The sequence below is a fragment of the Panonychus citri genome, unplaced genomic scaffold (genome assembly GCF_014898815.1).
Source record: "Panonychus citri isolate SS breed McGregor unplaced genomic scaffold, ASM1489881v1 Contig00101, whole genome shotgun sequence".
In the NCBI taxonomy this organism is placed as follows: domain Eukaryota; kingdom Metazoa; phylum Arthropoda; class Arachnida; order Trombidiformes; family Tetranychidae; genus Panonychus; species Panonychus citri.
In genome coordinates this window covers 392605-536783 of record NW_026515506.1, presented here as the reverse complement: position 1 = coordinate 536783, position 144179 = coordinate 392605, and the positions used below count along the sequence as shown (strand labels likewise).

Here is a 144179-nt window from a genome sequence, read left to right as displayed (position 1 = left end):
AATTAACCTTTTATGTTATATATAAAAGTTATAATAATAGTTGTAAAAATTAATTTTCCATTTCGGTTAATCTCTTATCCGTTTTCAAGATTATTATTTCTCACAAGGTTTTACACCTTTTGATTTAATCCAATCTAAATATTTGGCTACCCAAGTGTAGATACCGGGTACATCAGGGGAACCACACTTGGTCCATGAACCAGTAACCAGACCGACAAGAGAATCGCCTAAGGAATCAGAATAAATCAAAGGTCCACCCGAATCACCAGGACAAGTATCACCTCGAGTTTGCTGATTAATTGCACAAAACTGAGTTTCCAATAATTCGGGAACTTGATTAGGATCCATTTTTTTACTAGTTAATTGTCGATCAACGAAACTTTGTCTCTCCGATTCACATTCATCCCCTGTAATTGATATTTTTTTACATATATAAAAAAACATTGGAATCAATTAACACATGGAAAAAGTTAACTTTTCACTTACGTGTAAGGTAATTAACTTTAACATAATTTAGATAATAATTATCATCTTCATCACTACCATCAATCGTACCAAATCCAGCGGCAGTCAATTCCTGGTTATCGGTTAAATTGTCACCCTTGTGAATACAAATTGGTTCAATTGTGACAGGAGAAGATAATCTGATTATCGCTAAATCATGAGCCATAATCCAGTCGGCGGAGATATTAAATTCTGGATGAATGTAATACAATTCCGTTGGATTAGGATTCCTCATGGGCCATGGTTCCTCCGTTATATTCAACAGAGAGTAAATGTCCGCGGGCTGAGCCAAAGTTTCAGCGTCAATGTAAAGACAATGAGCCGCTGTGAGTAAGTGACGCTCATCGATCAGGGTACCACCACACTCGGTGAAATAATCATCTTCTGGAGGGAAAACTCTGAATCGAAAATGATTTAATTGTTTGATGATCATTGATTATTAACTTTACCTTAAATAAGAAATCCATGGGAATTGATTTTCTTTTGCTGCTGTACCTTTGTAAATACGAGGTTTTAATTTCAAAGATTCTGACAATTAATGGAAAAATGTAAATATAATTAGTTAATTGTTGATTCATTATTATTATGTGATACTACGACTATTGTTATTATTGTAACATACTTGATGAGGATTGATTTGATTGAGTGATTATAATGGAAACAATTAGAAATAGTTTAATAATTGTTATTGAAACATGATTATACAAGAAACTGATAGTTGATTAACTTTACTTGTTGACAGTTAAAGTTAACACAATCGACTGAAGAAATTAGTAAAGTAACAGTTTCATTTAAATAGAAATAGAAAAAGCTATTCAACAATTAACTGATCATCACAATTAACTCCCACTGTTTTATCTGACATTTTGTAAAAAAACAATTAACTGTCAAATAAGTAGTTCAATTGAGAATTGAATTAATCAGGTGTCAGATGAATCGATGGCGGCAAGAAAACGAACCAAATCTTTAGCTAAAGACCAGCGATGATTATTTTTGACATTTTCCAATAATTTGGTCGCATATTGACGACAGACTGATGATTTTTCCAAATTTTGTAAAATTATGATAAAAGAAGCAGCAGTTTCCAAGCGATCTTCATCTAAACATTTTTGAAATAGATCTTTAGGATTACCAAAAACGGTGAAAAGATGAGGCCAAAGAGCTAATTCAGTCTTTCGAGCACAATGAACAACAGTTTCCAAAAAGAATGGAAATTCACGGATAAAGTCAATAACTCGAGGTAATAGTGCATCAGGAATGGGTTTGGATGATGTTGCCTCCTCTTCAAGAACCTCGTGTAAAAGTAACTCAAGGGAATGGGGAAAATATGGAAGATTTGAGCAAGAATTGGCAATTTCCCAGGCTTGGATTCCGAGACTGAAAAGAATAAGAAAAAAAAATAAAAGTTTATCAAATCAATTGTTGCAGAATCAAAACAAAAGAAACAAAATTAACAAATACTAAATTGGTAATTTACTTTTGTCTGAGAAGACCTCGTAGTATATGATGAATATAAACTTGGCTTGTTCGGGATATAACACAGAAGGGAAGGTTAATTGGGCAACTTCGTCCAACGAAAATGGTATCGTTCTCAGCACCAAGGACAACAGCATCTCTAAATAAAACAGCTGAGAGAAAGAGAGAAAACAATAAGGTTAACCATTTGGGGAAAAAATCAGTGTAATATAAACTAAAAGGCCTAAATAAGGTTTGTTGAAATTGTATTGATCAAATCGCTTATCTAATCGACACAATTCATTCATTCATTTAATACTCACCTAAAGGATAAATGTGAGTGTTTATTGGTAACATTATGCGTTTGGACATGAAATTATGAGCTCTTGATGCTGGGAAAGTTTTCTCATCCGCTGAAGGTAAAAGTGGAAGCCAAACTCCCATACCATTGGAGCCACATGATAGCCAAAGGGCATTGGTCAAATGTGGACGATCATTGATCATCGAAGCAGAACTAGAACTGGAAATGTTGGACGAGAATCGAGATGATTCATGAGTTTCACTTTTACTGCTTGCACTTGAATTAAGACTACTATTACTCTGACTTAATCTACTGCTGCTAGAACTTATACTTTGGGTTATCACGTTAGTTGATTGTTGAGCTGGTGAACAAATTAAATTAGCTGGTCGTGAGATCCAAATGTTTTCAACTCCAGAGGCAAGTTTGGAAACAATTCTGTAAGTTAAAGGTGATCCATCAGTTGTTTCCTCGTTTCCATGATCAATACCATTTGGATTATCAGTGTAACTATTATTATTATAACTAATATAATTTGAAGATATTGAACCTTGACCATTGGGTAACATATTATTGACACTACCAGAGATTGAATTAGATTCTGAGTTATGGTTATCACTTGAACCGCCATTTAAACTATTATCACCGCCGACACCACTTGCAGTTGAACCTTTTTTCTTTTCCAATAGAAACAAACGTCCACAGATATTTAATAAAATCGATGGATCAGCTGATTTAATTAAGGGCTCATTGTGAATGGTGGACAATACGATTGAGGTAAAACATTGTGGTGGAACATTTAATGTATCGATAATTATTTCATTAACGAAACGTATTCGAGATAAATTTGTTCCATGATTATAATTTTGAGATTGGATTAACGATGAATTGACATGAGCAATATCAAAATTGAACAAATGAATTGACCCATCTAAAAGTAAAGTAAGCATTAGATTATCTAATATTGACATTAGATGTACTTCTGCTGGCACTTTGATTAATTTTAAAAATTGATTATCCAATTTCATCTTCTGTGGATAAGCTCGAATCTCATAATTTCCATCTTCCAAATTGTAACAAGACATGATAATATGATCATTCCACCAAAGTAAACCTCCTCTCACTTCAAAGTCTTTCTCTTGGGTTTCATTACCAAACAATTTCCACTTTCGAGTGACAAGACTGTAATGAGCGAAACCCCTTGAACCCGCAACGGCAATTGAATTACCTTTACTATCTATTGCTGCTAATCGAATAGGCCAATTATTTGCTAAATATGAACTGGGCATTTGAATGATGATCCATTGATAGTTACCAATTTCAAGAGGTTGACGTTCCCAGGAAACATCAGAATCTGCATTAGTTGAAGGAAGATTATCCATATTATGGTCATTATTATCTCCGTTTCCTTTTCCACCGGCTCGGTGCTTTTCTTTACTTGAAATACCATTACTTTGAATCTCAGGTGATACTGATGCAGCACCAACGCCAAGATAAATACGATCTTCAGTGATAAGTAGTACATCTTCACCTGGTGATCCCATTACGGATGGATTACAAGCTAGGACACTTTTAGCAAGGGTAAGTTGATGAACTGAATCAAAAAAGTCACTGGTTGACTTTTTAACCGCCATCCATAGTTGGTAACCCTCTCTGCCCCATGCAAGATGGGAGAAAGCACTGAAATTTGATCGGCAATTATCAACAATCCCATAATCCCAAGATAATGAACAAGCTAAAAGAGCACCGAAAACACTCCAAAGAGCAAAACCTCCCCGTTCCCATGAAGTAGCAATAACATTAGAATCAGGTGACCATTGGACACAATTCATTGGACCGGCAGTTGATGATGCATTGGGAAAGGAACTTGGTGAAAGTATAAGTCGATGGCTTATGATAACAGATGCATTAACTTCATCGATGCAACAAAGAAGACCTTCAGAGTTTCGAAGTCCAAAAGCTAATAATTGATATTTATGGTTTATAGCTGTACAAACAAAATTATCTACATCAGGTACAAAACGAAGACGTGAAGGTCGATATTTAGGTTCAGCGGATAGATCTTGTTCTGATTCAGCTTGAGCCATTAGAGGTAAAAATCCACCATGACCATTGGTAAATACTATTGAGAAGCCACCAATCATGGAGGAATATTTAATATCACCAATTGTATGATCTGTTTCGGTTGTTACAAATGGCAGGATATCACTAATTTTAAAATTAAAATCATAATCCATTGAACCGTCCCAGTTGACACCAAAAACTTCCGATGTTTTTGTACAAACGATAACCTCTTCCTCGGCGGACATGATTCTATTAGTGTCAGAGAAAGAGAAACAATGAAAGAAAATTGATTAAACATTGTTAGTGTAAAACAAAAGTCAGAAGGAGAAGGAAAAAAACAGAAAATTAAAAAATAGAAGCAGAAAAATTGATTACTGAAGAGATGATTCGATTTCATTAATTTGGAAGGGAAAAGGTTTGTTCTGGTTAAGGGTCTGAAGGAAATTTCTCTCTCTCTCTCTCTCTCTCTCTCTCTTTCTCACTATCTCGCTCACAGAAAGATGATAAAGGAAAAACATGAAGAAAAACAATCTTAGTGCTTTACAGATGACTAGGTGTTGTTTAACGGAGCATCACTGACTCAGCAATGCGGAACAACGTTTCATGTTTCAAAACATTTGAAGGATTAGTTGAGTGTAGGTACTGCTAGTTGGATGAAGTTTCGGAAAAGGAAAAGCCAAGTGAGAGAGAGTGAGAAACAAAAAAAAAGTTATTCAAGAATAAAAGAAGAGAGAGAGAGAGAGAGAGAGAGAGAGAGAGAGAGAGAGAGAGAGAGAGAGATTTTGATTTTGGTTTGGTTGAGAGTATCATGGAAAATGAAATTAAAGAGAAAGAATATATGAGAGTGGGAAGAGAATTGTGAGAAGGATTAATGATGAGACTAATCCAATAAGTTGGGTTTGATTTGTGTTGATTATCATCGGATTATCAGATGCTAACCTAGAAATACCGGGATGTATTTTGATGGATATTGTGAATACCAAGAATAACGAGGGAATCTTTTCTTGGATAAATAGTTCAGCTGATTCTCGTCGGAAACCATTAACACTGGAATCTTCTTGACGAAATAGCTCTTCATTTGGATCTTTGAGGCCACACTTGTAAAAGAGAAGATAATCTTCGGTTGTTTGTACCACAATTGTACTCGAATCTGGTCTCCAATCGGCACTTAAATTATAACCAAAAGTGTTGATTGAATTGTCATTACGAGTATGGAAAACAATCTCAACTGAAGGCTGTTGGGTTTTTAAACCAGAAGGAAATGAAAAGAGATTGAGAAAGAAAAAGATTAGTGAACATACAAAACAAAACATATAAAATGAATAAGGAAAACCACTTGACAGGAGAAAAAGAGAACCAGTAATAATCAGTTAATCATTATGAAACTAGACAATCAAGTAAAAAGAATGATAATCAAACGTCAATTTAAAATAAAAAACAAACAATTTTCAACTTACCTTACAAAACCAAACCCTAAGACTTGTATTGGTAAGAATGAGGATTAAATTTCTTTCATTATTTGAAGATATTTCCAGAATATGATCTTTAGGTATATCTTCAGATAATCCATCTTTAAGGTAACGTCGTTTAAAATCAAGGGCGATATTTTTTGGCCAGCCAACGGGATAATACATAATCAAATCAATCTAATCATCAGCTATTGAAAAAAAGGTTGAGACTTTGACCATACTATAAACGGAATTCACCATTAAAACGTAATCGTTTCCTTTTTTTTCCTCTCTTTCTCTATCTCTCTTAATATGCTGGATAAATTGGATCACTTAGAATGTTTGATTAACTCCTGAAGATGAAGAAAAGAAAACAGGAAAATTTATGATGATGATGAAGAAGAAAAAAAAGATGATGAACAAGAAAATAGATAAATTAAGGTTCAAAGGTAAAGGGTTGAGAAAAAGAAAACTGGAAATTGATTATTGACGAGAATGTTGATTACTTGAAATCACGAGAATTAATATCAGTAGATTTTGGTAGAATACTGATAATTGATTTGTTCTCTAGAGAATTTAAAGAATAAATTATTCAACAAGATGAAGATGAAGAAGGTGAAGAAAAAGAAAAGAAAAGAACAATAACAACAAGGAGGTTACATGTAAAAACACCAGAAGAAGAAGAGAAAAAAAAAGAGAAGAGAGATGATGATTACGATAGAATTATTGTATTCAATTGGTTAATATATTAATTGAAACCGTAGAAAACACTGGGGAACATACACATAAACACAGAGAAAATTGTAAATAGAAAAGAGTAAAAAATTAGCAAAGGAGAGAGAGACAGAGATTTTAAAGAGAAATTGAAAAAAAAAGAGAAACAAAAAATTAAAATGATAGATGAAGAAGCATAGAAAACATCACTTCAATGTGAAGGTTAAAAAGATTTGATAAATCATTTACTGTCAGTTTTCTGCCTTATTTTCCAGTGACACTTTTAAATTACCAAATTAGTAAACAATTGAAAACAAATAAAGAAGAAAACAATTAACTAGTAGAAAAAAAGGAAACAAAATTGGAGGTAAAATTAAGTTGTTTTAATTAAAGAAACATGAAAAAGAGGCCAACATAAATTCACCACCTCAACAACACTTAGTTTTCCATCTCACCGACAGAGGCATTGGAATAGAATCGAAATTCGGCTTAGTGGCGAAAAGAAACCAAGCCGATTCTCAGTTGATCTTTTTCTCTTTTACCTCAGCCACCGATAGAAGGCGATACCTGACCAACCGATTTTATTCTTGATCAACTCGTTAATTGAACTCGCAATTTGTTGATTATCATGATGGTCCATATGTTAATCGATGGATTATCGGTTCATATTGAGAATTTGTTTTTGAAAGAGCAAATAAAATGTTCGAAATGGAACAAAGTTACAAGAATAGTTTTCATTTTTCTCATCTTATATTCGATATTTCCACTTTTCTCCTATTATTTTCGTCCTGAATGCCCGGAGGAGTTTTACCTATTAAATGGTTTGAAATCGGTCGATTAGTTGACAATATCAATTGTGTTTAATATTGATAAGTTAATCTGTTGTAACAATCAAGTGAGAAAATGTTTTAGTTTCAACTGATATTTTATAACTTTTGATAACTTTAATCAATACAAGAGATGATAAAGAAAAGTATAAAATTTCAATCGATTGAAGGTAAAAATTTGCTTTGATTGATTTTTTTTCTCTCCATCTCTTGGAACTTATCATAATTCTTATTCCCTTTCTCAACTGCTCTATCTCATGCTGGAAATGAGAGATGATGAAAGTTTCATGAAATTGAAATTTATAGGTTGATACAATTGTATTAATATTCATTCATCAACTAATTAAATTTTCATTTCTAATCAACAGTTGAATTGTCAAGCTGCCTCCATCAACTAAATTGTAACATTTCATTTCAGCTCATTCTGATTTCTGATCACATTCATGACATTTTCATCCTTCATATTAACATCGTATTAGGTGTAAAAGGTTATCATGACTGAGAAATATTAATCTGTAGCTAAGATGGAAAAGTGTAATATCTTTAGCTGAACTTTTTCCCTTTCCATCCATGAAGTTCATGATATCCTAATATCAAAAAGGAAGTTGTTATTGTTGTTGAAATAACGGGAACACAAGTCTTCAGGCTTTAATTACAGTTACAATTGTAAACTACTTCATCCGGTTTCAATGATCTTCAAGAATACAATCAGGGGAGAGGGAGAATCTTTTATTACTTGAATCTTATTGGATAATCGGTTGAAACATTGATGAAAGAAGATTAAATCTTATATGTGACTTGAGATTAAGGTGAACATGTTGAACAATTGAAAGTTTCCTTTACTTTTTACATGAACAAATTATTCAGAACTTATTTAATGATTTTCATGATTACTTTTGACTTGAGAATCATGAACACAAGAATCAAAATGATTTCTCCTTTAGTTTCATTTCATTAAATCTAACATTTCATCAGTTTTCCTGATTTCAAGTAAATTTTTATCAACTAATCAGATTAACTATTAGACTTTTTTTTTGCTTCGTTTTCTTAAACATTAAATTTTCATTGGCTAACGAAAAGTTGATGAAGATTGAGGTTGTTTTCAGTATGTAGATGATAAAGAAAGAGATGAGGACTGTCTTAGATGATACAATGATGATGATGATAAAAGGTGGGGTAAACGCAGCTGATGAAAACAAAGATTCGAAATGAAAATTGAGTCGAATGTCAAACTCATGCGGATTATGAGAAATAGCTTGAAGATCGTACGAACTCAGAACTTTTCACTCCCACAATTTCTCATTTCAATATGGAAATAAAATATATTATAACAGAGAGAGATAGAGAAAGAAAGAAAGAGAGAGAGAGAGAGAGAGAGAGAGAGAGAGAGAGAGAGAGAGATTAATAAAGAAAAACGTAACTTCCTCAGCAGGTAATCAGAAATACTCATCAATCGTTATTTGTTTGTTGACAGAATCGTCATATCGAATTGTAAAGAACGGAAAAGAAAAGCTAAAAAAGAGAAACAGATAAAAAATGTAACATATTATCTAATAGATAATTCATAAAGTTTATTATCTTCTATCATCATTATCATCATGATATTAAATGGGAGAGTACGAAGCTCACTATTAGTAGCTGATTGAATTTTCTAAAGGGAGAAAAAGAAATACAGTGAAATTGAACAAAAGAACAAAAGAAAAAAAAGAAAATTCTTTTTGCGTCGATCATCAAGTCAACATTCAGTTCGAATCAGAACAGGTACAAAATTATCGACATCTTATTGTAATTCTTTGTCCTCTCAAAAGTAAAAGAAAAGTTCACAATCGAACTAAAGAAATTGTCTCCATTCGATTGATCATTTTCATCTATAGATAATCTATTAAAACATTGAATTCTTTTTATTCTATTTCAATCCCTTCCCCTGATTGATAATTTATTCAGTTTCCAATCATCTTCAATATCTTTAACTTGACCTTTTGTCGATTATCATTGGAATGAGTAGCAAATGATCAACAATTTACTCCGCTGACCAATAGTTGCTTTGGAATGAGAATCATCCAGAAAAACCTGAATAAAGAATAAATTATTTCGATAACTTCATCGAACCATCAAAAGTTTTGTCAAATTTTTTGACTAGATCTATGAAAATTAACCACAACAAACAATCATAAATCTATCGTTATTATCATCTATTAAATCAGATTAATATGTTATCCAAAATATCATCTTCGTTTTCCGTTCAGTTCAACATGATCACGATTGTTTGTCTGATCTTTTTATTGAACCAACAATATGTTCATCTGGAAAAGATAAATTCTTCATCCAATATCCATGAAAAAGTTGTCCCTCCGTTAAGGAAACGATCTGCTTTCCCTGAGCGTCGATTGGATTGTGATCTTTTCTGCCGCCGAACAGGTTTCGCAGGGTCAATCGGTGGATGTCAGTGCGGTTACACTTTGTTCAACGTTAAAAGATCAGATGAGTAAGTATTGAATTCTCTCATTTGTTGCGTCCCGATTTCCTTTTCTCTCCAATTCGATCATGTAAAGATCGCTCCCATCGAACCTATGATGAAACTTTTCTCAAACTATTAATATTATAAACACTAAAGGTGTAAAGCCGCACATAAACGGCTACGAACTCTAGTCTAGAACAGACTAAGGGAATACTTTTCATCAATTGATTATTCTCGTTTTTCAAATCGAGCCAAATGTCGATTCCTCGTTAATTAAGTTTCTACAGATTCGACAAAAAGATCTAATATAATAGTAAATGATGCTCGAGTATCTGTATTTATTATCCCACTTGTTGATTATAAAATAAAGATGAGGATGAAAAATCAAAACGATAAATCGATAAATCTTATTTTCATTTCTTTTATCAGTGTTTTCATTATCATCTTCAATATCTATAATTAGAGATAATTTTAAGCTTTTATTGTGAACATCCTTCCGCTCGTAATAATTATTGTTAATCAAGGGACAAATTTTGCGAATCGACAATTAATCTGATTGATTTATCTGAATGATCATGTTGATTGAATTGATAGTAGATTGAAAGTTTATTGGATATTGATCATAAACTATTATTGATTAAACAATTTAACCAATTTGTGCGCAAATCAATTAAATGTTTTTAATCAAATTTTGTTTAGTTATTTTATCAAATACTCCACCTACCGATTAATCATCTACCTTTTATTATTATGATTGTTATTTTTTTGACAGATTATCAGATTATACAGATGAACCTTGGTTGAACTGGATTAAATTGCGAAGGTCAAAATTTCTGGACAAAATTGGCTCTTCATCAAATTCTGGATTAACTCCGGGAAGACTATCACCTTTGACAGTTAACTCATACAATTCTGAGCCAACTTCTTTATCGTCATCTTTAAAATTGGCACAGATACCTGAGATTAGATCATATGATTAATGATAAATAAAAAATCAATATATAAATAAATAATTAATAAAAGAAAAACAATCACCACCATGAAGCATAAACAATTAATAAGATGATAATGATGGAGGAAAAAAAGAGCCGAATTCCTGACTAATAGTAATTATAACCAATAATAATGATGACAGATAAAAGATCAACTTTCAAGAGCCAATTCTTATTCAATTCATCCGGAAGAGACATGGTAATAAAACAGATAATAAATATATTAAAATATTATGGATGAACAATAAATATGAACTTTTTTTAAATCAATATTCAATCACAGGGAGGGAGAGAAAAACAAAAAAATTAGACTAATTATAAGTGTCACTGCATTTAACGGAGTCTGTGACACCGAAATCTCAGAAATTTTTTTATAAATACCCGAACAAAAAGTTCGTCCATAGAGTTGTCACTCTATCGTGACGACAGAATTGGTCTATTGGCTTTCTTTCAGAACAATTCCGATCAAAACTTTCAGTAGTATAAGAGTGTACCCCTTAAAAGCATATATTTGTTCAACTTGTGCTGCTTATTAAATGGTAATTTTTTCATTTCCTTTTCCTTTTAATGTGATTGCAATGATCCAGGTAGAGAGGGTAAAAAGATAGAATATTTAATATACATATTTATTGTTTTTCATTTATGAAAAGAAAGCCTTTGGGATTACCACGCCGGTAAACATGAAAAACAAATAGAAAATAAAAAGTTTCAATGTTAGTTCATGATGATACAAAGAAGATGAGCTTATTCAGCTTGCACGAAAAAACTGTATAAAAAGAAAGAGAATCATGATTCAAATTATCAGTTAAACATTAAACTTGAATAATAACTATTGAATTATTAATAGTTTAATCTTGTAACATCTTCAAACGATTGGATCATCTTATTAAGGTTCCTTGGGTTAAAGGGAGAGTTTAAAGATATATTTCTTGACTCACCACCTTTAACAGGGAAGTTTTGTACTAATAAAATTACTGATAGGTTTCAATGATGACTCCCTTTCGTAAAAAGCTGTGATACTATTTTTGAGTTAGAAGATTCATGTATCAAGTCATCAATTATTATACAGCCTCGAAAATTAAGATCGACTACACTTTTAAATGGAGATACGCATAGATGTGTTATCTTATCAATTTAGTAATGAATTTACATTGAAAATAGATAAGATATCACTTCTATGCGTATCTCCATTTAAAAGTGTAGTCGATCTTAATTTTCGAGGCTGTATAATGCGGACTTTTACCATCAATCTTATCAAAAAATTGTCTGGCAATCCTTTGATAAACTGAACACTTTCCATCTCGTTGAAGATTGGTTGGTACTCTGCATAAAAGTATGTTATCAATGTTGGAACTGGACTTATTGTTTTCTCTCTATTTTCAGTTAGTCTCTTCATCCACAATGATTTTCCACATCCACTGGGTACTGCCACAATCATTGTGAATGGGCGTCTCATGTATATTGAATACATGTTGTTCATTTCAAATCTATAATCACTCAAATAATCTTATATGATTCATTTAAAATTAGCATAAATTTTGAGACAAAGTTTCATGTATTAACCAGGACAGGAAATGTGCATTTTAAGTAATACTTGCATTTAAGTCGTACCTGCATTTAAGGGGTACACTCTTATACTACTACTTTCATATTTCTCTATCTATTAATGCAACGGCAACTTTCGGTAATATAATCTATTGATAGTAAGAAATATACAGGGCTATTCAACTTCATTTTACGCAGATTTTTAGTTATGAGTCAAGAACCAATGAGTTTAAAAAGATTAAACCTTGTACCTTATATCATATCGGGACTGAAGAACTTCGCATAAAAAGTTCCAAGGTCATTGAGGTCATTTCACGATAAATCTAGAGGCCATTTGAAGGTTTTTTGAAAAGAAGAACAAAAAATTATTCCATGGTCTAAATCATTGACAGTGTACCACGATTTATGTCAATTTGTATAACCGAGCTTATTGACACCAAAACTTCGAAGATGTGATACCTTTGTGTTGTTTGTTGTACCCCTGTTCATCATATAGTGTGTTTTGATAAAATTCTATTGCTTGATTGAACGGAGCAGGTTCTACTCCCTCAATGTTTGAAAATCAATCATTTCCCGTTTAAGCGCGACCGAGTCAACATTAAAAATACGATTTGACTTTAAAAAGTTAAAAATTTGTTGTAGATTTTGGGTGAATTTCAATGATTCAATGTGATCACTGATCAATAAATCAATAAATCAATTGATTAATTGATTTATTGACTAGTTGATTAATTGATTGATACATTAATGAATGAATTTATTGATATATTGAACGATTGATTAATCCATTAATTGGCTGATTGATTAATTATTTAATTTATTTATTTTTGTATTAGTTCATCACTAAAGGTGAAAGGCCAGCCCCGAAGGCAACCACATTCACCTTTTGGACTCACTTAATAAACTAAATCAACTTACCTCTTCTGAGGTTTAAACACAAATGAAATATTTTTACAATATTGTAAACAAATTTGTCGATAAAAAAGACAATTTAAATAGTAGTCTAAAATAATAATCTATAAAACAGCGAGGGAAACAATTTATTAATAAACTCTTTTAAAATCAACTAGAAAATCAATATAATTAACTAATGTATTAAAAAATTAACAATTAACTAATTAAACAATCACTCAATTTATTAATCGATTACATTAAACTCAAATTTAATTCTACATTTTATTGATTAATGTGATTAAGTTTTTATTTCTAAATGATTGAATTTTTGCTAAAGATTCTATTTATTAAATAAATTGATATAATTAAAATGATTAATTAGTGAATTGTTTAATTAATAAAATGTTTATCTAATTATTGATTGAATTCATATTAGCTCATCACTAAAGATGAAAGGGCAACCCCGAATGTCACCACACTCACCTTATGGGCTCGCATAGCCAGCAAAAGCAACTTACCTCTTTGAAGGTAGAAACACAAATGAAATAATTTTTACAATATTGGTCATCTACAATACATTGAGAAAAATAAAGAAATCATTTTTCGTTCACCTTTTATACTTATTCTAAAAAAGATAATTTTTATGACCGTAAAGAACTTATTTGTTTGCTTCAATAATTTAATGATCTTTATACCTGGTTGAATAAAAGTAATGATCATATAAGATCATTAAAAAACATTAAAATCATTAGTGTTAGATTTTTCTGAAAAAGGGAGAAAAATAAGGTTAATGGTGTGTTTCAATTTAAAATTAATGACTTCTCGCCTCCTTGAAGATGGGATGAGGATAAACAAAAAGTTAAAAATAAAGATGAAGATGCAGGTGAAATAGAAGTTGAAATGCACTCAGAAAACCCAATGTAAAACAAGAAATATAATCAGTTGGTATGAATTTCCCCTTCTCAATAGTTAGACTAATTATCAATAACTAATAATTAATCTTACACCATGGTAAGTGGAGGAGAGAGATAAAAGAAATTAGTAGGAAAGAAAGAAGAAAAAAATTTGGGTAGAAAGAGAAATAAGAAAAAAGAAAGGGTAAAAGGGGGAAGAGACAAAGGTAAAATGTGCCAAAGTCGTATGCTTTGCCCCTACTCCCACTTAAGATTTTTATTGTTTTTACCCTATTGAGCGATTAGAGAGTTTAATGGCACGTCCGGCGTAATGGCCAGGATTTAACCCATGTCATCGTGGACTAGAGTTCACGACACTAACCTTTCGGCTAGCAATTCACTTAAGGAAACTTTATTTCTACTATCGCCTAATCTAATTATATTTGTGGATTTAATTGTGATCTTTTCACGCTTCCAAGCTTCGTCTATTATTACTCATCGATTTAATTGTTTCTCTTCTACTCATCATTTTTTTGGTTTCAGATTAGATTGATCATCAATTAAATCTACACTTTCGTCATCTCTCTGGCTTTTCTTAATTTCTCGTCATTTTCATCATTCTCTTTTTTCTCTCACTTTTCTTTCTTTCTATAAAGATTAAATATAAATATAATAAATATTACGTAAAATATTAAACTGAAAATATACAACAATGAGGTAATGATATAAGAAAAAGTTGAAACGCCGAAGAATGAAACTAAATATTTTCTGATCAAATTTAATATTCTGAATCAAGGGATATAGTATAATTATAGTTAAATTTTTCCGTGGCCAACTGGCGGTTTTCCTTGAATTGAGGACAATTGATGGAAATAACTGAAAGTCCATTGGAACCACATAAATAACACCTCAATACATTTAATTCTTTGCTACATTTACTATAACTATTAGCATCTAAACAAAGTAGACATACAGTAGCTTCACGGCAATTCAAATCTCGATGCCCAAGGTGTCCGAAATTTTTACACAATTTAGTACTCAAATTATCATATAACGTGAACTCTTTATCTCCAAGCTTTATATTACTTATCTTAAGGTCATCTATACTCTTGCGTAAACAGGGCTCCACACTGAATAAAAGGATATCATAATTAACACTAAGCATAGTAATCTTAATGCTGTTTTCTTCCCTGACTATACCGGGTGCCCGATATGGTGGATCTCATTCCCTTCTCTTTTGTGTTTTAAGTTTATCCAGGTGGCTCGAATCAACTATTTTAAATAACGCCAGAATCTTTAATCAGAATCAAAACATTAAAATCTTTTTACCAGTATCTCTCTATTACAACCCAAATAACTAGACTTTCAATCTCGATCAATAAATTAAAACTTCAACCTTAACCAATTAGAAGCTTATAGCGATAGTTAGAATTTTAATTTCAATCTCAATAATTAGTTGTCATCTTTATTGTCACAGCCAGGTAGCCTGACTTAACAAACAATTTTACTTTATTTCCTTTTTCCTCTCATTATCATTTTCACACAATCCAAATTATAAAAAGTTAGTCATTAACCAACTTAGGAAGTTATACTAATAACAATGACAATTAATTCAATAACCATAATCAATAAGTAATTGATAAATATTCGAAGTTTAATTCTCAGGATAATAAAATGATTAAAACTTCCACCGGAAAATAGATTCATTAAACAATAGATAGAAAAGTGACTCACCTAATCAAACTAGTACAATGTATAGTGTATAAAAAAAGTAACAAGCGAAATGATCATCATCAGAATGTCTTCATCACTCTGAGTTTTTACATCTCTTGAACAGCCAAGTTAGTTCTTAACTTTTATTCTTAATGTTCAATCAGTTTTCTTCTTTCCTTCTTTCAAATAAATAAAAATACTTTGCTAACGTGACACTATCGATCTCGTGATCACATACGAAATATGTCCAAGACAAACGAAGCAAAGCTCCCGCCAATCGACAAAGAGCACTGGCACTTAAATTTATATTATTAACTGCAGCAGGTTGATAAAAACAAATTTCAACAGGAGTCTAACTTGAGCCCATTAACATTGGAATTCTCTTGACAAAATAGTTATGGCCACTTTCATACTCGAATCTAGTGCCCAATAGAGATTAAAACTAAAACTTGGATACGCGGCGAATAAGAAACTAAGCCGATTTTCTATAAATCTTTTTCTCTTCTACTTTAGCCACCGATAGAAGGCAATACCTGATTAACTGATTTTACTCCCAAATCCTTGACAGTTAATTGAATTTCATTTGTAAAGGTTGATTAATTTATCGCTTTAGATTCTCTCAAAATATCACAATATTAAATTTTCTTTCAAATTTGTGGAATTTTAAATTTCTCTTTAAATTTCCGTTTCCCTTCATATAATTTCCATTTTCCCTTTACATTACATAATCCAAAGGTTGTGTACCTCGAAATGTGAATTTATCGTTACCTCACAGTTTAAGATCTTATAAGTAAATGAAAGAGTTTGTATGGGAACAATAGTTGTTCTTGAGACTGATTAAATTAACACTGAATTTATTGATCATGATGATTGTCAATATGATAATCGATGGATTATCAGTTCATAGAATTTGTTATTCAATAAAATAAAAAAAAAATTCGAAATGAAACAAAGTTACAAGAATAGTTTTCTTTTTTCATCTTCGACAGTAATGATAAACAGTATATTCCGACTTTTCATCTTCTCAGCTTCATCCTAAATACCTTGAAGGGTTTTACCTATTAAATGGTTTGAAATCAGTCACCAAGAGTCAATTAATAAGAAAATCAAACAGAATAAGAATAAGAAGAGAGAGAAAAAACTCACATTTAGGTTCAGAGCTACTGAACTTTTTTTCTCATTTAGACAAAATGAACTTATCCAAAGTCACTTTTACTTTATTCTTTACCTGAAAAACTTTTCCTTCCCACTTCAAGTCAAGAGTATTGCCAAAAAATTCACCCTCAGGCTAATTCATATCACTAGATTCATATTAACTCAAGACTTTGTAACTCTATTAACTTTTTTCTCTCTATCAAACTTTCCCCTCTAGTTAACTTATAATAACTATCGTTTTGGTATTAAACAGACAACACAATTTAGCAATTGACTAGAACATTGTTTTGCAAATGATCAAAATTACAGGGGGAAATTCCCATGAAATGATAACAATTTAGATTTGAAAAGTTTAGAAACATGAAAACATATATTATATAATATAATCTCAATGCAAACATAATTGTAATACAACAACAATTTAGCCTGAAAGCAAGTAAATATCAAGAAGAGAAGAAAACTTTTTACAACAATCAACGAGCAATTAAGATTACACACATTAAGGAAAATGATTAAAACGTTAATTTATCATGGAAAAAGAGAGAAAATTTCACAAGAATTGAAGAAAATTTATCATGAAAAAGATGCAGATAATTCATGAGAAAATAACATTGACTTAAGACTTAAGGAATTTGTTAGAATGAGAATATGAAATTTTCGCTATTTTTTTCTCTCTCTTATTCTCATCAGAATCTTTATCTTCCTCATCATCATGTTCATCATCTATCCACCGAGCATATTTATATGTGTGTTTACAGTTTCATGGTTAAAAGCTTGAGTTACCATGAACTCTTAGAACCATGAAATGAACATTTCAAAAGCATTGATTAGATAACATGTTAATAACAAATGGTTTTCCTTGGATGATTTTTAAGGAACAATTTTTTATCATCATCTTGCTCATCATCATCATCATCATTATGAGAGATGATGAGTTTTGATTTAAGTTAATTCACCTGTAAAAGAAAGTCTTATCAACATCATCATCATCATCATCTTAAAGGCGTAAATGATTCCTAATGAAAGATATTCATTCATGATGATGATCAAGTTAAACAGGATAATATTATTCACGATAATAATTCAGATAACAAAAAGTTCAACTCCCTGTTTCTCAGTTTCTGTTTGTTGATAATAATAATCATCATCATGATATTCAGGTAAACTCCCAACTTTTTTTTATCTCTTCCTTATTATACAATGAAAGGTAAACATACATGATGACGATGATAATGGTAACATCAATAATTTACCTAACCTATTATCATATGACAATAATACTCAGGTTACTTTCATGAGATTTTCTTAGATGAAAGTTCTTGATGGTGAAATTTTGGTTCTATTCTTAATTTACCTTAGATTTCTCTCTCTGGTTATTTACTCGAAACACAATCTGTTCTGATCGAGTTCTAATCTTATCTTTCATAATGAAGACAAACAAATATATACAAATTGTTATCATTATATCATGTAACATACTCTGAGATGCTTGTTAGCATGAATAATATCAAGGTGAACCTTCAGAATATCAGAATGTTAAATTTTCTTTCAAATTTGTAGAATTTTAAATTTCTCTTTGTATTTCCGTTTCCCTTCACATAATTTCCATTTTCCCTTTACATTACACAATCAAAGGTTGTCCATCTCTCTCTCTCTCTCTCTCTCTCTCTCTCTCTCTCTCTCTCTTCTTTCTTTCTTTCTTTCTCTGTGGCTCTGAAAATGAGAAATTCTGAATTATTGTACCATGCTTATGATATTTAAACACAAAGTTAACAATTATTCTTGGTTATTTAATCACATGAGTCAAATACATTATCTATGTGGTAATCAAAGAACCGGATATTAGCCAATTTTTCCGTTTCCGTTTTTTTCTCTGTCTTTTTTTTTAAATATCATCACCATACCAATATTACCTTTACAGAATAAATTTTCCTTGTCTATCTACCTCTATGTTTCTCTCTCTTCATGGTAACTGAATAAGGCAGAACTTTTTCCTCTTCTATTTCTTTGTCCAAATTTTCATCATTTTCACATGATAATTACACTTATTACATTAATCCATCTGATAGATTCAGTATAAACATACACAATATATACTCAACAACTATTATTTCACGAATATCCACTTCCCCTGTCCAGAATTACTTCATTTCCTGAAAAAGGAAGATAAAAAAATTCCAGAATATAATATTAATCATAATACAATAGAGATACAAGTTAAAAGAAGCCAGTTGATAATATAAACCTTTTCATTATCAACTCTATTTAGATTATCATGATAGCCATGAATTAATGATGAAAAGTACACAATAATAAACCCAAGGAATTGAAATTCTTACCATCATGAAACAGAAGATAAAAACGAGTCCAAATTTTAAGTACGAAAAGTTGAGTTTGTAGAAGTTTACAGTTTTCTCATTCGAAATTGAAAAATCTCCTTTCCAAATTTTCAGCCAACTTCCGATTATCCATCAACATCATTTTCTTAATTAGATATCAACTGATCAATGAGATTGTCATCATCATCATCCTTATCCTCTTTTCCTCATTATCATCACCATGAACCTCAAATTTTGCTGATGAATTTTTTTTTCTTCACACTTTCCATATTATATAAAATGTTCAGTCTTGCTCAGAACTTATAATATATCGATGATAGAGAAAAAGAAAGACAGACAGAGAGCGAAAGAGAGATTCGAACCAGGAAGAAGATGAAAAAAAAAGATTTTCTTTTCTCTTTCCTCTCTTCATCTTTCCTCATTATCATCGTAAACCTTATTGTTAATATCATCAGCATCCGTTTCCTTGAAATTTCAATCCATAAATAATATATCACATATATAAATATAACAAAGCATAATAATGATTATGATAATAATAATAATCTAATGCTAATGGTAAAGTAATCAAGTCAATGTTGAATGTTTTTCCACATCAATATAATAAATATATTATGTTGACAAGTTATTAGATGAATTAATTCAGTTGTTGATTATGGTGATGAAAAGTGATTAGTATTGACCAGGATAAACTGTCTATCAGTATATAATAATCAACGTGATAGATAATCAATATTAATCCAAAAATTAACAAATCTGTCAAATGATTAAGTTTATTTACTAAGGTTCGAAACTTTTTTTCCCCTCTTTTTCTTTCCTTCATTTCTAACATGTAATCAGATGATTTCTGTTCAGTTTTCTCCCTCCACTTTGATGAAATTACACCGGAAACACCAATCAATTTAAAACATCATCATTTCCTCCACCTTCATCCTCATCATCATCATCACCACTTCTTGCCCATCATCATAATCAACAAAATCTCAAATCATTAACCAATTGACAGTTTTTTTTTGCCATGAAACATGATAAATGCTGATAATCAATCAACTTAACTTGTTTGTTTTAGTGAAAAAAAAATCTTTAACCAACAATTTAAAACTTTTAATGATAAATAAATGGTTAATCATTTCAATCATCAGGAAAAAAAATATAATCAATTTTGTGGTAAATTGATTATCTCTCATTTTTCTTTACAATCAATTCAAGGATCAACTTGAAAAGCTAATTAACACAATTTAAGAATGTTAATTAAAATAATTCTACACAAATTAATCTGTTAAATTGTCTAATTAATTATTGGGTAATTTGTGATGAAGAAAAAAAAATCACCGAATAAAAGTTTACACCGATAGATGTCGCTAGCTGAATTGTTGATTTTCTCGCAATTTGGTTTGGTTAATTGTTTGAATTTGAAACAATTTGAAACATTTTAAATTTGTGTTTACTGTAATTTATGATTATTAATTGTTACAGTTACATTTGCCAAAAAAAAGTGTCTGTTAATTGTAAGTGAAAGTAAAGTTTTTGTAACTAAATAGTTACAGGAAACATCAATTAACTTTGTGAGCAGAAATAAAATAAAAAATATTAAACTTTTTTTTTCACTTGTAATCAATTAATCATTAACATGATAAGTGACAGTTAATGATTAAATGATGATGATGATAACCTTGTTAACAAAGTAATTTACATGCACAAGATTGTAAATTGTAATTGTAAATCAATTGAAATTGAAAGCAAACTGCTCGATATGAGGATTAGTTTTGAATATTACCAATTGAAAGTATCAAATGATTGATTTTAATTGTTTCATTATTTTGAAAGTTTAAACTTTTCAGATCAACTAATCAAATTCAATTTAGAATTACTTTTTTAATTTTATATTAGCTGATTGATAAACAGTTAGATCTTGAAATGATGGATCAGCTTAAAGATGATAGATAATTGTGATGATTAAGTTGAAGATAATGATTCAGTTGTTTTTGCATCGACATCATCATCATGTTAATCTGAAATTATGGATTCATATGATGATATGATTGGATGAATTTGTCATGATTTCTAAGGGAAACTGTTTACTCGTTAATTTCTCTCTCTCTCTCTCTCTGCAAGTACTAAGAATCTAAAGATGATGATAAAGATGAAGATGATGAGGATGCAAAGTTAGTTTAAGTTGCTGGTGTAAGCAATTGAATATGTGAATAAATAAGAAACAAGAGGAAGAGTAAAATTATTTTTGGGTTTATGATGATGTAGAATAGGATTGAGACTCTCTCTCTCTCACTCACTCACTCACTCACTTATGTAAACACCTTAGATGATGAGTTAAAAATGTTTATCTACTTGCATCTTGGATCAAAAGCTGATGAAAAAAGAGGGAGAAAAAGAAAAATCTTAAAGAGAAAAAGTTTCGTTCTCAATGATGTGGTTAAAGATGAGGATGAAGATGAGGATGCTACTGTTGCTGTGCACACCGAATGAAGCAAAAGATTCATCTTCTAATGAGCTTTTATATTTACACACTAATTTACCTTCAAGGTAACTTTTTTATCATCAACAATGAGAATTTTTCTTTTCATCAGGTAATATTGGAAATCTTATGTATAAAAGACAATCAGCTGATCAACTGTGTTTAGATTATTTCTTTTTTTATTCCAATTTCATGTTAAAGTCAATTGATGAGTCCCCTGAGTATCCATCATGTAAGAATATTGGAATGAATGAAATAAATGTATGAGAGAGAAAATGAAAAGAATCTCTTTTTTTTCTTATTCTTCATTTGGAAAAAGAAATAAAATCTAAAATTCTATTGTTAGAACTTTTTTCTTTTCCATAATAATGATTATTATCGTTATTATCCGGACAATGAATAGAAAGTGATTATCATGATTGTTTATCATCACCATTTAGATTCAATCAGATCCATAGATCACAATTAACTGTAACAGAAATTCAATCCATGAACTTTTTTTTTAAACAGTTCGATGAGGTAAAGAAAAAAATGATAACTTAGTTGAAAGAAAAAAAAAGACAAACACAATCTGATTAAGTTGATCACAATCAGGATCAATTTGATTCAATTCTGGACAAATAAATGATTATAATCATGATAATATGATGAAGGAACAAAAAATAATAAAATCTGAACAGAATCTGAATTGAATTGAATGAAAATCGTTATGAATTAGGAAGCAATTTCATTAATAGACTCACAACTATTAATATAATTGGAGATCAGTTAATGATGATGGTTAATGATTATAATCATATCTCACATGATAATATAAACTGATCATCATCATCATGGTAAAAATGATGATGATGATTATGATATTGATGATAAAGTCCTAATGTTATGATGATGATGACGATGAAACTGGAAAAACAAAATCAAGTTAACATTTTGATAACTTGAAAATAATATTAAGAGATGATGATAACCATCATCATCCTCATCTCAACCAATATGTTGACCAAAAAAAAACTGATGATCATCACAGGAAATTATCATATCATGAAAGGTAATTCATACTCGGAATTATTACAATCTTGGCCTAAATGTTAATCTGATAAAATCAGATGAGTTAATAAATTGGGATGAGGCAAGAAATTAGCTAATGATCATCATGATGATAAAGACTGAGGTGGAGTGGGTTAAGGTAGAGGTGGAGGGATTGATATTATTACAAAGGTTTTTATTATCATGATGATTACTCTGTTCAGTATTATTATTATATCAAAGTGCTAAGTCCTTCTCTGTGTCCATTACGCTTTTTGATTTAGCTTTATTTTGGTCAAATGAGCTTGACCATTAGCTTAATCACATATATATATATATTATATGAAATAATGTTAACTCGTAATAATAATGATAATCATGATGGTAATGTTGATAATCATGATAATAGGGAATCATGTTCATTCACGATCCTCATAGTTTTTCAATTAGTCTTTAGTGCTCTCAATATTATGGTTATTAGTTAGACTCATGAAACAATTTTGAATCTTTTTCATCCATCTCAAGGTGAAACTGGACATTCAGGGTTATTTTCAAGGGTTTTATCGTTTATTTTCATCTGGTCATCGTCATCATCACCACTTGTCATCTTTCATCATTATTTTTCTCATATATTGATTGTTTTATTGTCTCTTTCACTTTTCAAATTATCATTTTATACCCTCAGGGTGTTTCCATCATGACAATGAGTCTTCAAATTTTATCTTTTGTTATGGTGAAACTTTAATCCGTTGATTGTTTCTCATCAATAATCTGATCAGAGAGTGAGAGAGAGAAGGAAATAGAGAGAACGAGAGAGTGAGATAGAGAGAGAGATGTAAAATACTCGATTGAAAAAATTTTCGAAACATGGAAGAACTTTTTTTCTTAAGTTTTTATCATTTCGACTCTTTGGAACTTAGCCCCTTTTCCTCTGTCAGATAATTTCATCATGAAGATGATGATGAAAATGATTTCTATTCAATCTCATCATCATCAACCATGAGGCTTTTATTATTACCATGATATTATTATCATGTTTATTATTATTCAGTTGGAAAGTGAAGAGGACAAAAAAAACTTTGTATCGACTTTGTGCTTATCGAGTTTAAAATGTTCTGGCCTCAAGGTAAATAGAACAATTTTTTTTGCACTTCGTTTTCTGAACAATGGATGAAAAAAGCACTTGAATAACATCGTGTACATGATTACATGTTGTTCATAATCATGATCAAGATGAGAGATCAAGTCATCTTTTTCTCTGTCGAAACTTTTTCTCGTTTATCCATTTTTATTTCTTCAGAACTTTTTTCTTCCCTTATTCATTTTATATCGTTACCTCACCTTTTTGCCAATGAGCTTTTTACTGTTACTCATTTCATAACCCAGTGATCATCTTCATACAGAATTTTTATTATATCAACATGAGGAGAAAAAAAAGTTGAATTATAATCTTAAACTCTGAATTTCGGATACAATTGAGTTTGCATGGTACTTTTTCTGCTTAGCTCATGAACTTTTTTCACCAATAACTTAATTCATCCCAATCAGATTATCATTGCATACTCCTTGTAATAAAGTGTTTCTGCCTATTTGATGCCAAGAAAAACAGAATAATCTTCATCTCTCTCTCTCTCTCTCTCTCTCTCTCTCTCTCTTCCTCCTGATTAACTCATCTTCCATCATCTTTGATCCATATTCTCTCTTTTATCTAAGTTCATTTGATTTTCAGTCCAGAGATGGTAATGAGGCAGAAAATGCAACGAAAATTGAATTTAAAGATTGAAAGAGGGGAAAGAAAGTTCTGATTCGAGTTGGATTTTATTTCTTCAACTTTCTAACCTTAACAATCTACCTTATTGATCATCTATCGTCAATTTGATGGCCAGTGCTTGGAGTAAATTGATAATTAAGATTTTTAACCAGTTAATAGAATTAAAAATCGTTGAGTGATTTCTCAAGTGAATGAAAACTGAAGAAGGATAAAGAGGAGATGGAATAGGAAAAGGAAAACCAATTGGTCAATAGGATGAAGATGAAGATGATTCATGTGATGTGGATAAAATTGATGAAGATGAAAGTGATAAGGGTTATGATGAGGAATAAAGATTGCACTTTTTGGCCAATCTGTTCACACATATTATCTTCACCCACCACGAAAGTGTTGAGGTTAAACTATTAATGATGAAGGAGAATCAATGATTCTGTAAGATTTATCAAGATCTTCTCATGGTTTCCTTTTATTATGATTCCACTGATTCCAAAAGGAAATCGCCAATTCTTTGAATCACATGAAGCAAAATAAAGGTGATGATGATGATGATAGGGAATACGAATTAACTAAAAGATGAACTGAGCAATTATAAGAATAAGATAAAGATGAAACGAATAAGATAAAGGAGAACATAAATTCAGAGATAATAACGAAAGGAAAAAAGAAGAAGATAATTTGAGGGATAGAAGATTTAAGAATATTAGATGATGAGGATGATAATTATTATTCTCATCATCATTATCACCATTAGTAAAAGTATCACTCATGGTGGAAAATCAGAAGGGAGCCTTAGATGAATCAGTAATTCCACTTTCAAATCAATTTGCCCTCAAGCTGAAAGCTCATTCCCTTGATTATTGTAAATACCTTTTACTTTTCTTGAAGGGAAAATGAGTAAAGACATAATAATGATAATCATCATCATCATATCGCTTCATGTGATGATGATGATGATGATAATAGTTTATCAAGTAATAGTCTTCATGATGACAATTGATCTCGGACTCTATTGATGATCAACTGATAACTTACATCTTGAACTTCATTTGCTTTTATTGCTCAACATTATCTGTTATTAGTATTTTCACCTTTATTTATGTTATCAAGTTCCCAGATTATGAGCTTGGTGACATTTATGAATCTCTCCTTGACCAACCTTGATAATCATCATCACAATGGTCACTCTCCCCTTTAATCGTTATATATATATGTGTGTGTCCAGTAGTACAGTTTTACTATTAAGAAGATGAAAAAAAAGTTGTTCTTGCTCAGAATGACCAATCAACCTGTGAATATTATTAATACATGAAGCGTAACGAAGTCAAAATGGTCAAATGTCCATCTCTCTCCTTATGATAACCTTTTCCCTTCCTCATCTCTCTCTGTGTGTTTGGAATTTGCTAAAAGATAATATGATTTAATATATTACATTAGATGGACAATTGTATAATTTTATAACCACGATCATGATGGTCATCCTGATTCACATGATGTTCACAGGATGAACTTTTCTGTTGTCTCACAAAAGTTAAACGGTTTTGTTTGTCTATGTGTTTACTTGATTATTTCTTGACCATCACTTATCATCTTGACCAGTTTATCCATTGAATCATGATGATTACAGTTTATCGAGTTTGAACTAAACTTAATTTCACAGTTACTCTTATTCTGTGTTTAATATCATCACCTTTCACATTTTAAATCAATTGCGAATCATTTTAATTGTGATAATCAAATCTAATTGTTCCCAGCAAATTATTATCAAAATGATCAATGATTTTATCCTTTTCATTTCCTATTGATTTTGTTTCTTTCTCACTTGCTATCTTGGTCTCTCTCAGGGAATCTGATTTAATCATGGATCTTATATTATTGACACTTCTTAAAACATGATTAGATTAATTTACTCAACTGTGATGGTGAGATTGATGATTATATTACAATAAATCTTGAATAAATGAACACAGTGTGAGTGTGTATCTATCTCAGAGTAATCAGTAAATTGAGAAGTTAATTTTTCTCTAATGTTATATTATTACCTCTGGCTCTCCCAGTTGCTTTCTGAACGTGACCCTTTGTCAAATGGACATTACATTCACTTCCTGTCAATACTTTTCTTCATCATCCTCATCTTCATCTCCCCTCCCCTCAATCTCACCATTCTCTTTCTTTTTCTCTTACCCATCATAATCATTAATATCTCTCTCTCTCTCTCTCTTTCGAAACACCATTAACTTAATCAACCAACTTCCCTTCATGTTAATCTTCATGAGTCCAGTTATAATATATGAGAAGACAAATGCAAAAATAAAGTCCACTAGTTGTTGGTCAACATTTTAAACTGACCTTTAAGTAAATCGTTCTGGTCAATAAAAGCCAAGAAACTCATTCTACTACTAAAAGTTGAAGTGAATTGAGATATTACAGCAAATTAAATGATCTTAATGAATTATTCTGACCTCGATTCTGAACTAAAACATAAGATATAATCAAATGGTTATTGTTTACTTGTTGTTGATAAATATGAACATTAGACGAAGATGATTATGAATAATGATCCACCCTCATGAATTGCTGTTAATAACAATCAAAAATGTAAACAATAACAGCTGATTAAAGTAAACAACATATGGATATGATGAGAAAACCCTTATAATGTCAGTGTGATAGTTTATTGTCAAGAAAATAGCAATTGAAAGTGATGATCACACATGACTAATGATGATGATGACTTATTATATTAGATAATGATGAAGATGCTGGTACAATATTTAATGATTTATCTTAACTTAATTCAATGAGAATTAAGGATTTTCCATGAAAAAAAGGAACCATTCCATTCCCAATTTCAGGATAAAGAAACACTTACACCATGATAATAATAATCATCATGTTGATACAGAAATAATCATTTATCATCTCATTTATCTCCTCGAATCTATTGTGTGTAATATGAAACCTCCTTTTTATATACAAGAAAATAAGGTAACCATGATTCTGAATGCTCATGGGACTTGATGATGATTGTGATTGAAAAATTCATTCATTGTTACAATTATTGAGTTAATGTGTTAATCAAATGATTATCTTATTTTTAAATGGAGACTATTGATACTGTCAATCAAATGATGATGAACAATGGTCATGGAGATGAGATTGAAATGGAAACGGAAATAATTGACTGAAAATTTGATAATTTTTCAATTTCAGTAGTAGTAAAAAGCAACAATCTAGACCACTTTTCTCTTTCTTTTTCTCTTTCTTTTTTTACCTTTCTTTTTCTCTTTCTTTTTGGCAACAATCTAGACCACATTTTGTTTCGTCTCTAAAGACAATAGGTGTCGTGTAGTATATAAGTATTTGTCTGAGTGTAATGATGCTTAGATTAACAATGGTGTTGACTGAAGATATTGTAGTGAATAATATTGTAATGACATTTAAATTGAGTGATAAGATAGACCGTGTAAAGGTGAAGGAGAGTTTTCCATCAGTTAATTACCCAAAGCGTTTTTCTGGTGGAATATTAAAGTTAGATGGTGGGTGTTTATTGATATTTAATTCTGGAAAGATAAACGTCACTGGTGTTAAAAGCTACGAGGCAGCATTCAATTTAATTGATAAATTTTGTGACACTTACCCAGAAAATCTATATAAAACTGAATCAAAAGTGGTCAATATTGTCGCCCATACAAGGCTAATTACGAATTTCATTTATAGTAGACTTGATTCATTTCCGTATTGTTCTTACGAACCAGAGTTATTTCCTGGTGTTCACGTAAAGGTGGACAATTCAAACGTAATTTTCATAATATTCAAGAGTACCGGACGAGTAACGATAACGGGAATCAAAGATATAATACAACTGACTAATTATTTCGAAAAATTTGAACGGATATACAGACGGTAAATATGGATAAAGCAGAGGAATATCGTGTTTGGTGCAAGAAAGTACTTTTTAGTGTCCAAATCTTGGTTTTAGTGTCAATGTTGATAACATCGATTGTCAATATAATAATGAAGACGGGCAACTTGTCATTATGGACAGCGTTATTAGGATCATCACTTGGTTATCTGTTACCAACACCCCGTTTTCGGAGTAATAAACAAGAAGAACGAAAGTCTTCCCTGATGTATCAGCACCTTCATCAATTGTAACTTAATATAAAATAATAAAGAGATTGATTGAATTGAAAATGTCTTACTCTGTTCATTTGAAACATCCATTCACAATGTATGTGTCTGGGCCTACGGGTTCCGGTAAGACATACTTTGTGAGAAATATGATAAATTTAGCTGAGAGGATATGTGATCCTCCTCCTGTTAAAATAACATACTTTTATGGTGAATACCAAAAGGAGTTTAATTCAATGAGTAACGTGACTTTTGTAGAAGGATTACAAGAGGATTTGATAAATCAGGCCGGAGGAGCTGACCCTGAATGGATAATAATTGATGATTTGATGCTTGAAGCAGCAAATCAAACTTTTATTAGTAATCTTTTTACACGTGGTTCACATCACCGTAATATATCAGTAATTTTGATAACACAAAATTTTTTTGTCAAGGGTAAAGAGAGTAGAAACATTAGTTTGAATAGTCAGTATGTTGTATGTTTTAAAAACCCTCGAGATAAATCGATAATTTCAAACATTGCTCGTCAAATGTTTCCATCAAAGATAAAAAAGTTACAAAGAGTATTTGAAGATGCAACTGCGAAACCTTATTCATACTTGTTCTTTGATTTAAAACCTGATACACCGGAAAAGTTGAGATTATTGGCCAACAATTTCAATGAAAACGATGACCCAATGATTGTTTACCCTTTATAATTTATATAAAAGAAAATGATGTTTCAACGATAATCAACATGACGATTGAAGGAGTAATCAAATGTCTTCCGACATTAAAGAGATTAGCTCATGAGAAATCAAAGACTGGAAGAAATAAACTATTGAAAAAAGCAAAGTCTTGTATTTTCTATTCAATTTCTGATATTAGTAAAAACACATTAAACGGTAATATACCAATTAATGCTACACAGAGAAAGAGAATTGAAAAGTATAAAACTCAAATAAGATTACTATCAAGGAAATCGGGAGTACCATTGAAGAAGCGTAAAGAAGTTGTTTATCAAACAGGTGGAGCTTTTCTTCCAGCATTATTGTTACCTGCACTTTCTTATTTTGGTGAAAAGTTAATCAACAAGTACATGTAATGAACACAATATCAAAGATGGTGTTAATTCCAGAAAAAGAATATCAATTACTTAAAAACAATATAAAAGAAGTACAAGAAGTTGTTGAAAAACCAATTGACCCTCCACCTTTAGAAGAATATAAAAAGACGTTCAAAGAAGCTATAAAGGAGTTTGAAAAGAGACCATTGAAAAAGAGAAATAAACAAAAATCACTCTCAACTATAAAATGGACAAGCGTCAAGAAATTCTAAAGAGCGTTTATTATGACATCAACAACAATGGAAGTTTTGGTGGAGTTAATCGACTATTTGATGCTGTCAAGAGAGTTGATCCAAGTATTGATGTAAATTTTGTCAAGGAATGGTTACAGGGCCAAGAGACATATACAAATTTTCGATCAAGAAAAAAGAACTTTTCACGTTTACCTGTATTAGTTGATAGGCTGGATGAACAATGGCAAGCTGACTTGATGGATATGTCATATTGGGCTAAAGATAATAACAATAACCGGTATCTACTGGTAGTAATCGACGTATTGAGTCGATTTGCCTGGGTCGAATCTGTTAAAGACAAATCATCATCAACAATTACAGGTGCTTTTAGAAAACTATTTGATAATGGAAGAAAACCAGAAAAGTTACAGACTGATCAAGGTAAAGAGTTTAAGAACAAAAGGTTTCAAGACTTTTGTTCGAGTGTTGGAGTACATTATTTCACAACAACAGACAATTCGATAAAATGTGCATTAGCTGAAAGATTTATAAGAACTTTAAGAGCTAGAATATACAGATATATTTATCACAAGAGATCAAATAGGTACATTGATGACCTACAAAAGATTGTTGATAATTACAACAATTCATTCCATAGAACAATTAAAACAAGTCCAAATTTGGTGACAAAAGACAATCAACAAGAAATTGTTCAAACAATTCAAAAATCAATTAAATCAAGACCTAAAAAGAAGAGAACAATTAAAGTAGATGATCATGTGAAAATCTCTCTAAACCCTTTGACTGGTGACAAAAGTGCTAGTCAACAATGGACTGATGAGGTGTTTAAAGTCTCAAGGGTTAAAGAGACACCTGGTCATACTGTTTACAAGCTGAAAGACTTGATGGATGAAAACATTACATCAATTTTCTATCCGGAAGAAGTCCAAAAGGTTAAATACGACCCTAATTCAGAGTATAGAGTGGCCAAAGTACTTGATCGTGTTTATGATCGAAGGAAAAGATTATATAAGCACTTGATACGATGGGAAGGATGGCCAAAAAAGTTTGATACCTGGATCTGGGACGAAAGTAAGACGAGTAAGGATGGATAGAGACTCATTCACAATTGATCTAGTTTCAAATGGATCAATGAATTTTTACCCTGAAAACACAATTTCAGCTTTTCAAAATCGAATTGACCCTCCTTTAGAGTTGAATGGAGATTGGGAAGTTGGATTAACAGAAGTTTATTTTCCACTCAAGTTTGTTGGAGAAGCTGAGATAAAATATAAAATAAAGTATGCACGTTTTTTCAAGCTCATTGATAAGAATGAACTATTTCAGGATACCGAATGGAACGATTCTCTTCCTGAACAGACAGTTCGTTTTTTTGTATCGGAACCTCGTGAAAAGTGATTGAAAAGATAAATCAAAGTTTTGAAGCATTTAAACCTAAAACCTTTACTCCCTGAGTTGATGTCAAAACCAGAATCTTGAAATAAATCCATATGTATTGAATTTTGGAATTATTTACAAAATAACACAGCGGCAGACATAACATTACCTAAAGATGGTGAGTATGGAAACTCCAAGTTTGACTGGTGGGGTCCTACGACTTCTAGTAGAGGACAGTATTGATAATGAATCAATTTGCAAATAAGGAGGCTCACTGTGGATTCATTTATGCTCCATTTTTTACTACAGAAGTGAAAAAATATTTAGGAATAAACCATGTACCAGACGCAGACTTCATGTACGATCAACCGAAAATTATTCTTGATAGAAATGAAACATTCAACCTTGAAGCCAAGGAAGATAAGATTTTTCTAATGTATTTATATACTGATATTATCCAAGATCATATAGTAGGTGGGACTCAATCACCAGTGTTACGTGCTCTGCCATTAACAAGTGGCATCTACAAAGATATCGGATATTGTACATTTTCTCATCGAATATATTACCCTGTTCGAAAAAGCCACATTGGTGAAATATCAGTGCTTGCTACTCACGACTCTGGAGAGCAGGTAAAATTTGAATCTGGTGGAAGAATGTTTTTAAGTTTAGATTTTAGAAAAAAGACAAAAGTTGTATAAAGACCAACAGCGTTTTCTAAACTATCATCGATATGCATCAGCTTATTGTCCTAAAGATAGTGACTTTAGTCATTATTACTCAAGTCAAACTGGTTCTGGATTTGGTGATAGAGTTGTTAGAGCACCACGTTACCAACGAGGGTACGGATTCGGTAGTTTTATATCAAGACTTGCTATGCCACTAATTAAATATCTTGGACAGGAAGCTTTAGATAAGGGAGTACAACTTGGTAAAAAAGTCGCTCAAGACCCGAAAATTCAACAAGCACTCAAGACTGGTGTAACCAATCTAGCATCAAAGGGTCTAACGAAACTTCAACAGAAGGTTGAGAGTATCCAAAAGGTAAAGGAAGAAAAGGTTATATAAAGGAAAACAATTAAAAGAAAACAACAGGTAAAAGAGACCAGTCAACAAGACAAAGAGAAAAGCAAAGAGAAAACTCGTGACATTTTCAACAAGAAATAATGGAATTTATTCACAATGAATCACCAGCCACTATTGCTGAGCTTGATTTATTCAAATTACCACCTACACAAACTGTTGTTGAATCAATGATGTTGAATATCGACCTGTGGGATCCCTTGATGATGCGAAAGTTTTGAATTTGTTGTACCTTCTTCTGAACATTATACGGATCTATCAGCTTTACTTACATGGAAAATCAAAATTGAGTACAAAGATCCAATACTACCTACAGATACAATTACACCCGTGAATAACTATGCTGTATCATTATTCGAAGAACTTGATGTTTATCTCGGTAATGAATGTAACGACAGGTAATAGCTTGTTTCATTATCAATCATTTATCGAAGATTTGTTTTTCAAGTATAAATCACCTGTTGATGCTTGTCAATTGATTGATGATGAAGATAAAAGAGTCAATCGAATTAAAAGTTCATTTGATTTCATTCTACCAATTCATGCACCAATGTTTCAACAAGAAAAGTTTTTGGTTGATGGAGTACCTATTGTTTTACGGTTCAAACTGGCACCTGCAACTTTTGGCTTAACATGTACAAAGTCGGGATCAATTTCATTAAAGTTTGAACAAATGTCATTATTCATTAGGCGAGTAAAGTTATTCATGCCTGTTCAAATGACAATTGAACAAAATTTAGCTAAATCAATGGCTAAATATTACTTTCAACGAAATGAAGTTAAATCTTATCATCTTGTGAACGGATTTGCTGCCAGTAGTATCGATAATGTTTACAATGGACAGTTACCACGGAAGGTAATAATTGGATTCGTAACTGACAAGTCATTCAGTGGTGACATTACGGCAAACTCATTTTCGTTCAAACATAAAGACATGAAGGAAATGTCATTGGTTGTTAATGGTGTCAAGATTCCGAGTTCAGCATTCAAACCTGATTTTAAAAACAAGATTTATATGAGAGAGTATTACAACATGTTCAGGGCTATGAATCAAGAGTTTGGAATGCCATAAATTAATATCAAGTACTCTGATTATGCTGACAAGTACCCATTGTTTGTATTTGATCTTACAGATGATGGTACTTTGGCAACAGACTCTGGTGCTCTCTCAATGATTAAAAGGGGAAGTGCTCGAATTGATATACAATTTACTGAAGCTCTGACTGAAGGATTACACATGATTGTATTTGGAATATATGATAGTGTGATTCAAATAAATTCTTCAAGGAATATAACAACAGATTATTGATGGCTTTATCGACAGTTGACATTGAAAATTATCTAAATAAATTTCGTCAATTTAAAGGTGTATTATCAATTGATAAGTTACCTTTGAACTATTTGAGAAACCCTTGGTATTGTAATCAATCTAGATCCTAGCTGGAAACCAGGTTCTCATTGGACAGCGATATTTGTCTCAGAGTATGGTAATGGTGAATATTTCGACTCATTTGGTACTCATCCCCTGATGAAATAACTATTTTCGAAAGAAATTGTAAGAATCACTTTAAATATAATAAAATATATTTCAAGGTGATTTATCAATCAAATGTGGTTACTATTGTATCCTTTTTCTGGAATCACATTTTAATAATTTAAATTTCCACTTATTAAATGTAAAAAAAAGTTAATGATTACATATTAAACAAAATTTATTAAACAATTTTATAATGTCCAAAAGCATATGTTGATATTCCATCTTCACGAATGAATCTCTTGTCATCTAATGGTGATAGAGATATTTTGTTTGTTTTAATTCCAGAGATTTGATGGTGTCTAGATTGTAATCTATGATTATCATGTCTGAATAAAATGCTGTCGTATAAACAGGTCTTGTAATCATCTATACAAATTTCATCACGAACTGTTGCTTTTTGGGTTCCCTTGGCCGTCTTTTTAGTCTTTGATCCATATTTTATTCCATAAAGTTTTGATTTAATGGCAACAACTTGTCAATTACTTGACCATTCATTTCATCTTTCAAGACTCCAAGTTTCTTTTTGTTTACAGGATCATACAGAAAATGTGTTTGAGGGTAATCGGAAAAGTCCATGATTGGTCCCATTGACTTTAGATCATTATAAATATCATCAGTCTGAATATAATAAATGAAACTATCAGTATCTGTGTAAACTAATTTCAATTTATCACCATAACGAGGGTAAAAGTAATCATAGTGAAGCTCATACATTCTAAGTTTTGATAATTCCAATACAGTAAAACCAAGGTAAATCGGTTTATCCAATTTGACTTCAAATTTACGCATCTTAATTATTGCCAAATCATTATCGAGAATATAAAAATGTTCAAACATTGGTTTTCGAATTTGTTTGATCGCTTGTTCACCATTTGTAATCACCTTTACTTTTGAGTGTTTCCGTTTATCCTCGATACTTTTACCATATAATGAATTCACCATCAATTTCCAGAAATCTTTCTCAAATGATGAAGACGCCTGTTTTCGATTAAGTGTACACATTGAAATGTAAGGTTCCAACCATTTTGATTGATTAAATTTCAGAATTGAATGAACCTTATCCAATACTAAACCTTTCTCCAACCAAAATTTCAAGTTTCTTTCATGAACAACGTAATTTTTCTTGTTTCTCAAATTTGGAATCAACTTTTCAGTCTTACATCTTTTCAGTCCTTCACCCTCAAGTTTAATTATTAATCTTTTTTGGTAATTACTCAACCATTCAGTTTCGACAGTGAGTTTCTCAGGGGCCATGGGATAATCATTGTGTTGATCATGAAGATGTTTCGGGTAAATCAAATCAACTTGACAAATGTATCCGATACTTGAATCATGGCCTTGTAAAATTGATTCAATCACTTGAGAGTACAATTCAGGGGCTACCCATTCAAAATTGTTGATTGGTAAATAATCACTTAGAGCATAACCATAAAGGTTATTAACGTCAAGAAAGGCAATGTATGAATTTGGTTTACCCTCATCATAGTTTTCAGAGAGAGGGTTATTGGCAACTACATGTCTTGTCATTGCACAAGAGATTCCGCCTCGGATTCCATTCTCAATCATTAAAATCATATCAATATCAGTTAGTAAATCAAGTTTTGTTTTTGTCACTTTTAAAGCTGCATCCCAAGTCAATCCAGGTGTTGAGAAATAGTGACATGGATCAAGACCAAATTGTTTCAAGCTAGTTGACCTAAAATTTTCAAATATTGAAGCTAAAAGTAAAACGTCAACTTTCAAATAAATGTCATGAAAATCACCAAGATTTTGACAATTGAAATGGTCCCAAATTTTTTGTAGATTTGTATATGTTGATTCGTCAATTGTTTTACGAGAGAGGTGTGAATAAAATTTATCAATGGAAGGTAAATTGGTCTCATTAAATTTATCCCAAGAGTCCATGTACTCATAGGGTAAACATCCTTTAGATAAAAGTAAAGGGAGATCATTCTCATTAAACATTTGGGCTAAACTTCGGTATACGTCCGTTGAGCTAGAGGTCTGAAATTTTTTGTATGAATAGTCCATATCAAACTACATAATATGTGCGAGTATGGAATTGCGGAAAGATCTAGTTACTGAGTTACAGGGGTTCAAAAATGTGTTTTGCCATAGAGGTCTATGGCAAAATTATATTTTTTACTGAACATAAACGGAAACTCAAATTGTGTTTTACCACATCATAAAGTTCATATGCTGAACATCATTTTGTGACACTTTAGTGCGCATGCGCAGAACCGTTTATAAGATAGAACGTAGTAAATGTAAAAAAATTTGATTCACAATGGAAAAGTGATGATTATCATGAAATCTATTGAACGATTGTTTGTTTTTTCGCTAACTAAGAATTAACCTTGTACATTCTGCTCATAAAAATGAGTGTTATAAATGACACAGCTTCAACTTTCATTTTGAGGTGTATTTATAGATACTTTTACAGATTATGACCAATCATTGCTATGATCATCATATTTTACTATTCGTTCGTTTTGAGGGTATTCAAAATGTGTATAAATACTCTGATTTTCAGCATTATATTCTGTGTACCATTAAACATCATGTCTAATGCTACAGATTTGATTGACAGAACAGATAGCGCCAGTAGAATAATTTTGATCCTTTCCTCCCCAAGTGGGCGTGAAGGCCACGCCCACTTGGGGAGTGAGGCCGCACCACGCCGTTTAAGTGCAGAGGTGTTTAAATGGTGTTCCATGTTATGTTGATAGTAATCACTTAAAGTTTACAGAGCTCTTTACATTACAGCCAGTACCACGGGAGGTAGAGCTGGATTTTACTGGCCAAACAGGTGTTGTTTACTGGGTGCCAAAGCCTGGGCCTAAGAATATTAGTAGGCCAAGGTTTTGTTCTCGAGTCCTCCAACTCAGGACCATTGATCTTAAGGGTCTTCGACTGGAGCATGGACAGGGAAGGCTTCTCTGATGGCGTTGAGAAGACCTTCAAATGGGTGGACCTGTTGTTTCTTGCACCAACGTCTCCATTGGTACTCAACAACATGGTCTGCGTATGCTTCTTTAGGAACCCTTCTATCCCTAAAGAAGACCCGCATCGGTCTCCAGGAGGCTTCTATGCGCTGGGTATGCACACCAGTCACCGGGTCAACATAGTTTGTTGAGTGGTCAACCCACTGGTGCACATAACCATGAGCACTCAACCCCCTGTAGGCCCGCCACCCATCTGTCCGTACAATGGACCCTTCCAACACGTGGCGCTTGATTAGGGGTATGAGGGCTTCCGCGGTCCTTGAGTTGGCTGGGCACAACTCAAGACGGAAGTCCTCAGAGCCATCAGCTATCATGCCCAGTAGCCAATGACCCTCAACAACCCTGCCCTTGTTGTACTTTCGACGACCAAATTTGGCCTCGTCGATCTGTACAATTTGGCCAGGGCCGCCGATTTTACCCCTGTGTCCCTGATGGTCTAGGAACATCAAGCCCACCGCCTCGCGGCACCGTGCAAAGACTTCAGCAACGGTGCTAGAGGAGACTTGGGCCTCATTCTGAGTCTCCTCATATGAGTGATCCATACACCATGAGTACATCAGCCGGAGGATGTCCACAAGCTGGAACTTGGCTCCTTCGAACCAAGTTCCTGTGGCAGCACTCACGGTTGATGGCCTCGATGATGGATGCTCATTGCGAGGGCACCGGTATGTCCCAAATGGCCCACGATTGAGATCAAATCTCATTGGGACCCGGTGATGTTGGCAGTCCACAGCAGACTTAAGGAGACTTTGCTGCTTGCAAAAGCTCACAGCTTGCTCCTTGCTGCTGCAGACCTCATGCTCCAGTCGAGCATGGTTCCATGAGGAGGAATATGGTGATGGTGATGATGATGATGCCATCACTGGTGTTGATGTTGATGTTGATGTTGAAGATGGAGAGTGGTGAGTGAGAGTGGTGAGTGAGAGTGGTGAGTGAGAGTGGTGAGTGAGAGTGGTGAGTGAGAGTGGTGAGTGAGAGTGGTGAGTGAGAGTGGTGAGTGAGAGTGGTGAGAAATGAGAGAGAGAGAAAAAAACAATGTTGATGGTTGGAGCGCTGAAACAATAATGACAGATTAAGCATTGAAACATCTGTTATTATTGTTTCAGCGCTCCTTACGTCAATATCATGAATTAATATTACAAAGAAGGATAATATAGCGATGCTCTAATAATTATACCGAAAATTGAAATTAAATGTTTTTTCATGCATTTTTTAGTATCCTCCTATTTGACCTTGAATTATATGGTGGTTCGAACAATTTCTAAAGGTTATAATAGAAGTCGATGCTGATTCTATGGATTTTACATAATTTCGCAATTTGAAACCAATATATCTTATAAACGGTTCTGCGCATGCGCACAAAAGTATCACAAAATGATGTTCAGCATATGAACTTTATGTGATGTGAGTAAAAACACAATTCGAGTTTCCATTTATGTTCAGTAAAAAATATAATTTTGCTATAGACCTCTATGGCAAAATACATTTTTGAAGCCCTGTAACTCAGTAACTAGATCTTTCCGCAATTCCATACTCGCACATATTATGTAGTTTGATATGGACTATTCATACAGAAAATTTCAGACCTCTAGCTCAACGGACGTATACCGAAGTCTTACCAACATTTGTAATAAATATTTAGATTTATGTTCATCAGGTAAATTTCCTGCCAAAGTATCAAGACTGGAGAGCAGAAAAGCTAAACTGTCCAAGAAAATGAAATCGTCCATGAAAAAGGCTATGTACTTTTCAGTGTTTTGAGGTATAACTGAAATCTTCCTCACAGTATTGGACTTGATTCCTTTCATGATTAAATGAGCATCGTAACCTTTCAGGTTATGGAAAATGACAGGGATTCTATTTGGTAATCTCAATTTTAAATTGCAGAGATTATGAGCGGCTCCTCTTAGTTTACCAGTCAAATGACAGTGATCCAAGACTTTATCTTGGAGGAGAGGTTGTAAACAAACATGACAATTAGTTGTCGATTCATAAATTAATCTTTCCTCAGGTGTTAGTATCGGTGGTTTGATTCTTTGTTGTAAATCAACATTTAATGAACTGTATACTTTGTAGAGACTAGAGATGAAGTTTTCGGCAGCATTTTCTCCCCGATAGAACTTTTGAAACAAAATTTTTCCAGTCCAATCAACAGCAACCCATCCGAAAGAGCAAGCTTCATGTTTTTGGTATTCAAATGTACTGGATCCCAAAACATTTTCACTCTTGGTTACCAAGGCTTCAAAGTCTGCATAAATAACAAAGGGGTAGGAGATTGTTTTTTCAACACGTGTGAACTCACAAATTTTTGGAACATTTTCACTGCCCGGTAGAATTGTTCGTTGAGCTGAGTTATCATTACAATAAACTTCATGCTTTGTTAAAGTTGATTTTTCTTTAAAGCCTGATAAACATGAACAACAGAAAAATCTTTCCCAAGAGTTATTTTTGAACATGAATCCATTGAAATTGCTGATGGAAAAGTAATGATCATTATAAAGAAAAAGATTAACATGAGCTCTTTTTCTATCTTTGTTGACTAACAAAGGAACCACTTTTTGATTTTTACCTCCTGATGATGTGTAAACATTAACTGATATGTTGTTGCGTTTTTCAAAAAATTTAATCTTTGAAAATGGTGTAATTGATCCAATGTCATTGAAATTGTAAAACTTTTCAAATTTTTTATACTGAGATATTCGTCCAACATGATTTGCTTGTGGGTGGAGAGAGATGAGAACCGCCCATTTGAAACAATCTTTCTTGCATTTGGGGGAAATTAAACTTTTCTTTCGTAAATAAATTAAAGGTAAATTTACGTTACAGCAACCACCACTGTATTCTTTTAGTTTTCCAATTCGAATTTCCAGCATTTTGATTGTTGACAAAACCCAACCACTCCCTCGTTGAGTAAATTGATCAACGATAAGTTCCAAATTTGTTGCCCATTCATCAATCAATTTCCCGACTTGAGAAGTGTGTGTCAGAGGTTGACTTTGAGTAACTTTATAGACATCAGTTGAGTCAATGTCTCCATCTGGTTTCTGTTTCACGAATTTCAAGAGTAAACAAGCTTGAGCTTTAAATGATCCAATATTCTCGAGTATATGATTGAAAAGGGTTACAATGTTGACACTTTCCATGTTGAATAAGTTTTCGAGTGATTTCCATTCTCCTAATTTAACGTAGATCTTGAGAACTCCCTTATAAGCTAATTTATGTAACCTAAAGGTAGCTACATCACCAAGAGGAGAGACTATTGTCTTACAGGTAATCACATGGTTAATGTATGTATCTCGGTCCTTGAATCTTATTTTACACTTTTCACATTTAAAAGTCTCACATTCTACCTCATGTATTAACAAAGACTTGAATTTGATAAAAGAAAGTCCACAGTAACTACACTTGAACATGATTGAGACTCCATTGAGAAAGTAACTGGGCTTATATAGTCAATCTTACTGAGTCTTAGTACGCATGTCTCAAGCTAACTTGAGATTATTCATCTTTTCCATATCAATAAATATAATTCTAAGGACAAGAAGAATGAGTACTAATAATGAAATTGTAACAATTGATAAAAGAATCATTGTTAACTAAATAATTGGTATCATAAATGAGATTAAAACAAGAAAATCTCAGCTTTTATACTCAATTAGGGAGCACAAACTATCTCCCTCACCTAGAAAACCCAAGTCTATTATATTTGTTGAAAATCAGGTTTTGATCAAAGGATGAAACTGGTTAATTAAGTGAGCTCAGCTTTTTTTATTCCACCAAAGATATAATGAGATACATAAAAGAGATTACATGATAAATAAAAAGTAAAATAGTTTATTCCCAAATTATTTCTTGCATTGCAGCAAAAATATGATTGGGAATTGAATGGGAAACAATTTTACCAATTTCATTTAAATCAAGTCCAATCTTTGACTCCTTGTGTCCAGCTTTCAAGTGTATCTCCAAAAAACGACCATGATATCTTCCAGTAATTTGTCTTCCATTATTCAAAGCCAATTCAAAATCTCCTGGAGGATTCACCAACTTTTGTTTCAACATGTCGTATTCGTTGTAACGGAGAAACAAACCAAGTTTAGTTGGTATTTGAGTTTTAGCTCCATTGATTACTCTTTCCATTCGACGACGAAGATCAATATATGTAGCACCATTTGAAGATTTTGCTCGTTGAACAGTTAACCAAAGTTTCGGAGAAAGTTCAACACAAAGTAGTTGTTGAAAACGATCCTCAAAACTTGTTGATGCTCGTCCCGAAGGTTGAACAACTTGAGGTGGTTCTGGTGAAGCAGGTGAGTCAGGAATATCATTGGAAGCCATTTCAAGTTAGTTGTTGGAAGTTTGAATCTCGAATGAGATTTCTGTTCAAGAGGCTTCATATTTATACCCTAAAAGAAAAGCCCAACCCACTTTATCTTCCTTTTCTTCAAGATTGAAGATAATTACCTGATTAACTATAAGAGCTCAATCACCTGGTCCTGTTTACACTTGACTATCTTTCCGATACCGTGAATAATTAAAAGAAACAGAATTTTACTCATTGATTATATTTATTCAATTAATACAAATCATTAAGGTTTGATTACTTTGATACGGCCATCGATTCCTGTTCTACAGATTGGACAATTCTCTTGACCAAGTCTACTCAATGTATTGTCACAAGAAACACATACAGCAAGATGATTACATGGTAAATACAATACTTGATGAGTTTGTACCAAGCAAACACAACAAAGATGCCTTTCAACAAGAAATCTTTCCTCTTCAATGTACGGGCAATCAGGTGACAACTCATTATGAATCTCGCTTGGGTGGTTCTTGAGTTTTCCATCAATAGCCAATCGACAAAATGCACATTGTACAACTCTGTTGGACCCAGTCCAGAAAAAACCAGATTCGACAAACCAATTTTTATACTTTATGTTCAAACTGCATCCAGCGAATGAAAAGATTCTATTTGCTCTAAGCTGATAGAGCTGAAATATCTTTTCTGGGTTAAGAATTTTCTTTTCAGAAAATATTTGTAGAATCTCATCATCTTGAGTCTGATTGATGGATGAAATCGGAAGGCAAAGTCTCGTTTCACCATCTCTATCAGCAAGAATCTTTGGATCACCATACCGATGAATATCGGCTTTCGACCCGAAGAATTAGATTAGGTTCTCTCTTGAGAACAAAACTACATTTAGGGCTGAAGATTGCGTGATAATGAACAATGTCTTTATGTAGAAGGTCAATTGAAACCTGTAGCCCACAACAAAAACATTGTAAATAATTCGAATTATCAAAACGGAAAAATCCGTCTCTAACTGCCGTCAACCAAGTCCCGTCCGTCAAGTCAATACAGGTCATCATTCGGTGTAACTCAAGCTTCATCGTTTGATAAAGTTTTAGACAGTTGAGCATCTTTGATGGCCAATTCTCCATTATCGGTGAAATGTTTTTATTCATCTTGAGAAAATAAAAAGACAGAAATAATTCAAGTTTAATTTGAAATTTTATTCAAAAGAGTGTTTTGTAAAGAAATTTTTTTCTTCATCGACTCCATAAAATTGGAGTGATTTTTACAATTTTTCATTATCAATTTGAGATGATTACACTTGATGAACCAAATTTTTACATCAGTGAAATCATCACAATCAATTGAACATTCGATTTCATTTGATTTCAAATGACCAAGAATATGTTGATCATTTATCATCTTGAAACATTGTTTACAATTAAAGATTTTTGTTTCGGCTTTTAAATGAATTTTTTTCAATGTTTGTAAATACAATTTACAATAACAAATTTTGAGTTTCCTTTTTGGTTCTGGTTTTTTCGGCTTAATATCCTTTGTTGGAACCAAAGCTCCCTTACCTCTGGAGACTGTTTTTATCGTTTTAGTGATGATTTTCATCTCAATAGGTAAATCCTGTTGTTAAAATGTTTGAAAATGTCTTCAACAAGATTAACGTCTGCTTCTTCCAATGAATCGTAAAACAAACGATTATTCACTTTGATGGATCGAGTTATGGAATCAAAAGAAACAGCTGATGCACTCAATTTTTCTCTTGATCTCTTGATTGTAAATAGCTGAAAAGTCACTTACTGAAAAACTAAAGTCGGCAAAATTTAAAGGATAATCTAAACTTGGAGATGAATTATCAACAGGAATCGTACAAACAATATTCATGTAATTTACCTTGTATCTCTTGGTCGTGTTATCCACCAAATTTCAACAGAGTAAAAAAGATTGAGATGAAAAAAGACTTGTAAACAAACAAAAGAAAGAGCAGCAACTGGAGACTGATCGAGACTGACTGAAGACTTTTCTATTCAATCTATTTATACCCGTGAGCCTTGCTCCCTCAACTCTCAGCTCTAGCGTTTCATCTCTGAAGAGTTTGTCTACACCATTCTTAGTCCAAAACGGAAATAATTATCTATTGGGTAAGACAATTATTACAAGTATGATACAAAGACCGACAATTCATCTAATTAACTCTCACATGAAAATTCCAGCGGTGCTGGAATCACTCAACCATGAAATCAAGGGTAAAGGATATGACTAAGACTTGGGCCTCTTGATGATGTTACATTAAGTTCATTTAATTGACTCTAAACTCTTTCCTGTATTCCAGTGCTGGAATCACTCAACCGTGAAATCAAGAGTAAAGGATATGACTAAGACTTGGGCCTCTTGATGATGTTACATTAAGTTCATTTAATTGACTCTAAACTCTTCCCTAATATTCCAGCGGTGCTGGAATCACTCAACCGTGAAATCAAGAGTAAAGGATATGACTAAGACATTGGCCTCTTGATGATGTTACATTAAGTTCATTTAATTGACTCTAAACTCTTCCCTTGTATTCCAGCGGTGCTGGAATCACTCAACCGTGAAATCAAGAGTAAAGGATATGACTAAGACATGGGCCTCTTAATTATGTTACATCAAGTTCATTTAATTGACTCTAAACTCTTCCGTCATATTCCAGCGGTGCTGGAATCACTCAACCGTGAAATCATGAGTAAAGGATACGATAGTGACGTTTATCTTTCCAGAATTAAATATCAATAAACATCCACCATCTAACTTTAATATTCCACCAGAAAAACGCTTTGGGTAATTAACTGATGGAAAACTCTCCTTCACCTTGACACGGTCTATCTTATCACTCAATTTAAATGACATTACAATATTATTCACTACAATATCTTCAGTCAACACCATTGTTAATCTAATCATCATTACACTCGGACACATACTTATATACTACACGACACCTATTGTCTTTAGAGACGAAACAAAATGTGGTCTAGATTGTTGCCAAAAAGAAAGAGAAAAAGAAAGGTAAAAAAAGAAAGAGAAAAAGAAAGAGAAAAGTGGTCTAGATTGTTGCTTTTTACTACTATTTCAAATGACAAATACACTTAAAATTGTCAGTTCTAAGTAATAATAGTTGATCATGAGAGGAAATTGATTAAAATCAATCATCACCTTTGGTAAATTGATTCAATTTGATTGAGGTAACATTCACAATCTAAATTGTTGTTCAGTGTTTATAACAATTATCAACTTTCACTTGATAATAGTTGTGTTAAATTGTAACAATCAAAAATCATTGTGAAAGCACAAATATACTGACAGCATGATGATGAATATGATTATTATCAAAAATGATAAATAATCGATAACAATTGAAAATTGTTTATCTTTAAACATTATCTTGAAATCAACACAATTATCATGATAATAATCAGTAAATCAATGAGATTATCATGGAAACCAGTATAATACTGAATGTTAAAAATGGCGGATGATTATCAATCAAAGATAAATCAACCAGTATTGTAAACATAATCAAAGTTAATCATAACAATACAAAGTTGATTGTCATATATATCAGCATATGCTTTTCACATTGAAGATTATTATTATTATCATCAAGAAACAGAATTAATAACAATCAACGGAAACATAATGCTGATCATATTTATTCATATTCCTATTCATGAGATAGTAATATTAACTTACAGAGGATTCAGTAGTTTAATATCTAGTAATTACTGAATAGATTTCATTATGAAGACTATTATTCAAGGTGGAATCAATTTCATCAATGAAATTATAATGATGAAACTATGAAATTATTGGATAAAGTTTTACCTTCCATTAGCATGAGATAATAATCATGATAATCAGTTGCGTGTGGACAATCAATTGATTGATCAGCTACAATATTGTATCATATACATATGAGATAAGATTGTCATTCTAATTTGATTCATATTATATTAAATGAAACAATCAACTTAACGGAATAAGTTAATTGTCTAGCTACAGGTATTTTTCATTGATAATGATTCATTTAATATAACATATATCATGTAATACCTTGAATCTTATCTTAGATTGTCAATTTCAGTGATTGACTTTTCTTTGTTTGTTTGTGTTATTTGATATTTTGATTGGAAGGAAACGGAAATTAACTTGAAATTGGAAACTTTCATCTCGTCCAATGTTCAATTTGATGAAATGATTATTGTTCAATTGTTCAGAAGTGACAGACAATTACAATTAAGATATTTACATTTGAATGGTGAATTTCAAATGATATAAATCATCAGGATTCTGAGTTAATAATTTTTTGCTTTCTGTTTACTCAAAATCTAAGAATCTATCAGAATTTTATCACAACTCATTATAAGCACCATGATGATTATTAGAGTATATATTATATCCAATGAATTAAGAGTATGAGTGGAATTAAATGGGAAGATAAAACTCAAGAAGTGAGAGAGCGAGAGAGATAATAACACAGAATTATCATCATGATTATTATCATGATGGGAAGAAGAAGAAAAAAGTTCTGTCTTTTATATTATTATCCGCCTAATTCAATGATTATTTCATGATGTTGATGATTTACTTTGACTCTGAATGAAAAGTGATTTAATCCAAATGAAATGAGAATCAAATCAAATCAAATCAAATGATGAAGATGAAGATGAAGATGATCATGATCATTATCATGAGTGAGAGAGAGAGAGAGATGCAAAAAAAACAAACTAATTGTCTATAAGCTAAATCATCATGTTGATAATAATAATAAAAATGATTCTGAATAATGATAGTAAAGGAAATGATAATCTTATTGGTAACCATTGGTAACCAAAAAATAATCATCAACAGTTTACTATTAGTTTATCATTTGACGTTTGACCTTAATGACCTAAAACTATATCATCATCATCATAATCATCATGATAATAATGATAAACATTAACGTTTGACTTGAAAAGTTGAGGATATAAAAAGAGGTGTAGCCCAGAATTATCCTGATGATGATGATGATGATGATAGTGATTATTATGATTGTGTAATCAAATTACTTTGAATGAAAATAAATGACAAACCAGATAATATTTGTTATTTATATTCGAGTTGATGATAATACAAATAAGATTAACTTGAAAAGTTCTGGGATCATGATTAATATTGATTCCCATTTGGTGTCACTTTTATTATCGAATAAACTTTTTTCTTCTTTTTTCAACTTTAATTTATATTCTCTTCCATTTAATTGGATAAAATTAACTCTAGTATTCAGGTAATTGAAAGATTATCAGGTTGACAATGGTGACACAATCATGATGGCATCATAATGATGAGAAGACAGACCAAGAATGACCAATGAAAATGTGATGCTCTTCTTGGGTGATGAGAACTTCAAAAAAAAAATATCATATTCTTTTCTTGGATGTTTGAGAACTTTAATATTACTATTATTATTATTATCATCACTATTATTCTTTATGTAATATTATTTTCATTGGGATAAAATTTTCTCTCCATGAAATTGAGTTGCTATTGTTTAGATTTTTCTCCATATTGATCATCTTCATGATCATCAATTCTGATGATTCTTGATAATGTGTCTGGATGAATGAGAATGATCTGTATGATGATAACATAGACTTTTAATGTTTCCAATTTGTTTTTGTTCTGTATGTTGAATTTCATGATGAAATGTAATCATGAACAGAAAAGCAAGAAAATAAATATGATCTAATATTGATCAAGTTGAGTGAGAAAAAAAAACAATATAAACTTCAATCTGATTCATTGTGAGTTCAGAATTTATTTTCCTTTTGAATTTTTCTTCATCAAATGCTAACCCAGGGTAAGTTATTATTGTTTAAGTTTTCATGTTATTACATTTGATTTACTTTGATAATAATAATATTAAGATGAACAGTTTGACCAACGGATGGACAGAACAAGTTTCTTGACCCCGACAGTTCATGATACATATATAAATTCAGAACTTTCAGAGCTTTCAGAATCTCTCTTTTCAAGTTATATTCTGTCAGAGGTTTTATTTTCTTTCTTTAAAATTGGAATAAGAAAATTTTACTCAACTCTACTTCGTTATTTACTTGTCCATTGGAAGAGATGTCCAAAAGTCACCTTTGTCACATTCAAATTCAATGATATTATTATTTTCCATGAGAATATCATCTATATATTATTAATACATGGAGAATTGTTCCAGAGATAAAAAGTTCCAAAGTTCTATGAAGATTCTTTTCTCCTTGCAATCTACAAATTCCCTGAAATTGTTGCATATAACATTTTGATTCTCAACATTTCTTATAACGATCCTGACCTCGAATAGTGACCTCAAATTAAGGTGATAAGCTACAATCTCCAAGATTAAGCATAAAAATTCAAGAGTTAATCCATGCTAATCAGTAACAGTTATACCAAAAAGTAATTGAATGTAATAAATTTAAAGTCTAATTAATTAAATGGTCAGTTAACAATAAGAATAAAAAAATAAATATATTAATGTGCTCAAGCAAAGAGGTCAACTGATGGGTGGGAGGGAGAGGGTAAAAGTTGCTAGAGTGGACAAAAGGAAAGGGGAAAGGTTGAAATGAATTAGATTGATAAATGGTCAAGCTGAGAATCACCTAAACTGGTCACGAATCATAATAATACATTAACAGGTTAATGTATTATCATTATTATTTCAGGGGAGAAGGGGAAACTTAAGGTACAATAATAATAATAATGCTCAGAGAAAAAAAAGTTCAGTTCAGATAATAACCATGATGATGATGGTATATAAATACAAGGGGTAGAAATAATATTTTCTATCATGAAAAAAAAGGAAGAGAAACAAATCTTGAACTCATTTGATCTTAAATATCACTCTCAAGAGGATATTCAGGCTACTACACATACATTGAACACTTTCATGGATTTTATCCTGAAAAAATCCCTCTCCTCCTCCAATTCCCACTCCCTTTACTTTCTCTCTCTCTCTATCTTCATCCTTTATCCTTTTCTCATTCTCATCCTCATCCTCATCTTCATCTTCATCTTTTACTTTCTTAACTTTTTAACCTTCTCATTTCCGTAACAGTTAACAGTTACCAAACTGTTATTGTTGATTACATGATGAGGATCACATCATGAAATCCACGAGGTGAGGGGATGGGTAGGAAGAATAGAAGAGAACAAAAAAAAATAATAAATATAAAGAGTAACCCAAAAGACGATTTCCTAAACAAAAGGTGATTCCCAATGCTATTTTATGGTCTTTCAATGTAAACCCATTTCCAACTGGTTTTTCATTGCATTTATCTGTATTATCATCCCTATCATCATCATTATCATCTTCATCATCATCACCATGAACACTGAATACATTGTTACTTCCTATTCATAAGACTCATTTAGGCTTAAATTATCAAAGAGCAAAAAGCAATGGTACTTAATGGTAACTTGTTCAGAGAAAAATACACACTTTCGATTTACAGATCATTCTTTTCCTCCATCTTCTCCACCCACACATCATCATCATCATCATCATCCCTCTACTCATCTCTTCATCATCCTTATTTATTTATTCTCAATCAAGGATTTCCATTCTCTTTGTTTTCTCTATTTCTATTTCTATTCTCATCATCATCATCATCATCATCTTCATCCCGAAACCATCATCTTCGTAAAACTTGATACTCAATCTGGTTACTTACTTTTCTCCCATTCAAATTAGAGTTATATTATCATCGCTATCATCATCATGTATATTTATTCAATTCATATATTACACATGAACAAAATGGAATCATATTCTGTACCATTTATCTGAACATTCAGGTTCCCCTGTTGCTCAGTTAATCCTAATATTAGGTAACCAATATCTCTCGTCATCCTCTAGAATGGGAATAAATTATTGCACCATAATCATAACAAACACCACATATATTAATAAATATCTCATTTGAATCATGATTCTCCATGAAAATTTCCAAGGGTAAAAAGTCAATCAAGTTTTTTTTTTCGATACCAAAGTTTATACACATCAAGATAATCAATTCATTTATATTATAAATGAAACTGTTGATGTAATATTTTCATTCACTAATATTTACCTTTCAGACTGAGATTCATTGATGAATAATGATAATTATTATCAGGTAAATTTACCTTTACTATTGAATTGTAAGTAAACACTTGAGACAATTAATATATGACCAAGTGTGCTGAATATTATTAATAATATAATAAATAAAACAAGGATTATATTCAACAAGTCAACAATTAATGTCAACCTATTATAACAATCAACAAATCATTAGATTTAAACATTAAACTATCGTCTTAATAATATCAATCCTGAAAACTAATCATACAAATAAATTATCATGATGATGATAATAAAAATTTCCTATTATCTTAAATATAAAAATAGTAATATTAAAAACTAATCAACTAATCATAATGAGACCGGAACAAGAAAAATATCAACAATAAAAATAGAGAGAAACAATTAATTGTCAATAACAATTAACTTTTATCTGTCGTAATTGATTTCCATTGAAATTGTAATCATACAATTACCATTTAAAGTCAACTAATTTACATAAGAATTGATTGTTTGTGAGATTGAACGTTTTTACCAAGAAAATTAAGTTAATTATCATTTTCAAATAATCTAATCACAATTTAGTCTTCTAACAAAATCCTAATAACAGGATAAATTAACGATACTTTTTTTTGAGAATCCATTTTGTATATTAAACTAAAAGCTTCCGGTTTCCATTTATCAGTCTAAAAATACATCAATCTATTGAATGGATAGAGATGATGAAGATGATAATGATGATGATAATCTTTTTTTTCTTCTCTTCCTTTTTCCTTTCTTTTCTTGCACAAGAAAATCATCATCATCATCTTGTTCATATGATGATAACCAAATTGAAGATTAAACCGGATAGCGGAAAATGATTATTTGGAAACTCAGATAAAGAGACAGAGAGAAAGTGAGAGTGACATTACTTACATGATCTTCTGTCTCTTACACCCACTTTCCACCCTGAAGACCTGAAAAACCACAAGCCAAAAGCCACAAGAGTCACTGACTTAACCATAATCAATGTTCCCACCCCACACATACTCTCTCTCTCTCTCTCTCTCTCTCTCGTCTCTTCCTCCTCTTCCCGATGTAAACTATTCCCTAGGACAATTATTATCTGAAAGAAAAATTCGACTTTAATGGTAACCGGAACATCATTATCATCTCATCATCATCATCATCTCTCTATCAACTTTACTAGTCTCGGATTGTTGATTTGCCTCTTCTAATAATATTTACCATTCGCTTTGTTTTTCACTTGTAAGTCCACGAGATTTTAAGTATTTATCTCGACTTGTCCATAGACCTAAACCATTACAATCAAATTTATCATGGATACTTAGTACTATTTACAATCACATTAATATACTTACATAATAAACACTTCACTTTTTTTTGTTTCCACCATAACCAAATCACTAACCATCACCGTCTCCATCATCATTATCCTCCTCTCATCTCTAATTTTCTCAGTCTAGTGTAATAATTGAATAGTAATGTAAATATTATTGAAACTTTTCCTCTATCAAGATAAATAAGATATGAGACCAAACACTTTGACCTTTCACCTGAAAAGTACAGACAAAAAAAAAGCACAATAACAATTGAACCCAATCAAGTTAACTGATTGTATTATATTATACATTTAAGGTGGCAAATTTAACCCAAATCAAATTGATTGTTAACAATATGAATCCAATTTAAATGTGAAAATGCAAATAGTGAAAAATTTTCACAATCATTCAAATTTTTGCAAAACTTTCAACTTTAATCATTGCAAATCACCAAATTCAATTGTTATACCAAAAATCAAATCACTTTTGACTTTTAACAATCAAAAGCTAAATGTAAACATTGGTTTTCCAATCCTAATCTAATCCCCAACCCTCAATCCATTATCATCATCATCATCAATTTGTATAATCTTAACACTTGAGAATATCATATATTCATGATAAACACCAAATTCTGCATAAAAATAGATCATAACTTCAACTAACTTGAAACTTTGATTCAATAAAATGAAAACAATCAACTTAATTAAATGGTAAATGGATTGGATCAATTTAAATGGGAACAATCAATAAATCAATTTGTTTGAGCCTAAAATTATTTTCACATCCAAATTGTAATTCAATTGAAAGTTTCTCCAACCATATGGAATATGAATTTACCGTTAACTTTTACCCAGCACCATTTCAGATAAGTTTCTTTGTGTATTGAGATTTGCAAAGTATCATTTCCGTTTCTGGTCTGGTAAAAAATGACAATTAAATACATTGGATTATCAGAAACTCTGAAGAGATGGTGGGAGTTTCAGTGATACCGGCGGTGGCTTATTTGAATATTCAGTTTTTCTGGCAGATCGACAGACCATTGAAAACTATTATTATCATATCAAGATGATGATGATAACATCATATTAATATGAATTTTCCAAATGAAAAATGGTTTTCAGTAATGAAGTAAATTAAAGTGATGAGTTGTTTCTGGCCTGTTGAAAGGAAACAAAAACTTATCTTCTACTTGCAAATTGAATGTTGATTGATGAACTTTCCCTGAAGTTCAGGATAAGGAAAGGAAGAGAAAAAAAACCAAGTTTCCATTTCAGAAAACTCAATAACTTTTTTTCATCTTCTTCCAACAACAAGAGCTTAAGTTATCATTAAGATGGAGATATGAATCTAATTGTAATAATATCTTCTTATAACAATCAGTGATGAAATTGAAAGACAACAGTTTATTCAGTGTTACTTTTTTGAAGAAATCATGATAAATGATGGATAAGATATTCAGTTATCATGGTGATGAGTGATTCAGAGATATATAAGTTGGAAAATTTTGTTACATGGAAAAAAAATTTCATCCCAATGAACCTGATGAGCTTTTTTCCGTATGTGTGTTAGTTTGGAAATGAAAATTCTGGGATTAGAACTGAGAATTCAGTTGAATAAATTGTGAGGCATTTTCCATAGAGAAAAGTATTACAAGATATTAATACACATATATTCAGATATGGAATTAGTTATTGTTTCAGTTTTTTCCCAAAATTCGAGATTATGAAAGTGGTGGAAAACTTTTTTTTTCCAAGTTTCAAATCAAAGAAAAAAGTTCATTTCATTTATCCAATTTTTCACCTAATCACCATCATTAGAATATAATATGATACCATGAGTTAACTAACAACATGATACTCAGAATTATTCATCATTCTCTTAACTTGATCTTTTCTTTCAACTTTTTTCTTCCTGTTTCTCATCATCATGTTACTTTTGAGTCAAAGGAGCAAGAAAAAAAATTCGACATCGACAACATTTGCTTTATTGTCCGTGAAACTGTTTGCTGAAAAAAAAGCAACAACAACAACAACAAGAGAAGATGATGAGATTGTTTAAGGAAGAGGAAAGGATGAAGATGAAAAGTAGAAGAAAGTGAAAAGATTCGAAGCGGAAATGAGCGAGACTATGAAATAGAATAGAATTTAAATTGCATCATTTTCTTTTATGAAAAAAAGATACAACAAGAAAAGAGAGAGAAAAGATTTCCACGAAAAAATTGGAAACTTTCAATTTCTCATCAATTGAATTTCATGTAAATAGTTTCACGAGAATTGAATAAATATATTTTTCATCTAAAACAATTGATTATATCTCATTGGAAATCATTGATTTCTCATGACAATAATAATCATCACCGTGTTAACGGTAAATAAAAAGTTCAGCTATTCAATTCAAGGTAATTAATTACAATTTAAACTCTGAAAGAGGAAATGTTTTGATTCTTAATTAGTCTTCCACCTTTTGATTAGATTGATGATGATTTAATCATTTTCCTCTTTCAGTTGGTACGAGGGAGAAAAAAACAGAAAGAAAATCTAGTTAATTGTTGTTGGAATCTCTCTCTCTCTCTCTCTCTCTCTCTCTCTCTCTCTGATTTCCAGGTTAAGTTCAAATACTTTTGGTTTCATTGATTGAACATTAACATGTAGTTAACATGGTACAAAATCATCATCATCATGTAGTAAACATGGATGAAGAGAGAGAGAGAGAGAGAAAAAACTCATAAGGTCTCATCTTCTTCCTTTAGTTTCATCCTGAACATTATGGCATTTCCAGTGTTACTCAGAATTCAATATCCGTTTTTATTTCTTCCTCCCTCTGAACTGTATGTTATTCAATGTAATATATTTATTATTATCATCGTTTGATGAATTATCATCCTCATCATTATCTTTATCATCATGATGACTTTGAGAGCATCAAATGAATTCACTTTCATGAACTTCACCCTCTCCCTTAACTATTGCTCTCTCATTGGGAGGTAAAACATTTGAATCCAATGGTGAAAATAAGGTTAATCGATTTTGTGTGTAATAATAATAATGTAAATTCAATTGTGATATTACACTTCTCCCTCTCTCCCTTGATTCCACTCTGACAGAGCAACAAAAAAACCTCCTCTCTTTCATCCTCATCCTCATCCTGATCCTTTCCCACTCTCATTTATTTCATTCACTTGTTGATGATTGTTTCCTGTTACTTTTGTTTCTGACTTTTCTCTGTCTTCATTATCTTCCTAGTATTTGTTTTACTGTCTTCATCTTCATCTTCATCTTTTTCTTGCTCCTTCCTTACTGTTCCCTCTTCCAACCAACCACCACCACCACCACCACCACAACCACCATCCAATATTTGCAGGGTATTTTTTTTTCAATACCAATAAACATAAAATAACATTAGTAAAGTTTTTACAACAAACATGGGAGTTTGTTAGTTGTTCAATATTAACAGTTATCATGATTATAACAGTTAAAGCAACAGTAGGATGATAATCAATGAGATGAAATAAAATTAGTGAAGGATAAATACATGTATTATTACAGGGAAGATGATGCTCATGATGATTATGAGAAGATGGTTGATGCAGAGATGATTATCTTTATCCTAATGTTTCACTGTGAGTTTCTGGTTAACGGTTTTTCAGAACTAGTGGCTAAATAGAAAGTGATTTTATCTTTCTCTAATTTCTTCTCAATGTAAAAAGGTTAATGTTGGGTAATTGATTGAATTCTTCCAGTGTGTCCACTCACTCACACAGTGTGTTTGGTCAGTTAATTTTGAGCGAAAAAAAAGAAAGAAAAGAAAGAGAGAAAACAAAAATTAAGTATTAAATGTAATGGATAAACTTTGTCAATCACAATAGTCTGTGATGGGAAAATACAATCGTAATAAACAATACAAGAATTACAAGAGTAAAAAATACACTGCGAAAATCATGAGAACAGGGAAAGTTGAATCAACTTTCAATCTCCCTCTTTTGTATAATATAATGAAACCAATAGAATCAGAATAGCTGAGATTCCCTGGTGTGAGAGTAGTAACAAAAACAAAATATCCATTTAATTATAATTTACAGGATTACATTTCTGTGGTGTTCATGAAGATGATTAAAGTGAATATAATCTGAATAAAAGAATCCAAAAATCTATAAGTTCAAGTGAGTTTTCACCTCAAATCAAATATTATTAGTTTTCATCTTTCATCCCTAGAAAATGGTAAGTGAAAATTATGATAACACATTGGTAATTATTCATTACTCAACAAGAAGGAATGAAAAAATTGCCTTTCAAGGTGAAATTTTGACTTTATTTTCTTTCACCTATTGAATTCTCATGGAATCAGCTGAATAAATTTACGATTTAAAGTAACAAGTATTGATAAATATTTATCATGTTTACTTAAGTTCATTTTAAACTGTTACCTTTATGTTATTATTATTATTTTTCCAACGCTCTCTATTTGTTACCTTGAATAATGAACCAAAAAAAAACCAGAAAGATTTTGATTGGATTTTATTTGCTTGTTATTTATGACAAGATTCAACTTGTAAGATTAAATAGAAAGGTGGGGTGGGATGAGAGAGAGTGGTAAATGGGTGATGGAAGAAGACATAAAAAGAACAGGTTAATCAAATCCTCCAATTTAAGCGTTCAAACCAGAATCCAATAAACTTTGTTATCTTCTAATATATAAAACGTTTCTGTTACTCGAGAGCCTTTTTTCATCTTGATTCCCTTTTGGGATCAGCTAATCAATAACTAGACCTTTTAATTTGCTTCAATTTTACTTGATTGCTCTTTATTGATTGTTTGTTCATATGTGTGTGTGTGTCTACCTTTGTTTACTTTAATCATATGTATTGCTAAAAGATCTTCAAGATCTGATTATCATGGTAATCAGTAAGATACATCGTTATAATGTTGACAAGTTCATTGCTTGATATCAGACTAGAAAACTTTCCAATCTACCGGAAATAATGAGAATAATGCTCATGAAGGTCTCTGTTATTCTTGACATTTCTGCAGAACTATTATAACTTATTAAAGCGTTTCAGTCCTAATTTTTTTAACTAATAGCTGCTTTCCCTATAGGGGTGTAGAGGGCGTCTTTTTTATCCACTGCGACTATTTCATTAAATATCTCAAGAACTAAAAGTCACATGAATGTCAAACTTACCAGAGGACTGAACAGAATAGAAGCGCTCAACCCTACGATTTTCAAGGTCGTTTACCAAAGGACGTTCAAAAGTCATTTTAATGCCTTCATGTGAAAGAGTGTCTTTCAAAACTGTCTTTTCGAGAGGGAAGTTCAATTTTTTTTCAATTTTCAATAGGAAATAGAGAAAAATTATGATTGATCAGCTTAAAAGGCTGAACGACGATTTTGCAGCTATCCCGATGCAACAAGTGCTTGATGAAGTGAATGCACTGGTTCGAGGCTTCAATGAGAGCTCCAGTATCAGCAGGTCTATTGTTTCATGCATAGAAAAGTAATGGAAGGTCGAAGGTTACTGAACACCATGGAGATGAGGATGAAGACCAAGGAACGTACTGAAATTAAAAGACCTTGAATTGATATTTTAAAAAATGGTTCAAAAGAAATGGTAAAAGGTTGATATTTAGGTACGTTTTCTAATCCGACTTAATTTCTGGATCCTAGTAAGTTCGAGATCTTTATTTGAGTAAAGTTTTCTACCAATGGAAAAATCCTGTACTTAACCAAACTTAATTTTTGGTGTTGTAAACGACAGTCTGGAATTGAGCAATTCTCTTCAACAAAGCTACTTATCGAGCTTGGAAAGTCCTCCCAGGTTATGATTTATGTAATGTATCACATTGGAAATAATATTTCATGGGATATAATAATAAAGAGAGAGAAAGAAAGAAAGAAAAATCCAAGTATAAATGAAACTGTAAATGATTGATTGTCTCTGGTTTGAAGGCTATCTTCACATACTCATTCATCAATTCACCCCCATCACTTTTTATCATCTTTTGATTTCAATCTAATCATCATCATCATCATGGTTGTTATCGTGCTCTAAAATTTTATCACAATAAATGACAATAAAAAACATGAAGAGCTAAATCATACTCACTCGGATTCGTTTTTCCTGGTTCGACTCATAAAACTTTTCCTTCACAATTCTTATTACTTGTCACCTTATGATTTACAATCAATTGTTTTGTGGTCACTTTTGGTTTTACTGGTCAGTTTTACCTGGCTAGCATTAGATTGTAGCGGGAAAATTTGCTCAATTTGAGGCAATTTGTTTTAATTAATTGATTCGATAGATAATTTCTAATTGTTTCTCAGAAATTCATGTACATTTAAGCGTGAAAATTTTAAAGGTTTCGTAAGTATTATCATCTTGGATAATGAGTTATGATTGAATTCACAGCTAGGATTATCATAATGAGTTGAATATTTGTTAGGTGATTGGAATAAGTGGATTCTGATGAATTTTTTTCTGATTAATTAAATTGATATCATCAGATTAATATTATTATGACTTTGATGATGATGAATATTAAGTTATAAGCTTTTCAATTTGTTCAACATGATTCTCACTCATATCTTTGTTAATTTCATGATAAATTGCCACATTTGTTTTAATTTCTGTGTGTAAATATTACTCAATTATTTTCTAGGCCATTTAACCAAATGAACTGCAACAATTTATCAATAATCATATCATATGAAGGGTAATGATAATGGTAAACATTATCATCACTTTTTTTCGGTCGGTGATATTTCCAGACCAAAGTTACCATGTTGATATTACGTTAGATTTATTTTTCGTTATCAACATTGACCCAAAATGGACAATGTCTATTTAATCATTCAGTTCATGATGACCTGTTGTTATTGTTAGATAAGTTCTCTCTCGTTGATTTGCAATTCTTTTAAATTTATTTCTCACTAAACTGCTAATATAAGATGTTCTTCCATTCGTCCAGACAATTAAGCGATACTGATACTTATTGAGATTGAATTGAAATTCATGAATATTTAAATGAATAACCAGTGTTGCTCTCATTGAATTCAAAGTATTTCATTGAATTTTCATGATGAAAAGCGAACTCGATTATCATTGTTCACTTTGATTGAGCTGAATCTTCTGGGTCATGGGCTATAACTGAAATCTCATCGAATTGTAATAATATGATACGATAAAAGATAGAACAAGGTTTTTCTTCAAATATTCAATTCCAATTTAAATTTTCATGATAATTCATTCATATTTACCTGAGAAAATCTATTCATATTTGAAAACATTAGTTCTCTTATAACAATAGATTGTTAGAATTATAATAATATATCATTTCTTTTACTTCAATCTAATCATAAAATCACATTGATCAATTTGTCACCTATGGTTTTTTGTTTACTCAGTTCAATTTATCGCAAGAACCAAAAACAAACAAATAAACAAAGGTAAAGATTTGGATTAGGATTAAGATGCAAAATCAGCAAATTATATTTCAACAAATAATCCAAAAGAGATACATGAAAATGATCACATGGAAAAATCAGAGGAGTAGAAAGATTGAGAGAGCGAGAGAGGATAAGGAAGGATGAGAAAATTTATTGGATGATTTAAAAATTTTCCAATCTAAATCTTCTCTTCTCTCTCTCTCTCTCTCGCTCTTCTCTCTTCTCTCTCTTTCTCTTCCTTCTCACCTTCTCATCTTTTATCTTCTTCGTCCTTTTTCATTTTTCCACCAACTCAATTTACCATATATATCAATCTGTGAACAAGATAAACCATTATCAACATTATTCAATGGTTATAATAACATCAAAGTTTCACTTGAGCTTAACACCAACAACTTCCCACCCTCACCTTGTTTCTCAGCATTCACTGGGAGTGAAAAATATGAAAGATTGAGAGAAAACTTTTTTCATCCTCAAATTTTATCATCCAAAAGTAATAGTAATCATAATAACTGTAATCATATTTACACACTAATTGAACTTTATGTAGCTTCACTGATTACAGTTATTATTGATTGTTTGTTAAATTGTTACACTCACCTGATTAACAGGAAATTTAAATTTACTCCGAGTTGTTGTTTCCACCATTATTATAAATGGGCAAACATCATGAATATAAAACTTCAATCAACTTTAAAGAATCAAAAGTAATTGGAAAGAAATTTTTTCTATCATCATCATGAAAATCAACTCGAAATTAATTCTAATTTTTCACCAGGATGAAAATGATTGAGAGATAAATTCATTTGGATGAATTTTACTCATCATCACAAAATTATCATTTAAAAGAATCAATTCAATGTGAAGGATTAAGATTAAGATTAACTGTTAATTAGTGATAAGATTAATTTGTGGATGATAATTGATCTTAATAAGTGGTGGTCAATAATTGTGTCCAATTATATTGTGATGTTTATCCAATTAATGATATTTGAATGTTGATAATTTATCTAAGTGTAGGATTCTAGTAAGATGTGAGTGAAACATGATGAGGACGATAAAGTTTGTTATATATTTTTTTTCATCATCATGGTAACAACAAGATTACACCAAGAATGGATGAAAAAAAAGTGAATGATTCAACTTTCATTCATGAATTTGATTGATCTTTTATTGATTGAAAAATTTTCTCTCTTTTTTTTCAATATCACCTAAAAATAGATGCTACTCCTTAATCCCTCATCATCATCATTCTGAACTTTAACATCATTGAATGATGATGGTGATAAAACTAACAAGATTCCTTCATCATGTGATATTTTTTTTCTTCATCATCATAACAAGTTACTCAATATTTAATGATAGTAAAGGGGGAATAACTTGGATGTTAATTCAAACATGTTATTATCATGACACCAGAAATAAAGAGGGAAGAGGATAATGTGGGTGGATGATATAAAAGAAAACTATTATTTCCTATTGAAATGAAATAGATGACGATGATGATGATGATGATAATAAGGAGGATGATGAACATCATATAAAAGAGACTTTGATGAGTATATTTTTTTCATTACTTTAATTCTTGGTGGTGGACAATAAAATCGATTCATTATCATCTTTTACTCTCTCATCATGCAACATATCACTTTCTCCTCCTCTTAAACCCCTTACTCCCTCTCTCTCTCTCATCATCCATTATCATCAATGACTACTTTTATTACCATGAGTTGCCTGTGTCAATATATGATATTCATGAAACCATTTTAGTTGTTTGATGAAGAGAAGCAAAAAAACAGAATTGAAACCAGAAAATTTTCCTCTTTAATAACCCACCCTGATCATATACTAATCCACCATTACCAAGTTTTAATAACCATTTATAACCAGAACGATAATCATTATCTTCATGACGTACTGAATGAAGAGCTGAAGAGTCTATGATAATCATTTTGTAGAATTTTTTTTTCTCTAGAAGAAAAACCTAATTAATTGAATAGATTAACGAGCAGGTTAGAAGATTTTTTTTTTCTTCTCCATTATTATTAATAGAGGAGAGAAAACAAAAGATGAGGATGATGATCGTTGAGAGTTAACGAGAATCAGCCTCATCGTCTTGCTTTGGAATCGACAACATGATGATAATCATCATTTAGAATCAACTTCCCATGACTTTGGTAATTTGATGCAATTTTTACTTCTCAATAATCATCATCATCATCATCCAACTCTCTTGTTTCTCTTTCTCTCCTTTACATTTATCCTTCTCTCTCATCATCATCATCATCATCTTCCTTCCTCCTCTTTTTCCTTTTTCTTCTTCATCTCATCTCCTTCATCCATTGTGGTCAACTTGAGGTTAACTTACCTTTTCAACTTGAATATCTAATGAGCTTTTATCATCATTATGTTCATTGTATTCACATCATTATCCCTCTATCATCTTCATCTTCATCTTCATCTTAATCATTTATACAAAATGTCTACCAAATGATAATGAGATTAAAATTACAATATAATATCATCATCAGACAGAAATCTAATTACTAATCACTAATCATTTAAACAGATTTTTACCTTTACTCTAATTCCTGATAATAATAATAATCTTCATTTAACTGATTAACTATAAAAAGAGCTGATGATAAATTATTATTTATCACAAGGATCAAATTGATTAGTTGCTGGTCAATTGACTTCTTATTGACCATCAAAATTGAACAGTTTTCATAATGGTTAACTTAATGACATTAATCTCGTTCTGATATGATCAACAATTAACCAGCTCAAAATTAATCATTGATTTTTTTTTATTGTACACAATTTGATTCCCAACAAGAGTAACAATGTTATCAATCAATGTGATTACTCAACAATTTAAATTATCATTAGTATTTGTATAAATGAATAAATAATATTGATTCATAAATAAAGCAAATTAATTCATGACAATTTACATCATACTGAAATATGAAACGATTACAATTAAGGCTTTGGTGAGAGTAAACAATTTAAAACTAATACCAAAGCAAATGATTAACTAAATTGTTGAAAAGTTTGATACATATTTCGTAATGTGGATTCCTCATGAATTTGAGTGAGGATTTTTCCATGAAGAAAATAAAATGAGAAGATAAAATAACAATAGAACAATGAATTTTTACAGCTCACTAATTCACTAGATTTATCATCTCTCTCTCTCTCTCTCTCTCCTTTTCTCTTCCACAACCTGAGTGAGCTAAATTATCATCATCTTCTCACGATATACCCTTTTTTACCTGTCTCACTTTCTCTTGAAAATTTTTTTCATCTTCCATCATCATCATTATCATCTTATTCTCTTTCAAAAAATCATTTCTTTTTGCATCCTTCTCCCTCGGTCCTCTCTCCCCTTCGATTATCATCATCATCATCTGTCTGACTAACACATAGGAGCGTGGGAGGCCAACCTTCACCTTCACTCAATTTTCTTGGTAACTTCTTAACTCACGTCTTACATTTTTATTAACACACACAGAGGAAAAGAAGATGATGATGATGAGGATGATAGAAAAAAGAAAAAAAAAGAAAGAGTGAGAAAATTATGTAAGATAAAGAGAGGGAACAATTTGCGCAGGTAACCGGTTCTTCCGAGTAACAATACACCTTTACATCTATTCTTCCATCATCATTTACTTTCCCTCATCATCATCATCTCTCTCTCTCATTCAGCATTTCTTTCTCCTCCCTTTTTTCTTTCCCTTTTCTCATCAACTACTACTCTCTTTCTCTCTCCCGCTCTTACTCTCCTTCTCACTCGTCTCTTTCATCATCCCGTCAATATTTATTAAATACAAAGCCGGTTACGCAAAAAAAAAATATATTGAGAATTTAATATTAGTCTTTCGTTTTTCTCTTTCTCTCATCATCTTTGTCTCCCTCAGCAACTTTTCTCTCTCCCACTCTCTCTCTCTCTCTCACTCACTTACTCTCTCCTGGTCTCACAGACACAGACATTTTTTTCCAAGCTAAATCCAGTTTCCATTCATGTTCATATGTCTCGAGTAGCCAACGAGTCAACGTTTTTCCTTTCCTTGTATTAATAACATCACCATCAACATTATCATTATTGTTATGTAACAATTTGTTACAACCATAATAATAATAATAACTATCATTATTATCGTTATCAACATCCCAATTATCATCACCCAGTGTCACCAAAGGGTTAAACAACAACATCAACAACAACAAATGATTTATCAAACCTCGTAAAGGATTCAAACACAATAATCAAAATGATGTTCATACAACAAAAACAAACAAACAACAACAACAAATCAATCAAGTTGATCATCAGGAAGCAACAATTGTTTCAATTCATTTATCGTTTGTATATTCAAAACAAACAATTAACGTAAATGATTAATAATAATGATGGTGATCCATTTAATGAGTTATGGGAGTCGATGAAGAGAAGCAAGAAAATGTTTTATATTAATAATAATATGAAACAGTTGGATAACAATCAAGAAGATTAAATTAATTTGTTTTCTAATCAAATATAACAGTAAATGGTTTCATTATTATCCTCATCTCATCGTTAAACAATATTAGTTTGGAAACTTAATAGAGTGAAACTAATAATCACTTCTTGCCTTGTTCCATCATCATCATCACCACCACCACCTCTTTCCTCCACAAACGCCTCCTCTCACTATGATCACTCAGTGTTTCCACTCTCCTCCTCCTCCTCCCACCAACATCATTTTTCATTCAAGTCACTTTTACACCCAATGTCTTTTTTCAAGTTACTCTCTCTCTCTCTCTCCCTCTCTCAATCTTTGTGATAGTATTTTGTTTACTCAATTGCCCAATAGCTGATTAACCTTACACATACTTTGACAATCGGATTAAGGATTGACTTTAAATGACAACAATCTTCTGGTACGTAGTATTTATAAAATGATTATTCTCATCTCTCTTTTTTTTGCTTCGAAAATTGTTTCAAGTTTATCTTGATTTTCTTTTTAATTATCATGGAAAATTTTTATCTCGATGAATTGATATTAAAAAAGGAGAAGAAAAAAAGTTATCAGAGTTGAGCAAAGTTTAGCATTTCAAATGATATTTAAGAAAAACAAAAGTTCTGATTCTCATCATGTTCAATTTTCTCAAGATGATTTGATTCGGTAAAGGGTTAGAAGTTGATATATTATTACAATCAAAGATACAATTGATTACAATTTAACTCAATATAATGTTCATCACATTGGAAACAAATGTGATATCTTTTTACCTTTATCATCATCTTATTATCATCCTCATCATTCAGTCTTTTAGTGTTCATGTCTCTCTCTCTCTCTAAATTGACTATCATCTTATTGCCAGAAAATTTACCTCAAATTGGATCATCTAATTACGATTTTATTAGATTCTCATCTTCCACCACAACCACCATCCCTCTCATTCATTTCAAACTCAATCATCTGAACTCTTATCAACCTCATCATCATCTTGTTGCATTCATCCTTATTATTTACAATAATTTCATCAAATCAGATGCTTTCGCATCTTCTTCTTGTTCCATCATCATCAACCTTATTATGATTATATTGACCATGAAGAAGAAGAAGATGATGATGATGAAGTAAGAGAAACAAAAAGAAATGAGCAAACCTTAGCAAATATTATTAACTCTTGTTCATTATTAAACCATGAGGTTGATCAGCATCATCTTGATCCTAAACCAGATAATCTCCAAGATGAACAAAAAAAAGGCTTCAGGCCTTAACCTGTTTCCATTTCCTTTCCATGTCTATTTACGCCCTTTCCTTTTCATCCATCATCATCATCATCATCATCACAAAAGAGAAACCTTCTGTCTCATTTTGAACAAAACCACATCAAATATGAACCCATGTAACTCACAACCTCACCCAAAAAGCATCATATTTATATTGAAGATGATGATAAGTGTAGGCCATGAAAGAGAGAGAGAGAGAGAGACACTGAATGAACCAGCGACGCCCAAAATTCAGGTAATTTCAGTTCATCATAATGACAATGATGATGATGAAAAACAAAGAGAAAAAATTTTCTCCTCTCTAAATGAACTTTTTATTTACTCTCTCTGATGAGGCGAAAAGGTGATTTTCATTGTTATCATCAATAAACTTGAAACGAATCAAGTTAACCTTGTAAAGGTATATTTTCCTCTCCATCTTCATCTTCGTCATCATTTTATCTCTTTTTTTATATTCTCTCTCTTCGAGTAATAGAAAAAGTTTTTCTCATCACAATGATATGCATTTCAAACAACAATCTCAACATGATATTTAATAAGAAACAATTACAATTCATTCATTACATTTCCATAGCATCGTCTTACCTTAAATGATCATTTTTTATTGTTTCAACATCTTCATCCTATTGTTTTACATACAAACTCAAATTCACCATAAAAGCAAATGCTATAACCATTTGTTTACACTCATCAACATCGTTTACAATCATGATCAACATCTTGTAATAGTTTCTAACCTTGAGCTCAATTACTTATGCTTGATTGTTCAGCGATTTTGTTATTAATATTTTCCTCTAGTTGATTGCATTTTGTTTTTTTCTCATCTGCATCCTCATCCTCATCTTCATGTTCAACTTGTAATTTTGATCCTGTGGTGAAATTATCATCCTCATGCAAAAAGCCGATGAAATAACAATAATAAGATAACATTTCAGTCACATGAAACCATTTCAAATGCTTGAGGCGATGACAATTTGTGGCTTTTAATTAATTGAATAAAGGTAAACCATAATGATGAGTGAGCGATAAGGGAGAAGAAATGTTGGTTAAGCGAGATGAAGAGAGAGAGAGAGAGAGAGAGAGAGAGAGAGAGAGAGAGAGAGATGCAAGATGAAACTATCATGATGGAATCTGAAATAAAAGGTTAATATTCAGGTTACCAATGAATTTTATCTGGTCTCTTGTTTCATCTTCATTCATTTTGATGGTTTTTTCGGTCGATTTTTTCTCTTCTCATCTCTTTCGTTTTTATCTCTTCTTGTCAGACAAAATAATAGACAGAAAAAGAAGAAGAAGAAGATGATGATGACGAGGGATGAAAATGAAGAGAAATACTTTACACAAGAGTAGTTGTTATAAGCTGCATGATGATTAAACATCAATTGATGATCTAACCAGTGAACAACTTTTTCCATCCTCATCTTCCCTCCTTCTTTTTATCATCTTTGTCTTCTCCAGTCATCATCATCATCATCATCGTTTCTCTCTCTCTCTCTCTCTCTCTCTCTCTCTAGAAAAAGTTCAAGTTGTTCAAGAGAGGCAGAAAACTAATCAATGATGATGAAAAAAAAGATGATGGATAAAAACGGATTCCAATTCAATCCCTTACTGATGGTTGGCTCATCAATTGATTGCAATTTAATATAATCTAAAAGAGAGATAATAATTGTCTATTCATTTTCTTACCTTTTCATTTCAAGTGATCACCTTTAGTTATAATCAATAATATTTCAGTGGGTGGGGTAGATTTCCAGGGAAAATCGTTACATCTACTTTTTCATTGATTCCATCACCATCAAACTTCCTCTTATCATCATCATCATCATCATCATTCTTACTCAAGTCTCTCTCTCTCTCTCTCTCTCTCTCTCTCTCTCTCTCTCTCTCTCTGAACTTTCAGAATACTTAAAAATTTACCAAAAGTCACAATGAAAAGTGATAAATGAGCTTTAATGATGAAAATGAAAAATTCTGTGAGTGGTAAATGAATTCAACTGTCAGATAAAAATTTTCTCACAATCAGAGGACTGATTATCTTTCATTTGGGTGTAAAAAATTTATCAACAATCCAGAACTTTTATTTTCACCCAAACATTGAATTAAATTATCAGATAAAACTTGAAATCAACTCTCCAATTGATTGTAAAAACTTTTACCATCATCAATTTAATATCCAAACCGATGATAACCTCTAATTCAATTCTATGGATTGAGATAATTGTTCATTTAATTATTCATTATCATCGTAGTAGTAATGATTGTGTATAGTTTTCATCATGATAGAGATGAAAATTACAAAGTTTCAAAGTCAGGATAGAAACGATTAATCAAATATTACAATGAATAAAAATCAACTGGAATTCATTGAAACAACTTTATCATCAGATTAACATGATAATAAGTTTGATCAATTATCGAGAATTGAACAAGACTGAACTTTTAATCAAGTTTGGAGAAAGTAATAACCAAATTAATATTGAATTTCCAATTGAATCAGAAAAAGTACTTTGATTTATTCTGAAGTTAATTTTTTTCTCTTTCCATTCAGTTCTATTCACTGGTAATCAATGTTCATCATCTTTATCATTTAATCTCAGTATCTTGAGCAAATATCTTTCATCTCTCATGGGATGAATAAAATGTCGCTGAACAATTTGTTATGTCGCTTGAGAGAGAGAGAGAGAGAGAGCAAATCTATGGTTAACACGAAAAGATTTGATCAATCAAAGAGTTTCCTTGTTTCTTTTCATCATTATCATCATGTTTATCCCTCATCTCCTTGTTTCATTTCATTCTCCTCATTTTCATCTTTAATCCTTATTTACCTTTTCATCCTCTATCATTACCGTTGACAGTTTTTTTCTTCACGTGTCCTAGTAAAGGTTAATGTCTCTCCCTCCCATAATAGCAGTCACTATGATTTATTTATCATCTTCATAGCTCTCCTTATAATCATCATCATTTCCTTTTCCTTATCCTTTCAACATTTTTAGCTCCAAATTTAAATTACACATTGTTACCTGGTAGAGAAAACTTTTACACTCACAATCTATTAGTTACCATGATGATGATACATCTTTCCATGAGTTTTTTTTTTACATTCATTTGTCGGGTGAGTTGTACCTTCTTCTAGACAAATTAACCTGATAATCCATTAATCTCCATTGCAATTAACTTTTACTCAATTCCCTGGGCTCATCTTGTTGCTGCTTAATAGTTTACACCGTTCTGCCCATGTATTAATAATTAAAGCAACATATTGAAATTAACATACTACATAGTGTATTACCTTGGTATCTTTTTTTTTATACTTCATCTTTGGTTTCAAAGTGTATATGTATTAGTCCCTAGGTTGAAGTTGATGATGATATTATCATTTGATGTCATGATGAGGATGAAAATAATGATTAGGATGACAAGAAAAGACTGTTGCAATTGTGGGTGTAATGGGAGTTGAGTTGCTTGTTAGGGTGATTATAATGATGATGATGATGATGATGATGATGATTATATTAGTAAGTAAATGTTACTATCATTGACTTTGAAATATCATCATCAAGATTTTAAAGTAAATACTATCAAACTTTTTCAATTGAATTTTCAACTTCAATTTACATGTAACAATTAAGGGATAAGATGGTTACAGGGTATCATTGTATCCTCAGGGTATTAAATTGACTGTCATCATCATCATGTCTATTAAATGATTGCATGTTTTTTGCAACAATTGTAATTGTTATCAAACTCGATCTGTCTATTAAATAAATTTATCTGTGGGTGGAAAAGTTTAGTCGGTAAAGAAAAACATTTACTTATAATGATAAAGTTCTGGTTAATCTCAGAATTTAGAATATAATTATAATGAGAGGAAGAAAATAATGGAATGATAAAAGAGAAAATTTTTTTTTTTCGATCAGAATCTTTTTTTTTCATGCTCAGGTACATGGGAACAAATATAAATGCTGGTGAAATAATTGTCCAGTTTACTTACTGTTGGTCAGTTGAATGTGACCAGATCAATTGAATTTTCATCTTGACAGTAAAATCAATCAAATGAATAACCAAAGTAATTGCAATATCACAATGAGTTACTGATACATGTTCATATCCTCATATGAGCAATAAAAAAAAGTAGCAACAACAAAATAATCTAATATCACCAGGGTAACATGTTATTTCCCCATGTGCTGAATCACCAATGAATGAATTTTGAGAGGAAAAAAATTACAACCAAAAGATGGAGTGAAAAAACTGTTGACCAGAATGAGAAAAGAAAAATAAAAAACAGAGAAGAAAAAAAATTCGTTCAAATGGAATCAGTTATACTGAGAATTCACCTGAATTTATGAATGAGGAAAATGAACATTTGACAGAATTAAGAGTATTAATTGTCAATAGAATTGATGTTTATTAGTTTTGCCTGATTGTTGATTGAATTCGTGTGATGTTAATCATTCAAAAATATTAGAAAGTGAATTGAATACTTTTTTTTCAGCTCATTCTCAGATGATGATGATGATTAACATTGTATTATCATGGTTATCATGTCAATTTCAATTTAGCTTATGAATAGTGAAAATGTATTCAGTAAAATTGAGGGGAAATATTTTCATGAGCTTCAGATTAGAAATTGAAATTCATGTTTATCCATGAATTTTGGGCTTCTCTCTCTCTCTCTCTCTCATTTTTATCCTGAGTCTCTTACATATTATATGTGTCAGAATTGATGAAAAATCATTCAGTGTAATTAGCATGAAAGGCAAATGAAAATGTTTCAACTTTCATGGTACAAAATCACATGGAAAAGTATAACCCATTCATCTTATCATTTGAATAATATCATTCCCAGTGAGTATCATGATGATGACATTATCATATGAATAAATTTTCACCAGAGATGAGATTGAATCTTTTCCACCTTCATCTCCTCCTCTTGATAACAATTGAAAATGAAAAAAAAATAGTTACATTGTCACAAATTCTGTACTTGTAGATAAACATTGAACACCCTGATTTCAGAGCTGAAAGCAAAACTATGACAATACGAATAGTAATAATATAATTGACAACTAATCTAAATTTCTGAAGAATTCCAATAATCAGAACGATGGTGAAAACATTTCATGTGATGCACTGTTATTGGAAATATAATATGAATGAGAAAATTTCAATTTTAACAGAACATAAAAATGAGATTTACTGAATGTGTCTAATTGTGAACAATTTAGCTGAACAATAATTCTGATTGTGAATTGTTATCGAAACTTTATCAACAACTAATTCAGAAGATTCTGTTCATGTCAGATTAAATGATAAGGTTTCATGCTGTGAAAATAATATTACCCATTTGTATGTGTAGCATTGGAATGACCAGTTACTTGACCAGTAGATGAATGTAGCTGACAATCAGCTAATCAACGTAATCATCATAATATATCTGATCATAAATTATTCTTAATCCAAATTAAAGAGAGAGAGAGAGAGAGAGAGAGAGAGAGAGAGAGAGAGAGAGAGAGAGATCTACATGTATATATTTACCTTCATGGGGAATAATTTGGTAACAAGATTGAGGCGAAAAAATTTCTCATGCAAGTTTGATTCCTTTCTGAGATTAGCTTCATTATTCTGGTGACACCGAGAAAAATATCATGAAAAATTATCTCAATTCAATTGTTTTCTCCATGAAAAATGATATTAATTTCAAATCAATTACATCCCCTGACTCTCGATATATTTAACCCATTGAGTTTCTCTCTCTCTCTCTCTCTCACTTGTTATCATGTTCATCAGGGATAAAGATAATTCAGTTTCAGGATTAAAATTCAATATCATCACTATTAATATCTAGAGGAGATTTATGTTGACATGAACTTTGAAAACTCTCGATCTTTTCAAATAGCGTTGAAACATTGATTCTAAATGTATCATGAGTCTCCATGTATTTCCCATGAAGATGATCAATGAAAAAAGTTTGAAATTTTCATGAATCTTTTGCCTTCTTTTCCCTGTTAAAGTTAATCTGATCAGTGGGAGGAAAATAACATACACCGTTAGAAAAGATAATCAAATTAGATCAATACCTAAAGGATAATACTCTGAATCTCAGCTGAATTTTCACTTTCCTTATGATTCATTTTCTCTGAGTTGATTAATTACAACAATGAGGAAAAAATTATTCTACGAGAGAAAAAAAAATTGGTAAAAGAAGAAGAAAAAAGTTCTGATTCTGTATTTCATTAGAACTTTTTTCTCTTCTTCTTGTTCTCATTTTATTGTCATTTTCCTCCATGTATCATGGGTGAAAAAGAGGAGAGAAAAAAATTGTGAATCAATGAAATTGATGAATCAAAAAGGATTGATGAGTTGATGGAAATGCTCAGGTTAAGATACAGGGTTACACCTTTTTGATTATCGAAAGTGATTCATTGTATTCACTAGATGAAGAAAAAAAATATATTCAAATAAGATTGATATGAAATTGAACATGGTGACAATTTCATCTTTCCACCTTTTCTTCATGTAGATGTCAAATTTTGCTAGAATGGAGATGATGAGGTAAAGGAAGAGATGAAGTTGTAATAATCCAATCAAGAAAATGGAATCACAATGAAGATGAAATTTTTACCATGTAAGTTACACACTCACTCACACACATACACAAAGGTAGTGGAGGTTCTGTCGGTGGTGGGAAAACATGTGAGAGAACGTGAAATCATATGAGAGAGAGAGAGAGAGAGTAACAAGGATTCCCTGCAAGGAATTGCTATTAGAAAACGATAATATCAACGCAAAGTTTATTATTATTACAAAGGAAAAAAATATTCTTATTTGGGTGGAATAACATTTTTCTTAGTCAAAGTTTCATTCCCAATGTAACCACAACATTCAGTTGAAGATAAAACCACTGAAAAGCCACTTCCATTTTCCTCCCTCCTCATTTTTCAAGAGCAATAAGTTTATTTAAAATTAACATTTAATTAACTTTTCAAAGGCAACGATAATTAAATTTGAATAACTGTAATTCTGTCTCACCACCAACATCATACGGATTCATGTATTCATTGAATATCAATTGAATTACATGTAACCCATTTTCATTTTTTGTTTCATTTTATTCAGTTAACTTTCAATTCACTTCTATTCATATAATATTCATAATCTTGATCCACTTCTCTCTCTCTCTCTCTCTCTCTCTCTCTCTCTCTGTCAAGAGTTCTCTATATATGAATTCTCCATGAAAAATGATAATGAACTTTTCCCTCGCCCTCCTGGTAACAATTACAATTAACTAAGTTAGTTAATCAGTGAACCTCATAAACTGATTCATCATTACTCTTGATAATCATTTACCATCTTAGATGATTATCATCATTAACCACCTCTTAACCAATTGTATTATATAGTTGATAATCATGAAGATAATCATCATCTTCATCTAATTGTTATCATTAGTATTTACAATAAGAATAGAGATTCTGTTAATCAGTTGCGAATGTAAAAAAAAAGTTTTCATGAAAAATTTTCTATTCACAATTGAATTGAACAATTATAATAGTAATAAACTATTATCATCAATTATTATATCATATTATTGAAATTTTCCTTATATACTCAGTACATGATGAAAAGATACATGTTGAAGACAAGAGAAAGAGATGAAAAAATGTTCAGATGAGAGTAAAAGCTTACTAAATGAATGAAATGATTTCCAGCATCATTAACATGCTCATTATCATCACCATGAAGAGCAAACAAAACTTGATAATGATGATGTTGAAAGGAGAAATGAGAGAGAGAGAGAGAGAGAGAGAGAGAGAGAGAGAGAGAGAGAGAGAGAGAGTTTGAATATCATCTAGTTTATGTAAATAATAACACTGGAGTTAAAACCCACCACCATCATGATCCACCCACCATAGAAACAAGGAGAGATCAGCTTTTTGTCTGTTTAATTGTGAACAATTTAATTTAATTGCCATTAGTTTATTTCAAATCTCAGGATAGTATTATAACTAAGTTACCATTTAGAAAAGTGTGATAATATGAACCAAAGAGAGAAACTTTAAAGGATGAGAAAAATGATGATGATGATGAGGAAGAGGAAATCAAAGAAAGTAAAAAAGTTGTGATTAAAATCATATATTATCATTGGTGAGAGCAAAAAAGTGATAACACTAAAATCCAATAATTATTGGAGTTGAGAGAAAGAGAAATGATTTCCTCAACTAGAACTTTATCAACTATTCTGATGAGTTCTGATGATAGGAGATTCAACCCTCTTCCAATATAATCAGTGATTGATTAACTTTAATTTGACTATTATGCTGATTATCATGATGACTTGAAAGGAGGGATGATAAAGGGAAAATCTAATCTAGTAATTATTTCATCAACATAATTAATCTCTTGCTCATCATCTTTTCAAAATTTTAATGTGAATTTTTATACTTTTGGAACTTTTTTTCACCATAATTTTCATCATCACCTTCATGATATTGCTCTTGATTTAATCTTCAACTTTTTTCCTAAAATATGAATACTTTTCTTCATCTACATTGTAACAATTAGATGTTCATCCTCATCATATTCAAAATGTTCATGTCATGGTGAAAATGAGATTGAATTGAAATGAATGAAATTAGACAACAGGGAGTTGAACATTTGAATTGTTGATTATTATCATGATGACGATGATGGAGATGAGGATGAACAATCTGGACACAATGAAATGATGATGATGATGATAAAATGATAACAAATTTTAAACATGATTATTATCAATTAAATCACATGAGAATTAACCAGAAATTTTAATGTTTAAACTTTTGTTTTATTGTTGAATTGGTAAATCATGTTTTATCAATTTAGTTACGATTACTTTTTGAAAATTGAACTGAATTAATTTGTAATTAATTTACAAATGAACTTTTTTTTTCTTCACCCTTTTAACTTTCTAATTCATTTGTTTTCCATCATGAATGATTATTTTAATTCAACTATTCCGTTGAAAAATTTGCTCGATTGTTATTATTTATTTGTCTCTCTCTCTCTCACTCTTTATGCAAACTAATTGTGATCACTATTTCATGATAATCGAGTTTAAATTTATCTCTTTTCCTCTGTGATTACGTGCAATTTAAATTCAACTTCATCGAGTTTACATTGAAGTTCTAACCTCTTTTTTATTTTCTATTTTGCTCTTTTTTCCTCAATTTCCATGATGGAAGAAAATTATTTATTATTCATTTTTGTCTTTGAGAAGAAGAAAAGAAAATCATCATGAAAATCATTCCAACGTCTGAATATTTGCTTTTATCAAGATAAAGAAATGATCAGAAGGAGCAAAAAAAAATATTCCATGATAACTGTCATCTTATATTATCATCATGATATGTTCAGGATATAAATTCATATCACTAAATATGCTCAAAGTGAGTGAGAGGAAATATTAAACTCTCTCTCTCTCACTGAACTTTTCTTTGCTTCCATGAGATGACAATGTGGGAAATGGTAGTAAATGTTTCAATGAAATGATACACATACGATGAGTATCATGGTTATAACACTGAGTATATCCTGGAACTGGGAATGATTATCGTGAATAGATAAATAATATTTTCTGTCCTTCGAACTTTTTTTATTTCGTTTTCTTCATCTTTTCTATTATCATTTCCTTACACAATAAGTATTGAGTTAATATCATGATGATGATAAGATATAATGAGTAATTCATATGCAAACAATAACATCATTCTATTCAATGATGAAATTATTCAAAAGAATGAAAGGAAAAAGAAAAAGTTCTTATCATGTTTCAGAAAGAAATTTTTTATATATTCTATTCCCAGACTATGATGAAATACTGTTGACATTTTGTTTTGCTTTTTTCCATTTTTTTTTTGTCAGAATAAAACAGAATAAATAAAAAGAATTATAAAAACAACAAAAATTCAGTTCACTTATTGAATATTCAATCAATTCTGATTGTTGTGAGTAACAAGAATATCTCACAATCAGTTTATGGATTATCGGATTGATTGTTTTTTTCCCCATTTTGATGAGTTTAACTCAGTGAACAAGATTAAAGGTTAAATCTCATAGAGATTTTACTTTTTTTTATCACCGGTGGTAATTATTATTATTGTGGCTGATTAACACGCAACAATCAAATTTATAAATAATAATATAAATTATGTTTCATGTTTAATGTTTATTATTAATATTTTGGTACCCAAAATTCATGATTATTAATCTGTATCAATGTAACTGAAATGTGAACATTTATCTCTTATAGTTATTGGAGTAAAATTATGAATTAATTTGAGTTTCTCTGAATTCATTGAGCTTTTTTTTTCTTGCTTATTTATCATCAACAGAATATGAGAATCTGAGTTAACTGAATCGATTCATTATATCATGCCGAGTGTTTTGGTCACCATGAAATGAGACACACAACTTTATTTTCAGATTAATTCAATGATTTAGATGATATTTTAGTCTAATTTATTCAGCATCTTCTAAGAATATTGTTGTTCGTGTTCAGTTTAAATCAATATTTGCAAAATTTGTATAAATATATGAGAGTTATGATAAAATCAGACATGGAAACTGGTAAAGTCGAACATTAGAAAAGAGAGAAACGGATAAATGTCGAAAGAGAAAAAAGAAAGGAAGATGATAAGTGAGAGGAGAAAAAGACAGAGAATTAGACAGGGAATGAAATGATAAGGAAGATAATGGAAGATGAGAGCATGCTCAATATTCAGGATTCTTATTTTGTTAACAGTTCGAATCCAGTATTTGCGTCTCACCTTTACACCGAGTAACATCGTCTTTTTTTCTGAACAATGTGATATATTCAATGATCTTCAATCAATTTCATCGAATTAAATTTTCATACATCATGAACTTATTCTGAGAGAAAATCAAAAACTCGAATATGAACTGATAAACTTTCAGTGTGTTACTTTTGCTCCATCGTTTTGATGAACAATTTTGTACTATGGACAATAAGATGATGAAGAAAAAAAAACAAATTCGAAACAAGAAAATTTAATTTTCTTTCTTTTCTCTCTCTCTCTCTTTTTCTTTCTCTTTCACTCTTCGTCAACTGCATCAACCATCATCCACACCGTCAGTCAACTCATGAAGAAAGTACAAAGTGGACTTTACATATTGACTATTCAAGGATCATGATGAAGACATAAAAGGTAAAAACTTCCAAGAGAATGACAATTTTTATCCAATTTAAATTTCCATTTCCTTATCCTCTCCATTATTATCTCCGCATCAATTGTCTTTTTCCTCTTTATTATCATCCTTTTAACCTCCACATCATCTAATCTGAATAATTGAATGAAATTACTCGTGAGAGAGAGAGAGAGAGAGAGAGAGAGAGAGAGAGAGATTCTGAATCTATCTGAATACCTCGTAATTCAAGAGATAATTAAAAGTAAATATTCAATTATTTTCAAAACTTTTTCTTTAACTTTATCGTTTAGAACTTTTCTCTTTCGAAAAACAAAAAGAAAAAGATTCACCATTAAGTTGATTATTTGAATACACAAACTAATTATTATTATAATCAAATTTCATTAGATTATCATGAAATTAGTTTGATTAATTTTCTAATGAAATTCAAAGTTCATTTTTCTTCAGTATACTAATTATTAGTAAGATTTATTATTTTCATCATGTTTTCCACATTCTCATTCTGGTTCTGAGTTTTTCTTTTACAATTACATGAATTCATTTATCTTCACTATTATTGATTGGCTCCAATTTTAGCATCCATCATGTTCCTATCATGATTCATATTCTTGTTCAGTTTCCACTCTTACCTGCTTTCTCTCTCTCCCTTTTATCGTCTAGAATAAAATGTCTCATGCATGAGACATTCTGAGAAAGTAAAAATATTTTCTCAGAACTTTTTTTCTTTTTATTCACTCCCAAGGCATGGCTGCGAATCTGATTTTAGGTCTTGATTTTTCCATGAGATAAAGATAAGAATTAAATAAGATACAGTTTCTTTCACTAATTATGTAAATTTGTTTTCACGCTGAAATTAATTCAGATCACAGTTTAAATGAATTTCCGATCTTCAAGATGATAATGATGATATCTGATACATCTAACTAGTGAATGAGATTGAAAAAGTTCTGGTCAAAGGGCAATGTCAAATTACTCAGTCAACTTTTCGATTCTTATTAATCTTTGTAAATAAAATTTCAAATTATCTCAATTCTCATGATAACTCCCACTGGATTTGATTGGCAAGTTGTCCCTCATCCTTTATCATCCTCATTATCTTGTTACAATATTGTAACAAGATATAAGATGTAACGTTACATCTTATACTCTATTGAAGGGGAAAAAGGATGATAAATAAGTGAGAGAGAGATTCGAGTGGCAAAAATGCTGAGGTTAACAGTAAAGTTAAGAAGGAATTGAATGGTCATAAGAAGACAAAAAAGAGCGAGAGAAAGGATAGAGATGAGAAGATAAATAAGAAGATAGTTAGATGAATGTGAAGTAAAATAGTCAATGAAACGAGTGAAGAAAAGATAAATTTCTATCGAAGTTGAACATTCTTATTTTCTATTCTTATTGAGACACTTTCTCTCTCTCTCTCTCTCTCTCTCTCTCGTTCTGTTTCGTTCTCTCACACATCCCTTGTCATCATCTTCTTCCTCAAAGATTGGTTTCTTTTTTGTTTCTTGCCTGAAAAAAGTAGGAGGATGATAAGGTTGTGATATCACAGACAATAACCAGGAATAGATAGACACATTGAGTTGCTAGTTGAGGAAGACAAAAAAAAAGGATGAAGAAGATAAGGAAAGATGAAGATTAGAAGATGATGATGAGGAAGAAACAGTAAAGATTATAAAAGATAGACAGTGAAAAAGACAGATGATAGATACTGGTGAGAATCAGAGGAGAATGAAAAGTAATGGAACAGAATTTTGGTTTACAGAGGAGAAGAAAAAAGAAAGAGAAAAGACAGAAAACTCTGAAGAAGATGATGAGGATGAAGTATTCATCCCAGAAATAATATCGATCCAAGAACAAAGTTTCAAATCAATCGAGACAAGACATACCTTATTCCTCTCTCTCTCTCTCTCTCTCTCTCTGACTCCCACCCCTCCAATGTTCACCTCCCATTCCCACTCCCTTCAGACACTGTTATTCACAAATAATACAAAACTAATATCATATTTAAATAATATAATATACATTAAATAATAATAATGGACTTGAATGATTGTATTCAATTTGGATGAAGTTTTTTTTTCTTCTTCCCAGTTCTCATGAAAAACATGACAATCAATCAATACCCAAACATTTCCAATGGATAAATACACTGATATGTTTATATTCATGGGTATTGTGTATTATTAATTGAGCTTATCATCAAATTGATGCTGAGGATTATTTTCTTTGGTTCTGAAAAGTTTCAGTTGAAAATCATGATCATGATTTGTGAATATCTGTGGGGATATGTGTATATGTGTGTCAGTTGATTACATTTTGATTAGTTACTTTTATTTTGTGTTATATATAAATAATATGATTAAACCACAACTTGGGAACTGAATCAATTATCAGGCTGATGATTAAATCAGGAAGGAAAAAGATAATTAAATTGTTTCCACTTGGAAATGTTTTCCAAGTTTTTTTAGTACGTTGGAGATAAAGAGAGAAAAAAATTATTGTTACCAAAATTCAGACTGAATTTAGGAATTAAATTAATCTTTAAGTTTAATTATTATCTTGATATTCATTGTGAATAACAATTAGTTAATAATTGTGGTGAAAGAGAGAGAGAGAAACAATTAACATCTTAAATTATTGTTCAACTGTAAAGTAATCAAAGTAAATCAATTGAATTATAAGTTGTGAATGAAATGAATATTAAATGAAACAATTACTTTTAGATTGTTATTATCATGATCCATATTCAATCGTAACCATGAACATTATTGATTGTTGATATTTTTGTTTCTTCCTCTCCCTCTGATCCCATTTCGATACAAATCACTTAACATATACACTGAATCAATGGACAGTCCAATATTACCTTTACATAGGAAGCTTGACCTTAACAAGAAAGTGACCTTAGGTTTGATTATTTGAAACAAGAAATAAGGTAAAAAAGTTTTTACCTTGAAAGTTACAGTTACGGTTCCAGGTAAACTCAATAAAATCATGATAATAATATTGTCAGAGGAAGAGATAAGTTATTAGCAACAGAGTGAGAGAGAGAGAGAGAGAGGACTGGGAGTGGACAGGGGTGGATGAGAATACATTTCGAGTAAATTGTTTCATATCGATTACTCAGCTATTCTTACACCAGAAAAACATTGATAACCATTTTCATGGCCTGAAAACCACTGAGAGTAAAGAGAGAGAGAGGAAAATATTATATTTATAATGGAATCAATTTGATAAGAAATAGAGAGGAAAATGTTTCCGTAATAATAATATGATAAAGTTCATGGTATATAATAAATATGTGGTGGGTGGTGGATAAGCAGGGAGAGGGAATGAGGAGGGAGAAGGAGAGTTGGTTTGTCTATGGAAGAGGCAAAATGTATTCCATTGTCTTCATCTCATTCTCACTCTATGAGATTTTTTTCTCGCTTTAATAACTTGTCGTAACTTGATTTTCATCATCAGCATTTATATAATTCTTAACATCGTCATTGTTATTTCATTATTACATGTGATGAGTTTCCATGGTTACCATGAAGATGAGAGAGACTTTTTTTTTCATTTTTCTCATTCTTTTTCTTGTTTAATAATTTTCATCTCGACTTACATACTACATGAGATGATGATGATGCTGAAACTATTTCCATGTTTCAATTCATTCTTGTTCATATAAACATGCGACCTATTCATGAGAGATGGAACTGATTGATTTGGAATTCTCTTTCTTTCTACTTTTCTCTCTCTACTACTTATTCTTTGGAAAATGACCAGTGGTCATTCTCCATGTGAATTGTTTCTCTGTTATTTTTTTTTTGCTTTCTCTTTTCTTTTTCCATGGTTATTGGTCAAAAATTGGTCACAATTCCCTAGTTGAGTTTCATGTTCACATGGTGAACCATGTATAACATTCAACGATTGATTGAATTTATGTTTCAATTTCTGATAATCTTACCTGAACTTTTTTACACGATAAAAAATCTTTATTATTTATAAAATTTCATCAATTCTTTTCATCATCAACAAGCGGGAAAAAACTTTCTTACGAAAGTTTTTTTAAGGTTGTTTGTCAGACCCGTGTTTGTTGAAATGGGAATCGTTTTTTAATCGAAAAATTCAAAACTAAATTTCATTTTCTTTCTCACTACTCACTTTTTCTCTTTCTTTCTCTCTCTCTCGTCCCATTCTCTCTCATCTCTTCCTTTTTCTTTTTCTTTCTTTCTCTTTCTTTTTCATCTCTTTCTCTTTTTCTCGTCTCTTTTTAGTCTCTTTCTCTTTTTCTCTTTCTTTTTCATCTCTTTCTCTTTTTCTCGTCTCTTTTTAGTCTCTTTCTCTTTTTCTCTTTCTTTTTCATCTCTTTCTCATCTCTTTCTCGTCTCTTTCTCGTCTCTTTCTCGTCTTTTTTTCTCTTTTTCTCTTTCTTTCTCATCTCTTTCTCTTTTTCATCTCTTTCTCTTTTTCTCTTTCTTTCTCTTTCTTTTTGAAATACGCGCTGTAAAAAAGCTTAACTGCGCATGCGTACAGCAAAATCTTCGAGTCAGAATTTCTCATGAACGGCTACTCAGATTTTGTTCGTACTATTTTTCCGTTTTGTAGGATTTTCGGCTGAATTTTTTGATACCTTAACCTTTCATAGAATCCTTGTAGCTTGAGCGTAATCTTTACCCAAAATTTCGACAAATCTTATTCAAGAATGTAGATTGATTATTTCACTGATTATCATCTGTTGCTTATTGATTACAGATTAGTTACTCGTTTCATGAGTTTACTTATAATTTTATCTCAACCATGAAGTTCAGTATAGCAAAAGGTTCAATTTCACTAATCTCCGACCATTGGAATAAAATTTAAAAGGTAAAATAAGAAACATATTATCATTTCTGACCATTTCTTTGTTCAGCATCTGAATTAAAGTGGAAATAAATTTAATGTGTAACCATGATGATGATTTCATGATGGTCTTTAAACAATATTCAATGAACGTAAACCTGATCTAAGAGTAAATAGTTTCAAGTCTCAACTCGATTAACATGATGATAATAGGGAAGATTGGAAAGTCTAAAGTATCAGAATGGAAGGTCGAGTAAAAGAAATATATATAAAAAAAAGTTACATTCTAAATGGAATGAGAAAAGTAACCATACCGATAGAAGATATTACGAGTAATTTCATGGAGAAAACTGAATTGACACGGAATATACACTCAGGGAGGGAGAAAATTCTGCAATTCTATCTCAAAAGATAAGAGTGAGAAGATGAAAAAAGTAAGTAGAATGTAAACTTTTCTCTTCATCATATTATCATCATTATCTTTTCCTCTTTTTATATCTTCTTTGAATCATCTTTTTTTCTTCCATTTGATTTCATCTTGTTGTTCAGAAGCGAAGGAAGAAAAAAATATAGTGGGTTACCCTGAATTCATCATGAAATTTCTTGTCTCTCTCTCTCTCTCTTGTTTTCTCTTCATTTCTTCATTTCTACTCTGATAATACCGTTGTTTCATCTTCATGGAGCAAAAAGATGTTCATCTTCCTTTATATTGTTCCTTCGTCTGATTCTTGATTTTTTTTCTTCTGCACCATCAACATCATGGCTTCCCTCTTGTTGTTGTTGTTCTGCTGTTCTTGAACTCTCCCTGTCTCTGTGTGTTTATCACCCTTGACTGAGCCCTGAAGCTTATCTGAACCATGAGACAGAAAAAAAAAAGATCTCAACAAAACTGGACAAACAATTCTCTTGAGGACTTTTGATATACCAATATTGGTTGGGAACAACACATTTATTATTGCTTCTCAATTGTTTACTCATCATGCTCATCATCATCATCTTCATCATCTTCAACTTTACTTCCGCATCCATTTCTTCATTTTTGTTTTCTGTATAAATATACACAGAAAAAAAGGAGAAAAAAGTTGTTCAATTCTCATTGGAAATATTAATAGAATCACCTTATCAACAAGCTCTCTCCGCCCATTTCCTCACTCTCTCAATATTTTCTACTCATGATATTGAATTGAATTCTTGTTTGAATCTTTCTTTCGAGAAAGAATCAATTGCATTAATGCAATTGACATTATTTTCTGAAAGGTAAAATTTTGAAAAATGATTCATCTTCATTAGACCAGAAATTTTTCACTTTCTCTCTCTCTCTCTCTCTCTCTCTCTCTCTCTCTCTCTCTTTCATCGTCATCAGCTGATTTCTAATCTTCATTTATGTTCATCATGATGACGATCAAAATTCAATCACATGAAATAGATTTTTTTTCGTTCACGCTGAACTTTCAAAGAAATATTCTTTCCCTTCCCTTGATAGTTATTGATTTTTTTCTATCTCTCTCTCTCTCTTACCGTTACAATCAACATATACGATTCATCACCTGAATGTTGTTTACTATTTGGTGATGATAAAGTTGATAGTGACGAAATAACAATAAATATCATGAAGGATATTAAAAAATTTTATAAAATAAAAGCGTAAAAGATGATGAAAAAATAAAGAGACTGGACATAGATGGACATTGAATTTTATCCTTGCCTCGTGTTTCCTTGTTATAAACTAAATGGATGAAGATGACAGGAAGAGAGAGAGAGAGAGAAAGAGAGAGAGAAATGATGATGCTTTTGTTATGCTCTAATTTAGATTGGAATTTCAATTCATCACAAAAAGCAATTCATTTAAACAGAGACTGGGAGAGATAGAGATAGAGAGAGAGAGAGAGAGAGAGAGAGAGAGAGAGAGAGAGAATAGAAGTGTAAATAGCATGATCATGGAAACATGAAGATGATGAGGATGATGAAGACAAAAGAGTCACATTAAAAAGTGATGAAAGGAAGATAACGATGAAAACAAAGAGAGGAAGAGGAAGGAGATTGAGTTTAGAGGTGGATTCGAAGGTACAATTTTATATATTATACACGAAAAAAGGGTTCGTAAGATAATTGGAAAGGTTCAATTTAACTCGTAAGCTAATGAGTGTAAATAACATGAATCTCTTGTTTCACATTTTCCACCATCATGATGATAATAATAACATTGCAATTAACTGAGTTCTTTATTGCAATTTATTAGGGTCTAGTTAAAAAGTACAGTTAGTTGGTAAAATATATTATATAATAGCATAATACATCAAAGACATGATTCATTTGAAATTGCAATAGATATAAATTATTACATGGACCATGAAACATTTGCAAAGACTCATTGATACTCAGCAATTGAAACAAACTGTTGCTAACATAAGGATTACAAATCCAATGGTAATAAACGCACATAGACATTCATATATATATATAAATATCTTTACCAGGTTCATCATCATGAATTAAGATATTACATGGGAGAGAGATAAAGACATTGAGATATTATTAGCTTTTTATATGGAAGTGAAAATATTAAGTGTTTTTCCTGCTTTCGAATTGGAAAAAAAACTTTTCCTCATTCCAACTTGTTTCGTTGTCTTGTTTAACTAATATTACTTTTACTATTCGAAAGCTATTACTTTATTTTTATATGGTTGGTACACAATTACCATTGGAAATAATAATAATCATGATAACCTACATGATAGATATAAAAAAGGATGAGGAGTTGAAGCAATTTCAATGGGGATTGAATGAAATGTTCATGAAGGTAAAAAGGTTAAAATAATGATACTTTTATTTTCATGTTATACTCTCTCTCTCTCTCTCTCTCTCTCTCTCTCTCTCTCACTCACTCTGTTTATTTGTTGTTTTTCATCATCACCATCATGATACTTAGAATGATGAAGATGATCATGATGATACATCATCTTGGATGACTGGAAACTCTGTTGAGTTTCTTGTTGCTCTTTCTTTTTTTATATATATTTTTTTCATGGAAGATGAAGAAGACATATTATATTATCATCATGATATTGGAAAGAGAAAAATATTTTATGGCTCTCAGAGGATTTGAGCTCTTTCTTATTCTCTCTTTCTCTCTCTCTCTTTCTTTCTTTCTCCTCCTTATCATCATGGTTCTCACCATTCTGGTAAATTGTTATATCATGGATATTAAATAAAGTACAGAGAACGAGAGACATGGAGGATATTCATACACATGGTGAAGACTTCGGAACCTGTGATACGTGAGTTGTACACATTTCAGGTTCAGGGGGGAATTCATGAAACATGAAATTCATCATGAGATGCAACAGGATGAAGCGAGAGAGGAGGAAAGCCAAGTTACTCAGATGAAATTGGAAAAGGGTGATAATTTAGATGGAGAAATGGTTGAGGTGAGTTTGTTGGAAAATTGCTATTGAAAGACTGTGGTGAATTATGAGATGACCTTAGAGAAGAAGTTGAAGAAAATAAAATGAACCTGAAAATACACATATAAACCCACAAGAACTTTCTGAGCAGGATGATAAAAGTTCTGTCCTTTTATTGAATTTTCTTAGAGTTAATGATATATAATATTAATGACGATAGTTAATGATGACTAATTAAAGGTTGTAAATTGGATAATGGCTCTCACCCAATTCTGTGTATATACTCACACATATATAAAAAAATCCAAAGTTTCCTTGGTAACTTAAGTAATCAGTTATCATGACGATAACATGAAAAACTATTGAATTAATTATCATGATCTTTTCTTATTTTAACTGCTTACATTTCATTAGTTTCCATGTAATTTTTGAATCTTGCTCATGATTTCTTGAACAATCTGATTGTTTACTTAGTCAGTTGATCCAATTCAAATTGAAACACAGAGAGAAAAGCAAAATTCAGGTTATCAAAATATCAGAGTTTTGAGAGAAAATATTTTCTCATGATGAAAAAAAGTTCAACTATCATGACAAAGCTCAGAATTGATCCCATATTGAGTTTGCTATTCAAATGTTTCCATTATCATGATGATTACTTTTGATTGTATTTCCATAGCCAAAGAAAACATAGTTTATTTATTAGCAAATAAACATGAAAAGTTTTGAATAAAGGCTCATGTATCATGATAATCATGAGTTTTTCCATCTTTCAAAGTTTTATCAGGAAAAATTATATTACATTAGGGATAAGATAATATATTGTTCCAATAAATAAATCCAACGATAATTTTTGATTAGCTTCTCATCCCTTTAAGCATTTTTGGGTTGCAGATAAAAAGTTCTGATTTCGATTGGTTCAGATTCTCAAATTCTCATGATGGAAAACAAATTTCTCCAGAATTTTCTTTCCATGTTTAGATTTTATCTTCAGAGTTTCTGAGGTTATCAATGAATCTCATTTATCGGATTGACAGTTGGAATTAAATTGAAATGATAATTGATGGCTGATGGATTAGAGGATAGAACTTTTTTTCTTTTCTTTTTCTCTCTCAATTTTATCTGATTAGTTCGCAATTTAATTGTGTATCTCTCCTCCTCTCTCTCTCTCTCTCTTTCTCTCTCTCTCTCTAAATCCATGGATATTAATCACCTAATCCCAAGAATAGATTCAATTGCAACGGGGGGTAAGCTGGTATACTTGAATTTCTTGGCAAAAGTTCACACTTACACCCAATTTATATCATGAACAATTAATGTTAATCATAAATTAGATTCATTGAGAACAAGATAAACATGAAACTCTGAACGATTGAACATAAATATCAAATAACTAATTATTCAAAACAAGCAATCAACAAACGATTCAATGGAAACACTTATCACCAAGTGGATAAAATATAATAATTTTCATAGAAAAAGTGAAATTAATCCATTTGATTAACATGGAAGGGAATTATTAATAATAATCTCAGGGAGTTAAGACAAAATTTCCCCATTCACTTGGTATTATGTTAGTTAATCTTGAATTGAAATCGTGACATGATTATCATTAAAATTTCTTCAACAATAATAATCAAATGAAAATTCAACAGTTTTAATTGTAAATCGATAGCTAATCAAACTAAGATAACATGTTGATCCCCTAGTTAATTGTTACCGTTAATGGTCAAGCATCTATTAGATCACAATTGTTGATTGATTGAATTTCATAATAAGTTGTTATTATTATTACTTTTTTTCACTTTCATCATCCAACTCATGATGAAGACAAAAAATTCTGTCAGAACTCTGAGAATATTTTCTCCTCTATCTAAACCATGAGTATCATTATTTTCATGATGAAATGAAAATGATAAATGTGAAGGTGAGAAAATTTTTCCTCTTCCTTTTTGGTTAATATATTTTTCCTATTATAATGGTTATCATGAAATTTGATTCCATTATCATCAACATTATCTTCATATTCATCATCTTTATCACCATGATGTTGATCATCATCATGAACACAATTGAATCCAGTTAATTGTGTTTTCCTTTTCCAAAAGTAAAACGATTCACGTTTTTTTTTGTAAATTACTTTTTTCCCGCGCCAAGTGTGGATATTGATTAAATCTTACTAATCAATATATTGCCAACAATAAAAAAAAACGATTGTTGATTAACAATGAAACAAATTGATTGAATTTAATTCCGATGCTAATTAAGATATTGTTTTGTTTCAATTGGATGATTTACTTTTTTTTTGTCTCTGTATCTTAATCTTCCCACCATCACCTCAAAGTGTATTGATGAATGTTAAATGAAAGTTAATTAAGTTAATTGTCTCAATCAGTTTTTCAGTTAATCGTATTTCTGATTAAACTTAACTTTCACTCTAATCATTTGATTCTTTTTCCCTCTCTCATCCTCTTCTCTTGCCTGATCATTATCATTAGAAAGGGAGAGAGAAAAAAAAAGAAAAGGTAAAACCTTTGTAATAGTTGATGAAGAGATGGAGGATGAAGATGCTTTTTCTCTGATGATGATGGAAGAAGATGAAAATGTTTTCTTTCGTACATTGAACATTACCTTAAGTGGGCTTCATCATCATCTCAACCTCCTTCCACTCTTTATCATCATCATCATCTTAACGAAAATAATACAAGTGGACTTTACATAATGACTACACAAGGATGATGATGATGAGGATGATGAGGATGAAGACATAAAAGGTAAAACTTGACTGATCAACCTTAAGATAATCACAATTTTTATCCAATTTAAACTCCCACCTTCAGCTTCCTCCTCATTGTCCTCCATTATTATTACCTTCAAATCTATTGTCTTTTCTCTCTCTCTCTCTCCCTTTCTATCTTCCTCTCGTCATTCTCTTCATTCAGATCATCTAATCTGAATAATTGAATAAAAGGACAGGGAGGAGAAGGAAAAAAACTAAAATTCCAATTTCCCACCCTGAGAGATGTTCCCATTATCTTTGGCATCCTTTTATCTTCATCAGATTACCATGAATTTCATTAACCATCAGGGTATTTACTTTCAGAATCTCAATGTCTTTCCTCAATTTAAGAGATAATTAAAAGTGATTATTTATTTTCTAGCTCATCTTGACCATTGAGATTTAGAGTCTAAGCAAAAATAAAAAGGTTTCTACCTCTTAATTGAATATTTGAATTTCCCATTCATTAATATTACAAGAAAATTAAATGTATTCAAAGTTTCATGATAAGAGTTAATTGTGTTCACAGCAATTGATTTAAATTGTTGAACATCATGTTGATAAATATAACATGATTAACTTTATTGTATCTCAAGTTAATTGTTGTTGTTGTTTTTGCTTTTGAAACAATGTTAATGATGGTAATTGATTCATTCTGGTTCATTGTAAATAACTTAATCTTAATCATCCGGATGGTGATGAATGATTAAGACGATAATTAATCATGACACTTAACAATATACAATATTTATGCAAAGATAAATGTCAATCTCAATTAAAAGAAATTACAATTAAATTAACCCTTATTTAACGATATTCATAATATTGCATATCCAGAATAAGGATAACCAATCATGATAAATTTCATGATAAATGTTCTGATTCTTTGACCATGAAAAAATATAAATACACATTAAGACTCATGTATTAGACTGACCAAAGGAAACTGACCAATTCAATATGAACAAATCAATATTGATCCTGAAGTTACATCCGATTAGAATCAGATTGAGTATAATTCAGGGGGAAAGTGAGATGACAAGAATGGTCAAAATTATTCCGATCTGAATCACCATGAAAATGGTGATTACTGTTGATATTATTTGGATTTATTTAAATGATTAATAGGAAGAAAATTAAAATGGCGACACAGCTGATCAATTGATTACAATTATATCACAATGGCTGATAATGAAATGATAATCAACACCCATTCACAGCTTAATTAGTCTGATTAATTGTGAACATTTATATCATTCTCAATGATTTTTCTTATCATTCTTTTATCATCCTTATCATCATCATCTTCTTGTATTCCACTTCTCATATAACCTCTTCATTATTATCGTCCTCATCATCATCATCATCACTTTCCTTTTTTATTCTTGATTCCTGATTCCTTTTAATGATCAAAGAATTGTAGTTAACTATCATCACGATTATTGATTAACTTTTTTTTCAGGGAACATGCTGTTTCCATGATTCCAGAACTTATTCAGTTGCCTCGTCTCTCTCTCTCTCTCTCTCTCTCTTTGTATCTCACAAGTCTGAATGCTCTACAATTCAATGTGATATCTTATCTTCCCACTCCCACCCTCCATGTTAGTACTTATCATGTTTACTTGTTTCTTTTTTTCCTTCTTCCATTCATCTTGTATTCAGAACTTTGTCAGAACTTTTCTCTCTCTCTCTCTCTCTCTCTCTCTTACTAACTAATTTGACTAACAGGGTAAACTTTTTGTTTTCCCACTCCCACTCTTGTTTTTCAGTTCATTCATCTTCATCCAAAGCATCAAATCCAATTTTACAATCAACAATCTTTAGCATCTCTCATTGAGTAACATCATCTTATTTCATGATGATCATGTTGTTACTCAGGTTAATTTATAATTTAATAAATTTTCTTTCTCTTTATCTCTCTACATGATAATTAAGTTAACTGATTGTTGTTAATTTAATCATGAATCTAAATTAACACTTTACCACAATAAACTTGTACAGTAAACATTTTGTTTCAAGTTTCTCTCGCCTCGTATTCAAAACTAAATTCATCATCATCATGAAGTCTCAATCATTATCTCAATCTAATGATTGTTTCAAATCGTTTGCATGAAAAATTTTGATACATTGGTAATGATGATTTATCATGAAAAAGTGTAAAGTGATATTTTTTTATCAACCGGAACATTTTCCCAGAACTTTTTTTTTTCGACTCCCTGACTAATCTTCAGGGCATTTCACTTTTATTTCATGAGATGATGAAAAAGATGAGAAGCAAATTTGATAAAGTTATAAAGGTCTCAATAACTGTGCTAATTGTTGCCACCATGGGTTCAGTTTCATTACGATTATTCAAGATTTCGATCGTATTTATTTGGTTACCATTCAGGATTATGATTGAAAAGCTATGAGAGGGAATTTCTTTTCAATATTCATTTTTCAAGCATTTTTTTTACATGGAAAGAGAAAAATGGATTTTCATGGTAAACATTAGATACTTCTGAGAAATGTGTGTGTTCAAGATGAGATTTCATGAGAATAATATTTCAGGGTGAAACTTTTCTTCTACTACATAATAACAGTGGTAAATACTCAAACTGTAAGCTTAAAGTGATGAAGATGATCAGGTAAATCCCTTGAGGTGATTGAAGATGAGTGTCAAGTTTATGTATGAATATGAAATTTTCATCATTTATCTTCATGATTATCATCATATCAGGGTGAAAATGTAGCTTATCAAACAAAAAAAGAGGAAAAGATGAGAGTTGATTGGATGGAGGAAGTTGTCAAAGTGGAAAGAAAAAATTTTCCTTTCCATCCGCATCACTTTAATGATGAATAATAAAAAATGAACTTTATTTGAATCTTCAGATTTTAAATGGCGGTCATTTAAATGAAAATAGAATTAATTTATTACGAACTTTCTTTAGCATCATCATCCCTTTTATAACACAGAAAATGAAGATATTTGTTTTTTTTTCAATTTCTCCCGAATCATCCTTGAGAATATAATTCTTATATTTAGCATGCACCTTGACAGAAAAGGATTTATCCTTTTTGTCTGATATGTTTCAATACCTTCAGGGGATATTTAAATGATTGAGGATAAGATGAAGGATGAGAAGATGATATGAAAAAATGGTATTTCAGTGAATCTTTTTTTTAGACATCAATTTCATCTTAAAGGTGCAGATATTTGGGTGACAATGACAAAGAAATGAGAATCAGGGAGAGAAGTGGCAAATATAACGAGAGAGAGAGAGAGAGAGAGAGAAAGTCACTCATCTTTCAATCCATATCAACTTTATTTCATTGAATATAAATGAACTAAACTATCTCTCTCTCTCTCTCTCTCTCTCTCTCTCTCTCTCTCTCTCTCTCTCATGATTTCTTTCTATCATTATCACTATCATTCCATACCTGGAAGGCATTATTGTTACTGAAAAAACAGAAGCAAATAAAAAAGATTATACTTTTCTCAGACTTATCGTAGCTCATTCTCACTCTCTCATCGTTTTTCATCATTATTATCATCATGTCAATATTATTGATATTTTCTCATCTTATGAACTTATATTGAACATATAAAATAACTCACAATCAACTTTCATTTTCATGATTCTTTATTTGTATCATCTCCAATTCCAATGTAGTATTTTCATCCCTTTCATGTTAAACACCAGAATCAGGTTCTCCATGATCTTTTCATCATCATCATTCATCACTCATTCTTCTTGCACATTTTATTTTCATCTTAAATCGTTTTCTTCTTGTTAATGTTTACAATTCACTTACTCTCCCTCTCCCTTTTCTTCTCTCTCTCTCTCTTTTTCATCCTTTCTCAACTCCCATCTTCATCATCCTGATGATCATAATGATGATCATCATCTTATGTTTACCAAAGCAACTTTATACTTTAATGCAATACAATTTGCGAAACTAAAGTGACTGTGTTTTTGAGACTAAAAAAGATGCTTTTTAAAAACAAATAAACTTTGTTACCCAAACAGTTTCCATGTTTTTAGAATACTTTTCATTGATCTATTTACATGTTACATCTTCATCTCATCATTTTCATGACTTTAGCCATAAACTGCCGGTCATCGCCCATGCTCTCTCTCTCAATTTCTCTCTCTTTATCTTTCTTTTCATCATTATTCTCACTTTTTTTCTCAGTTACTGAATCTTCCTCTTGTTATATCGATGCTATATTTAGATCTCATCATGATTATGATTAAGAGCGAGAAAATGACTTGTAAAATAAGCGTTGAAAGATGAATTCATGGATTCATCAAAAAAATCATCCTTTTCATCATCTCTCTCTCTCTCTCTTTCTCTCTCTACTCACTTCTTACCTTTTTGCTCTCTTTTATCTTCCAATTTTTGTTTTCTTTTCTTCTGTTGTTTCTATCAAGTCTTTTTCTTACTTTTTTCTCTTCTTTTTGAAACTTATTAAAGAATCGCAAAAGTTTAGCTTCATCCTCCCACTTCTCATCCTCATCCTCTCTCTCTCTCTCTCTCTCTCTCTCTCTCTCTGTCTTTTCTCTTTTTGCCTTATCATCCATGAGAGATGATAAGCTATCTAAAGTTTATTCTTTTTTCTTCTTCTTTTCCATCATTCTCATCATCTTATTTTTCTATTTTTCCAAATATCAAATTTCTTCCAACAGACTGGTTATCATTTCTTGTTATCTTGTCAACTAATATTTCTACTATTACTTACTATTCATTGTCATCTTTATCTTCATTACCATCAGAAGCAGCTCCTGTTTTCCATCATTATCATCATCATGAGGATTTTTATTTCAATATCTGATTCAATGTCCACCTCAACCCATAAGAGGAAATTCTCATCTTTCCAATTCAATCTCTTCTACAGGGAACATAGAAAGTGAGAAAAAGAATGTGCCTAAAGGATGTCACCTCATCTTCCACCTTCCTTGTCATCTTCATCTTTCTCATTTCTCTCTAGCTGTGTAACACTTTCATCATCAATTAATAATAATCCAAAGTAAGTGAATTCCAAATTGCTCAACCAATCAAATCTAAACCTCAGGTCATATCATCAGAATCTTAAAGTTAACTCAGTTTATCATGAAATTATTTTTCTATTGACAACATGATAATAAGTTAATCATCTTTCTCTCTCTCTCTATCTCTTGATTATTCTTGATTGTTGAAATTTTCGCAACAATTTGGATTATATTACATGAGATGATGTAAAGAGAGAGAGAAAAAAAATGATTAACTTTACCCTATGTGTTAGTATATGTTTAGTTTTACCTTAAGGGTTGTAATTAAATCAACGTGAAAAGAAAACACAATTTATCCTTGATAATTGAACTCATTCCATACCAATTATATTTAGGTTAATCATTAACAATTTGGAATCCTTATTATTATCATCATATTATGTAAGCTCCTATTCATCCGTCAAGAGCAGTGGTGAAGATGATGATGAAGATGAAATCTCAATGAAAGTTAATTAATAATATCAGAAGCATAAATGATGACAAACTAAATAAACTAAACAGTGTTGTTGATGGAAAGGCAAAAGATGATAATGAAGATAATGATGAGAGAGGGAGAGATGAACAAGATGCTTTATCATCTTAAAATGAACATGGAAATGATGATGATGATGATAATTTGTGATTGATGTTGCAAAGTATAAAATGTAAGTCATTTGAATGAGTTTTTAAAGGAACAGAAAAAGAGGTAAAAATGATGATGAGAAGATGATGAAAGATGGAGAGAGAGAGAAAGAGAAATGTTCTAAAGTAAATTCTTGTTACCAATTACATTTTTATCCTCATCAGTCATTTACACCATCATGTTCATCACGATAATCACCCTGAACTATCATCATGGTACATTTGAAAAGATGAAAAATCTTCTTGTTTACTTTTAATACAGAAAATAATTTTCTTCTTCATCCTTTTTTCCTCGACTATTAAAAGGAAGAGAAAAAAAAATCTCAGTGTTAAATCATCAAAAGATAATAGGATTGAACAGCAATCTAATAATTGTGAAGAAGATGATTAATAATCAACGTGAATGTTAATTGTTACCAAATGAGTACAATTTAAAATTACATATGATTAATGACTGAATTAAGGAAAAGGGATTTTTTTACTTGTTCAATTTTTGTAGGAAAAAAAAATCATACCGATAAGATGAAGCTCTCTGTATGTGTGTCACTTGAATGGTAAACATTTGATCCTTGATATTATCATGCACCTCAAGCTTATCCACTTCCACCACCCACTTCCTCTTCTGAGTCTCTCTCATGAGGAACAAAACAAATGCATTAATGTATATCATTATCAAGATGGTTCTTGTTATTATCATGATTATCACTTACTCAAGAAAAAGAACCTCTTTTTGCTTTTTGTTCTCTGTCTTCATCTTTTCATATTCTTTTTGCTCCATGAGTAGTATCCATGGAAAGTGATTCTACTATTATCATCATCATTGTCTCCAGAATTTCTGAACATTATTAGCATCCATGTGTCTATGATAAGGGAGAGGGGTGAGAAAAGATGATAAAACATCTTAAGTACTAGATGATGAGGATGGAGAGTAAAGAGAAAAACAAAAGCAAAAAAAAACTGTGTAACATTTATTATAATCTGTTTCTGTTTTAGTTCTGAGTGATTCTGAATTATTCTGGTCTAAGATGATTAGCAAAGATAATGACGATAATTATGAGAGAGAGAGAAAGAGAGAGACGACATTTGATCTTAGTAATAGAGAGAATCTGTTGTTTTGATTGTTCTACTGATAATAATTTTCGAAATGTTATCTCGAACTTTTTTTTCTCTTTTTTTTTCGAGCACAATTTTCTCTTAATATCTTAATGTCACAATAGTTCAACATTCTTTCATCATCATGATCGTTCTTTGTGATGTTTTTTTACTTCTTTTCTTTGTTTTTACCTCTTTGTCGCATCTTCATCTCTCGATGATGATGATAAGAGAAAGAAAAAGTTCTATTTTTTTCTTTTCTTATTTTCTTTCTCGTCATTTTCTCTCTCTCTCTCTCTCTCTCTCTCTCTTCACCTTCCAACTTATTCTTGCGCCTGTAAAGATTCCAAATACTCTTAATTCTGATATTTTCTTTATTCTTTTTGATGATAAAATTCTTTACCTTTTAGAACTTTTTTGTTCTCTGCTACATTTGATTGTCTTTTCCATCATCAACTCTAAGAAAATTATCCTTAGAACTTTTTTCCTTCTGTCTTAAATAATCTATTCCGATATCAATTCGAAATCTTGTTTCATGGCTTTTCTGAAATTCTTTTATTTGGTTTTGCCTTCACTATTCGGAAAGTCTAAACACACAAAAGAAGTTTGTATGTTATACTAGTTTCCTATTCTTGATTATCATCACCCACCCTCTTTACTCCACCCTGAGTGTAACTGTAATTGTACGAGATACCTAATTAGACGAGAGAGAGAGAGAGAGAGAGATGAGAAGAATCGAATTTTTTCTCTCATTTTCTTTTTACTTCGTTTTTTCTGTCAGTTTTTTTCTCTCTTTTTTCTTCCCTGTAATATTTTCATCTTCTTTTCATCTCCTCCTTCTCATCTTCTCTTCTTCTTCCTGGTTCCATCGGTTGTCATACTAATAGAGACGATGTTGAGATCTGAAAAAAAAGAAGAGACAAAAAAACCTTATCCTCATCACAACGTGAATATCAAATGCAAGAGACAAGATGAAAACGTTTTGTTTGTTCAACCAGAGAGAGAGAGAGAGATAGAGAGAGAATAAGTGAGATGAGGAGATACTTTGTGTGATAAAGACGAGGATGAATGAGTTGAAAATATCATCATGAAGATGATCTTCATTTTCTTATCCAACAAATAAACAAACAAACGAACAAAAAAAAAGCCTAAAGAATGAAATTGATCACTGATGAAGATGATGCAGGTTTGGGTTATGTTGTTGGTGGTGGTGTTCATGATGATCAGGAAAAGGAAGAGGCTAATGGCTATTAGTTTTATCACTGATCTTTTCCTTGTAGTGTCACAATGTTATGTTGATAATGATGGTCATTTTCTTCAAGTTAAATACATTTGATTGGTCATCTTGAGATTATCAGGTTGTTGTACTGGTCAGCATCAATTTAAAGTTTCACTTTTGTATCTCTGATCGTTTTTCCTTTTGCTCCTTGTTGTTTTTCATCCTCATCTTTTTTTATCTTCCATTACTTTTTTTTACTCCTTCTATCATTTAGCTCACACAATCAAAGTCTATTGTCAATTTGACCAAATATCTAAATCAGCTTTTGATTACTGTTGATGGTCACCATAGTGATGATGGTCAAGATAATGATAATAATAATCAGGATGAGGATGATAATGGTAATGAACATTTTCATCAATCTCATCTTCATCTAAATCACAATCTATTAGGATGATCAGAAAGTTTTGCACGAAAAATTACTTCCATATTAAACATTGAATTACGCAAAATTCACTGATTTGAGAGAATTAAATGTTTTAATTTAATGAGATTTCAATCATTAATCATGAATTAGATGAATGATTTTAACGGAATTTTCAATATTTTCATTGACAATTAGTACTTATCTTTATCATGAAATCAATAATCATATCAAGAGAATTAATCGAGTTTCAAAGTTCATGATAATGAATCGTTTTACCATTGAGTCAATGACATTTTTAATTATGAATTTTCGAAAATCGATATTCATTATTCTCTAATTATGATTACTTAATTGTTGAAATTTCAACAGATAAAGATAAATTATAATTTAGTCAATGATCAAAATATTGAAAAATTATTTAAAGTTCAAGATCGACGAGAAATTAGTAAATTGTTAAAATGAAGGAAATTTCAAATTTTGATTAATTTAATGATTAAGAAATAAAAAACTCTAAATTCATTATTTCAAAAAAATTAAATCTTTGTTATTAAATAGTTCGAGATGTATTACTTGTTTAATTTTCGATTGATTTTTCGTGCAAAACTTTCTGATCATCCTAATAATTAAATGATTAAAACAAGCAATCAGACAAGATGATAATTATAATAAGAAAATGAGTTTTTTCAAATTGCTTTTACATCCATTGATTAACTACAATGATTGTATTTAATCAGATGTAATCACAATTACTTTTAATACGATTAGTTGGCAATGGGAAGGTAATTATTTAATCATTTCTAGTTTTACTTTAACAATTAAAGTTTAGTTATAAGGTAGAAATAGAAAGAGAGAGAAAGAAGAGAAAGTATAATTTACAATTAATCAGTTTGGTTACTGAATAGGAACCAGAATCATGATAATGAGGCAGAACTCAATGTTAACAGGATGATAATAATAATCTTCAAGGTTGTTAATCTGATTTAGTTTAATGAAACAATCAAATGATAATGATGAAGCAAATTAATATCGATACATGTAAAGACTGTTGGTTAAGATGGTGAATGGAAATTATTGTGAGCAAATCAAGGGAATCGTTCGTTTCATGGGAACAATTAGAAACATTTAAATCAGGAAATTAAATTGTAGTACGATGATGATGTGAGAAATTTATTTGATTATCGTGAATAGAATTGTAAAAAAAGTTCTGAATAAGATATCAAAGAGGGAGAAAGAGAGAGGAAGAGAGAGAGAGAGAGAGAGAGAGAGAGAGAGAGAGTCCATCATTTATTTTCAATCAGAATGAAGGAGACGAGAAAAAAGTTCTGAGCATTATTCAGATTGGTATCATGATGATGATATATTATTATCATCATTACAAGGGAGTGAAATGTTATTTAAATAAGGGAATGTAATTCAATATATAAAAGAGAGAAAGAAAGAGAAGATAAAAACTAATGACCATGACAATTTAGGATATAAGTTGAATATTATTATCAGAAGTTCTGAACTGTTCAGTTGATATCGAACTAAATTCAGTGGGAATCATCGTTTACCATTGGAAAGGAATGATAAAAATAATAATGATCAAGAGGAATAAGAGCAAGTTGAGAGTTGGAGGTGGTGGTTGTGTGGAGTAAAATACTTTGGATAACAGAGATAAATATAATATATGAATAAAACCTGAGCTCTGGTGAAACTAATAATAAATATCATGAGAATAATGGCCGGTATTATATCAATCGATTTTTATTGATATAAATGCAAGATAATTTCATCATTATCATTATCCTCTTTGATGATGATAATAATGAGGAGGAAGAAGATGCCTAATAACTTTACTAATGGTGAGATTAAGTTGATCAAGTGGGCTGTAGCCCTCTGGAGTTCATGTTGATAGATTCTTGATCTTCCATTCAGGTAATGGTTTTAGTTTATAATTCATGCAAAGTTGATTCACCATCTTGAGGGTAATATTCAGGATTTTTATTTGTCTGTTAATAATGAGAATAACTGGAAAAAAGTTTCCCTTGTGAATTTCAAGGTCATTTGCCGGTCCTTCTACCAGAAGCATATCAAATGCACTTGCTTAAGAATATGATATATTATTACTATCTAAGAGATTTCTCATTGACTCAAATTCCTCCGTCATCATTTTCTAATAATTGACACTTGATAGAAGTAATAATTAATAACCTCTAATTCGAAAGACCCTTGGAAGAAAATAAGAAATTTTGACATAACATTTATTACTTTATTATTTAATATTTAAAGGAAAACATTAAATTTTTGTAGCAATGGTTTATGAATTTTGTTCCAATCTTTACTCTGGTCATATTTCCTCAACAGTCTTCGTAAATTCAATTGACCTTATAAAGTTAAAGAAGGAAATGCCTTATCCATTTACAATAGTCGTATGATGCAGGTCTCTACCTGGTTCACTAGGGTTCTTGAATTTCATCTTGGTTGGATCAAACTGCAATCAGATTACAATATTGGGATATTTCCAATCAAGTATGAGACGCAAATAAGACTCGCCATTTCAGTAATAACTAATACCCTTAATTCGAAAGACCCTTGGAAGAAATTTTCTATCATTTGAGGGATAATTTGATTTGCTCTTTCACATGACTTTGAAATGACCTTTCAAGGCGTCTCTCAGTAAATGACCGTAATGACCTTGAAAATAGTAGGTTTGGGCGCTTCAATTCTGTTCACTCCTCTGTTCAAGTTTGACATTCATGACTTTTATTTGTTTTACTTCGCAGCGCAACTTTTGTTGCCTTTTAAATCTTATTAACTCATTCTATCATACCTATCATATATCTTATTCACTAAGAACGTAGTGCAATAACACATAGAGAGAGTTCAACTTGATAACAAGACTAATTAACACAATAACATTGTAGACTAATAGCAGAGAAGAGTATGGTCAGGTCATGGGCTTATAGCCTAGCTACCTCGACCTGAGGGAGGCGGTGGGAATACTCTTAGCTTTCCCCTACTAACATTCATGACTTTTATTTCTTGAATAATTGAGTAAAATAGCCGTACTGGATTAAAATGCCGTGAAATATTAATGGACAAATTTCTTACATAATATTATCTTAATTGCATAGTAACGACCGAATTTGAACACTTGTGATTGTTAATCCTTATTTACCACGATCAAGGATTAATTTGTAATTCTATTTGCTTCGTTTTGCGTGAATTGGTGTCTTAACATCTTATTTATCATTTGCTGATTATCACGAGGGTTAAGACCAACATCCTGGTCATCACTGATTTTCAGTCTTCATGACAAAATTATAAAAATGGTTCTGTATATGAGATGAGAATAAATAATTTGAGTTTGATTATCAACGGTATCAGAATGGTTGATGATAAAGAGGAGAAATTGATGAACTAGTATTATTATATTAGTTTTGACTCTCCTAGAAAAATGTTCAACAATCGAAAAGAAATATTAAGAAATTACCCTCAGGGTTATTTCATCATCTCTTCAAGAAGTAGAGAATGAGAGACGAAGAAGAAAAGAAGTAAAAAGAAGTAAAAAGAAAAATACTCAAGAATTACAAGGAAAAGATGGAGGTAAAGATGCTTGGAAGATGAGAAAACAACTGAAAGGTGAAGCATCATGAAGACAACAAGTAAAAAAACTCATGGTAACCATGGAAAGAGAAGATAAAAAAGTTCCAATCAGAAGAAATCAGATAAAACTAATCACTTTCCTAAATAAATCTTTGGGATCATCATGATTATTGAATGATAACTTATGAGCCATTTTTTTATTCCTTGTTACTTGTTACCAATCAAATAAAGTTATCATGAAATGATTATATTACTATCATGATATATATTATTAACCATCAAGGTTAATCAGGTTACATATTATAATGTGATTCCAGTGTATTCAATAAATTATCTGTTTGTTTTATCATGATAATCATTATCAAGAATGACTATTATCATCATTATCAACCAATCTGCAAACAAAAAAAAACGTATATACAACAATCTGTATTATGCCCTTAGGGTAAAATCATTTCAGTTGATTCATTCATTGAAAAATATAATTTAACAGTTTCAACGAAGGAAAGAGATGGAAAATATCTTCAATTTTTCCATGATAATGATCATGAAATTGTCATGATGATCATAATCAACTGTTTCCCTCCTTTTAAGTGAAACAATTAAATTGCTAAATATTTGTATTTATTAATCAGAACAATTTGTTTCTCTCCTTAATTGTCTTATGTTCATTAACTTAATTACTTTGAGATTCTGATTGATTTCAATAACTTATTTATATTTGTATTGTTTTCTTATTGATTACTTTTTTTATCTTCTTCTTGATGATTTACTAATTGTTGTAATTTATTTGTTTTATTTTCTCCAAAGGTAAATACACTTAATCATTATGGTGATTAGCGTGATAATCAACCATAACTTGATAGGAACAATTAATCAATCAAGTAAGTGTTTAATCATCATCTTTAATTGTTTTCTCATCAACATCACAATTTATGCTAATTTAATTGTTGATTTTACTATTTATAAATTATCACCATTTAGATATTTCTGTATAAATTTTAATCATCATGAAAAGGATAAGTGATTTGGACCATTCAGACAATTGGATTAACTAATTGTTTCAATCTCAGAAGGGTGAAAACTAATCAACAGGTATGTCCAATATGAAGATCGATATTATTTTTTTCTCTATCATGATGTTTATCAGGGAGTTCAATAGGTCAGCATTCATAAATATGCACTCGAAGGTTGATTTTGGACAATCGAATCGATCCTAGAAGAAAATTTTTTTTTCTCTCCAAAGTTTTGTTCTAATACACATGAATATTTCATTAGAACTTATATTTTCACTTTCTATCTCTTTAGTTTTTTATTCTCTGTGCACTTTGATTGTTGACCTTTTTTTTCTTACTTTCTCCTCATGATAATGAACTTTTATGTATCACATGGTAAAAAAGATGATGATGGAATGTAAAGATGAAAATTCCAAGATTTACATTATGCTGAATGAATGAGAATCAGAATATTTTTTTTTCCTGATGATGATGACGATGCATTTGATAATCATGTCTAGCATCATGTTCATTTGAATAACTTTTGTCTTGCTACTTGTCTCATGTAAACTTTGAAACAAGGTATAAATGTATATATGCATAATCAAGTAATCTCCCTGTATACCTATGGTAATATATTACATGGAGAATGAAAAAACAAAAATTCATCTGAATAAATAATAATATCATTAAGTCTGAAAGTCTATCTGAATTTATCTGGATGTTCAGTTAATCATTCATTTGAACAATAATAACTGATGATATTAGTAACCAATAGAGAGAGAGAAAGAAAGAGAGAGAGAGAGAGAGAGAGAGATATGGGAGCAGTTATGATGATCAGGGAAGAAAAAAATCTTCCTTCTCATCTTATCTGTCTCTTCATGGTGATGATGAGGATGATAGTCATCTTGATGGCGAAATGATGAGAAAAGGAAATGATAAATGAAAATTGAATAGAGATAAAGATGAAGATATTGAAGTCAACCTTGAAGATGATGAGTATGATGAGATGGATGAAAAGAATGAGAAAAAGATAAAGAAATTGTTATTATCATCTGCATTTTCACTTCTTCTTCTCTCTCTCTCACTTTCTCTTCCTTTATCTTCACTACTATGCTATCATCATGGAAAAAGAGAGAAACAAAATTCAATCAGAACTTTTCATCTCAGTGGTTCTCTTTCTTGATCTCTATTCTTTATCATTTTTACTCCCTGAGTTATTTTCCACCATCTTCATATGTTTTCCTCCCACTCTTTACCAAGATATACATATATGTTGAATAAGCTAAATAAATAAAGGAACCTCTGAATCTTATCATGAAACTCTGACCTTTATGAACTTTTCCTTATTCATCCACTCGCTCTCACTTTTCACTTTTCTCTCCATTCCCACCAGAGAGATTGTTGAATAACTTTTTTTCTTACCTTCTCATTACCATGAAATTTCATGATGCTTCCGCTAGTAATTTCAATGAATTGAGAATGATCGTCATTGAGATGAAATTGTTATTCATTCAGTAACCTTCAGGTAAACTCATCGATTCATTTTCTTTTATCTCAGTTTTTTTAACCTGAAATCTCAATTCTCATGATAATTTGTGATAATAAAATAACAGAGAAACAACAATAACCATTCAGAGTACAAGTGAACCAAATAAATTTCACCGGTGATTAAGTTTACCTCATGAACATTGATAGTTTGAAATAACTCATTTTCCATGGAAAATGAAATGAAAAAAAAAGATAATCAATATAATCACATGTGATAAATGCTTGAAAATAAACTGATAATTTACCTTTAGGTTAAATAATTGATCAAAGTGCTTAGAAAAATTATCATCACCATCATGGTGATAAATATATATTGAATTGAAATGATGATGGTGACAATGATCATCATCAGGAGTTCATATTAAGGTGGTAATGACGATGATGATAAGATGAGAAATGCTTTAAATCATCATTACTCATATTGACTTTTAGGGACAATTTCATCATCATTTCAACATCATCATCATTTTTCCTCTCACTTTCCTTCACCATCTTCATGTTAAACTCCCCTGGATATATAACAATTTAAGATTGAATGGATTCTGACAAGCACAATGTTTAGATCCTATTATATCCCAGATTCAATCCAGGGTAATAACAGTGAGATTGATTGGCTTAAGTAAAAAAAAAAGGGAGAAACTTTTACCTTCTCAAATTGAATTAGATTCAGTGTAAGATTATATAAGTATCACGATTCAAATTCTAGTTCCTGATTTTTTTCTTCCTTCTTCCTGCTCATCCTCATCTTCTTCTTCTTCCTCATCATCCTAATCATCTTCTTCTGTTTACCTTTATATATATTCTGATCGTAATACTATTATACTAACTTGGTGAATTATCTTTGAGGTTTTGGATTCACGATTTTAAAATCACGTGAAGCTTTTGTTTAGTGAGAAAACAGTGAAAAAAGACAACATGAACTTTTCTGAATTTCAAGAGTGAAGAAGAAAAATTCAGTCAAATTGAGTGACTTGCTCATGGTAAAGATTAGTTAGTATTAAGGATTGAATAATAATGAAACGGAGTAAACTGAGTGAATCAGTAATTACGCAGGTACAAAGATTTCATGAGATCTCAAGTTTACATTTTGATATTTTTTTTATATCTTTCACTTTTCATGGTTCATCAGAATTTACAATGTACCAGAATTTTAGGTTCGTTTTCTGTCAAAGTGAAAGACAAAGATGATAATGATGAAGAAGGATGATGATGATGATGATCTCTCTTTCTCTCTATTTTTCTTCCTTAATTCAACTAGTAGAATGACAGAAAGAATTAAATGAAGATGGACAAGTAGGAAGAAGAGTGAAAGTTTATCATCATCAACACCGAGAGAGTAGATTTATCTTCATCCAGATTATTCTGATCCCGATTATCTCCATATCTTTTTTTTCTGTACCTCATCTGATTGAGAGTAAATAAGACAAGAAAACAAAAAAAACTCCTTCGTTTATCCACCCACGACCTTTTCCTCATTGCAACTCTTATCTTCCTCTTCTTTACATCGTCTTCATGATGATGTATCTTTTCATTCACTTGCCTCAGAGAGGGAGAGAGAGAGAGAGAATTGAAGATCATGGCGAATCAATATAATCATGTCAATAACAAAAGACCAAAAACTACAGACTAACAATATAAAAGTTCAATATCAAAGTTTCATATGGAAGGTGGAAAGTGGATTCTAGATGGAGGGTGGGAAAGAAAATGTCTCATCAATGATAATTATCAAATGTACAAAAAGATAATCATAGTAATAACTTTATATATGAAATTGGTTGAGTTTTCGTGCCAAATGATAACCGGAAGAGGAATAATAATAATAATAATTTCTTTCTCATATGCAATCATCTTGCTTGCCCACTCACCTTTCAAAAAAAAACATCACCATGATTGTCCTTCAATCTCCTAATGATTATTGAAACCGGTGAATGAAAATAACTAAATGTTAATCTATTATCAAGCAATTAGATAGTAACTCTTTTTGTCAATCAATAAATATACACACAGAGACTTACAGGTAATCATGTTGACTGATGTTCATGATAACAAAAAGGTTTCCTCTTGTATTTTTTTCCCCTCATCCAACTTATTTCAGAATCATCATGATAATTATCTAGTTATGAATATTATTATTACTATTATCGGAATAGAATTGAAAACGAAAAGACAATGTATCCGAAAATCGCGTGACTTGTACTGATCTTTTGTTATTAGAACAAAAAAAAAAGTTTTTTCCTCGTTTTCTCCAACTAGATAATTGGTTGACTAGGAGGAAATTTATTTCGAATTACCATAAATTGGTTCACCCTAAGGATCTAGAACTAATTTATTTTATCGATTTTAATCATTCTCATCAAGTGTACAATATTATCTTCATCTTTATCCTCTTCGGTTATTTTTACCTGAGCACTTTTTTCACTCCCAACTTTTCACTCCCTGTGTTCAAATGAGTATCCATGTAAAAGTGCAAAATGATTACTATCATCATCATCATCATCATCATCATACTAATATTATCATTATCATCTGTGTATTTTGTTTAACTGTATCTTTAGGCGTTGCCAGTATATTATCATCAGATTTTATCTGAGTATTTAATGATCATCATGATGTTTGTTGAATCAAAGTTGAACTTTAATTTTTTTTCACCATTGAGTTTATGTTGATGGAGACAAAAAAAAATGTTCAGTGATTTTTTTTTACTTCATCTGATTACCATGAGTGTATCTGAATATTGAGGTTTTTTATGTAATTCAATCAAATTGATTTACATTTGATAATGATTAGTACTTGATATTGGTAAATAATGGTTGTACCATTATTGTTATCCTTTTATTGGTTGACAGAATTTAAAAGTTGACAATAATAATAAGAGGAAAGGGAAAAAAAGTTGATGGAAAACCATGAACATGATGTTGATTCAAGCTAATTATCATGAATAATAGTAGCTAATCATGTATAGACTTTTTTCTGGTTTGGAAATGAAAAATCATGATAATAATAGTGACAAGTTCAGGGAATAATATTCAGTTTCAAGATTTCTGTTCCTTTTTTTTCACCGAAAATCAATATTTGAAAACAATTTAATTGACATGAGAATAGAACTGATTATTCTGATGATAAGTAATTGAAACAAGATATTTAACTGTGAGAAAACAAAATGAATACTTAGTTATATTATCATCATCTTCTTCTTCTTCTTACAGGGAGAATGTAAGAGAATGGTAAAAGAGAAAAGAAAATGAACAAAAAAAAAGAGAATAAAAATTCTGGAAGGAAATTCAATGTGAATATTCAAAGGGAGAATTTAAGAACTTCTATTTATGGAAAATAATATTAGAACTACAAGAAATAGAGAGAGAGAGAGAGAAACCAAATAGAATGTTCATATTTCTCTCTTTCTCTCTCTCATTCTCTTACCACATTTATCTTCATCTTCCATCATCTTCATCTCTTTTTTTCACCTTCTTTTTTATTCTTCATATTATTCACCATAAATCCTCCAATATACTGTTACTATTGAATCTCATGGGAACCCAATAAATACAATATAATCATAGGTGATAATCAAAGGGTTTGTCTATTGTTATACTTTGCATCTTCATCCACTCCACCGACAGTTACACACTCATAGGCTCACCTTATAATCAGAATGTATTTCAATTCAAGATTTTCTGAACAGAGAACAAAAAAAAAAGTTTCACTTTACTTTCATGGTCTTTTCAGTTATATTTTTTTTTACACCACCATGATTACACTTTGAATAATATACGTGGAAACATATGAGAAGATGATGATTTAATATTATGATAAAAGTAAGTTAAAGAGAGAGAGAGAGAGAGAGAGATTATCATACTACCTGGGTGATGATGGAAGATGAAAATTGAATATTCATCATGATGAAAACACTTTTTTTTTGTTCGGATAAGAAAAAATTTTTTCTCTTCACTTGTTATTTTCTTAGGTGAGTTTAAGGATAAATGCCAAGCCCATGATGAATGAGTTCCAATTATCATTATAGATGAATTTTCATCTTTTTCTTCATTTGATGAGAGAGAGGGAGAGAGAGAGGAGATAATCTGAGTGCAAAACTGATTCGATTTCATTATTCATGATAAGGAAGATTAAGAATGAGAAGAAAAAAAGTTCATCTTTTTGCTAATCCTGAAAAATTATTCAATGATGATGAAGGCAAATATATATCGGAATTCAGTCTAATGAGTCTGATGTCTTACCTTTTATCATCATCATTATCATGGAAACAATTTTCTCATCAGTTTCAGTCTCATAATTTCATGATCCTTTTCAATCACCGGCAGAATCATCAACATGATAATAACCTTAACAGTATCTCATGAGTTCCCAGCGCTATTTTCCCATTTAATATCTTTAGAATGAATTTTTTTCCACTCCCAGTTTTCGCTTTTTTCTTATTCTTTTCTCTCTCTCCATGATAAAAATGATGATGATTATTATTATTAAGTAGATTTTGAGTTATCATCTTGCAGCGAAGTATAAAAATTCAGTCAACCAACAATTTTCTGAGTTTTGGAACTTTTTCTCTCTCATTTTCTCTTACCAACACCAATGTCTATTAATACACATAATCTACGTTTCCATGATATTAAAAACTATTACTATGAATTTCTGTTGGAACAATTTTTTTTTATTCTTCAGGACTCAGCATTTTGATAGTAAGAACAAGATCATCAATTGTACTTTTATCTTCATCCTCTCATCATTATAATCTTCAATTTTCTTACTTATTATCATCCATTTTCTTAGACCAAATATCGAGTAAATTTATTTGGACTTTATTTATAAGAATCATGATAAACTTTTTTCTTCATCTTCTTCAATTCTAATAACATTTTCCTTGTCACTTTTTACTAAATACTTATGATTATCTATTAATACATTTCATGTGTACGCTGATTGTTGTATTAGTTAAACTGATGGAAATTATAACTTTATCCTTTTCTGGTTCATCCAGTTTTCATGGTATAAAGATGATGATGAGCTGATAAGATGAAAATATTCCCATAGGAATTTTACTCAACAACAATATAAACTATTATCATCATCTCTTATCATCTTGTTATTATCTAAATATAAAGATTGAGTTAGAGGAGGGAAAATATTTGAGACAAATTTATCGGTTCATTTCTCATGTAATCATCTCAATAATGAATGTGAATAATGAAATAATATCATTACACTTCCGGTTCTGGTTCAAATACAGATCATTTTTCAAACTTAAACTCCAAGTTTATGGTTTCAATAATATCTTTCTGTTTCTCTCTCTTTTCATCATCAGGATGATATTGAATGAAAGATCAGTTTGCTTAAATCAAATAGAATCAGTTGACAGATGAATTGGAACACAGAATGAGAGAGAGAGAGAGAGAGAGAGAGAGAGAGAGAGTGTTTCTATCCTTTTGTTCAAATTTCAATTGAATTTTATATTCATCATGAGAATCATTATTTACTGAATTGGTGGAAAATTTTATTATACTATTTGAATTGAGATTCAATGGTTGATGGGACAAAAGTAGGTGAGAGAGTTGAAGGGAGGGTGAGAGAAGAGGAAGTGATTGAAAATGATGAGGATCATCATCATTATTGAAATTGAGTATGAAATGTGATGATGATGATAAAATGAAGATTGTTCCATCTCTTCTTCATCTCTTTTTTTTTCTTTCTCAATAGTAAATGAAATGAAAACTTTATCACTTTAGAACTTTTTTTCTACCTTATCTTCATGATGATCATAAAGGTAAGTCAATATAAAGAATCAATAAATGTGATAAGATTTCATCTTACTAACTTTTCTCTTCTTCATCATCAATAAGATAGTGGTGATGATGATCACTATCATGAAATAGTAATAATGAAAATAGTTTCAATTGAGAGTGAGTGCTTATCTTCTTGAAGGGAAGATGATTGAAAAGATGATAGTGTGGAAAAAGATAGTGACAATTATCAGGATGATTGAAGAGAGAAAGAGAGATGAAGATAATGATGATGAGAAAAAAATAGAAGATAAAATAAAAAGAGAATACAATATTTCAGAAGGTTTTTTCTCCATCTCCATCTTCTTGTTTATCATCATTATTATCATCATTTTCTCTTTCTTTCATTCTATGGTTCTCACTCCCAGTTAGTCAAGGGAATGGAAGCCAAACATTTAGAAAGTGGATGTGATGTGTTGATGGATGATGAAGGTGGAAAAAAGAAAGAGAAAAACAATATCAAGATGAAAGATGATGATGATGAAGATGAAGATAAAGGCAAATGGGAGGTAGGCTCATAAGGTGTGTGTGTTTCTGATAGAGACAGAGAGTGAGTTGAAAAGGAGGTTGGATTATGAGACCAGAATTATTATTATTATGTGATAGAATTGATGAAAAATGGCAAATTAATGGTGTAACCTTTTTTTCACCAGCAATACATTGTTCATCTACAGAGTCTCCCACTCTTCCTCTCTCTCTCACTCTCTTCCTTTTCTTTTATGTCCAATTCTCAAAGAATTGGCTCAACTAAGTTACCTTTTCTGTAAGGTTGTAGGTTATCTGTATGAAGGTGAATTACTTTAGGTGTTACCACCCACACCCACTATTCACCTGGGAAGAAACCTTTACCTTTTTACCTAAATTGATCATGTTCAATAAATGACATTGAATATTATATCTATCTAAAGGTATAGTGTACAATGACCATAAAATATAAAGAAAATTGTGACTCGATTGATAGAAAATGCTGAATTTATTGGTTATGAATAAGATGCAAGTTTAATCATTGGTAAGATGATCTTTGAACTGATAATAGTTTGTTTATCTGAAAGGACCTTTCTTTTTGTTTCTGTCTCTTAACAATTGTAAACATTTGAACAAGTTTTTCATTCATCATGAAAATTATTTGTTACAACTGATTGTTGACCATGTTCATTGAGTGATTATTTATGTTTATCTCTCTCTCTCTTTGTTTATTTTTCATTTACCAGGTTAGTAACGTTGGTTGGTTTTGATGGTAAACCTTTGACAAAATAAGTTTTCATCAGTTACCTGGATATTGAATATAAACAACAAAATGGATGAACTAAAAGATGACTTGGAAGAGAAGAGTGAGAGAGAGAGAGAGAGGTGAAAGGTGACACTGAGGACCCACTAAAATGAATGAAGATACAAGGTAAATAGAGATCTATGTTATAAAGAAATCATATAAAGAGATAAATGTTTGATTTTCACAAGAAAAAGTAATTCTCTTGCAAAAGGAGAACATGTAATAACTGTTATATTATTATTTCATTTTTTTCCTCACCTTTATCCTCATCTTCATCCTCTACTTGGAACTTCAACTTCGTCTAACTTTGTATTATAACTAACAGAGAGTTGACACTTTCCCTTCAAGCTTAAACTAAGTATTTTCACCCCTGATTGTTGACAAGTTGACATGATGCAAGTTTTACCTGTAAAATTCATGATATCCTGGAAATTTCTCTCTTCCCCTTTTCTCTATCCTGTTTTTTTTTATCTTTTGCAAAAAGAAATGAAAATTTTTACTCCGATTATTTTGCTTATATGTTTGTTTCTATCAAGGAAGTACATATTGAATCTCCGATCCTTAATAGAAACATTCACTTCTCTCTCTCTCTCTCACTTTTCATGGTAAACTTTGCATATTTACACCGAGAAAATAACCAGAGAAAAACTTATTTTCTGCCAAAGAAAAACATAAACAATGTTACTGCATAAATCAAATGTAAAAATAACAAGATTTATGCAAAAACGAGTAACATCATCATCTGATTATTTGGTTTTCGGGTTTACCAAATGTATATATTGTAAATGTTGTTATTTGAAAGGGTGATGGTGCGATGATGATACAATATTATACACTGAGGGTGGAAATTTCTTTGGTGAGAAAATTGAATTTTGAATAGAAAGAGAGAGAGAGAGAGAGAAGGAGAGAAGTTAGTAGGAAAAGAGGCGAAAATTTTGTCAAGATAAAGATGAAAGAGTAACATGATAGTCATGATAGAAACTGGACTGAGCACTTGGAAGGTTTTACCTGTGTAAGCCTTTCAAATTTAGACAATTGTAAGTTGATGGTTGAAAAGATAAAGGGAGAAGATGATGATGATGAAGAGAAAAAGTAACGGTAAAAAAAGAAGTTTGAACAATAAGCAGGTAAAATTATCGATTTTTGTCCTTTCGTTATTTTCCATCATGATGATGTTCTTGAATGATGAGGTGAAAGTAGAAATCGATTTGTGACATTCTCTATCTCTCTCTCTTTCTTTCTTTCTTTTCCTTTCTCTCCTTTATTTTTCTTCTTTTTTCATCTTTCAATGATGATGATGAGAAAGTAAAGCTCACATGATGATGAATCGATTGACAAACAATCGAAAGATTAACAAAGAATCAGTCAAGGGCGGAAGGACAATTGAGAAATGATGGTGATGATGATGATGATGGTATCACCATCATCATGGAACTTGTGATGATTATGATGACGATGAGGAGAAGAAAAAAAAACTCGAGTTGATAGAAAGAGATTGGAAAGAAAAAAATTTTTAAAGATGAAGAAATGAAGAGGTGAAAAATTGAAGTGACCCTCTTACAGAATCATGATGGTGGTGAAGAGGTGGAGGTGAAGGTGGATAAGAAGATGATGATGATGATAACATGTTCGGAATAGTTTTTTATCATCTTCTTCCTGGAGATTATGAGTTAAAGTCTTTTATTATCTAGTAAATGTAATATCAGACAATTTGAATGACCCAGGATAGTTTTCAGCTCATTCATTTTTTTTCCTTCTCCTCCTCTATTTTCATGATGAAATTGAAAAGATAACTCAAGTTATCTTTTGAATCTTCATCATGCTTATCATCATCTTCATCTTTAGATTGTAATATATATAAAGGTACATCTTCTCACTTCAATTCTTGATTCTTATCGATTCGATTTTTCAGTTTTTTTCTTTCTTTTTTTTCATTTCTCATCAAAAATGATCATGATGATTATCTTCATGATGATGATTAAAGGAAGATGATTGTGTAGATATATACTGAGCACGAAAGTCTTTGCTGCTCAATCGTAAGTACAAGTTATCAATGCTTTATCATTTTCATCTCTTTTTTTTATTTCCAAAAGAAGAGAAGAAAAAAATTACTTCATCTTTTCAACAGAAACTCAATTTCTCAGCAGAAAAAGTTATTACTCTTGAACTTTCAATCTACCTGAAAGTTATGTTGTATGAGAAATTCAATCAAAATGAAGAAGAAGTAAAAAGTTTTCGTACAGAAAAAATAAGAAAAATGTTTCCATGTTCAATCGTAATTATTATTTATCATCAGGCGAAAACTTTGTCAAAAAGATTGTGCAAAAATCAAAAATTCTGGAACTTTTTGTGCCTTCTGTTGGGTGGCGCCATCTCGTAGAGTTCAGCTCAACTTTGGTGGTGAAAAATCTCATGATAAGTTAAACATTTAGCGGAATTATTTCTCAGGTGATGATAAAATTAAGATGATTCAGTTCTAAGGATGAAAAAAAAGTGATTGATCTTATGAATTATTATTATTATTTTTCTTTTCATAGGATAACAATTGATTCCATAATCATATTGACCATAAGTTTCTGATGATGAAAATTTTCATTTCGATTAACTTTTTCTTTCTTTATGTGTGTTGGTCTTATTTCCTCCCCTGAAGATATTGATGATTTCACTTTTCTTTTCATCATCTTCAAGTATATACTCATTCTTTGATAGATATAAATATACATCATCTTTTTAGCATCACTGTGAAGATGAAGATGATTACAAGAAAATCTTTACAGTTGAAAATTTTTATTCATCTTCATCTATTTTTTTTCTCAATCTTTTCATTGATTCCAAAGATGAAAGTTTCCTTTTCCTCTCCTTCATCCGCATCTTTATTTTGTATAAATAATCAACTATGCAAGTAAATTTTAATAGTCAAGATGATGAAGAAAAGGAGAGAGATAGAGAGAGAGAGATTTCTCTCTCAATGTTCATCTTTTTTCATCTTCAGAATCTATTCAATTCTTATCAGTTCTTTTTCCTTTCGCCACACGATTTTCTTTCCTCTCATCTTTATCTTCTCCATGATGATGATGATAATCTTCAATTCTGAATCAACAGTGGGAATGAAAAAACGAATTGAAAAAGAAAAATACTAAACTGTATCATGTTGTTGTTATAACAAATCTTACACCAAGAAAAAAAAAGTTCAGCGGAAGATAAAATAACAACAGCAGAAAAATAAGAAAGAAGGAAAAAAAAATAATAATAAGATTTCAATTCAATTGAATTCAATTCTCAAATTCAGATTCCACTGAACTAAATCATCATTCTCACTCACAACTCTCTTTCTCATTTCCCATTCTCCAGCCAATTCCATGATAAACAATCCAGAATAAATTGATTATTTGAAATTCTATCCATTTGTAAAGGTGGAGAAAAAAATAACATTCAGACTTCCTCATACACCTTCATCTTCATCTTCAAGCCAATATCGTTATTTTCATGATGATTTCTGAAATTTTCTCACCCTGATAGACAAACAAACCAAAAATGAAGCTTATTTTTTGTTTGTCACACCTTGAATATCAAATGATAATTTTAATCAATAGCCAATCGATTATGATCATCATGATGTGTAAGAAAATTTTAGTTTTATGGTTAACACAGTTTACTTGATGAAATTATTGATTATTTTGATTGTTATTATTTGCAAAGTTTACTTACCAAAAATTATGTGTACTTAAGTGTTCACATCATCCTTATCCTCATCTTCATCCTCATCAGTTTTATTTTGATCAAAGTCAACAAATCATCATCAAGATGATGTTGATAATCATCCTCATCCTCATCATATTTAACTTGTTCACATATAAATAAAACTTAACCTTTACTTTTTCATCATAATCAACAAATTAAAAAGGCTTCATAACTTTTGGTCATTCTGGTCATCATATCTACTTCATCACTCATCATCAGCATCAATGATTATTATAAATATATCTCAATATTATTATTATTATCATACTTTTGGTCAATATCTTTTTGGAGACCTGTCAATGTTTACTTTTACCTTAAGGCCATTAATCTGATTCTTTGTGATATTATTTATATAACAAACACAAATACACACATGGATATTATCACCTCGAGCATTTTTCATCATCATCATGAAGATGAAAGTGTTTTTTTTTCATTTTGTCAACTTTGAAACAACAACAACAACAACGACATGAGCATCAACAATGATGATGAGGATATGATGGTTAGAATTGAAGAAGATGAAAGAAAAACTTTGTCTTTAGAACTTCCCCTCTCATCTTCTTTCTTCCATCCTCATCATTATCTCTCATCATCATCTTCTTCTCCTTCTACTTGATATTTAACCTTTATCTTCATTTTCTTCTCTCTCTCTTTTTCTTTTTTTTCTTTTTCTTTTTCCATCCTCATCTTCTTGTTAGCATCATCATCGTTTACTTTCAATTTCAATTGTACTTTAACTGAATTGATTAGTTGACACCTTAATTGGATCAACAACAAATTCCAACTTTAACTATTGTTATCTCTTAACTGTTAATCATCAAGATTCACCATCATGATAATGATAATAATTGGTTTCTAGTTTGTCGTCATCTTATTACATTAATCTAGATTGAGTTTAAATTTCATCCTCATCTCTTATCCTCATCATCAGGTTGACACAATGTTCAAGAATAATAAAATGTTGTGAAAAAAGTTGAGGATCAGGAAATGATGGGAGAGGAAAAAAATTAATTAGACAAAAAGATGAGGATGATGGAGATAAAATGAGGAAAGATGATTCATGATGATGCTAATCATTAATGATCAGCAGAAATTGGATGAAAAAAAGAGGATTTTTTAAGGAAAATGAAATAAAAGAGTTGATTAAATAATCGATTATATGTCAAATGATCTTACAATCATCAATGGTCATCTTGTTGACCATTATCTTCATCATCAGATACTTCCAACAATTTGATCGTCACTTGAGTAGAGAGAAGATGATCTGATTTTTTTTCGAAAATCAAGAAAATCAATTTTTCGTTTTCTAGTAAATTGAATTTCAGGTTGTTGTTGAAGGGAAAAAGATGAAGATGGAAGATGAGATTGAGGGTGGAAATTGATGACGATGAAAAGTTCCTCTGTTTATCCTGAACTCTCTCTCTCTCTCTCTCTCTCTCTCAACATCATTGAATAAATATAACATTCTGCATACATTATAATGGATAAGAAAGGAAAAGAAAATTTTTCAAAAGAAAATTTCAATTCCCTGTTGATATTATACAATAATAATCATCAAGTCATTTTCCAAAGATGATCTAGTCACGTTCATAAGAATGTATTAAGATCAAAGATGATGATGATATTCAATAAATGATCTCCTCTGTTTCAGTAAAGATTCATGATAATGATGAAATTTTCACTCATGTTGACAAACATGTAACTTGTCCTGGAAGAAAAAAAAACTCTAACATTGAATAGCTTGTCATTGTCTGTCAAGAAATAAGAAGAAAAAAAATAAAATAAAAACGGAAAAGATGAAAAATGATCATCAATTTTGTATCATCTTCAGTAGTTGTTTTTTTTACTTCTTAATCTTCATAATCATCATCAGCATCATCTTTAATTGATGCATGATCATCCTTATCATCAAAATGATGAAATTACCGGATGAATGAGGATACACTGAATGTATTGAAGTTTCCAATGATAAAACTTTTTTTTTGAGCTTGAATTGTAAAACTACAACGAAAACATAACGAGAAGAAAAAAAAGTTTTTAATTTATTCAAATTGCAAACGCATATATAATTAGATAATCAAGTTGATTATTATTATGTATCAACAATATTGTTCATGGTTATTATTAGGTTTTCAAGTCCGTAAGGATGAGGATGAGAAGGAGGTTAAGGAGAAATCAATTGGAGAGTGGGTGTAGCCTCATCATCATCATCCTCATCATCCTCATCATCAACGATGATTAGGTTAACTTTTGCTTGATTGTTGATTATTATTTTGCATTTTGTAGTTTTCCAATAAATAATATATTGTATATGTTGACGTGTTATTATTGAGAGACTTCAATGAATCATTTAATTTGATCATTTCTTGTTTCTATTTTTTTTTTCTCTCTCTCTCTCTCTTGATTGTAGGTACAATATGATTGTGATTTGGTCAATTCAATTGTAAGTGGTTGATTGTTGTTGTCGACAACAATTTAATGTGTGTGCTCGTGTAAAACGTACAATCTGATTGATAAACTTAACTGTAATTATGTTGAACGTGCCCGAGACTTTGTCTCAGCCTCAGAAAAATGAATTTTAATAAGGTGAGCAAAGTTTCAGGTGTGTTTGGTGTAATCACGAACTCATTGGGTGTGTGTGAGTCTTTTATTGTGTCCATATGATTGATTCAACTGTATCAGTTTTATGGAAATGATAATCTAACAACAATTAACACCATGGATACCTTGATGGTGATGATGATGGTGATTATGATTATGATGATGATACGCTGATTCTGTTGAATTTCAGTTTCAATTTCAAATCAAATCTCAAACTGGTTTATTAAGGTACTAATCTTAATCAATGAATGATAATAATAATGCTAATAAAACAGGTAAGTTGTTAATCTTTTTGATTTTTTTTTTCTCTCCAGTTTCAATGATAATAAAACTTAATCCATGTCTCAATGTCTTTTGTTCATGTGATTAACTTAATCTTGTGAAAAGGACTGGAAAAAGTTCCGATTATTTCGCTGAACGTGCCCGGAACTTTGTCTCAACCTTAGATATGCAAAGGTCACTCATTTAGGTGAGCAAAGTTTCAGGTGTGTTCAGTGAGATTGAAACTCTCACCTATTCAACCAACGATGACCACTGACCCTCGATGGAATATAATCAATTTGGATTTTCATCTCTCTCTCTCTCTGGGCATTATTCATTATTTTGTGACACTTTAACGTTAAACTGACCATTCAAGTGACAATGATTGACTAATAAATGGTCCTCATACCCGCCTGAACTATTGTCTCTCTGTACCTCTGTAATTAAATACATTTATATGTGAAGGTGAGCAAAGTTTCAGGTGTGCTTGAACCATTTATAACATCATCATCTTCATCATCATTATCATCATTATCTTCAGGTACTGATGGTCATCTGATTGACCACTGTGTCCATTGTATTTTAATATTTACATCTTGAGATGTGATAAGTATTAGATTTTTTTTTTCTTGTTTTAATCTAAATATTGATCCCGAAAAAGTCGCGTCCAGTTATGTTGAACGTGCCTCGGACTTTGTCTCAACCTCAGAAATAATTAAAATAAGGTGAGCAAAGTTTCAGGTGTGTTTGGTGTAATTAACTAAACGACTTGAACTAATTAACACAATCTAATCCCTTGTTTATTTTTTTCCCATCAACAATCAATTGTAATTTAGTTCAATCAATGAACCATTTTAAATTTTGTACCATTAGTTTTGTTTTGTGAGCTTAATTGTCACATAACAATAATTGTAATCAAATTAATAAACAAATTGATCTTCAATCAAATTATTTTTACTCTCTTGTTTTATTATGAATGTTATTGTATTGGAATAAAATTACAATCAATAAATTGCTGGTTAATTGTTTTTATTACTGTTTCTTTTGCTTTTCAATGGGTTAATCAATCTTAAGAGCAATATAATTATTAAAAATAATGATTAGTTTAGTTAATTAGACATAAACTGTTTTCTTATTGTTTATGTAATTGGGTAAATGTATCAATACAATTAACTGTAATTCATTGTTAACCCCAATTTGATTAGACGTTTACATGGTCAATTAAAAGTGATTAGCCTAATTAAGTCAAATTATTATCATTTATATACTTAAATTAGTTATATGCTCATTTGTATATGTCTAAATCAACAGTTTACATTTAATTCATTGGTAAATCAATATTAATGATAATATTGTCAAGTTAATTGGTTTCCTAACTAATTATGATTAGCTTATTATTATTCATTCAACCCAATAATTGATCAATAAATTGCTTCACCATATAAATAAATTATCGGACCTTGTAAGTGACTTTCAATTTAATTATTGACTTTTTATTGATTTCTTCTACTTGTTTCCTAATGTTGATTGAAGCAAATGAAACAATTAATTTCTATCTATTAATTAACTTTAACACAAATATTAATCAACTGCAATTGTAAAGTTTACTAATTGACATAAATTCAGACAAGAAGCAGATAATCAATCATTATTATTCACATTCCACTAGTTGGATGATAATAATAATTATGAGAAAATAAAGTTCGATCATAATGATTAAGTTAATATCTTAAAAATTAATTGTAATAGAAAATAATTACGAACTAATAATTAATCGAAATTGAAAAAATTTTCTCAACAATAAAAGTAGTTATTTTCTATTCACGAGATGGCAGCACTTTTTCATTTTCTCTTTAAAATGTTACATAAATGTCTCCATGGCAACAGAGCGCGAAATTTGATCGATCCCCTGATAGAACAAAGAAAAAAAATTGATCATTTGATTGGAGAAAATTTTTTGTTAACCAAGTTAATTGATGATTAGTTTAATCTGTTTGGGGATTAGTTGAACAATCTTACAATTCACTTGGAAATTAGGCTGTTAATCAGTTGACACAAAGAGAGAGAGAGGGTTGATTATTAATAGAAAAAGAATGAAAAAAAAATCTAAAAGAATTAAATTGATTGAGAAGAATCATAATTTTCTCATGAAAATAGTAAATGTTTTCCTTTTCTGTTGTTGTGTGTTGTTGATTTGTTAATGGGAGAAAGAGTTGATCTTTCATCGTCTGTAGTTAATCAATTGATTGATTATAGATTTTTAATTGTGATTAATTGAAGATAAACAATTTCTTCCAGTAGAAAATAAATGCGATGATTAAAATGACCTCTAGGGAGAAAGAATGAAATCTCTTTCATTGATGAACTGACAGTCGTATGAAAGAGTCACTATTCTGGATGAAATTCATTATTTAAGTGTTTTGTTTATTTTGTATTTTCTTTTTTTCTTCTTTAATTTCGATCATTTTTATTAATTTATTCTCTCAATTAATCAACTTTGTTCTACTAAACATACGTTTTAGTAATTAAAACCATTTAAATTGTGATTGATTTTCTTTCAACTGTTTTCTCCACTAAAAAAGAGAAGAACAAAAAACCAAAACAAAAAGTGTTCTCTTCTTCTTCTTCTTCTTCTAGTTTCTCTAACATCTTTTTTATCTTTCTCTATCTTTACTCTCTCTCTCTCTCTCTCTATCTATCTTTCTTTCTCTGTTTCTGTTTCTCTTTCTCTATCTATCTCTTTGTCTTTTTTTTATCTAATTGTTTCTTTTTTTTCTTGTTTTCTATTCTCTGTCTTATTATCTCTCTCTTTCAATTGTGTTAATCATGGAAGCCATTGCTAAGCATGATTTCAATGCTACAGCTGAAGATGAATTAAGTTTCCGTAAATTTGATACTCTAAAAATATTAAACATGGAGGATGATGTTAATTGGTACCGAGCTGAATTGGAGGGTCGAGAAGGCCTAATTCCTAGTAATTATATTCAAATGAAACCTCACGATTGGTATCATGGTAGAATTTCTCGTGCTGATGCAGAAAGATTGTTAATCACCCAACATGAAGGAGCTTTTCTCATAAGGGTCAGTGAAAGTTCACCAAGTGATTTCTCTCTTTCGGTAAAGTGTGGTGATTATGTTCAACATTTTAAAGTTCTTCGTGATACTCAGGGTAAATTTTTCCTCTGGGTGGTTAAATTTAATTCACTTAATGAATTGATTGAATATCATCGATCTGCCTCAGTCTCCCGATCCCAAGATATTAAACTAAGAGATATACAAATACCATCTGATGAGATACTAGTACAAGCCATGTATGACTTTACACCACAAGAAAATGGTGAGCTTGGTTTCAAGAGAGGTGATGTTATCACGGTTACCGATAATTCAGATCAAAATTGGTGGGAAGGTGAAATTGAAGGACGAAAAGGATATTTTCCTGCTACTTATGTTGAACCTTATCAACAAATGTCATGAAAACCCTGAACCAGAATGAGAAGAAAATAAAAGAAAATAAGAGAGAAAACGACCTTCAACATCTTCCCCTCCTCTGTTTTTCCATTTCTACGTCTAATTTAATGTTCTCTTTGCATTTTCTACCTTTCCACCCTAAATCGTAACAATTAACTTGCTTAATTTCATTTGTTTTTCCCCTTATTCACCTTTATTTTCATTTTCCATCACTAATATCCACTCTCTCTCTCTCTCTCCTCTTTACAAAAATTCAATCTCTCTTTCTCAATTTCTCTCCACAATTAACGCACTGGACAAAAACACGAATTAATCAATTGTTTCATTTCGTTTCTATTACAAACTAACTGATTATTCATTCATTTACACACGTAAACAAAGATTGAGATCCATCATCCAAACCAATCACAAGCTCAAAAGGCTCTTCAATTTATCCTTGATTGGTATTAAAATGCTTCTTTCTTTGTTCCAATCAGTTTCCGTCAAAAGTCTAAGAGCTTGTTCCTGTTTAGTTTCATCTTCAGCATCGTTTTTCTCATCACCATCTTCATTATGATCCATTTTATCTTCATTGTTAACACCAACCAGATTATCTTGAAAAATGTCCTCATAAATCATTAACGCTGTATACAATTCGTCTGCCGTGTTGGTCCGTACAAAAGGATATTTGGTACATAGAAAGATGCATAAAATATTCAAACATTTCTTGCGTAAACCTGGAAAAAGAAAAGACAATAACAAGAACAATTAACCAATCACAATTAGAAGTCTACATCAAATGATCAACAAACAAACAAACAAACAAAACGATATTTTGTAACAAGAAAAAAAAAGAAAAAAAAAAGATTCAAGACTTAAGTGATTCTCCAATTTCCCTTTTAAAAAACTGACCCTATTGTCCAGCAAACACATAACCTTTTCTCACCTTTCTCTCAATGACAATTATCACATTCAAATACAACGATAACGGTGAAATTGTACCAATACACCAGGGAGTGAAAAAGATTGGCCCAGTCTCCCTCTTATCCACCACCACCACCATCACCCACTCCACTCCACTCTTCCAATACTACTTTTCTTTTAGCAATATTCCTCCACCTTATCAACCTCCATCATCCATATATTACATAAATATAAATAAAAATTTTTCCCATTGTTTATTTAGGAGAAACAAACTAACTGATGTTTTCATGTTAATTAATTTTAAATTGTTACCTTTAAAACGTAAACAGTTACATAAAAGTTGAACGGTTGCCACTTTTTTCTTAGGAATCGCTGTTATTTTCGCAATCGACCAACTTTTATCAATTAGAATGTTAATTTTTGACTCTTCTAAATCATTAAATACTCCAGAAATCACCATGGAATTAAGAGTATTTATCAATTGTAAACACATTCTTTCCACTGTTAAATTATCTTGGTAAACATTTATAAAAATGTCAATAATTTGGTTAAATTTATCCTTATCAGTTGATTTGATTGATTTAAGTTGATTTAGAAGAGCGGCCATTGAAGTTTTAACCTTAACAATAAATGAAAATAACAAAATAATCAAAGTTAGTTGGAGAGAGAGAGAGAGAAACAAAATTAACTTAAAAAGGAAATGATTATGAGACTGTAACTCATTGTTAACAAGTTAATTTACTTGATTAGTAAATTAATATTGTCTAATTTGGCTTACAATTGAACTGGGATTTCCTCCGGTACTCATAACCAAACCTTTCCAAAGGTTATATGAATATCTTTCAATTGTTAGAATCGGAAACCAAATATTAAAATTAGATTCATCTCTAAAATGAATGGTGGATATTTCATCTTTACAGGGTAACATGGTGATTAAATCATCTAAATGGAAATGTTTACCAATCCTGTCAAACAATTGGAAGAAAGAAAAATATAATTAGTAAATCAATTTATCCAAGTTCTGTAAGTTCATCTTACCCATGAACAATTTGGAAAAAATTTTCACCGGCAACCAAACGCATCTCATTGTGATGGGAAACACAATGGATTAGTAATTGATTGATTATTCGATTGATTAAGTCGTAGTTTAATAGTTCACAAGATAATCCATGGAGGTGCAAGACTATTTTCTGAAAGAAAAAAAAGAATAGAACAAATTAATTGTCAGTAAGTATTTTCGAGGGTTAAAAGTTTTACCCTAATTGAGTTAATTGCTGAAATGCGAACTGGTTCACCGACATCTCCTTTACTGCTTGTTGTATAATCTTCAATTGCCACGTTTAAATTGTGGTCGATAATTTGATTAACTAGACTATTTAAACTTGAGATTGTTAAATTATCCATTTGTAATAAAAGTGAAGTATAACAATTAACTGCTGAAACTTTCCATTGAAACCAAATACTTTCATCGGGTGTTATTGAATTAAGAGAAGTTAAAATTGTATCGAAGATAATTTTTATCATCTCAATGGAAATGATTGAAACTGGTAAACATCCAAGAGCTTCCAATGATCCACATCGAACATGTTCAAGATTAGTTACACAATTTTCGAGTAAATGTTTAGTCCAAATTTGTCCAATCTCCGGTTGACCAATGAAATAGTTATCATATAAAGCCACAAATCCCGTTATCGCTTTACTCCTGATTGTCTCATTAGTATGGAAGACACAATCTTTTAGAATGTCAATCCAACAGTTGAGAATAAATTGTTTGTCGATTGGTAGACACGAGAGAGAGACTTTCTCGATTAGAAGACAAATCGCCGAACGGAAAAGTTCACCTTTAACTCCTTTGAATCCAAGTGACGATTTAATCTCAGTTGATATTCGTTCAATACCTTCCAGAATTTGATTTGGACAATTAATGTTCATTTGGTTCATTGAATGTATAGCCCATGCAAGTGCTATTATCGATCCATGTTTCGTAGCTAAATCAGAGCTTGTGGTTTTATATAAAATTGTTGGAATGATTAAATCATTTATCAATTCGTTAGGTGCCAATTTGATTAAGCTTGCCAGCGCTTCGGCACTGAGACATCTGATTTCTTGGTCCCAATGGTTAATTTTTGCATCAAGTAAATGGTAAATTAATGGTTGTAGATGGTTGTTAAATTGTGCGACGAAAACACTTAGTTCAAGAAATGCTCTTCGAGTTCTGCCAACCGCTTGATTGTCAACTGTGGTTAATATTTCAATTCCATGGGGAACATTATGAGATCCTAATCGACCGACGGTCTCTTGGTAGGCTGCTGAAGCTGCTCGTCGACATCTAATCTCCCGATCAAAGACAGAAACTACTAATAGAGTTGAGGTTATCCCATCGAGAAAAGGTCGTAATATTTCAGCGTCATAAGCTCGTGCAAAGGCCCAAAATGCGTAACAAGCAGCATCACGAACTGTTTCACCGACGGAAAAGTTTCCTCGGGATTCCTCATAAACGGAAGCTTTAATTATCTGAGGAAGAACTTGCGACAATTGATCGGGTAATATTAACCACGCCTGGCAAGTTCGGCTAAAGCTAAACAACCACCGTGCCAAGAGCCATCGTTTTCAGGTGAATCAAGTAGCTCACGAACACTTGAAACAACTTCTCCGGCCATGAGACGAGGTAATCGACTTGTAATCCGACCAATACCTTTAGCTGCTGACCAACGAACAAGATTACTATTAAATCTTAAACCGTCTAAAAGTACACTTATAATATCTTCAATTTCATCGGGAACATGATAATTGTCGTCATCATCTTCAGTGGTTGAAGTATTCTCATCACCGGAATTGGTTCCTGATTTTGAATCTGTTTGTCTTAAACTGTCCAGTATTGAACGACGGCCTCTTGAGTATCTCCAGGAAGCAATTTTAATCCGAAGCAAACTAAGACCAACTCTTTGGGCTATTTTCACCATTATTTTAACCAAAAGATGCTTGGATTGTGATAGTATATTGTGATCAATTATCTTCATCAGAACTTTATTAGCAAAAGGTGAGATATCTTCACGTTTACCAAACTTGAAAATATAAGCCAACGAAGTGAGAACACCGATTCTATTATTAAGATGCATTGGATCATTGAAAACTTCATCGATAACCTTTACGAGTGAAAAAAAGAGTTAATTGTTAGTTTCGTATAGAATAAATTAAATTACTAACGTTTAGACACCAATCAATGTGACCTTCAAGGTAAATCTTTGATACTTCAGGCCTTGTTAGGAAGCGAGCACAGGCAACAGCGGCTGCGATTCTCGGTGTGTCTCCAACAATTAGATTAACTTTAATCAAGTCATATAATCTGTGGATTAACAAACAATGAAGGAAAATTTGAAAATAATTCTAATAAAAGATCATTTGATCAATTGTTCCAACGTAAAAATTAAGTTTACCTTTCGATGAGTGGCTTTTGTTGATTATCCGTTTCGGTTGAATCAAATTTCTTAAAATCAAAAGGTAAAGTGACCAAAAGTGATAACCAAAGTAATAAAACATATCGTGTACGCCAGGTAACCAGATTTTGAGTTGATTCTTGGGTTAACAGGTAGATGACAATTTCTAAATCAGTAACTGAGTGAGGAAAATGTCGAACCAAATTTTTAAATCCTCTAACTTTACTTAGATGATAAATGAAATTACAAGAGGTATGATAGGAGATTGAAGGAATTGAGGGCGAATCACTTTTCTTGGCCTGTTGGTAAATTGGACCAATTAATTGGGTTAATATTGAACCAATGTGACGATCAATAAGATGAGGTTGTTCCTGGTAACGGTCAAAAATTTTAACCCATGTCTCAAAAATAGATTCAACAATTAACCGGGCTGGTTGTTTATCTTTATCCGAGCAGTTCAAAGTATCCAAAGAAATACATTGATCGATTAACGTTTGAACCTCTTCGTATTCAGTGAAACTCTCAAGTAAACAAACTGTTTCACAAGGATCCATGGTTAAAATTAATTGTTAACTAAAACTAATCACTAATTATTAACTGTCATTCTAATCAACTAAAAGGTGTAAGGATTTTAAATTGAATAAAAATCAACAACAAATAAAATTTTTCGATTATCGAAATTGTTGAAATCGATTAATCGAAAAGAAATGTAAACATTTGAAGATTTTGAGAAAATCATTTTCTCTCAATTTCTCAACAAATTATTTTTCTTCTCGTTGATTAATTAACTAATTGTGCCAAATTTTTCTTTTCTTTTAAACAATTTATCATTCGTTAAGGTGATTAGTTTACCGTTTGTAGTGATTTTTTTATTCTCGTCCATGTAAATGATTCTCATCTTACAACAACAACAAAGAGATGATTTTTAAATTTAACTCTTTGGGTTTTATTGTTGATAAATTAGGTAAGAAATTTAATTACTGTTGATTGGAATTAAATTGAATTGTTATTGATATGAAGTTATGTTACATTTTGTAAATGGATTATGGATTAATCTCTTTTTTGTATTTTGTTCTTTTACAGGTCAATGTTATGTTGTGTTTTATTTGCAAAGAAATGAAGATTCATCTGGATTACATTTTGGTCTAATTTCCTAGAGGCAAATTGATTTAGACAATCAACTTTTTGCTCCCCAATGACTCCGTTAAAAGATTACACAATCGCTGTTTTTGTGATTAGTGTTCTCATTTTAACTTATACAGCATTTATATTCCTTTATAAAGTACCATCGTCATCTGATCCTCTTGAAGAACGAGCTCACAATTTGATTAGTCTTATCAAACATAATGATTCAAGTAATATGATTGATTACAATTATTGGGGTCCAGTTGATGATGTTTATGGAAGCAAATTATCAAATGCTATTGGTGAAAATAATAATAAACCAAATGGAGAGAAACAAAAATCTTCAAATAATCAATTTACTGTCATCGAAATTTGGTCCAAAGCCGCTATTGGAAATTATCTCTGGGAACATATTTTGAAGGGAAAGATTAGCAAGAAAAGTCAATTCTATCAATATGGTTTCAAAAAACTTGACCAATTTAAGGTTAAATTCCGTAGTGGTCCATCACTTACACCACAATCGTTGGAAAATTTTCTTACCACCGATGAAAATATTCTGAAAGAATCGTCAACTGGAACTAAGAATATGATTATTGTTCTGAATGGACGTTCAAAGGAAAAAATTGATTTCGCCAAGCAATGGTTAGAGAAATTCAATCATTTATCATCATCCAGAGATGTTCAGCCATTTAATGTTGGCGCGATTCTCCTTGGTCACGAATTTTGTTTCAACCATTGGATTAAAAAATATCTCGCCTCAAATGGTGGACCGTTGAAATTTTTATTCACCGTTTACGATTGGAAAGATATTGATGATAATGAAATTTACCAATGGCCTTTGGGAGTAGCCACTTATCGTAACTTTCCAAATCCCGATGCAACTAAACTCAACCTACGACTCGAAAATCCATATACTTGTAATTTTCTGGGTACCGTTTACCCAAATTCCTCTCGAAGTGAACTGATGGAGGTGTTGAAATCTCTTGATGAGGGGACATGTTTCATTAAAGGTCGATCAGAATGGGAACCGAATGAGACAAGTGAAACTCTTGACCGATACCTTCAAGCTCTTCGTTTATCTGATCTGACCCTTAGTCCCATTGGAATGAATCATGAGTGTTATCGTATCTATGAAGCTTTTGCTTTTGGTTCACTGCCCGTTGTCGAGGAAAATTTGAACCATGTAAAAGGCCATAAATCAAATTGTGATCCCAATTCAGCTTATCGTCTATTGAAAAAACACTCTGCCCCTGTGATATATATCGCCAATTGGACCCACGAATTGCCAACATTAATTGAGAAAGAAATGAGTTTATCGTTAGAACATAAAACTTTTCGTCGAAAACGTTTAATCAATTGGTACAATTCATTTAAATCAAACATTCGTAGCCACTTTTTTCATGTTATCCAATCAAAATTCAAAATTAATTTAAACAATTAAATTCATTGCGAATTAATCAACTCATATCGTTTCATATATTTTTTTGATATCTCATAATTGTCTCTCAAACCAATTAATCGTTGTGATCAGAATCTCAATCCTGATTCTTAGTGAAAAGAAAACAAAACATTGGTGAGAAATAAATTTAGTTCTTAACCAATGTTACGTTAATTGTTCACAGAATAAAATCGGAAAATTTTGATCATTATAATCAATTATTTCTATGATCAAACTTACATGTAAACACTAAATTAATTCTTGAAATTTTCTCTCTTCTATTAAGAAAAAGTTAGAAAATTTCAATTTCTACAAAAAGTTTATCAAAGATATTCAATATTCTTGGATAATTAGATTCTCTCAAAGTTAATTGTTGATTAAATTGAGGAAAAATTTTCTTTTATAATTTGAATTAAAATTCAATTGTTCTAATACATGAAAGAATAGTTTAATAAATGCAATTACACAATTTTACTAATAATTTAAAGTTCAGCAAGTAAATTTCTCGTAATTAAATCAGTTCCATTGCATTTGTAATTACCAACATTGAGGTTGAGTATATCAACCATAATTGGATAAAGATCAATGTTGAAAAATGAGGTTCCATTTAAATTGAATGAATCTTTGAATTGAGGGCCTGAGGCAATAAAAAGCGCTTCCATTTCCGGTTGAGTATTATTATTACCATGATTACCCCACATGGAATCAGGATGTTTCCAGGAACTGAACGCTATTTCATAGCCTGGTTCAGCCTCCAATAGAATTGGTTGGATTCTTATATTATCTCTGGAATAGGAAAAGCAAACAATTAATTATTCTTGATAACAATTACCATAACCAATTCGACTTTTATTGTTTTAGTTGAAGGTGTGTGAGAATTGTTGTTCAATTATAATTGTGACAATTTACTTTTTAATCTCAATTACTTTAGACTTTACTGGACCAATTTTCAGTTAATGTCAATTGCTAAATGGGGAAATATTAATAATTAAATCAACACAATAAACTGTCGATTTGATTACAGTTTCAAAGGATATTTAAAATAGTATAACAATTAAAGAACAAGTAATTATTACTTATACTTGATTATTAATCGGGAAACGATCTGTTCTCGTGGTAAATTAATGGTGGAAAATACTATTGAATTATTAATGTATAACATTGAGACTAATTCTGTGTGATTATTACATGTTAAGGGTATTTAAAGTTTACTCAGGAGATTAGTTAATTGTTGATTACCTGTAATGATATTCCTCGGGAATCTCATCTCGCTTGTAAACTCTGAAATGATTAGTTTTACCAAGAGTATTGAACATTTGGTAAACTTGATCTTCTACTCCAGGATTAGGTAGAATACTAATTGCTTGAGATCCACCAAATTGTTGGAATGAAGTTTGATCAGGAACCAATTCGGTTAAATTAACGGTAGTGGTTGATTTAAACTCTTCCATACCATGATCACTAACCAAGATGATATTGGTTGATGAGGTTAAATTGTGATTATCTAAATTTTCCAATAAATAGGCTACCGCTTCATCGGCCATTCGAACCTGGGCCAAAGTTTCATTTCCAAAGGGTCCATGTTTGTGAGCAGTATCATCGGGATTTTCAATATAAAGGAAAACAAGATTAGCAGGATTAGTTTTATCGGTAAACCAATTCATGAGAATATCAACTCGACCCTTCATATCAATTGATCGGTTGAATTCAACTGAGTAAAATGCTCGATCACCACCAAAGGTGAACCCACATCCAGGCCACATGATCGCTCCGCTCTTTCGATTGCTCTTTTTCTGATTTGCAATCTAGAATTTGGAAGAGCAACAAGAAAACATAATAACAATTACAATTAATCGTTAATAACTCAAAAATGATGTGTAGTAAATAGCATAGTAACAATGACAATTAAAGTTTGATGAAGATTGATGAGCCTGAAAAAATCATTGATTCCAATTGATTATCAACAGAAATAATTAATAATAGAAAAGTTTAGCTTCCATCTGAATTTAGTTCATTGAATAAATGGTGGAACTTAATTAATAATCAATGGAATGAGTTGGAAAACTTACCCAAAGAGGTAATGAGTACCCATTGTCCCACCAAACTTGAGTGCTATGGGAGAGGTCAAATGTTAAATTCAACTCAGGATCGTACATATTATTGGCAACGATTCCATGAGATTCCTCGTAAAGTCCAGTGGCTATTGAGAAATGATTGGGAAAAGTTTTACTTATGAACTGAGGGAACATCCTACCGGTCACTCCCGTTTGTTTGAGTGACCAAAGGGTCGGAGTTAAGGTCGGAGAAACGTAATCAGCTCTAAACCCATCGAAAGAGATGACAATTAACTTTGGAGGTTCATCTTGGTCACCAAAATACGAACCAGTTAAAAAGATTGACAAAACAATGACAAATATTGTAGCACATACAATAGTCCCAACAGCAATTAAAATCTTTTTGTTATTCATTTTTATAACAATTAGAAACAGAACAGTTAACAATTAGTAAATCAATTATAAGTCCACTTCTAAGAAGCAGTTCATCTTTCAAAAGTAACAAAAAGTTTAATCCTTTGAGGCACGATTTAGATAATCCTGATTCAGATTGAATTCATCTTCTTCAAAAACAAAATATCTTTTTGGAATATGAATTCATAACGTTCCAACTAATTGTAATTGTGACGATTAATTAGACTTGATGATGACACTGGTTAAGATTAATCAAGAAGAGGATCTGAAAAGGGAAGAGAGAAAAAAGATTCGAACAGTTTTTAAAGTAACAATTCGTTGAACATATTGATCGCGATTAAATTAGATTATCAACAATTTCTGTGATTAAAAAGAAATCAACTAATTGTATTCTACGCTGACAATCAACTTCTCCACCTTTTTCACCCAAAACCTTGAATTTTCCAGAGAAAAGCAATTTACATTATCATATGAGTTCCCTCTGAGCTCCTCCTTTACCTTTTTCTTTGATCATCTCTAATTGTCAACGTACAGTGAATGTATCACTAATCATTAGATTGGTAGATTGGTATCACTATTTTGAGATAAATTGTGTAAAGAATCAAAATGTGAACAAACAATTAACTCACCTAAAACTCTTTGAATTAAAAATCCAATTATCATCTGATTATCATCACAAATATCAGGTTGATATTATTGTTGATTAAATAGTCTCAAACTTAGTAACATAAAATAAACATTGAAAGATGATATTTAATTGGAACTGGAATTGATTAACTGATTGTAGTGGAAAAAAAATTAAGAGAAAATAAAGAAAAAGTTTAGTATATTTTTCATATTTTATCATGAAATTAATTTGTTACCTTGATGATGGATCAGCTGATTTAGAGAAACGATTCATTGATTAACGATAATAAATTTTTTTGGTCATTTAATTGATTCAACTTTTGGAATTTTAAAACTCAACTCTGAGTCCATATGACTTTCTTATTGAATCAGATTCTTTAAACTTGGTTAATAATTACTAATTAGTGAATCAATTTCACTAGTTAATTTAATCACAAGGTGTAAACGAAGGTAACGTTGATGGGTGGAGATTGAATTGTGATCAAATTGTTGGCGGTTCATTTAATTGTTTGATCTTCGAGTGTAAGTCAAACTTATTGAATAGATCATGATTATATTTAATCCGATTCATCGAGACACTGAGTGTACCGGAGAGACCCGGCAGCTTTGAGAATCAAATAATACCATCAGTAAGTCAACACGGACAATTAATTTATCAAGTGATCTTGTTTAGAGGATTTGATTTATTCACATTGTGAACACAAGAAGGATCACTTTTTTGATTAAGAGATATGTCAACCCTAAATGACCTGATTTTTGATGTCTAACGAGAAACTCAAAGAATGGCAAAAAGTGTCAAGGTCATTGCGAGCGTTCCTTGACAAACACATTTAGAGGTCATTTGAGGGGCTCCCCGGAGACATTATTAAATAGTTTCGTTCGTTTCGTTTTAGTTAAATAATAGTAATTAGAATTACCCAGTTTGCATGAAAATAAACAGTGAAAACTGAGTTTTCACTGACGATGCGTTCGAGGTGAATGCCTAAACGTACGAAACAAGCGAATGAATCTCTCTGGTTGTTATCGAGAGTTGACCTTTTGCTTTCTCTCAAATGGCCTCAAAAGAATGGGTTTTCCAATGAATAACCGTAATTATTAATTAGGTTAAATACTGATTGATCAATAGACAGCATTGGCAATTGGTACATGGGATTTATCGGCTATTAAAATTAATTTCTAATCAAATAGAAATTGCAATCCGATAGATGGCAGAAAAACAATAAGAAAATTTTGTTCACAAGAAATTAAAGTGTTTCTCCTAGGAGAGATGTCGCTCTTTCAACGAATTGTGTTTAATTAAAATCACAATTAGTTGATTGAAGAGAAGGAAAATTTTCGACTTTATCTTTTCCATATGATTTACGAAAATGGCGAATTCTTAAAAAGTTCTGTTTTAGAGAGAATAATAGAATAATATCAAACAAATAAGAGAATAGTACGAAAAATATCGAGTTGATGCCAAAATTTGAACATTTGAACGTTCGAAATAAAAATAATGTCTTTAACCTCGTAATCTCAAGGTAATTAACAGAAAGACATCTAAATGTGACAACAATCAAATAAATTCACTAGAAAGTAGTAACAATCCATTTAAGTAACATTGAAAAGTAAAAGATTGATCAGTTGAACGAGAATCTATCAAAGTTGATTGTCAATTTATATTAAAATGATCAGCAACTTTATCACAATCAAATGTTGATCGATTTCATTTGAATGTATTAAAATTTAATTTTCTAATTGTTATATTGTTACTTTTTCTTTCTCATTCTTCGTTACAATTTCTCTTAACGTCTCTTTCCTCTTAATCATTTTTGCTTTACTCTCAATTCTATCTCTTTCTTTTTTCTCTCTCATATGATGATGATGATGATGATGAAGATGACGACGATGATGATGATGTTTGTTGAGTGTTCTTTGACGTAACTTTGATGTCAGTCCTAAACCCAGGATTGGGTTTGATTCTCACTTTGTCTCCTCCATTTGCATCCTTTATTCATTGTTAATCACGTCCAATTACATTCGTACCAATATTTTCATACTAATCTAATTTTCCTCAGCAATTAACACCAATTTCCATTTATTTCACTCTAATTACAATTACACTTTGTTTAGAACAAAATTTTAATTTCCAAACAATTAAATTGGTTAACAACAATCAATCAATTGGAATGGCATTTTCTCTGGTAAGTTAACATTGTCTTTCTCATCGAAATAACTAAATTGTTTTCTTTCATTTCAATTGAATCAACAAAATTAAAATCTCTTCTTCTTATTTTAATAGATTGTTAATCATCAATTGTTACCTTATATTAGAACAATTAACAAATTCTATTCAGATGATTGGATTAAATTTCGTTTTCGCTACCAAAAGGAAAAGGGTTAGAATCGAGGACGAACCCAAATTCTAATGGATTTACATTGGGATTATCTGGATTATCTTCACAGTGATCTAAGTGTTTCGTCGGTGATTAAATTGATTAAATTCAATACAAAAAGAGAAATGGAAAGTTCATCGACTGATTTTCTTTCCTTCCAATTGAAATTCAGTTTTCATCTTATTAGATTTTCACCATTGAGACAAATTCGTAAAGGTAATTAATCATTTACCTTAACTGTTATTCCTGAAATTTACTTGTTTATCTAACTAAGAGATTAATTTAATCCATGAGACCAGAATTAGAATTAGAAAAAAGAAATTGTCATAAATGTAATCGTTGTTTCTCCTCTTAATTTCATATTTAATTCCATTCACTTAATCTAATTCAGTTATTTCTTTTTCCATTTTCCCCTTATCAGAATCGATAAATTAATCTTATTAGTTATCGATTAGACTGTTGATTAGATTTTACTCTTAATCAGTTACAGTCTTGCAATCAAATTATCTCAGAAAATTGGATTAACTTGACGAGAATAATAATAATCAATAGTTGAATACATTTCTCATTCAACTAATTGCAACGAAAATTGTACAATTATAGTTCAATCACTTGTTAATTGTTTGCTCATTTCGATCAATAACATTTCTGAGAAAAAGAAAACAATCTAGATTCTAATCAGATTATGATTAATCAAATTCACATTGGAAAAGTTAATCATAATGATGAATATGAATTGAAATCTATGATTACAAACAATCAGCCAACGATTAGTTTTACTAATTGTAAGCAATTGATTTTCTTTTTATTTACAAATTAATCCCTCTCTTAATCTAATCGTTAATTAGTTTAATATTGTATTTGTAACTTGTTTTATTATTACCTTGATCTTTTAATTGTTTGACATTTTAATCAATTACATAACAATCCTGTTAATCCAGTTACCTTCTTAATCTATATTATTATCATTATTTGCAAACAATTAACATTTAGAATGGAAAGAAAAAAAAATTAATAACCTTCATTAAAGAGTACAATCAATCTTAATGAGAACAATTAAAACTACAATTACCAATTAAACTTAATTTTCTTATTAATCACTTTTAAAGACAATTGAAAAAACTTTTTTTTCTCAATACAAAACTTCATAGACAAATATCAATACAAAAAAAGTGATTAAACTGATTCTCCTTTGCAAGTTAATAGAATAGAAATTGAAGGTTAAACAATTAAGGAACAAAAATTGTATTAAGTTAAAATTTTCTAAAATTCTAATTGTAATTATTGTGAAAGTTTTTAATTTTATTTTTCTTTACTTTCACTTTTCTTGTTTTCTTTAAAAGCCTCAGGCTAAATTATCCTTTTCTTACGTTTCTTGTTCCGTGTTTAAATTGTCAATAATCATCATGTGATACAATCAATGGAAACCTTGAAAAATTATCTATCGATTTCCATGTTAATAAATGATAATAAAGTTCTGAATGAAGGTTAAAACAAATCATTCGACCTTGAAATCGAATTAGAAAAAAAATTAAGGTCATGAATGTTTAATTCGACAGATGGAGCCACTGATTCGACGCCATGTTTGATGTTTGTGTTTGAGAAATTAAATGAATTAAGAGTTTGATTATTTAAAGATTGTTGTTGTTTTTAATTTGATTTCTTTTTCTAATTGTATTTTTTGAATTGGAATTTTTTTAACAAAACAAGAAACTAAATTAATTCATCATCTTTGTTAATCTTCTTCTTCATCTTCTTGGTTTGTTTTCTCTCTTTTTTCAATTCTTTTTCTCTTTTTCCTCTATTTTCTCTCATAGGTTTTTTTTCTTGTTCTTTTTCTCTGCCTCTTTCTACTTGTACTACTCTTTTTTTTCTGTTCTGTTTTTCTTTTTTTTCTTCTTCTCTTCTCTCTCTCTCATCTTCTTCTCATATTTGATGATCGATCTGGATTGGTGAGAGATAACATTGTCCTCCCCTCTCCACCTATTTTTTTCCCCACTGGATTGTGTTCCATTGTTAGATGGATTCGTCGGTTGACGAAGAAGAGGTAATCACATCATCATCAACACCAACATCGGATAGCCATCGTGAGAGGGATGGTCCAAATGAAAGTATAATCACATCCCTTAAAAGCCTTGATAGAATTTCTTCTAATATAACAACATTAGTTGGATCACCAACAACAACAATAACTGGAGGTTTATCTTCGTCATCATCAATAATATCATCTTCTTCTTGTTCTTCTACACTTATTTCAACTCCAACATCATCCTCTTCTTCTTCATCATCTTCTTCAATATCTTCGCTATCATCAACAACCATTGCATCAGTCCAAGGAACAGGATCTATTGGATCCAATGCTAATAGTTTACCTGTGCGAGCTGCAAATGGAATTGTGTTCACCTCGGTTCCATCTCCAACATCTACTGGAATTAAACACAATCATAATCCAGTGTCACAAACTATAGCTGTACCTCAACCTGGTGGAGCCGTTTCAATTGTTCAATTACAACTTCCTAATCAAACTAATGTAGTACAATCTGTCATCCAACCTGTCAATCAACAATCTGTCATACAAGCAACCGGTGGGGCAGCATCAGCCGCCGCCGCAGCAGCAGCAGCAGCCGCAGCATCATCATCTTCATCAACAGCAGCATCAGTGCAAACAGTTTCTATTCCTAAGAACATTATATTTTTAAACAAAGGGGGTCAAGGCTCCGTGATACAAAGTACAGAGGCTAATGAAATGAATTCAATTCAACCATTACATTTAATCTCCAGTTCACGAGGTGATCATGGGGAAACAATGATTCCATCACAACAACCACCACCTCAAACACCTTCACCCATTTTAGATGAAGAAGCCAAGGCGAGACGTGAAGGGCTTACAAGGCGACCATCTTATCGTAAAATTTTTAATGATCTTTCAGCAACCAATGTTGGATCATCATCGTCTATAGCTGATATTAAATCGGAAGATGATGGTGAATCTAGTGAATCAAGTAATGCAGCGACAATCGCTGTAGCCAGTCCATACCTTAAAGTTGTACCAACATCGACAATTCAACTTGCCTCCGCTTCCCAAGATGGAACCATCCAAGGGTTACAAACGTTAACAATGACAAACGCAGCGAGTGGAGGAATCGTTCAGTACGCTACTCAAGGACAGGATGGACAGTTTTTTGTTCCCGGTAAGATTTTCCTTGTTTTTACCATTTCTACACTCAAACCACTCACACACAATTTATCATTCTCTTTTTCCTTGTTTCAAGCTCTATAGAGAGAAAGATAGTATTTATTTTTCTTCTTTAACAAGATACATCATTTTTATTCTATTGAAGAAAACATATTGTTACAAATTGATAAGTTTTCTATTTCTTTTTCTATGACTTTTCTTCTTCTACCTGTTTCATCCTTTATCTATATATAAATATATATTTCTTTGAATATGATTTCGAAATGATATCAAAAATAGTAACACTAATCTTATTTCACCTTTAACCTTTTCCGTTCTCTCTTTTGATATGAGCAGTAACTGTATCAACAGCTGACTTACAAGCATATCATTTACGGACAGGAGCAGGAGGTCCAACTGGATTACCTCAGGGTGTAGTTATGACAACTCCGACCACAATTACATCACCTCATGGTCAGAATCCTGATGAAACAACCAAAAAACGTGAACTACGCTTATTAAAAAATAGGTAAATATATAAATCAATCAATATAAAGGTTTTATCACTTTCTACCTGTAATGTTATCATCTGTCAAAATATCGTTCTTTATATGACCTTTCATAATATCGTTCTTACTAATGGTTCTTTCTTTTTTTCTCTCTCTCTCTCTCTCTATCTCTCTTTCTCATACAATAGGGAAGCTGCAAAAGAGTGTCGAAGGAAAAAGAAAGAGTATATTAAGTGCCTTGAGCAGCGAGTTACCGTGCTAGAGACACAGAATAAAGCTTTAATTGAAGAATTAAAGTCTTTGAAAGAGCTCTATTGTCAGAAGGAGTGATTAACGTGACTTTTTTTTGTTTAAATTATGTTGATTATTTATAAAACGAATCATATTGGCCAAATACATATTATATATATACAAAGCGAGCACAGTTTGAAACAAATAACAAACTTATATAACTATAATACCACGTAAATATATACATATATATATTTAAAATCAATATCAACAAAATGGTCCCGGAAATGAACTACCACAATCCATATCTTCAATTATAAATAATATATTATAATATATTTTGTCTCTGTGACTCTCCTGTTAAAAAGATGTGACTATGTGTATAGTACATGGACGTTTATGGAACACCTTTTTGTTTATCAATCACAATCACAATTCTAGCTGATAATGAATGATGAATTACTCTGTGAATGACCTTGGAAATCATTAATTGTTGCGATAATCATTAATTGTGTGTGCATTGTGTCACTAAAAAAAACAACTCTGTTAAATTATCATCGTTAACAACAACAACACAAGTAGAGAAACTAAAAAGAGGCAATGGCAAATTTCAACGAGAAAAAATTTATCCTGGTGTACAAAAAAAAAGTGTCCCGATTGAACGTAACGAGATTAATACTGGTGAATCCATGTGGATTAACAAAAGAGCTCAAGCAAAAAAAAACGACAATCAAGTGTCAAATTTTTGCCGAATCGCAACAATCGGATAATCATCATCATTACCATACGTCCAAAATTAATAACATCATAATGAAAGAGAAAACGTCTAGAGAAACAGAATCGAAAACGACTAATGACTGTAAAGACTAGAGAGGAAACATTTAGAAAAATACTCTAGTCTTAATCAACTCGAATCTAAAACTAATCATGAAGGTTAGAGATACAATGGAATTGCTGAATTTCCCGCAAGATGTTTGGTGTTTTTTTCTTCGTTAATCCATTCGAATGACAACCAAATGGATCACCTTATAAAACGAATTATATATGATCAGCATGCTAGAAGAAAATCTATATACATAATTTATATTTTTTCTCTTAATTTAAGTTTGTCCAGTTTTTTCTTGACCTCTAATTATTATGAAACAATTTACAGATCATGTTTAATCCTTTTTTTGCTAAATCAACAACCAACTAAATTTAACAATGGTCTTAAAAAGTGACTGACACTATGTAGTCAAAACATTTCTGTGTATTATATGTAAATAATTTATCTCAATTCAATGAAACTGAACTACAACAACAACAACAACAAACAACAACAATAATAACAAAATCAAAATATCGACTTATATTCAAGATATTTAAAGTGCAAACAATTAATTGGTACAAGGAAAAGTTTATGACATTTTTTTTGACGGAAAATCATCTAGTCGTGAATCTAATCTGATTCAGATTTAGATGAACTTTAATTAAAATTCGAGAAAATTGATCTAACTTAATTGGTGGAATAAAATCCAAGACTAATTATCACAAAGAATTTAATTGAATTAATTTTCTGACACAATCGAATTGAAAATTTCTGTAACATTTGGCGGTTCTTTTGAACGCAACACAAAAAGTAAAGAATCAAAATATTAATCATCTGATTGGAAAAATCTAATTCAATTGTTAACCGAATTTAATTTTTCTTTAGACAGCCAAATTATGGAAAATTGATCAATACGAATTACATTTTTTTTCTATGTAAACACAAACAAAGATTGAGAAATCAACATGATACAATTGTGATTAATTCAAAGTGAATCAACGTTAACCTTAATCAATGTCCTTCAACTGTAAACACAGGTTGATAAAGAGAGAAAGCTAATTGTTAACAATTTAACCATTTGAACATCATGTCAACAAATAACTGGGTGAAAATGATTGATTATTCAATCTCATGGTAACCATTGAGATGATTGTTAATTACTACTAGTAATTTCACTAAATTAACATCTTTAAAATGGTGATGTTTAGATTCACCTATGGTCAAGGAGAGTATTTTTGTCCATCTTCATTGTCTAATCATCATGATTATCTTCATATTTAATCAAGATTGAGCTTCCATTTTTTATATCTTGTTATCCATAACACCATTTAGTAAATACAGTTGTGTAAAAAGTACAGTCGCTCTAAATAGATTTACAAATACACGGTCGTTAATGGACCTTCGTTGAGCCACAATTAGCATGTTTCTTGTTTCTTTTGTTTCAGAAGATACACCGGGTCACAAAGTGTAAGAATAAGAACAAATAATCACCAATCAACCACCAATTTGATGAGAAAAACAAATGGAAAATTAAATCACCAGTTAACCTTGGAAAATTAATAGACAAAAGAGAAAGAGAGAAAAAAAGACAGAGAAAAAAGAAAGAGAATAAAAGACAAAGAGGGAAAAACAAAGAGAAGCGAAAATCTCTGGTTAAGGTTAGTTGAGAATCTTTATCATCTTTGGTTTGTTTATTTTTCTTTTTTTTCTTAATTGTTGATCAACTAATTAATTGTGTGTTTATCTAATTATTTTGGCCATCGAAAGGTAATCGAATTGATTGTTTTCTCTATTCTCTCTTATTCTATTTCTGTTTTTGTTTCTTTTCTTTTTCTCTCTTTGGTTTGTGTTTTCTTTTCCTCTCATCTGTGTGTTGTTATTCTGCTTTTTTTTTATATTTTCCCATATTCGTTGTTAATTTAACCTAAATTGGACTTGAATCGAAATTAATTAACATTGTTTAGAGTTCTCAGTATCTTCTTGTTTAACCATCTCACCTTTACGATAGAAAAAGGTAATTAATTGATCATCTGATGGTTGATTAATTGACTATCGGCAGTTTTTACTTGCATCTTTTTTGTTTATATGCTCATTCAATTGGGATAGTGACAAATTTCATTGTTAACAAACCTTAATGTTTATTAGTGAAAATGTTTCTATTTTAATCAATTCTTGTATAGGTAAACATGTAATTATCATGGTTTTCATTTTCTTACCTGATTACTTACAATTATAATTGACAGTTGACTCAATGATCCATATAATTAGTTGTATGAAGATATAAACAAAAATCAACTCAATAGTAGAGGTAAGATTGACATGATCCTTTTGCCAATTTGCTTTTCTTTCAAATCAACAACAATCAATTATCTTAACCAATCGTTTTCATTAATTGGTTTACTAGTGTTATTTGTGTTTTTGTTAACCAGGAAATTGTATCAAAAAATTTGGGTACATTTAAGTTCCTTCTATTTTTTCCGGTTTTACCTGAAAACCTTTTTTTGTTGTTTTTTCCACTCTTCATATCATCATCTTCTTCTTATCGTCTGCACAAAACTGTTTTCACTTTTGTTTTGACCATTTTGCTTCTTTTTTTGAAACAATTATCAATTTCTAATTTCTCGTTCTTTAATCTTACAGAATTGATCAGTTGATTGTCGACCATTTATCCTGAAATATTACATGGAAAGCTCACATTTCGGTGAATGAACCTGTTATTGTTTACCTTTTGTACGTGATGTGGATTCAACAGAGATCAAATAATCATCATTGTTAATGATGATGATTTAGTTGACATCTTGGAAAAGGATCTCAAGTCAATTTTTCTTTTCTCCTCTCTCTCTCTCTCTCTCTTCCTCATTAGCTAACAATTTATTTTCTTATTGTGATATTATCGTGAATTTTCAATACCTTTCGTAAAGTCTGAAGGATCAGAACAAAAAGTGAAAAAATAGTAATAAATCAACAAGTGATATTGCGACAATGGAACCAATCTTTGATTCTACTCCAACTACTGCTAAACAGATCAGCGATTTATTTAGTAATCCTGTTAATAGTGATTCACCATCATCAAGTAATGATAAACGAATGGAATCAACATCAATCGATCAACGAGTATTGGATCAATATGCTCTAATTAAACCAGACCCAGAGACCTACAGCTCTCTTGTTAATCATATCAATTCAAAATTGTTCAATGGAAATGGTGAAACTTTATACCAAATTGGTGTGAATGGTAAATCATATTTATTTTTAACTTCCATTTGTTCATGATGAAAGATTTCAATAGAATTACATTTAATCCTTGCAATTAGTGACCCAATGATTAACCAATTAAGTCCATATCTTGATGATCAAACAATTAGTCAAGATACTTTGATATATTAATAATTTACTGGAAATCTTTCCAATCCTTTTACTTTGATAACTTAGCTCATTTGTTGAAAATCATTTTCATTTTATTGTTGCTCATTTTAATTACAATTGTATAAAGGTCAATTAAGATTATCTTATGATTTAACTGTTATGATGTTTTCTATTGCATCTTTTGTTAACATATTGATTTAATCTTAATCACAATTTAATCTTTTGATGAAAAGTTTTAAAAATGATTCCTTTTTCTACCCCTCAGAACGTGGCGATAATGGATTAACCGAGGACGAAATGATCGAATCAGTTGCTACACTATCAAGAATTTCCGCTGAATTAAATGCTGATTATGTTCTGTTAAGATCTAAAACATTACCAAATGGTAAACAAATCGGTGATTATCTTATTCGAGAAAGAGCTCAAACAAATGATTTCCACGAGGTGAGAGTCGCTGTCGTGGGTAATGTAGATGCTGGTAAAAGTACTCTTCTTGGTGTATTGACACACGGGGAATTGGACAATGGCCGTGGACTTGCTAGGCAACGTTTATTTCGTCATAAACACGAAATGGAATCAGGTCGAACCTCATCCGTTGGAAATGATATCCTTGGTTTTGATAGTAAAGGAGCAATAGTTAATTCAGCTGATGCTCATGCTGGTCATCTTGATTGGGTTAAAATCTGTGAGGCTTCATCTAAAGTGATTACATTCATCGATTTAGCTGGACATGAGAGATACTTGAAAACAACGATATTTGGTATGACCGGACATGCACCTGATTACACTATGCTTATGGTTGGTGCTAATGCTGGTGTTGTCGGTATGACCAAAGAGCATCTTGGTTTGGCTCTTGCATTAAATGTTCCCGTTTTCGTGGTTATAACCAAGGTTGATATGTGTCCACCCAATGTCCTTCTCAATACTCTTAAATTGTTACAACGTATTCTTAAATCTCCCGGATGTCGTAAAATACCTGTAATGGTTGGTAGCGAGGACGATGTTGTCTTAGCTGCTTGTAATTTTGCTACTGAAAGATTATGTCCAATATTTCAAGTTTCCAATGTTACTGGATTCAACCTCGAACTTCTGAAGATGTTTATGAATCTTCTTATGCCACGAAGTCCAAATTATGATAACGAACAAGCAGAATTTCAAATTGATGATACTTATTCTGTTCCGGTAAGAAAATTTCATAATAAACGTCATCAGATCATCTTGATCTTTATTCCTTTCATTTTATTTTACCTTGTTTGTAGGGAGTTGGTACCGTTGTTTCAGGACTTTGCATCAAAGGAGTGATTCGTGTTAATGACGTTCTTTATCTTGGTCCAGATTCACTGGGTAAATTTACCGCAGTGGCCATTAAGTCAATTCATCGTAAACGAATGCCTGTAAAAGAAGTGAGAAGTGGACAGACTGCAAGTTTCGCATTGAAAAAGGTATTACGATTAAATTATCCACTGATTATGATAATTATAACAAATTATTTCGTTTCTCTGCTTCATTTAGATGAAACGTTCAGATACTCGTAAGGGAATGTTTCTTTTAGCACCTAGTCTAAATCCTCAAGCTTACTGGGAATTTGAAGGAGAAATTCTGGTTCTTCATCATCCGACGACAATTAGTCCCCGTTATCAAGCAATGGGTAAGCTTAATCCTTTTGCTTTAATCAAACAAATCTAATTGTTTTCTCTTTTTCTTCTCATTCGAATTTCAGTTCATTGTGGAAGCATTCGCCAAACAGCAACTATCATCCGAATGACCAGAGACTGTTTAAGAACGGGTGACAAGGCCGGTGTCCTGTTCCGTTTCATTAAAAACCCTGAATATCTAAGAGTTGGACAGAAAATGGTTTTCCGTGAAGGAAGAACCAAAGCAATCGGCAATATCGTGAGGCTGATCCCAGACGCTTCTCCAAACATTGTTAATAAATCGAAGACGAAAAAAATGGTTCGACAAGTTAAAAATGCCGAAGATGAACAATCGGAAGAGAGAAGTGGTAGCAGGAGGAAAGGAAGACATAGGAACTTTTACCCTGAAAATGAACCAGAATCAACGTCTGAAACCAATAATGTTCAATAATTTTCATATCCGATAAAACAAAAATAGTCAATGGGATGAACCTTGAAAATTGACAGAGACAAAATCAACAACAATTAACACCAATTTAACGATTGAATTTATTTTGCAGTTTATTTAATGGGAATAATTATTTTTTTCGCATACTCTAATAATCAACCTATATGGACAAAACAATTGGAACCACTTTCAATATGATTTAAATTAATCATTTCATAAAAATTACGTCGAAAATTACCTAATTAAAGGATTCAAAAAGGTTACACGATATGTGATCTGTCATCTCCTATCATTTAACCATTTATTGGTTATCACAATTTAACTTTGAACAATGAAATTTAAAAATAGACTCACAATCTAATCATGAATATTCATCTTCACAATTAACCTATTCTCATGTAATATCTAACGTTATTGACCATAAATATGATTCGACTCGAACTCATTTCTCATGATAATTTTCAAATACAATCTATTTGTGCCTCAACAAACCAACACTCATTAATTTGTGTTCCCTTGATTAATGATAATGATACAATTAAAGTAATCATCTTTTCCATAATTTAAATATCCATTTAATTTTTATCTTTTCATTAATACGAGAAAACTTGATTAAAACAATGGGTAAGACTCAAGATCTGTCTGTCAGCTCGATATTTTCAATTTTCAGCTGATTTTTTTTCGGCTTTAGGTTCGGTTTGATTGTCTTAGGCCCTCCGGGCTTTTCTTTGATCATGATGAGCCTTATTAGCGAAGACCTAACCTAATCTAATTTAAACAAACACAATTAACAGAACAATTAAGTCCATTTTCATATGTAGCTTGAACTTTAAGCCTAAAAAATCAGCTCAAAGTTAAAATATCGAGCTGACGGACAGATCTTGAGTCTTACCGATTTGATTATTGTCAAGCTGATTGTTTAAATTGTTATTATTATTGAATTTCGCTCCAGCAACAGCCATGGCATGAGACAGCGCGATGTCCTTGAATTGGTCATTCTTGGCCACTTCTGCTCTCCGTTTGTTAACGGCTTTCTCATCAATGGCCCCAATGCTCTCCATTCCGAGGCCACAATTTTTGAAATTTCACCAAAAGAAGCCGATTTATTTTCCTCTTTAATTCAAGCTTGTTTATCTCTGAAATATCTTATAGTGACAATTCATGCCCAAACAATTGTTCAAACAATGGTGCTTGTATTGATGGTATATGTACATGTAATGGTGGTTTAGATGGAGCCGCTTGTGATAAACCAATTTGTCCCAATAAATGTTCTGGTCATGGTAGATGTGAATTATCTGAACGTCGTTGTATTTGTGATCTAGATTTTATTGGTGATGATTGTAGTCAAAGTTCATCTCAAGCCTATTGGAGTACAATTCATTCAATTGGTTCTGTTAAAGGAAGAGCACTTCATCAGGCCGTTGTTCTTAATGATTCCATGTGGATAATTGGTGGTGAATTTTTCGATAAATCAGCTGGATTAAGTGAATTTTTTGTTCGCTATGATCTCAATTTGAAAAAATGGGACCCAATTGATTTCATTGAAAAAGGACCAACACCAAGATTTGGTCATTCACTTGTCTCTTTCAATGGATCCATTTAAACTTCTTGATCTTAATTTTCGAGGCTGTAAATCCCTTAAGTAAGAGAGATTGTTAATGAAACGAGTTAGAAAATTTCATAAATTTTACTTTTTAATTCTTTCAACTTTCGTCGCAATGGGAACTCAATTAAGAAGTGATTAGATTGTGATTTTAGTGAGAAGACAAATAACTTAATTGTAGAATTTTCTTTAATTATAAAAAAAAGAATATAACCGAATCAATGAACAATTAGAACATAACAAATGTAAGAAATGTTTTCCAAGATGAGAAAATTTTTCTCATCGAATTATTTTTCGTTAAACTTTTTTAATTGTAACAAAAATTTTAGCCAATAACTTACAATAGGAAATAGGAATTGAACCAGTTGGGTTGTAATTAAGATAACAAGAATAAAGAATGAAAAGTTAATTAACAAATAATTTCAGGATAAATAGTTGAAATGATTTAAAGTGTTTACATGTTGGTAAATTGTCATTGTTGAACTAATTGATTGTTTGAGCAAAGTTTTAAATACAAATTAGGTTTGGATAATTTAATTTTGTCACAATTTTTTTTATGTTTCACTTTAAATGAATCACAATTAAATTGATTCTTATCGTTTCCACATTTAACATTATACTTTTTACATGGTAATGGGAAAATATGAGCTTCAAATCGTAAAGTTTTACAATTTTCAATGTAAGGACCTTTAACAATTAACGGTTTACTTGTGACAATCACAATTGGTTTCTCATAATTAGTAGTATTTAAATGTCCACCAATACCTGTAAATGTTAGTAATTAAAAGTAGAAAAAAATTATCAACAATAACAATTAGATTTCATGGTTGATCATTTTCATTGGTTACAGTTATTAGATTATTATTATTATAGTTATTATTTAATATTTACTGATCGCTTTTCATCTAGATATTGTTTAGATTGTTGATTGTTAATTGTTTGTGTTAATTTGCTGATGATTAAGATAATGACGATGACCTTAACCATTATGTATGTTTTTTTTTCACTCATTCATTAATTGAGTTAAAAATATCAACAAAACAATACAAAAGTTACTTTCAATCTCCATCAACAATTAAAGTGTAAAAGTACAAATTAAACTTGACAGTTAAAAGTTTAAAACTAATTGTCTCTTTTTATTTATACAATTGGCTTTAAATTGTTAACCTCTAATTGTGTTATTATTATTATCTTCATAATGATAAAGGTCTCTGCCCTTCAATCATCATTATCATCATCATTATGTTTATTATTATCATCTTCATCTCCATCTTCATCTTTATCCTTACAGTTGAAAGGATTTTTAGGTCAAAGATGATGATAAAGATGATGATTAGTGATAAACAAAAATTTATCAAACGTAAACAATTGATAATCAATGATCAACTAAACCGTTTGTAAATGAGAAAAATAAAATTGTCAAAACTTACCAGGAATTAATAAAAATCCAGTTATGGTTAACCAGCTAATCCACACTGCTGATAAATAGGGTATCGATGACGATTGACTGAAATTTTCACAATTGGAGGTAAACAAATTCATTATTATTACATGCAAATAAAATGATACTCAGCTGATTGGGCTTAAATTGTTGACCAAAACTAAAATGGAATGAAGATTATAATTTGATCGTCGATTTGATTGAAAATAAAAGTTAATTAAAGTTGGTAAATAAAAATTAATTTGACTCGTTTATCACATTGATTAACAATCAGAAAACTTAACTGTTGTTTTGATGGTTGATTATGATAGAGTTAGACTGTTGTTATTATCTGAATTGTTGTTAACTGTTCATGTTGAGTTGATTGTCGAGAATGAATGAAATAGATAGAATCAGAAAAACTGGAGGAGTGAAAACTCCTTCAATCATCATCATCATCATCATCATCATCATCATCATCATCATCATCATCAGACTCACTCGACAATTGATATTTTAACTGTTATTGTAGATCATTTGTAATTGTTTCCACTATTAATCCCACGGATCCAATGAATGAACCAACAACTACATTGGAAACTGCTTTTAACAATAACAATCAACTACATATAGTGAAGATACATCATCGTAATCATCATCATCATTAGAAAATCAGATTTTATTTAAATTACCTGATATTTTAAAATCCATCTTGTTTACTCTTGTTTAATCATTAAC

At 30.9% G+C, this 144179-nt stretch overlaps 11 protein-coding genes and 1 long non-coding RNA gene across 18 annotated transcripts in view; 6 read left to right on the top strand and 6 right to left on the bottom strand.

The window, feature by feature from the left end:
* Positions 1-1226, bottom strand: part of LOC128388638 (CLIP domain-containing serine protease B4-like) — a gene marked incomplete at its 5' end in the record, with an annotated part of 1259 nt that extends 33 nt beyond the window's left edge. The window contains 4 exons of the mRNA XM_053348066.1: positions 1-407; positions 487-902; positions 954-1032; positions 1127-1226. The exon at positions 1-407 is cut by the window's left edge and continues 33 nt beyond it. Coding sequence (XP_053204041.1) covers positions 94-407; positions 487-902; positions 954-1032; positions 1127-1226 — 909 coding nt within the window. The remainder of the gene's footprint in view (positions 408-486; positions 903-953; positions 1033-1126) is intronic.
* LOC128388733 (guanine nucleotide exchange factor subunit Rich-like) lies at positions 1141-6922 on the bottom strand. 2 transcript variants are annotated; one of them, XM_053348191.1, is made up of 6 exons: positions 6276-6922; positions 5779-6122; positions 5261-5556; positions 2283-4570; positions 1982-2132; positions 1141-1881 (listed from the first exon to the last, which is right to left on the bottom strand). In XM_053348191.1, exons 2-6 carry the CDS (start codon positions 5953-5955, stop codon positions 1425-1427), a joined length of 3369 nt encoding a protein of 1122 aa, XP_053204166.1. In that variant the 5' UTR covers positions 5956-6122; positions 6276-6922; the 3' UTR covers positions 1141-1424. The 2 variants fall into 2 exon arrangements, with proteins under 2 accessions (XP_053204166.1, XP_053204167.1); XM_053348192.1 differs by having other exon boundaries at positions 6733-6922.
* Positions 6923-9015: 2093 nt separating this feature from the next.
* Positions 9016-11028, top strand: LOC128388628 (uncharacterized). The gene is made up of 2 exons (XM_053348057.1): positions 9016-9795; positions 10541-11028. The coding sequence occupies exons 1-2, from the start codon at positions 9521-9523 to the stop codon at positions 10746-10748; spliced, it is 483 nt and encodes a 160-aa protein (XP_053204032.1). The 5' UTR covers positions 9016-9520; the 3' UTR covers positions 10749-11028.
* Positions 11029-34177: 23149 nt separating this feature from the next.
* On the bottom strand, positions 34178-40417 carry LOC128388637 (uncharacterized). Its single transcript, XM_053348064.1, has 5 exons — positions 39549-40417; positions 39307-39476; positions 38624-39252; positions 34483-36036; positions 34178-34423 (listed from the first exon to the last, which is right to left on the bottom strand). Exons 1-5 carry the CDS (start codon positions 40415-40417, stop codon positions 34178-34180), a joined length of 3468 nt encoding a protein of 1155 aa, XP_053204039.1.
* Positions 40418-61999: 21582 nt separating this feature from the next.
* Positions 62000-110492, top strand: LOC128388666 (uncharacterized). Of its 2 annotated transcripts, XR_008325319.1 has the most exons (7): positions 62000-63138; positions 75133-75204; positions 90883-91223; positions 99003-99076; positions 99177-99287; positions 107742-107926; positions 108126-110492. It is a non-coding gene; the product is annotated as an uncharacterized LOC128388666 (long non-coding RNA). The 2 variants fall into 2 exon arrangements; XR_008325318.1 differs by having other exon boundaries at positions 62001-63138; positions 107742-110492.
* A 6082-nt stretch (positions 110493-116574) lies between these two features.
* LOC128388643 (growth factor receptor-bound protein 2-like) lies at positions 116575-117932 on the top strand. Its single transcript, XM_053348071.1, has one exon. The coding sequence runs from the start codon at positions 117233-117235 to the stop codon at positions 117878-117880; it is 648 nt and encodes a 215-aa protein (XP_053204046.1). The 5' UTR covers positions 116575-117232; the 3' UTR covers positions 117881-117932.
* A 255-nt stretch (positions 117933-118187) lies between these two features.
* Positions 118188-122847, bottom strand: LOC128388642 (tubulin-specific chaperone D-like). Its single transcript, XM_053348070.1, is given in 8 exon segments — positions 118188-118590; positions 119090-119396; positions 119556-119742; positions 119816-119967; positions 120035-121329; positions 121332-121923; positions 121985-122123; positions 122215-122847. Coding segments are annotated over 8 exon segments (3537 nt in total). The 5' UTR covers positions 122769-122847; the 3' UTR covers positions 118188-118279.
* A 98-nt stretch (positions 122848-122945) lies between these two features.
* Positions 122946-124800, top strand: LOC128388664 (ribitol-5-phosphate xylosyltransferase 1-like). Its single transcript, XM_053348088.1, has 2 exons — positions 122946-123178; positions 123298-124800. Exon 2 carries the CDS (start codon positions 123410-123412, stop codon positions 124778-124780), a length of 1371 nt encoding a protein of 456 aa, XP_053204063.1. The 5' UTR covers positions 122946-123178; positions 123298-123409; the 3' UTR covers positions 124781-124800.
* A 316-nt stretch (positions 124801-125116) lies between these two features.
* On the bottom strand, positions 125117-128299 carry LOC128388665 (ectonucleotide pyrophosphatase/phosphodiesterase family member 5-like). The gene is made up of 5 exons (XM_053348089.1): positions 128109-128299; positions 127875-128022; positions 126847-127510; positions 126017-126582; positions 125117-125563 (listed from the first exon to the last, which is right to left on the bottom strand). The coding sequence occupies exons 3-5, from the start codon at positions 127243-127245 to the stop codon at positions 125260-125262; spliced, it is 1269 nt and encodes a 422-aa protein (XP_053204064.1). The 5' UTR covers positions 127246-127510; positions 127875-128022; positions 128109-128299; the 3' UTR covers positions 125117-125259.
* A 1609-nt stretch (positions 128300-129908) lies between these two features.
* LOC128388707 (cyclic AMP-responsive element-binding protein 1-like) lies at positions 129909-135542 on the top strand. The gene is made up of 5 exons (XM_053348144.1): positions 129909-130055; positions 130154-130463; positions 132065-133438; positions 133780-133951; positions 134120-135542. The coding sequence occupies exons 3-5, from the start codon at positions 132268-132270 to the stop codon at positions 134259-134261; spliced, it is 1485 nt and encodes a 494-aa protein (XP_053204119.1). The 5' UTR covers positions 129909-130055; positions 130154-130463; positions 132065-132267; the 3' UTR covers positions 134262-135542.
* Positions 135543-136571: 1029 nt separating this feature from the next.
* LOC128388705 (GTP-binding protein 1-like) lies at positions 136572-140986 on the top strand. Of its 5 annotated transcripts, none has more exons than XM_053348141.1 (7): positions 136583-136737; positions 137611-137700; positions 137834-138205; positions 138602-139518; positions 139596-139778; positions 139849-139984; positions 140057-140986. In XM_053348141.1, the coding sequence occupies exons 3-7, from the start codon at positions 137953-137955 to the stop codon at positions 140419-140421; spliced, it is 1854 nt and encodes a 617-aa protein (XP_053204116.1). In that variant the 5' UTR covers positions 136583-136737; positions 137611-137700; positions 137834-137952; the 3' UTR covers positions 140422-140986. The 5 variants fall into 5 exon arrangements, with proteins under 5 accessions (XP_053204115.1, XP_053204116.1, XP_053204114.1 ...); XM_053348143.1 differs by lacking the exon at positions 136583-136737 and adding an exon at positions 136841-136984; XM_053348142.1 differs by lacking the exon at positions 136583-136737 and adding an exon at positions 137074-137278.
* Positions 140987-142233: 1247 nt separating this feature from the next.
* On the bottom strand, positions 142234-143934 carry LOC128388709 (uncharacterized). The gene is made up of 2 exons (XM_053348146.1): positions 143452-143934; positions 142234-142786 (listed from the first exon to the last, which is right to left on the bottom strand). Exons 1-2 carry the CDS (start codon positions 143561-143563, stop codon positions 142494-142496), a joined length of 405 nt encoding a protein of 134 aa, XP_053204121.1. The 5' UTR covers positions 143564-143934; the 3' UTR covers positions 142234-142493.
* Positions 143935-144179: the final 245 nt, after the last annotated feature.

Coding starts and splice junctions, on each gene's coding strand:
- LOC128388733 (XM_053348191.1), bottom strand. CDS start 5,955: ATGTATTATCCCGTTGGCTGGCCAAAAAATATCGCCCTTGATTTTAAA. Junction 5,557..5,778: donor TTAGGGTTTGGTTTTGTAAG/GTAAGTTGAAAA, acceptor AAAACCCAACAG/CCTTCAGTTGAGATTGTTTT. Junction 1,882..1,981: donor CGAGGTCTTCTCAGACAAAA/GTAAATTACCAA, acceptor TATTCTTTTCAG/TCTCGGAATCCAAGCCTGGG.
- LOC128388628 (XM_053348057.1), top strand. CDS start 9,521: ATGTTATCCAAAATATCATCTTCGTTTTCCGTTCAGTTCAACATGATC. Junction 9,796..10,540: donor AACGTTAAAAGATCAGATGA/GTAAGTATTGAA, acceptor TTTTTTTGACAG/ATTATCAGATTATACAGATG.
- LOC128388637 (XM_053348064.1), bottom strand. CDS start 40,417: ATGTTCAAGTGTAGTTACTGTGGACTTTCTTTTATCAAATTCAAGTCT. Junction 39,253..39,306: donor TGAAAATGTTCCAAAAATTT/GTGAGTTCACAC, acceptor TTATTTATGCAG/ACTTTGAAGCCTTGGTAACC. Junction 36,037..38,623: donor AATATTTATTACAAATGTTG/GTAAGACTTCGG, acceptor CATATTATGTAG/TTTGATATGGACTATTCATA.
- LOC128388643 (XM_053348071.1), top strand. CDS start 117,233: ATGGAAGCCATTGCTAAGCATGATTTCAATGCTACAGCTGAAGATGAA.
- LOC128388664 (XM_053348088.1), top strand. CDS start 123,410: ATGACTCCGTTAAAAGATTACACAATCGCTGTTTTTGTGATTAGTGTT.
- LOC128388665 (XM_053348089.1), bottom strand. CDS start 127,245: ATGAATAACAAAAAGATTTTAATTGCTGTTGGGACTATTGTATGTGCT. Junction 126,583..126,846: donor GGTACTCATTACCTCTTTGG/GTAAGTTTTCCA, acceptor TCCAAATTCTAG/ATTGCAAATCAGAAAAAGAG. Junction 125,564..126,016: donor CCCGAGGAATATCATTACAG/GTAATCAACAAT, acceptor TTCCTATTCCAG/AGATAATATAAGAATCCAAC.
- LOC128388707 (XM_053348144.1), top strand. CDS start 132,268: ATGGATTCGTCGGTTGACGAAGAAGAGGTAATCACATCATCATCAACA. Junction 133,439..133,779: donor TGGACAGTTTTTTGTTCCCG/GTAAGATTTTCC, acceptor TGATATGAGCAG/TAACTGTATCAACAGCTGAC. Junction 133,952..134,119: donor CTACGCTTATTAAAAAATAG/GTAAATATATAA, acceptor CTCATACAATAG/GGAAGCTGCAAAAGAGTGTC.
- LOC128388705 (XM_053348140.1), top strand. CDS start 137,953: ATGGAACCAATCTTTGATTCTACTCCAACTACTGCTAAACAGATCAGC. Junction 139,779..139,848: donor CAAGTTTCGCATTGAAAAAG/GTATTACGATTA, acceptor TGCTTCATTTAG/ATGAAACGTTCAGATACTCG. Junction 139,985..140,056: donor TCCCCGTTATCAAGCAATGG/GTAAGCTTAATC, acceptor TTCGAATTTCAG/TTCATTGTGGAAGCATTCGC.
- LOC128388709 (XM_053348146.1), bottom strand. CDS start 143,563: ATGAATTTGTTTACCTCCAATTGTGAAAATTTCAGTCAATCGTCATCG. Junction 142,787..143,451: donor TGGATTTTTATTAATTCCTG/GTAAGTTTTGAC, acceptor TAACATTTACAG/GTATTGGTGGACATTTAAAT.